The 132,187-nt window shown below is 36.1% G+C and overlaps 7 protein-coding genes and 1 long non-coding RNA gene across 10 annotated transcripts; 4 read left to right on the top strand and 4 right to left on the bottom strand.

The window, feature by feature from the left end:
- The first annotated feature begins 12,251 nt into the window (after positions 1-12,251).
- Positions 12,252-27,881, top strand: LOC126819099 (glycogen debranching enzyme). Its single transcript, XM_056100742.1, has 11 exons — positions 12,252-12,264; positions 12,982-13,084; positions 14,005-14,230; positions 14,795-14,906; positions 15,446-15,581; positions 16,368-16,480; positions 16,969-17,180; positions 18,290-18,387; positions 19,638-19,725; positions 21,018-21,206; positions 22,869-27,881. The coding sequence occupies exons 2-11, from the start codon at positions 13,008-13,010 to the stop codon at positions 23,019-23,021; spliced, it is 1,404 nt and encodes a 467-aa protein (XP_055956717.1). The 5' UTR covers positions 12,252-12,264; positions 12,982-13,007; the 3' UTR covers positions 23,022-27,881.
- Positions 27,882-32,158: 4,277 nt separating this feature from the next.
- LOC126819116 (tRNA (adenine(58)-N(1))-methyltransferase catalytic subunit TRMT61A) lies at positions 32,159-40,381 on the top strand. The gene is made up of 3 exons (XM_050546991.2): positions 32,159-32,581; positions 34,406-34,672; positions 35,928-40,381. The coding sequence occupies exons 1-3, from the start codon at positions 32,257-32,259 to the stop codon at positions 36,341-36,343; spliced, it is 1,008 nt and encodes a 335-aa protein (XP_050402948.1). The 5' UTR covers positions 32,159-32,256; the 3' UTR covers positions 36,344-40,381.
- Positions 40,382-42,145: 1,764 nt separating this feature from the next.
- LOC126819127 (chloride intracellular channel protein 4) lies at positions 42,146-44,165 on the bottom strand. The gene is made up of 2 exons (XM_050547008.2): positions 44,071-44,165; positions 42,146-42,917 (listed from the first exon to the last, which is right to left on the bottom strand). The coding sequence occupies exons 1-2, from the start codon at positions 44,109-44,111 to the stop codon at positions 42,194-42,196; spliced, it is 765 nt and encodes a 254-aa protein (XP_050402965.1). The 5' UTR covers positions 44,112-44,165; the 3' UTR covers positions 42,146-42,193.
- A 2,460-nt stretch (positions 44,166-46,625) lies between these two features.
- LOC126819082 (G-protein coupled receptor-associated protein LMBRD2) lies at positions 46,626-66,276 on the bottom strand. Its single transcript, XM_050546921.2, has 13 exons — positions 66,150-66,276; positions 64,215-64,453; positions 63,427-63,686; positions 60,745-60,912; positions 60,219-60,429; positions 58,673-58,747; positions 57,983-58,271; positions 55,709-55,890; positions 55,070-55,203; positions 53,684-53,792; positions 52,488-52,689; positions 51,814-51,939; positions 46,626-50,875 (listed from the first exon to the last, which is right to left on the bottom strand). Exons 2-13 carry the CDS (start codon positions 64,386-64,388, stop codon positions 50,673-50,675), a joined length of 2,133 nt encoding a protein of 710 aa, XP_050402878.1. The 5' UTR covers positions 64,389-64,453; positions 66,150-66,276; the 3' UTR covers positions 46,626-50,672.
- Positions 66,277-72,520: 6,244 nt separating this feature from the next.
- On the bottom strand, positions 72,521-74,984 carry LOC130012547 (uncharacterized). The gene is made up of 3 exons (XR_008788017.1): positions 74,965-74,984; positions 73,503-73,559; positions 72,521-72,604 (listed from the first exon to the last, which is right to left on the bottom strand). It is a non-coding gene; the product is annotated as an uncharacterized LOC130012547 (long non-coding RNA).
- A 3,472-nt stretch (positions 74,985-78,456) lies between these two features.
- On the top strand, positions 78,457-100,939 carry LOC126819074 (uncharacterized). Of its 2 annotated transcripts, XM_050546902.2 has the most exons (12): positions 78,457-78,667; positions 79,483-79,592; positions 80,447-80,513; positions 84,410-84,571; positions 85,646-86,587; positions 87,596-87,970; positions 88,796-89,176; positions 90,761-90,949; positions 93,128-95,663; positions 96,357-96,486; positions 98,427-98,519; positions 99,077-100,939. In XM_050546902.2, the coding sequence occupies exons 4-9, from the start codon at positions 84,430-84,432 to the stop codon at positions 95,140-95,142; spliced, it is 4,044 nt and encodes a 1,347-aa protein (XP_050402859.1). In that variant the 5' UTR covers positions 78,457-78,667; positions 79,483-79,592; positions 80,447-80,513; positions 84,410-84,429; the 3' UTR covers positions 95,143-95,663; positions 96,357-96,486; positions 98,427-98,519; positions 99,077-100,939. The 2 variants fall into 2 exon arrangements, with proteins under 2 accessions (XP_050402859.1, XP_050402860.1); XM_050546903.2 differs by lacking the exon at positions 79,483-79,592.
- A 1,977-nt stretch (positions 100,940-102,916) lies between these two features.
- LOC126819129 (alpha-ketoglutarate-dependent dioxygenase alkB homolog 7, mitochondrial) lies at positions 102,917-108,558 on the bottom strand. 2 transcript variants are annotated; one of them, XM_056100458.1, is made up of 5 exons: positions 107,985-108,558; positions 107,065-107,238; positions 105,780-105,904; positions 103,797-103,972; positions 102,917-103,423 (listed from the first exon to the last, which is right to left on the bottom strand). In XM_056100458.1, the coding sequence occupies exons 1-4, from the start codon at positions 108,270-108,272 to the stop codon at positions 103,834-103,836; spliced, it is 726 nt and encodes a 241-aa protein (XP_055956433.1). In that variant the 5' UTR covers positions 108,273-108,558; the 3' UTR covers positions 102,917-103,423; positions 103,797-103,833. The 2 variants fall into 2 exon arrangements, with proteins under 2 accessions (XP_055956433.1, XP_050402968.1); XM_050547011.2 differs by lacking the exon at positions 102,917-103,423 and having other exon boundaries at positions 103,635-103,972; positions 107,985-108,557.
- Positions 108,559-108,818: 260 nt separating this feature from the next.
- On the top strand, positions 108,819-117,885 carry LOC126819076 (cilia- and flagella-associated protein 57). The gene is made up of 10 exons (XM_056100178.1): positions 108,819-108,931; positions 109,457-109,949; positions 110,372-110,619; positions 111,686-111,845; positions 112,552-112,704; positions 113,558-113,700; positions 115,320-115,485; positions 116,308-116,634; positions 116,891-117,064; positions 117,871-117,885. Exons 2-10 carry the CDS (start codon positions 109,479-109,481, stop codon positions 117,883-117,885), a joined length of 1,857 nt encoding a protein of 618 aa, XP_055956153.1. The 5' UTR covers positions 108,819-108,931; positions 109,457-109,478.
- Positions 117,886-132,187: the final 14,302 nt, after the last annotated feature.

The following is a 132,187-nucleotide window of genomic DNA, read 5'->3' as shown; positions in this document are numbered from 1 at the left end:
GAAGGAAGACTAGTACACAGATATGGCGGTGTTCCTATTGGTTCCTTTGTTCAGCCTCGAGTTCGACCTTTGACCCCAACTGTTGCACATGCCTTGTTTTATGATCAGACCCATGACAACCCGTCCCCAATAGAGGTAACATGTTATTCTATCATTTATATTAAAAAATTCCTGCTCAACAGCAACAAAAACTGTCTTTAACCCGAAACTTTATGATCATTTATAAACATGAAAAGGCCATTATCAACTTTTGATGCCATCTCTAGCCTGAGATATTTAGCGGATTGGAATACATTTTGTGAAGGATGATTAAACGTAAACATGGATAATCGAGACTTTATTTTTATCGTACCGACTTTAGTAATCATGATCGAGGCTAACCTAAAATTCAAAAGCTAATATCTCGTTCCAGGGTGGAGCAATTTGACTGAAATTTTCAGCATATTCTATTTACGTTATCTATTTTTTTTAACTATTATAGCGAGAATAGTCAACTCTTTATCTAATCTCCCATAGTGCCCCTTTAAGAAAAACGTAAGAAAGACTTTAGATTTATGTTTTATAAATAAATAATTTCAGAAAAGATCTGCCTATGATTTATGGCCAAGTGCTGCGTTAGTTGCCATGGCATGTTGTGCTACAGCTAGTAACCGTGGTTACGATCAACTTGTCCCACATCATGTAAGTATTTTTTGTCACATAAACTAAGTTAATACCTTAGTGACTTTAAAAATATGTCTGTTACTTTAGAATTATGCCAGTGGCTTGAATTTTAGGAATGATGGTAACTTACAAATGATTTGCATTCAGCATTTTCCAAGATGTTTTTCTTTTGGATCCAAAATAAAGTTACCAATTTAATTGATTTTGGATGTTGATTTGTTTTGTCAAACACCAATCAATGTTCATTGAAGCTGTTAAGTCTGTATAAAGTTGCGGGTTCGCTCCCAGTTTTGGCCGAGAAAGTTTCTCACGATTTTTTATCATTTTTTTCTCCTTGCCAGTGATGCAGGACAGAGGGCCTGACAAGGAAAGCTGTCTAGTCGTTTGGATGGGACGGGAAATTGAGGCCCCATGTACACATTGGCGTGCATATAAAAGATCCCTTGGCAGTTGGAATTCGATATAAGAGTAGGCCGCAGTGGCACTCTCCGGGTCTGTATAAAGTTGCGATTTCGCTCCCGGTTTTGGCCGAAAAAATTCCTCAGGATTTCTTGGCTTGGTTTCCCCTTGCCAGTGATGCAGGACAGAGGGCCTGACAAGGAAAGCTGTCCAGTCGTTTGGATGGGACGGGAAATTGAGGCCCCATGTACACATTGGCGTGCATATAAAAGATCCCTTGGCAATTGGAATTCGATATAAGAGTAGGCCGTAGTGGCACTCACAGGGCAAATTACCCTCACATATGTCCGTCTTCAGTAGCCCAGTCGGATCAGAACAGTAGACTATTAATACCCATTTCATTCCATTTTGTGTCGAGTGGACGTTAAAGGGACAATAACACTCTTGCTGGCTTGAAAGCTCCAGAAAATAAATAATATCTCTATCTAAGTACTAGATGTTTAAGTGTCCTACCTGTTGTGTAAATTATCCATTACATCCTATTTTACTTGTCCAGAGGGTTCGAAAATATTTTTAAATCGAAGTAATAAGGTGTGTTAAGATGAAATTTGTATCATCAATTAATTGAAATATTCTAAAATAGTACAATTTGTTGACCAGAATAAAGATTGGGACATATTATTCAGTTACAACAAGAGTGGTATTGAGCCTTTAAGCCCCATTTCTCTCACTCTCTCTAGTTATTGGTGCACGGTTCCCTAAATCCCCTGCCTTGATCAACCACTATCAAGACACTAAACCCCATTTCATCTCTATGTTTTTTAGATACATGTGGTAAAGGAGAAAAGATTATATACATCATGGGCGGACTGGGAGAGACCAGAACGACCATTTATTAATCAAACATTCGGTATCGTAGCTGGTAAAAAAGTATTAAACAAACTTCACCATGAAATGGGTTTGGCTGGTTTTACTCAGGTATGTAATTTTACTGTATCCATGGTTACAGAACAGAGCTAGAAACATTGCTTTTGTGAAATGCAGAAAGTATATAAAAGAGAGATGATGTATATTTCATCTTATGCCCTCTAGAGTTGATGTATATTTCATCTTATATCCTCTAGAGTTGATGCATATTTCATCTTATACCCACTGGAGTTGATGTATATTTCATCTTATACCCACTGAAGTTGATGTATATTTCATCTTATACCTACTAGAGTTGATGTATATTTCATCTTATACCCACTAGAGTTGATATATATTTCATCTTATACCCTCTAGAGTTGATGTATATTTCATCTTATGCCCTCTAGAGTTGATGTATATTTCATCTTATACCCTCTAGAGTTGATATATATTTCATCTTATACCCTCTAGAGTTGATGTATATTTCATCTTATACTCTCCGAGAGTTGATGTATATTTCATCTTATACCCTCTAGAGTTGATGTATATTTCATCTTATACCCACTGGAGTTGATGTATATTTCATCTTATACCCTCTAGAGTTGATGTATATTTCATCTTATATCCTTTAGAGTTGATGTATATTTATCCTTATTCCCTCACCCCCCCCCCCCCCAATTCGATGTATATTTATCCTTATTCCCACCAGAGTTGATGTATATTTAGCCTTATACCCTCTAGAGTTGATATATGGTTAGCCTGATGGCTGACCCTCAAGAGTTCATGTATATGTGGCCCGACCGTCTGTTGATGTGATATAATAATAATAATAATAATCTTCTATTTATATAGCGCGATAATACTAAAACTAAAGTTTCTATTGCGCTTTTCAAGTTTTTTCGCTTGAACTACGGAAACGCTTCTGTAAACAGAAGTGTCTTTAGCTGTGATTTAAATACATCTAGGGAGTCAATGATTCTAATGTTGGAAGGTAGCAAATTCCATAAGAGAGGATCAGAGAACGAGAAAGATCGTTTTGCTATTTCTAGATTCACTGATGGTTGATAGAGAAATTGTTTATCTGTGGATCTAAAAGTTCTTGTGGATTTATATGGGGTAATCAGATCTTTGATATATTTTGGTGATTGATCATATAACGCCTTGAAAGTCCGGCAATACTATATACCGGAAAACACCGGAAAACAATCAGAAAACACCATTTTATACTGAATACCGGAAAAACACTAAATACCGGAAAATACCCTAAATAGGTAACCCGGAGACTGGCACCCTAAATAGGTAACCGGGAGCCTGGTCCTCTGTGTGCCTGGGTTAGGGTTAGGGTTAGTTTCCGATTTATTGTATAGCCCTTCTATGGGTTACCTATATAGGGTGGTTTCCGGTATTTAGTGTGTTTTCCGGTATTTAGTGTTTTTCCTGTGTTTTCCGGTATTCATTATAACATGGTATTTTCGGGTAGTTTTCTGGTTGTTTTCCGGTGTTTTTCGGTATATAGTATAGCCCTTGAAAGTCAACAGTAATATTTTCAACTTGATTACACACATATTTCAGGTTTACGTAGATCAGCTAACTTCTGATACTGTGTCTGTTACCCGTCATAATCCACTATCCCATGATTCAATAGTACTAGTCGCACGTACAGCATTTACGCATCCAGCCAAACCTACTTGTCCTGGTCAACATATCAGACCTCTAATTTTACAAGGTATTTATAGATTTTTATTTTATTGCTATTTTACACACCTCCAGACCATATCTCCCATAGCAACTATTCCTGTTTTACACACCTCCCTGCTATATCTCCCATACCAACTATTGCTGTTTTACACACCTCCAGACAATATCTCCCATACCAACTATTGCTATTTTACACACCTCCAGACCATATCTCCCAAAGCAACTATTCCTGTTTTACACACCTCCCTGCTATATCTCCCATACCAACTATTGCTGTTTTACACACCTCCAGACAATATCTCCCATAGCAACTATTGCTGTTTTACACACCTCCAAACCAGGGAACAAAATAACTTTCGACAATTAGTTTGCAGTATGAAACAGTTTTAATAAATTTTTGCTAATCAAATCAAATTTCGATTATCAGTTTTGGTTATTTGAGGTGCAGTTACAATCTATCATTAATTCTCAATATTAATTAAATGTAACAGTTTACTTTTTATTTACCCTAAATATATAGCCTATAAATTACTGTACGATAAACATTAGCAGTTAGTTTGAAAAATATTAATTTTTTTTAATACAAGTTACTGAGGTCACAGGACATAGATTGTATTGTGCATGACACCAATCATTTAAAGGGACAGTAATACTCTTGCTGGCTTGACAGCTCCAGAAAATAAAAAATAGCTTTATTCTAAGTACTAGATGTGTTAGTGTCCTACCTGTTGTGTAAATTATCCATTAAATCCTATTTTACTTGTCCAAAGGGTTCAAAAATATTTTTAAATCCAAGTCAGATTTGAAAAGCTTTACGTCAGGCTTTTCAAATCATTTAGTTGAATCTTTCCAATTTTTTAAATTAGATGTGTTAAGATGAAATTTGTATCATCAATTAATTGGAATATTGTAAAATAGCACAATATGTTGATCAGAATAAAGATTGGGACATATTATTTAGTTACAACAAGAGTGATATTGGGTCTTTAAGATCCGTTACAGGTGCTAAACAAATTCCAACTGAAGATGACATATTTCGAGTTGATGTCACGGCAACGAAGACCTTGGTGTAATTTTGTCTGCCTTGGTTATATATAGCCGGCATGAGTTAAAAATTGTGCGTAATTAATTAAAAATGCATGTAAATAAAGCGTTATTCATTCACCTTTTCTGAACATTCACGATAGTATTTAATTATGTTTTATCGTGCAGAAATTGCCGTGAATATGAGACTGACAGAAGCGCGCAATGTCAGTGTCACAAATAGACAGCTTCCTACTAATTATGTAAAATATGTCAAACTACAAGTATTATTTTGATCTTTGGAAAAGTTATTTATATTTTATCAAAAATCATGTATATTTTACAATAAATGAGGTTATATTAGTACTATATGTTTTTATTATTAGGTACAATAAATGAGGTTATATTAGGACTATATGTTTTTATTATTAGGTACAATAAATGAGGTTATTAGGACTATATGTTTTTATTATTAGGTACAATAAATGAGGTTCTATTAGGACTATATTAGTTTTTATTATTAGATACAATAAATGAGGTTATATTAGGACTATATTAGTTACGTTGTTTTTATTATAGGTACAATAAATGAGGTTATATTAGGACTATTTTAGTTACATTGTTTTTATAATAAGGTATAATAAATGAGGTTATATTAGGACCATATTAGTTACATTGTTTTTATTATTAGGTACAATAAATGAGGTTATATTAGGACCATATAAGTTACATTGTTTTTATTATTAGGTACAATAAATGAGTTTATATTAGTTATGTTGTTTTTATTATTAGATACAATAAATGAGGTTATATAAGGACTATATTAGTTACATTGTTTTTATTATTAGGTACAATAAATGAGGTTATATTAGGACTATATTAGTTACATTGTTTTTATTATTAGGTACAATAAATGAGGTTATATTAGTTATGTTGTTTTTATTATTAGGTACAATAAATGAGGTTATATTAGGACCATATTAGTTACATTGTTTTTATTATAAGGTATAATAAATGAGGTTATATTAGGACTATATTAGTTACGTTGTTTTTATTATTAGGTACAATAAATGAGGTTATATCAGGACTATTTTAGTTACGTTGTTTTTATAATAAGGTATAATAAATGAGGTTATATTAGGACTATATTAGTTACGTTGTTTTTATTATTCGGTATAATAAATGAGGTTATATTAGGACTATATTAGTTACGTTGTTTTTATTATTAGGTACAATAAATGAGGTTATATCAGGACTATTTTAGTTACGTTGTTTTTATAATAAGGTACAATAAATGAGGTTATATTAGGACCATATTAGTTACATTGTTTTTATTATTAGGTACAATAAATGAGGTTATATTAGGACCATATTAGTTACATTGTTTTTACTATTAGATACAATAAATGAGGTTATATTAGTTATGTTGTTTTTAGTATTAGATACAATAAATGAGGTTATATTAGGACCATATTAGTTACATTTTTTTTATTATTAGATACAATAAATGAGGTTATATTAGGACTATATTAGTTGCGTTGTTTTTATTATTAGGTATAATAAATGAGGTTATATTAGGACTGTATTAGTTACATGTTTTTATTACTAGGTATAATAAATGAGCTTATATTCGAGGGTAGAATGGGTACAACTCATCACTATGAATATTAGACTATATATGTTTTTATTATTAGGTACAATAAATGAGGTTATATTCGAGGGTAGAATGGGTACAACTCATCACTATGAATATTAGACTATATATGTTTTTATTATTAGGTACAATAAATGAGGTTATATTCGAGGGTAGAATGGGTACAACTCATCACTATGAATATTAGACTATATATGTTTTTATTATTAGGTACAATAAATGAGGTTATATTCGAGGGTAGAATGGGTACAACTCATCACTATGAATATTAGACTATATATGTTTATATTATTAGATACAATAAATGAGGTTATTTTAGGACTATATATGTTCTTATTATTAGGTACAATAAATGAGGTTATATTCGAGGGTAGAATGGGTTCAACTCATCACTATGAATATAAAGAAGATGAGGAGTATGTGAATGGTCTACCCGATTATTTTCTCGAGTTAAAGCAACATATACGAGTCGAAGATAGTGAGATATGTCGGGTACAACCGTCACCTGATGGACAAAATCTGGAAATATTCTGGAGAAAACTGACTCCTGGCAGTGTCATTGCTTTTAGGTATTGCTTTTGTTTTATTCTTTTTGGGAGAGAGGGCCGAATGGTTAGCGCGTGCGCGCTGTATCATAAGGCCTGTCATTGAGTCAACTGGCGTGGTTTCGAATCCCCAGTTGTACGTGACAAGGATTAGGGTCGCCTGTCCAACCTCGTAGGTTTTCTCCGGGTCATCCGGTTTCCTTCCATTGCTAAAGACCCCTATGCGCAAGCGAATTATTGAAATAAAATTGAACCATATGTTAGTCCCGAAATGACCTAGTTTGTGTCGAGTGGTTGTTAAACCCTCTCTCTCTCTCTCTCTCTCTCTCTCTCTCTCTCTCTCTCTTTTATTCTTTTTGTTATCCAGTGTCAGACTTTATTAGTCAAATGCCTTTTGAAGAAAGCTAAGCACTATTAAAATAGGTTTGTCCGTCACACGTTCTGGGAAACAATAACTCTGTTTCTAACTGACACAGAATGTTCCAACTTAATGTAGATGTTCTTTATGTGAATGTCATGGTCGAGTTCCATACTGAGCATTTTCTGCTTAGGCTAAGCAGAGTTCATCTCTTTGGTTAGCCAAGACTTTAGAACATAAGAACTTTGTTTCTGATTGCGGGTGAGAGTTTGCACTTTATCTTTGGCTACAGTCATACTCTTTTGAAAAATTAAAACTTAAATTTCAGTATTAAGTTTAGAAGGAAATGAATTATTGTTGATTAGACCATATCTCCATTACCTTTGTCTAAAGTCATGGAATTTTAAAACTTCAATTTCAGTATTAAACATACATTATTCAAGAGCTAAATCGGCCTATTGCCATTCTTTCTTTAGGCCTGAAATATCATATAAACTATTAATTAATCATTTATTAACTTATCCAGACCATAATCAACTCTCGATGGCATCTTATGTGTCAGATTTTCACTGGATTTGAATCTAATTTGCTGCTCAGCGCTCATTGATGATTTGATCCAAAAATGAATAATCAAGACTATGTGGGGTTTTTTTATCATACCGACTTTAGTAATGATGATTGAGACTGGGCCTAAAATTCAAACGCTAATATCTCGGTTCAGGGGGGAGCATATCTGAAATTTTCAGCATATTCCCTTTACATTATCTAGTTTTTAACTATTATAGTGATAACAGCCAGCTCTTTATCTAATCTATACTAATATTTGTGACTGTCGTTTGTCTGTCTGTTCGGGGTTGGCGACTACACTATGTCTGCCCCGAGTCAGAAATTTGGGGTATAGGGCTAGCTCGGACCGGGGAGTAACATAGGCCAGGTGGCGTTAGTCTACCACTTCCGGTTTCGGGGGGTTATGACCCCCGAGCGAAGCCGGGCATTCTTCTAGTCTTACATAATGTATCTCTAATTTAAAAGGAAATAAATTTGGCCGTATCTCCTATAACCTTACAAATAATTATCAATTCTTTATTTCTTCAGAACAAGTTTACCTCACAAGTCAAGAGAAGCCATATTAGAAATTCGCCGTGGTCTCGGACAGTTTGGATATTTAATGAGATCATATAGTGGTAGTACCATGTTTGACGATACGTGGGATAAATCTAATTTCCGTGTTATTGTGTCGAATTTAGATTTACCGAGTTTAAATCGAGCATTATATCGTGTTAATGATGAAGAGAGAGATGATGGATATGGTATAGGAGCGTATGATATACCAGGATATGGTCCGATGGTATATTGTGGTATTAGAGGTAAGTTGATATGATATAATATGATATACCAGGGTATGAACCGATGGTATTAAGGGTAAGTTGATATGATATACCAGGGTATGATATATACCAGGGTATGGAGCTATGGTATATTGTGGTATAAGGGGTAAGTTGATATGATATAGTATGATATATTAGGTTATGGACCTATGGTATCTTGTGGTATAAGGGGTAAGTTGACATGATATACCAGGGTATGGACTGATGGTATATTGTGGTATAAGGGGTAAGTTGATATGATATAATATGATATACCAGGGTATGATATACTAGGGTATGGATCTATGGTATAAGGGGTAAGTTAATATGATATAATATGATATACCAGGGTATGATATACTAGGGTATGGATCTATGGTATAAGGGGTAAGTTGATATGATATAATATGATATACCAGGGTATGATATACTAGGGTATGGATCTATGGTATAAGGGGTAAGTTGATTATAGACCTATGGTATATTGTGGTATAAGGGGTAAGTTGATATGATATAGTAGCAGGGGTAACTAGGCCATTTTGGGACTAACATATAGTATTTTGTTATTTCAATAATTTACTCGCATTAGGGGAGGAAACAGCAGACGACCCCAAGAATTATTTCATAAGGTTAGGTAGGCATATAGCAGTACATTTTTAATAGAAGGCTTGATCTCGCTATAACTCTGTACATTTTATCAAGCCCTTCCCGTAATCCCTGCATATTTCATCAGCAATTTCGATTGGCTACTGACCTCTCGGATTCATCGATACAAAATATAATCGCGAATACCAAGTCTCACGCTTTCAAGCTAAAATGTCTACCACTAGAAACATCAATGCTGATTTGTTAATCAAATGTCTGACGTTATAGGGTCAAAAGCCGCTCATATGACCTATGACACGACCTCCCACTACAACTGGACAGATCTTCGTGTTGTAGAGACCATCGAAAGTATAAAAAAAACGAAATATAGATCTGTATCTTAATCAGATTGGCATTCAGACGTGTTATATTTATATTACAGGTGTTATATTTATATTACAGGTGTTATATTTATATTACAGGTGTTATATTTATATTACAGGTGTTATATTACAGGTGTTATATTTATATTACAGGTGTTATATTACAGCTATTGTATTTATATTACAGGTGTTATATTACAGGTGTTATATTTCAGGTGTTATATTTATATTACAGGTATTATATTTATATTACAGGTGTTATATTTATATTACAGGTGTTATATTACAGGTATTGTATTTATATTACAGGTGTTATATTACAGGTGTTATATTTATATTACAGGTATTATATCAGTATTAGCAGATATTCGTCCAACCAATGATCTAGGTCATCCATTATGTGGTAATTTACGTAATGGAGATTGGTTACAGGATTATATCGCCAACAGATTAAAACTACATACAGGTACTTATGATGTAAGTAAACAACACCTGGATGAAAGGGGTGGGGGGTTGGAGTAGGCAGTAGACCAACAGATTGAAACTACATTCACCTGGGTTGGTGGGGTGGACTGGGCAGTAGGCAGTATGATGGAAGACGAGAACACCGAGGTGGGTGGATAGTAAATATGGTGGAAGAAGAGAACACCTGGGTGGATGGGATAGTAAGTATGATGTGTATGATTGAAGAAGAGAACACCAGGGTGGTTGAGTAAAAAGGGTGATAAAAGTAAAGAACCTCTGTGGGTGGGTGGTGTAGTGGGGATGGTTTGGGTACTTATGATGTAAGTAAACAACACCTGGATGAAAGGGGTGGGGGGTTGGAGTAGGCAGTAGACCAACAGATTGAAACTACATTCACCTGGGTTGGTGGGGTGGACTGGGCAGTAGGCAGTATGATGGAAGACGAGAACACCGAGGTGGGTGGATAGTAAATATGGTGGAAGAAGAGAACACCTGGGTGGATGGGATAGTAAGTATGATGTGTATGATTGAAGAAGAGAACACCAGGGTGGTTGAGTAAAAAGGGTGATAAAAGTAAAGAACCTCTGTGGGTGGGTGGTGTAGTGGGGATGGTTTGGGGGCAGTATGAAGTAAGTAAAGGTGGCTAGGTGGGGGATGGTTTTTGGGTGGCGGGAAGTATGATGTAAGTACACAACACCTGGTTGAAGGGGGTGGAGTGGGCATATTAGTTGGGCATCAGTATAATGGATTCACAGGAGCCTCCCATTTTGTGTATATTTGAAATGAAATGCTGTTCATTTTCTTCACCAACCATACTATTGAAGATGGTGTTTAATATCTAAACCTAACCCTAAACCATGTTTCTTACTGTGTTTAATATCTAGACCTAACCCTAACACCGTGTTTCTTACAGTGCTTAATATCTAGACCTAACCCTAACCTAATACCATGCCATGCGATGCCACGTCCTACTCTTATTTTGGTTTCCATCTGTCAGGGGATCTTTGACATGCTGCCAATGGTTTTCATAGGACCATACCACAATCAATCACTTTTCCTTGCCCATCTGTCTCCCATACAATGACCAGTCACTTTTCCTTGCCAAGTTGTCTCCCATATCACCATCAGTCACTTTTCCTTGCCAAGTCATCTTCCAAGCCACGATTAGTCACTTTTCCTCGTCCAGTCCTCTCCAATACCATGATCAATCTCTTTTCGTTGCCAAGTTGTCTCCTATACGAATGATCAGTCACTTTTCCTTGCCCAGCCATACCACGATCAATCACTTATCCTCTCCCAGTCCTCTCCCATACCATGATCAATCACTTTCCTTGCCCAGTTATCTTCCATACCACAATCAGTCACTTTTCCTTGCCCAGCCGTCTCCCACACCACGATCAATCACTTTTCCTTGCCGAATCGTCTTCCATACCACGATTAGTCACTTTTCCTTTCCCAGTCCTCTTCCATACTACGATCAGTCACTTTTCCATGCCCAGCTGTCTCCAGTACCACTATCAATCACTTTTCCATACCCATCCATCTCGCATACAGCACTGGTAACAAGTATATGTTTTATATTTCAGCTGGGTGTATGGTTTGAAGGAGTTTTTAAACATCTACGAAATGCACCTCGATATCTGATACCATGTTATTTTGATGCCTTGGTTACAGGTTCATATGTTGTTTTGAGAGAAATCATCATTCAACAAATGTCGGAGTAAGAAATATTTTTAGAATTCTTTCAACATTTTACCTGGTACTAAATCAAAGTGGAAGCAGTTAATCTTCATTTGTATTTTTCAGACAAATTTTTCATAGCTTTATCCACGCTGAAATTATCCACAATATTGAATTAAATTTCTCTGTTTTTGTAGTTTTATCCGAGATGGGTCAACATTTGTTCAAGCTCTAGCCATGGGTTCCGTTCAGTTCTGTGGATTTGTGAAAACATCCAAACTTCCTCCGCTGTCTCCAAATTTAGAAAAACCCAAACCTAGAATTGAGGTAGATAAAGATAGTGGTAAAGAACAAGAAGCACCTCTCTCACTGGCTGCAGGTAATCATCATATTATTACACCTCTCTCACTGGCTGCAGGTAATCATCATATAATTACACCTCTCTCACTTGCTGCAGGTAATGATCATATTATTACACCTCTCTAACTGGCTGCAGGTAATCATCATATTATTACACCTCTCTCACTTGCTGCAGGTAATCATCATATTATTACACGTCTCTCACTTGCTGAAGGTAATCATATTACACCTCTCTCACTGGCTGCAGGTAATCATCATATTATTACATCTCTCTCACTTGCGGCAGGTAATCATCATATTATTACACCTGAAATACAATTCAATATGGGGGTGGGGGTTGGGGGGCTAGGTTGGGATGGCCTGGGCGACCTTCGGATGTAGACTATTTTTCGATCTACAGTCTGAACTATCCCGACCATACTCTATCGTATGGTATGGCTGGTCATGACCACAGGTTGAACTATAGTGCGATAATCCGTGCAACCAAAGGTCGCCATAATGGTTAGCATGTGTGTTTTGTATCATAAGGTCTGTCATTTAATCAATTGGCATGGTTTCCCCAGTTCTACGTGATGAGGAGTAGGGTCGCCTGTCCAACCTCGTGGGTTTTCTTCAGGTCTTCTAGTTCCCCCCACTGCTAAAGACGCACATGCGCATTATTGAAATAAAATTGAACCTTATGTTAGTCCCGAAATTACCTAGTTTGTGTTGAGTGGACGTTGAACCCCATCTCTCTCTCTCTCTCTCTCTCTCTCTCTCTTGACTAAACACTCCAGTATCTTTCTAGAACTGTTTTTGAAATATTATAGCCAGAACGATCAGCTCTTTATGTAAATCTCTTACATAATGCCCCCTAAATTTTATGTTATACACCAGTTTAAAATGCTTGCAGGTTTTCCGCATTTTTCCAGTGGTTATATGAGGAACTGGGGACGAGATACGTTTATAGCTGCTAGAGGTTTAACAATACTGACAGGTAGACAACAGGAAACAAGGTGAGAGACAATCAGACTAAAACACAGATCCTATTTCTTTTTCGTTTTTTATAGTTCAAAATTCACTTCACAACACTAGGATCTGTAAGAGTTGTTATATAACAGGCGTTCGTGTTGATGTGAGGAATAAGCCAATGAAACAATCTGTTACAGCGAGTTCTTGGCATGCTCTTCACCGAACTGTGGGTAAAACCCTAGAAATGTCAACGCTGATTGGTTAATCAATGTCTCACATCATAGGGTCAAAAACAGCTTGTATGACCCCTGACATGACCTCCCAGTACAACTAGTCAGATCTTCATGTAGTGTAGGCCATCGGAAGTAAAAAAAAAATGAAACGAAATATAGATCTGTATTTTAATCAGACTGGGTGAGAGAGATAGAGAGAGAGATGGTGGTTAATTTGCTTGAGTAAAGTGGCTTGTATATGTCAAGGAGTAGGGTCGCCTGTCCAACCTCATGGGTTTTCTCTGGGTCCTCCGTATTCTTCCTACTGCTAAAGACAAATACATGCAAGCGCATTATTGAAATAAAATTCAACCAGATGTTAGTCCCCAAATTACCTAGTTTGTGTCGAGTGGCCAAAAATTAACCATTATAAGTCATTAATCAATTGGGTTGTTTATGTTTTAACAGTGATCAAGAAATTAAACACTTGTAAATTGGACACTTATCAAAATTAAATGGTCAGCTTTAAACTGGACACAAGTACAAATTAGATGATTTTAAATGATTTTTACAAATTTTTAAACAAAGAGTTGATATTGAACGATTTTAAAAGAAATTAGTGCTAGATACACAAGATTAAATGAAACCTGGGTTACGGTAAAAGAGATTTAACATTTGTCCATATAGGCCTACAATATAAATTTTAATTTTTTTTTTTTAAATCTATGTTGTTTTCTTTGATTGTTTTCCAGATGTTTAATATTAGCGTTTGGTGGCACTCTACGACATGGTTTAATACCAAACTTATTAAACGAGGGTACAGGAGCGCGATATAATTGTCGTGATGCTGTATGGTGGTGGTTACAGTGTATACAAGATTATTGTAGACATTTTAAAGACGGATATAAAATATTACACGATAAAATATCTCGATTGTATCCGACTGATGATTCGGATGTCCAACCTCCAGGAAAAGTGGTAAGTTAGAGGATTTCTTAACTTTCATGTCTAGTTGTTGGATGGGATAAATAAAAAACAACAACTTCTCGTGTACACATGTAAAAGATTATTGACAGTTGGAATTCTAAATAAGAGATGTACAAGTCGTAAGTGTGAGGAATTCTAAATTTTATTGTCTAGCAATTTGGATGGAATGATAAAACTTGCACATAGAACCCTTGACATTTGGAATTTAAAATAAAAGTAGGTCATAGCGCCTAAAATTTCCCTCGTAGCTCAAATAGAATGTTTTCATTAGTCCTGCCCCCAAGTTCACGAAGCATTCTCAAACTTAAGTTAAGAATTTACTCAACTTTCAGTCATTGTTTATGAGAAATGTTTTGATCCAGAAGCACAAACTTCGCACATAGTTTCTTATTGATGTATTTGATACATTAAAACAACAAATGTTTTATAAAAGGCTATATTTTAGTTAAAATAAAGCAAATAATTTTGAGTAAATTCTTAACTTAAGTCTGAGAATGCTTCGTGAACTTGGGGCCTGTTAGTGTAGAAATAATAAGATTTATTTATATATTATAGGATCAGCCATTATATGATGTTATACAAGAAGCTATACAAAAACATGCTAGTGGTTTAAAATACCGAGAGAGAAATGCTGGTCATGGCATCGATTCACAGATGACTGATCTAGGTACCTTTATTTTATTCTTTTATCAGAAACTTTTCATGACTTGATGAGTAGGGGGCTGGCTCACTAATCAGGAGGTCCTGGGTTGGAACCTGATGTTCAACAACAAAGTTCCTTGATAATTTGTTATGTAGCATATAAAAAAACTGAGGGAGGGGCAGGGGTTGGATGGCCGAATAGTTAGCATGTGCTTGTTGTATCATAAGTTCTGTCATTGAGTTAACTGGTGTGGTTTTGATTCCCCGCTTGTACGTGACAAGGAGTCGAGTAGATTTTCTCCTTGTTCTCCGGTTCCCTCCCACTGCTAAAGACCCCTACGTGCAAGCAAATTGAATCCTATGTTAGTCCCAAAATGACCTAGTTTGTGGCGAGTGGACGTTAAACGCCAGTTGACTCAATGACAGACCTAATGATACAACACACACGCTAACCATCCAACCCCCCAAATAGAAAAAGAAAGTAAACGTCCATCATAAGAATATTTGATCATGTGTAAACATCGCACAGAGCATTTGTTTATTTAATTGTGTGACTTTTTTCAGGGTTTAATGTAGAAATAGGTGTAAAATGGGAGACAGGTTTTGTGTATGGAGGTAATGAATGGAATTGTGGAACATGGATGGATAAGATGGGTAGTTCTATTAAAGCTAGCAATAAAGGCAAACCAGCTACACCCAGGTATTGACAGCATTACTTTCACTTAAATATATATGAACCATGTGTTAGTCCCGAAATGACCTCCTAGTCTTCAAGACTCGCGGTATTGATAAAATTGAACCATATGTTAGTCCCGAAATGACCTCCTAGCTTTAAGACTCACGGTATTGATAAAATTGAACCACATGTTAGTCACGAAAGGACAGAGTCTTCATTACTCATGGTCTTCATAACATTGAAACATATGTTAGTCCCGAAATGACTTTGTCTTCATGACTCACGGTTTTAGTAAATCGAACCATATGTTAGTTCCGAAATGACCTAATCTTCATTACACACGGTCTTGATAAAATTGGACCATATGTCAGTCCCGAAATGACCTAGTCTTATTACTCATGGTCTTGGTAAAATTGAAACCATATGTTAGTCCCGAAATGACCGAGTCTTCATTACTCATGGTCTTGATAAAATTGAACCATATCTTAGTCCCAAACTTATCACCATTACTCACAATCTTGATAAAATTGAAACATATATTAGTCCCGAACTGACCAAGTCTTCATTACTTGATAAAATTGAACTATGTTAGTCCCGAAATGTGTCTTCATTAATTAGCTGTGTATGGATTTATTGATATCGAAATATTTGATGTTAAACTCTCTAATGTTAAACTGATGTTGAAATCTCTGAGCGGAGATTTAATTAAACCCATGGATGACGAAAATTGAATGGCTGTCTTTTATTAGCCCAGTTGGTGCCAAAAAGTAGGATGTTAAGCCTGATTTTATTTATGTGTTTGTATTACAGAGATGGATCAGCGGTAGAGATTGTAGGATTAAGTATGTCAACTATAAGATGGTTAGACGAAATCAACGCCAAGGGAATCTACCCGTATGATGGTGTTACGGCAAAAATAGATGGTAAATCACATTTATGGACTACTCTCCTTCGAATTCCAACTGTTAAGGGTCCTTTTACAATCTGATTAAAACACAGATCATATTTCGTTTCGTTTTTTATAGTTCAAAATTTCGTTTTACTTGTCTTTACTACACTAGGATCTGAAAGAGTTGTTATATATTCCACGTTCTGATTGATGTGAGGGATTAGCCAATGATATGGTCTGTTACGGCGAGTTCTTGGTTCTTGGTAAACCACTCTGAACCGAGATTAGCAATTGATTTGGATGTAATCATCAATGAGCGTTGAGCAGCAGATAGGATTCAAATCCAATAAACATCACAGGCTAGCGATGACATAGAGAGTTGATTATGGCCTGGATAAGTTAATTAATGTCTAATTAATAATTTAGATAACATTTCAGGCCTAAAGAAAGGCCTGCAATAGGCAGATTTAGCTCTTGCATAATGTATGTTTAAATGTCAAAATAATTGTTTTTTTCTTCCAGGTAACGAAACCAAAGTGACATTTAAGGACTGGGCTAATAAAATAAAATCAAACTTCGAAAGAAATTTTTGGATAAATGATGAGCCTGATCCCGACAATGAACCCAACCCAGAACTGATCAACAGACGTGGAATGTATAAAGATTCTTTCTTTGCTACACAGTTTTGGGCGGACTTTCAACTTCGACCTAATTTTACAGTAGCCATGGTTGTGGTATGTAGTTATTGTCAGTTCACCTTTTCATTATCTGGGGCCTGATCATCAACAAATCTGAACAGAAGGCACCTGTTAGACACAAATTATTACACAATGTTTTTAACGACAACATTTTCATGTGGATGTATATTGTCGTCGCCCCTGGATGACCACAATTTGTTTGTGAACACTCTACAGATCACAATTTTTATCCAATTTTAACAAAACTTGAAATATAGGTCTATCTCCCAAGATCTTGGTTCCTTTCGATAATCGCGCATTTCAGATCATTACTTCCAGGATTATGGCACCTGATCGTATGAAAATCACTTTTTTTGTTTTTTAGCTTGTTCTCTGTCCATCTCTTACAAAATTTAGGCATATCTTGCCTGGCAACCACTGGTTATTATGATATATACATTATGAGATAATTTGTGTCCTACAGGTGCCTTACGTTCAGGCTTCTATATTAATTGTTCTTGACAAAGTCTGTGACATGTGCCTTATGTCCAGGCAGGGTGTTGGATGGCCGAATGGTTAGCATGTGCGCGCTGCGCTGTATCATACGGTCTGTCATTGAGTCAACTGGCGGGGTTTCTATTCCCCAGTTGTTCATGACAGGAGTAGGGTTTCCTCCCACTGCTAAAGATCCCTACGCTCAAGCGAATTATTGAAATAAAATTGAACCATGTGTTAGTCCTGAAATGACCTAGTTTGTATCGAGTGGAAGTTAAACCCCATTTCTCTCTCTCTCTCTTATGTCCAGGCTTGTATACGTTGTGGTTAATTTGTACTTGACAAAGTCTCGGATCAAATGTATGATATTGTGATCAAATGCCCGATATTGTAATCTCAGGTCAAATGCCCGATATTGTTATCTTGGATCAAATGTCTGATATTGAAATCTTGGATCAGATATTGTAATCTCTGATCATATGTCTAGATATTGTAATGTGAGATTGATATCGAATGGGCGATATTGTAATCTCAGATCAAATTTCCCATGTTGTAATCACTAATAAATTGATCTGATATTTTAATTACTGATAAATGATAAAATGATCTGATGTTTTAATTGCTGATAAATGATCCGATATTGTACCAAATATAATTCATGTTTATTATAGGCCCCAGAATTATTTACACCAGAAAGAGCCTGGATAGCACTGACTACTGCACAAAATAATTTATTAGGACCATTAGGAATGAAAACCCTAGATCCAAAGTAAGTAAGAATCTTGCCATATATAAGATATATCATGAATAAACATCATTTTAAAACAGTTTTTAAAAAAGATATTTTGTAAACACAACAGTAAATAATTGAAGTAGACCTTACATGTATTTTTATCACTCTAACCATCCGTAAAAAGGGAAAGTTGTAAACTGAAAAGGGTAAACAATAGAAACAGGGTTCCCGCGGTCCTTGAAAATCCTTGAATATCCTTAAATTTAAAATTTCATTTTCAAGGTCTTGAATATCCTTGAATTTCGCGGAAATAGGAAAATATCCTTGAATTTCAGTTGAGATCCTTAATTTTGTTTCAAATGTCTTCAATTCCTTTTAAATATAAGATTATAACGATAGTTGGTAATGTTTTGGTTATTTTTAAGATGAAAAATTATAACTTTAGGCTAAAAAATGTCCTTGAAAATCCTTGAATTTGACGTATATTTATCCTTGAATATCCTTGAAAAAATGTTTGACGAAGCCGCGGGAACCCTGAGAAAGTTTACCCTATAGTTCTTGAGGAAAGTATGACATTTCAACCACGGAGGGTTTTATCGCTAACCATTTGGCATCTAGGGTTGTATAATAGATAGCCGGGTTGTGTGGTCTAGTGGTTATGCGTGCGTGTGAAATCACAAGATCTGTCATTGAGTTAAGTGGCATGGTTTCGATTCCCTGCTTGTACATGATACGGAGTAGAGTGGCCTGTCCAATCTTATGTGTTTTCTCCGGGTCCTCTGGTTTCCTCCCACAGCTAAAGACCCGCAATGACCTAGTTTGTGTCGAGCGAACATTAAACCCCATTTCTCTCTCTGTGGAGGATTCTAAATAGTACCTATTTAACCTCTGTGACCTATATTTTATATTCTAGAGACTGGGGTTATATTGGTAGTTATGATATATTTTTATATTTTAGAGACTGGGGTTATGATATATTTTATATTCTAGAGACTGGGGTTATATTGGCGGTTATGATATGTTTTATATTCTAGAGACTGGGGTTATGATATATTTTTATATTTTAGAGACTTTGGTAGTTACGATATATTTTATATTCTAGTGACTTTGGTAGTTATGATATATTTTTATATTCTAGAGACTGGGGTTATATTGGCGGTTATGATATGTTTTATATTCTAGAGACTGGGGTTATGATATATTTTTATATTTTAGAGACTTTGGTAGTTACGATATATTTTATATTCTAGTGACTTTGGTAGTTATGATATATTTTTATATTCTAGAGACTGGGGTTATATTGGTGATTATGATAATGCCAATGATTCTACTGATGGACGTATTGCTTGTGGTTTTAATTATCATCAAGGACCAGTAAGTTCCTTTAAATTTATTAAAGATACATTATGGGAGATAAGATAAAGAGATGGCAGTTCTCGCTATAATAGTTAAAAACTAGATAGTGTAAAGGTAATTTGCTGAAAATTTCAGTCAAATTGATCTACTATGAGCTGAGAACGAAGCCGGTGAAATTTTCGCATAGTCTCTGTCATCATTACTAAAATCATAGTCTCGATTATCCACTTTTATTGATTTAATTATCAATAGCCGTTAGTTGCATATAGGAATCTAATCCAGCCAACATCGAAGGCTAGCCTTGACATCGAGAGTTTATTATGGTCTACATAAGTTAATTAATGTCTAATTGATAATTTAGATAACATTTCAGGCCTAAAGAAAGACTTGTAATAAGCAGATTTTGCTCTTGCATAATGCATGTTTAAATTATGATAATTACACATGCGGTTTGTTTAATGCTCAAGCTGTGTGAAAATATCTTTCACATCAGGCCTCACCAGTTCAAATTTTGCTTCCTTTTTCGTTAGGGGATTCTTCCATCCATTTATTGTACTTTGATACTTTGAGTCAACTGGCATGGTTTTGATTGCCCGGTTGTACTTGACAGGAGTATGGTCGACTGTCCAACCCCGTGGGTTTTCTCCAGGTCCTTGGTTTCCTCCCACTGCTAAAGACCTCTATGTGCAAGCAAATTATTGCAACAAAATTGAACCATATGTTAGTCCTGAAATAACCTCTCTCTCTCTCTCTCTCTCTCTCACTTTCACTCTTTCACTCATTGAGTCAATCGGCATGGTTTCAATCCCAAGCTGGTATGTGATAAGGCGTAGGGTCACCTACATAACTTCGTTTGTTTTCCTCTAGTCCTTGTGTTTCCTCCACCTACTCGCCATTGTACAATATGTACTAAAATGACATAGCTTGTGTCAAGTGGATGTTAAGCCCTGTATCTGTGATTGTATCTTTTGATATCAGTTTAATTGGGCTGATGTTGATGTTATAAATAATGTATGCATGTTTGTATATCATGCATTCTTGAAAAGAGACAATTACATATAAAATCATAAGTCTAAACTTAAAGTAAAAATTACAGCGTACAAAATGGGGTCTTGACAAAGTGAATAAATGTAATTATTTATAATAAAAGAAATTGTATATTGAAATTGTGTTTGATAAACTGACCCCCCTGTGGAACCGCCCCTGATATTCTTACACGATTCATTGTCTTCATTGGCCCAGTTGGTTCAGAAAACATTTAACTCCATTTCCTATTTACATTCAATTTACTATTGTCTTCTATTTTTAAGGAATGGTTATGGCCAATTGGATATTTTCTGAGAGCCAAGTTATATTTTGCTAGTAAATTAGAGTCGAAGAAACAGGGTATTTTAAAGGAAACTATTGGATTTATAGAATCTAGATTAGCCAATCATTATCTAGAATTAATGAAGTCACCATGGCAATCACTTCCTGAATTAACCAATTCTAACGGATCGGTAAGTAGTATGCCATCTTTCATTCAAAATACATTCAGTCATCTAAATCTTTACGACAATATTTCAAGGACAGCTGTCTAGTCATTCAGATGGGACAAAAATCTGAGGTCCCATGTACACATTGATGTGCACGTTAAAGATCCCTTGACTGTTGGAATTCTATATATGAGTAGGCTGTAGCACCGCTGTTCGGGCAAAATTTTCGTTATAGCACAACGCATGGCGTATATGCCCGTCTTCATTAGCCCATATGCTGTCTGTGAAATCTGATTAAAATACAGATCTATATTTCGTTTCGTTCTTTTATACTTTTGATGCCCTACACAACATGGAGATCTGACCGGTTGTAGCAGTAGGTCGCGTCAGAGGTCATACGAGCGGCTTCTGACCCTATGACGCCAGACATTTGATTAACCAATCAGCATTGATGTTACTAGTGGATTACCCACAGTTCCGTGCAAAACATGCCTAAAGCTCACAGAAACAGACCGTTTCATTGGCTAATTCCTCACGCCATTCAGAACACGTCAATAATAACAACTCTTCCAGATCCTAGTGTAGTAAAGACAAGTAAAACGAAATTTTGAACTATAAAAACGAAACGAAATAGAATCTGTGTTTTAATGAGATTGGTTGTCTGTGTAGAGAATACAGAATCCTGACATTTTCAATTCATCATATCTTTGTAACAGAATCAAACTTTTTTGTAACAGAATTGAACCATTTTTGTAACAGAATTGAACCATTTTTGTAACAGAATTGAACCATTTTTGTAACAGAATTGAACCATTTTTGTAACAGAATTGAACCATTTTCATAACGGAATTGAACCATTTTCATAACGGAATTGAACCGTTAGTGATTCAACTTTCAAGCGATTCAAAATTCCTCAAATGATGATGAGACTTTAATTAAAGGTGCATTATGTAAGAACTAAATCTGCCTATTGTAGGTTTTTATTGTTGCCTCAAATGATGATTAGTTGTTAATTAAAGGTACATTATGTAAGAGCTAAAACAGCCTATTGCAAGTCATTATTGTTGCCTCAAATGTTATGTAAATTATTATTTAAACATTTATTAACATGACGACCATGATCAGCTCTCCAGGTCATCAGATGGCTCCACTTTTAAGTAGATTAGAGCACTTCGGCTATTTAATGATTTAATTTAATTTAAAAATGGAGAAGTGATGCTAAGACTTGAATAACTAGCACCTTGGTTACGATAATAAACAGTCAATGCGAAATCTTGTCAAAACTCCAAACAATGATAACTTCGCTCAGAATAAAGTAATTTGAATGAAATTTTCAAAATATTAATTTTGTGTTATCTATTTGTGAACTGTTACAGCAAGAACGATCAGCTCTGTTGCTAAATCTTACATAATGTATCTTTAAATTAACCCCAATGCCGTTTCTATATCATAAAGTCTGTCACTGAGTCAACTGCCGGGTTTTCCATGGGTTCTCCGGTTTCTTCCCACTGCTAAAGACCCTTACGTGCAAGCGAATTATTGAAATAAAACTGAACCAGAAGTTAGTCCCGAAATGACCTAGTTTGTGTCGAGTGGAGTTAAACTCCATTTCTCTCTCTCTCTCCAATACCCTGTGACCCCCACATTATCAATATTAATTTGATTATAAATGTTTTATATTTTCAGTATTGTCGAGACAGTTGTCGAGGTCAGGCATGGAGTGTAGGCTGTGTATTAGAAGTATTGTACGATCTCGAGAACGTTGATATGCCATCTTCGCTTCCTTCCTCACTCCCTTCCTCCGATTCAGCTCCAGATATAAATGGCAATTTATGTTAAAATCCTTTCAATTTGATTAAATTACAGATCTATATTTCGTTATATGGCCTCTACTACATGAAGATTTGACCAGTTGTAGTGGAAGGCTGCATCAGGAGTCATACAAGTGGCTTTTTAACCTATGATGTTAGACATTCGATTAACCGCTCAGCATTGATGTCTCTACTAGTAGGATACCCACAGTTACGTGCATCGCACGTCAAGAACTCACTGCAACAGACTGTTTCATTGGCTAATCCCTCGCATCAACTAAAACGCGGGTTATATAACAACTCTTCCAGATCCTAGTGTAGTAAAGACAAGTAAAACGAAATTCAAAACTATAAAAAACGAAAAGAAATAGGATCTGTGTTTTAATCAGATTGAAATCTTATTCAATACGTTATATTAACATATCTAATATATAATTGGTTTTATTCTAATATAAAATCTTACATCTTCTCTCACTAATAAGATGGGTTGTGTGGTCATGTGGTCTAACACTAGCGCTTTAGCTAAGAAGGTCTGTCTTAGAGGCAAGTGGTATGGTTTCTAGCTCTAAGGTTGTATAATAGGTGGGGGGTGGGGTGGTTATTAGTTCTGTCATTGAGTCAAGTGGCGTGGTTTTGAGTCCAAGCTTTACGTGACAAGAAGTATGGTCGCCTGTCCATCCTTGTGGGTTTTCTCCGGGTTCTCCAGTTTCCTCCCACTGTGATATAGAGGTTAACGCATGCGCGTGAAATCACAAGTTCTGTCATTGAGTCAAGTGGCGTGGTTTTGAGTCCAAGCTTTACGTGACAAGTAGTATGGTCACCTGTCCATCCTCATGTGTTTTCTCCGGGTCCTCCCGTTTCCCCCCACTGCTAAAGGGCTTATAGGGCTTGCTGCTTCACTCTACACATTGATTAAACATCAACTCGTATAAGATAAATCTGATATTTTGTAGCTCCAATTAGTGGTCACATTGAATATTGATATAACAATTTCAATATTTTAAGTCATTATTCAAATATCATTTGAATATTCTTAGTCATTTTTTAATAAGATTCAACTATTTGATTCAGTTTACATGTTATTTTGAATATTAGGCCTATCTGATATCATTATATATATATAAACATGGTTATTTGTTATATTATATTACAAGGGCATTAGTTTGAAATGTGGATTATGTGCATCACCGATTTTTTTTTATTTGTTCCCATTTTCTCTGTGATATTGTTTTATAAGGAAGATGAATATATTGGAAGATCAGTGTTCATTTACATTTGTTCTGGGGGGGGTTTTCGGTGTGGTTTCCCCTTGTCAGTGATGCTGGAAGGTGGGCCTGAAAAGGACAGCTGTCTAGTCGTTCAGATAGGACGAAAAACCAAGGCCCCATGTACACAGTGGTGTGTACGTTAAAGATCCCTAGGCAGTTTGAATTTGATATAAGCATAGGACGTAGTGCCGCTGTCTGGGCAAAATTTCACTCATAGCACACTGTAGGCCTGCGCTGTATGCCCAGTCGGAGCAGAACAGTAGGATGTTAAACCCCATTTCATTTACATTTGGTTTAGAGATAGACTAGTATCATAACAATGAGAAATGTTATCCATTTTTTTATTTTTTCCTAAATGCGTATAAAAGTATATATCAATCAATCAATCTATCTGATATTAACCAAAGAGAAGTTTTTTGTTTGTTTTGAAAATTGTTATTATATAGTATATTTTAATATTAACCAGTGCTTTCAGTTATTGAATTATATTACGTTGTGGTGATACTACATTATTAATATTTAACTAGTTTTATAGAGACATATTTGATGTGTGATTCGGAAGTCGTAATTCATTGTTTAATTTACCAAAGTGGTTATTTTTACGGACCCATAATCCAATATTGATAGGCTATTGGGAAAATAGTGCAGTCGTACGTAAGTACGTAGATGGGATGCTTGCCTTTGGACCTGGATTTCCAATTTCCTGCCACCGTGAATGCACGAATAGTCCAGTTCACCAAACCTTAATTTTTAATTAAATATTCTCTTCGTCGCCCATTTTGACATTGCCTCAATGGTCCACGAACTTCTTGTATATAAGCCAACGAAATTCAAGGCTTTCCATTTTCTTATGGAGGCCAAAAGACAATCAAAAGTATTGAACTTCTGCCAGGTCGGCCATTTTCCGGAATTGAAGTGTGCATTCGGAATAGTGGATTATGGGTCCGTAAAGTTAATATACATCATTGGCACGACAGGATGTGCCGTAAAAATAATCTGCCAATATTATGTGCCGTAAAAATAGCCACTTTGTTAAGGTATATGTCAAAATAGGCTAAAATAATAATAATAAAAAAAAATAGTTTGCTTTATTTGTCAAATCTAAACTTATACCTTTGGTGTTATACATTAAAAATATATTTTTAGCCTATTTTCACATTTTTCTCTGACTCATTTTGCAATCACAGGTCACATATATATATATATAGATTGTGTATAATCTATACTCATTTAGGAGTTATTGTGTACGATCTATAGAGATATATTGGTATGAGTTATTTTGTATACATAATGGAGATATATGGTACTCAGCTGTGAGTTATTGTGTATATACTATAGAGATATACAATACCATCTGTGAGTTATTGTGAATATACTATGGAGATATATGGTACTCAGCTGTGAGTTATTGTGTATCATATATATAGAGATATACAATACTACTGTGAGTTATTGTGTATATACTATAGAGATATACAATACTCATCTGTGAGTTATTATGTATTCACCATGAGTTATTGTCTATATTCTAGAGATATATGATACTCATATGTGAGTTATTGTATATAGTCAATAGAGATGTATAAAACTAGACTGTGAGTTATGGTGTATAATCTATAGATATATATATGTAATATTCAGCTATGAGTTATTGTGTATAAAGATATAGGGATATATAATAATAGGCTGAGGGTTATTGACTATAATCTATAAAGATATTTGGAGATATATGTAATACTCAGCTATGAGTTATTGTGTATAAAGATATATAGATATACAATAATAGACTGTGAGTTATTGACAATAGCTGTTATTGTATATAACCTATAGAGATATATAAAACTCATGAATGAGTTATTATATAAACTATAGAGATATATACTGGCATGAGTATATGTAGAGACCTAATCCTAGTCTATGAGATATTCAGTATAAACTATAGAGATGTATGATACTCAGATCATCTGTGAGTTATTGTGTATAACCTATAGAGATATACTGGTATGAGTATATTATATTATATTGTAGACTCATCCCACCCGGCAAACCTCGGCAGATTCTAGTACTCTACATCTAGCCTCAGCTGTATGACAGTTAGTGATATGTACCTACACCTATAAAATTACAATACGGCACCGGTTTACTTATTAGGAAAACTTGCCGCTTTTAAAAAGAAGTTATCAAAATTGCGTCGTTCGAAGCATGTGTAGAATTTCAGTGCAAAGTTTTCCTTGTTTGAAGAAAATTGGATAAACTTGAAAGAAAAACAGCTTCAGACTTTGAAATATTTGTATGATAAAACGTTCTTCAAAGGAGTCATCATGGGCAACACTGTTGGTAAATCCGTGAACTGGAAAGTAGTTCCAATGGCGGACTTCGTCATACAGCCGAGGCTAGATGAAGGGTACTGGAATCTGCTGAGGTTTGCGGAGTGATACTCATCCTGCAAGTCATCTGTGAGTTATTGTGTAGTCTAGAGTGATATATAATGCTAGACTGTGAGTTATTGTATATACCATAGCAATATACTGGTATAAGTAATTGTATATATGGGAATTTTATTGACTGTGTATTTGTTATGACTGGTGTGTATGGTTTATAATATTACTTAAAGGATATTAAGTTGTTAGTGTTTTTTAGTTTCTATTTTTAGATGTATATAATTAAACCGGGATTTTATATTCTGTTCTGTCGCAAAATTTCAACAATTACTTCCGAACGAATGACCCACGGAACTGGGTGGGTGGGTTGAAAGACACACCGCGGATACAAAATGATAAATTGAATGTCAGTTATTTTGTCTTAAACTCAAATCAAAATCCACACATGTCAACGTTTTCTTACTGCGTTGAGAGCCACGGTGGCTAAGTGGGTAAGAAGCTGGCTCGCTAGTCTGGAGGTCGCAGGTTCGCTCCCGGTGTTGGCCGAGATGTTCATCAGGATTTTCTGGCATGGTTTCCCCTTGTCAGTGGTGCAGGACAGAGAGTCTCACAAGGACAGCTGTCTAGTCATTTGGACGGGAGGGAAAAACGAGATTCTATCTACACATTAGCCTGCACGTAAAAGATCTCTTGGTAGTTGGAATTTGATATAAGAGTAGGCTGTCCGGGCAAAATGTCCCTCAAAGCACACTGTATGGCGTATGCCCATCTTCATTAGCCCAGTTGGAGCAAAACAGTAGCACGTTAAACCCCATTTCATTTCATTTCTCTCTCTGTCAGTGTGGATGGGCAATTGACCAAGATTTATACGTGGGTTATTCATTCAGACGCAACTGTTGAGATTTTGCGACAATCCCAAAGTGCCAGCAAAGAATGCACTACACACAAACCAGTAAGAATTCCACAAATAGAATATTTTTCGACCCTGAATGCCAGAAGTAGATATTATACTCCTCTATAAAATCGTGTTAACATATTTCTTTAACCTACAAATTGTAAATATTTACGTAATCTTTTTAATTTGATGTATACATTTGCCTGAGTTTTGTGAATTTTCCATGGCGATTTTTGTTATAAGAAATATTAGTAAAAGTAATTTTCCCTTGGCATTTTTTTAACGTCTGCTATTTGACTATTGGAAATATAAAAAGAGGTAAATAAAACTTCAAGCCAATCAAATGTATTCTCTTATTTTGTGTCGAAAGATGATATGTCATCCGGGGGGTTTGGGACCTGCTTATAGTCCAACCTTCGAAGATTGGTTATATGTTCAATCTAGTTGGGGGGTGTAAGATTGAACATACAATAATTAAATAACTCATTTCTTCTTGGTATAATCTTATATTCTGTAACAATACTTAAACAATAATAATATAAATACAATACTGACCCACAGGCTAGGTAACTTAATAAGGAACAGCATCTAAGAAATAACTTATCAGAGACCTGCCCTTCAGTATGTTCTCCTACCTGCCTGTGGTTTAACCACCTATGATCTACAATCTTTCCTCTAATATACTAGAGGTTACTTGGTAACAATAAACAATAATTAATACTTTATATATTTAAACTTAAAGTCGCAATTTCATATTTTTAAGTTATATTTTTAAAGTTTATTAAAATAAAGCCTTAAAATAGATGGTATCTATAAACAGTCCTACCTTGTTAAAGAATAATCCTAATAATCCTATAATTCACTGTTGCCAGTTGAGAAATTGGCAAAAATATCATTTTCAGGTAATTGTGTTATTTCCGGTGTAAATGAGTTTTAAGTGTGAGAATGACACCTATGATCGTATAATAGTGAGTTGACAACCTATCGAACAAAAGACATAGAAATAATTATAATGTTTTGACTTTCTTAGAAAAATATGAAATTGTAACTTTAATAATATTTTATAGTTGTTAAGGGGTAGTATTTAATTGACATCCATTCATTCATTTGCTCAGGTGACTATATGGGCCTTGATTATGTTATGTTTATAGATGGATTATCTCATTACTATTATCATGGACCATGCTATTATTGTTTCTAATCTCTGTCATAGCTGACCACTGTTAACTTACTATAGATAATCCATCTTGGGAGCCAAGTTGTGGTGTACGTCTCCTCCAATTGGGTGAATGGCTGTGTTAATTACTACCTGGTCATAAAAGCTTGAATTCTTCATGTAAAGACAAGGGTGTCGAGAACCAGCGACGGCCCCCGAGAACCAGCGACAGCCAGGCAGGATACGCCGACATTTTGCAAGAGATGGATAGAGAACAAGCTAAAACAAACGTGACTTTTTGTACTGCAATCAGGGGCAATAATCCATAAAGTTACGGCGTGAAATGTGCAAATATCAAAAGGGACTGAGATCTTTGGGATATAAAGATATGTTTTAAGTTTCATCAAAATCGGATAAAAATTGCGACCTCTAGAGGGTCAACAACCTTCGTATTACACACTTCTACACAATTTGCGTACACAGAGCGGCCATTTTGTCGGGCATTTTCATTTCGATTTTCCCGAAATTCGAATTCAACCTTTTGGTGGAATGGTGATGTATTTAAACGGTTTTAAAAATCAGAAGAAAATTGTGACCTCTAGAGAATCCGCAAGGTAAAAATGCGATTTTTTCGAACAATCAGGGGCTATAATCCAGGAAGTTAAGTTCGGGTATCCACGATTATCAAAAGGAACTAAGATCTTAGTTTGTAATGCTTATATATTCACACGTTTTTTTTAAATCGGATACAAATAGTGACCTCTAAAGGGACCACAAGCTAAAAATGTGATTTTTTGTTCAATCAAGGGCCATATTTCAGGAAATTACGATCCGATATGCGCGAATATCGAGAGAAACCAATATCTTTGGGTTATAAACATGTATTTCAAGTTTCATCGAAATCGGTTTAAAATTGTGACCTCTAGAGGGTCAACAACATTGATTTACCAGATGTTTACACTATTTGCGCATGTGGGACGGCCAGTTTCTCCAGCAGTTTTGCCCCGATTTTCACGAAATTTGAACTAGACAAGCATTACGGTGTAACGGTGATATATTCGAACGTTTTTTTTAAATCGGATAAAAATTGTGACCTCTAGAGGGATCACAAGCTAAAAATGCTATTTTTCGTACTCAGGGGCCATTCCGATTTTTAAACCAGGAATTTCTCTAATGTTTTTTTATCTGAGATTTAGGATACACAGCCAAACATTCAGTTTTTTCATCATTTAATTTTAGTTTGTTGAAAGACATCCATAAGTGAATATCAGCCAAACATTTTTTTATTTTATGTAAAGATTCTCGTAATGGTACAGGGTCAGAAATACCAAACGAACAATACAACTGGGTATCATCAGCAAAACCGTGATTTTGAACATTTTGTCTTCGGATAAGAGGTCCAAGTGGAAGCAAGTATATAGCAAAAATAATAATGGACCGTTGGACCCAGAACTGAACCTTGGGGAACTCCAATGAACAATACGAGACTGGGTCCGAGAGCGTTTCCCCGATTAGTATTTGCTGACTCCTGTTTTGAAGGTAGGATTGAAGCCACAACAGCACATTTCCTGTGATGCCGACCCGAGTTTCTAGTCTGCTAAAAAGTATCTGGTGTTCAGTAGTGTTGAATGCTGCGATTAAGTCTAGCAAGACCAACAAAATTCCACAGTTTCTATCTAACGACGTGTCAATGTCCGATTTTATTTTCAGTAGAGCTGTCTATGTACTGTGACCTATTTTATATGCAGATTGTAAAGGTTCATGAAGATGATTTCTATTTAGATATTCTGTGATTTGTTGCGCGACGACCTTCAAAAACTTTTTCAGGGAATGGTAAATTAGAAACTGGTCTATAGTTCTTTAAAATATCTTGATCAAGACTAGGTTTCTTTAATATTGGTAGTACTAATGCACATTTCAAAGATGTAGGCCTGTTGCTGACAACAGGATAGTATTTATAATCCTGGTGATGATGCCAATAAGAGAATCGAGCACAGGTCTCTTCTTAAATAACCACTTTGGTATCGGATCGAGACTGCAGGTTGCAGATTTCGCCCTAAGTATTGTAGCCTTAACAGTATCGGTTGTCACGCAGACTCGAATACTTTGAGATAAGAGAGTGAAAGTGAAGAGAAATCTGCAAAGGAGTCATTAGCATGGGTTTCGCTGTCGAGCTCTTTTCTTAAGTTACTGACCTTATCTTTATAAAAAATTGACAAAAACCTTTTGCCAATTGCTGGTGACTGGTCCTAGAGGGAAGTTTACTAGATACATCAACTGTGAGAGTTTTTACAACTTTGAACAGCTTTTTAATAGAATCTGATGAATCTAATTTGGAAGCGAAATAAACCGATTTAGCACGTTCAATTTTCTTCACAACCGCTCCTGCCTTGGATTTATATATTTCCTTGTGTACCACTAATTACCCATCACTGCTATGCTCTCTTAGATTTTTTGCGCTCCTTCCTCGCCTCATCAATATCATCAGTGTACCAAGACTTGAGATTTGAACCTTTAGATTTCCTAGATTTTAGAGGTGCCACCAAATCGACAGATTTTGTAACATTGGTATTGTAGTTATTGACCAGAGCATTTATATTATCACCTGGATCTTTTAAAAAGGATTTATTTAGTCCCTGAGCAAATTGTTCAACATCAAGATTTTTCAGTTTTCTGCAAGCTGTTGTTTTCACAGAATTTGTTTCGTGTTGGAATTTGACATCACCAATTTTTATTGGGGGGGGGGGGGGACACCCGACACAGTCTATAGTAGGTATTTTAGAGCTATGGTCTGCAAAAAAGCACACCCGACACAGTCTACAGTAGGTATTTTAGAGCTATGGTCTGCAAAAAAAATTTTTGGGGGGCAAAACATTTTTTCAGGGGGAAGGGCGCAGTGAAGTTTTTATGGGGGGGGGGGGGGGGGGCACACCCGGCACAGTCTACAGTAAGTATTTTTAGAGCTATGGTCTGCACATTTATTTTTTCGCCGGGGAGGGGCAAAACATTTTTTCAGGGGGGGGGGGGGATGGGGCATTGGCTACGGGCCTGAACGAAAGCATACATTAAATGACAACATAAATCAGATACTCGAGTTATCTTCCTTCAGGCGAATTTGCGTGAAACCCCGATTTAGGCACAAGTCACAAGGCAGCGAAGCTTCTTAAATTCAACTAAATTGTTATTTTGTGTTTCCAAAGTCAACATTTTGGAGTTATTGGGTGTTATTTTGGAGTATTGGGTATTTTTAGGTCTTATTGGGTCTTATTGGGCAGTTATTGGATAATTCGACGTGCCGTCAGAGAGATCAAAATAGTTATTCGTTATATTATAATGTATTATACATTTAAAATAAATTAGTTTTGTGGGAGGAATCGGGGATTTTCGAAGTGAATACCTGTGAATTCCGGTGATTGTAAATGACTTCCGGTGAATTCCGGTGACTTCAGGTAGATTCCGGTGATTAGTCTACTCGAGATCCAGTAGTGTCCAAAGTGATTTCCTTTATTAAGGTTTAGGCTATTGAGTAATGCTAGGGAATTCAAAACTTATTATACATCGAGATGGGGTTTTCTAGCTATAAGAAATCGGTGGAAAATGGCGATAAAGTTATTTTATATTTCAGTCCATCTCATATTGCGCCACTAAAAATAAATTTAGGACAAACATTGCAGACGGCGTACGGTGCTATAAAACACGGCGATCTCATTGGCAAAAACTATGGTACTAAAATTAACTGTCCTAAAGGATGGATATATTTGCTACATCCAACATCAGAACTTTGGACACAAGCTGTGCCTCACAGAACACAGATTTTATATTCAACAGATATTAGCATGATAGTGTTTCAACTTGAACTAACAGCTGGTTCAGTTGTAGTAGAAGCTGGTACAGTATAAAGTTTATAATAATTTAATGGTCGTGAGCGAGACAAGTTATCATCCGATCTGTATGAAATTTATATGCATCATTTAAATTAGTGAAACGAAAAACCCTATCGAATTTCAGCAATTTCCTTTAATTACGTCTAGAGTTATGGCCCTTGTTTCACTTTGTTATTGTTCTTGTTTCACTTTATTGAAACTTGTGAACGCTCCAACAACAAAAGTTATTATCTGATCTGTATGAAATTTATGTGCATCATTTAGATTAGTAAAACAAAGAATCACATTGAATCTCAGCAATTTCCGTTAATTTCTTCTGAAGTTATGGCTCGTGTTTTACTTTTTTGCGCCTTGTAAATGCTCTAATGACAAAGTTATCGTCCAATCTGTATGAAATTTACACAGATCATTTAAATAGTGACACGAAGACTCCTCAGCAATTTCCAATAATTACGACTAGAGTTATAGCTCTTGTTTAACTTTGCTGAACCATGTGAACATTCGAAGAACGAAAGTTATCGTCTGATCTGTACAAAATTTATGCATCATTTAAATTAGTGAAACGAAGAATCCTATTGAATTTCAGCATTTTCAAATAATTACTTGTAAAGTTATTGTCCTTGTTGAACCTTGTGAATCCTCAAATGATGAAAGTTATCATCTGATCTGTATGCATTATTTAAATTAGTGAAATCAAGAATCACATTGAATGTCATCAATTTCTGTTGATCTAAATTTATGGCCCTTAATTTATTTTGTTGAACTTGTGAACATTCAAATGGCAAAAGTTATAGTCCAATCTGTATGAAATTTACATGTATATGCATTATTTGAATTAGTGAAATGAAAAAGCCATTCAAATTTCAACAATTTCTGTACATTACTTCCAGAGTTAAGGCCCTTATTTCAGTTTGTAGAACCTTGTGAACCCTCAAACGACGAAAAAATTATAATCTGATCTGTATGAAATTCTCTTGTAAATAAATGCCCCCAATTATCTACAAAAGAATAAATGTGTGACAACCCTTGTCGACCACTCGGACGATGTAGCTGCTGTTGGCGTATGTTTCGTTGCCTGGCAACCTATCTTTGTAATAGTGCTCAGTTTGCCATATCTATTTTCTACCTCTTTTACTTACCTCTGCATTTTGTTCTCGAAGGTGGTTTGGATGACCAGTTGGTTGTTTCCTCTCCTATTTCTCAATTGCATAGGGAAAACAGTCTAGATGATACTTAAGTCAGCTCGTATCAAAAGATTGTTGTTTATTGACAATTTAACGTCCGCTTCCACTGTGAGAGATATCGCAGACAAATCTTTATTTTAGTAGATTCTCGCATGTGGGAGAAAAACTCTTGTTGTAACTGAATGATATAAATCTTTATTCTGGTCAACAAATTGCACTATTTTACAATATTCAAATTAATTGATGATACAAATTTCATCTTAACACACCTAATTTAAAAAATCGGAAAAATTCAACTAAATGATTTGAAAAGCCTGACTTAAAGCTTTTCAAGTGTGACTTGGATTTAAAAATATTTTTGAACCCTCTGGACAAGTAAAATAGGATTTAATGGATAATTTACACAACCGGTAGAACACTAACACATCTAATACTTAGAATAAGGCTATTTTTTATTTTTTGGAGCTGTCAAGCCAGCAAGAGTGTTATTGTCCCTTTAAAGCCACATATCCTTACACCAGGAATCAAAACCATGGCTGCAAGCCATAGGTGACAGTCCAGCTAGAGCTTGAAGCGCTGCACTCTAGACCACTAGACCATGTCAATCTCCCTATCAAAATATCGCTTTACTCTTTGTTTTATAGGTACTGGAAGCGGATCTTTATCACATGCTATTATAAGAAGTGTCATGCCAACTGGTCATTTGTTCACATTTGAGTTTCACAAAGATCGATTTGAGAAAGCTGGTCAAGAGTTTGTAGAACATGGTTTGTCAGATAATGTGACAATAACTCATCGAGATGTGTGTAATGATGGCTTCCAACTAAATCATGTTGCTGATGCTGTTTTTCTAGATCTACCTTCACCTTGGAGTTGTATTGAATCAGCTAAACAGGCCATTAAACTACAAGGTACAGATTGTCCATCTTTTTAATTTTAACACAATCATATTTTATGATTTTTCTTTTGGTTTTTATCGCAGCACACATAAATTAATAAAAGTTGTGTTTATTAATTTATTGGCAGTTGAAATACTTGAAATTAACGAACGGGAAGATAGTTAACATGGATAGTACAAAATCAGATAAAAATTCTGACCTCTGTAGTGCCCACAAGCTTAAGACCTGATTTTTCGTACAATCAGGGGCCATAATTGATGAAGTTACGGTCTGATATATGCCAATATATCGAAAGGAACCAAGATCTTTGTGATGTAAACCTATATTTCAAGTTTTGTCAAATTCGGATAAAAATTGTGACTTGTAGAGTGTCCACAAACAAAATATGAACGGACGGAGGTGGGCGATGACAATATATACGTAATTTGTGCGGCCGTTTACAACAATGACAATGAATAATTAATTAATTAATTGTTATGGGGAAATAACTCGATTTTAAATGCATTATTAGCATACATTATACAAACAGTTATTTCTTTCAACTTCAAATTTTCCAATATCGATATTTAAAATCGGTATTGATTGCCAGCCCAAGCTGTGGGTGTATGTTTCATTGCCTGGCAACCTATCTTTCTTTTCTGTGGCAAAATGGAGTAGTTAGTTACCTTTTAAAACAGTTATATCACCAAATCAAACTTAACCCTAATCAAAAGAAGAAAATAAACAATGGTGATTAATTGGTCTGTAGGTACTGCTCAGTCAATATTGTCAATAACATTACAATGATGTAATTATCAAGTATCTTACATATTTGTTAAACTTACCAGAAGCAACTCAGCTGTCATTTTAGAAAGGGTTGCATTGTATTTATTTATATGCAAGGGGTGGGGGGGTGGATGGTCGAATGGTTAGCATGTGCATGCTGTATCATAAGGCCTGTCATTGAGTCAACTGGCTTGGTTTCGAATCCCCAGTTTGTTAGTGACATGGAGTATGGTCACCTGTCCAACCTCATGGGTTTTGTCCGGGTCCTCTGGTTTCCTCCAACTGCTAAAGACCCCTTCGCGAAAGCAAATTATTGAAATAAAATTAAACCATATGTTGGTCCCGAAATTACCTTAACTGTGTCGAGTGGACGTTAAACCCCATTTCTCTCTCTCTCTCTCTCTCTATTTATATGCATTTACATTGACCCCATCAGGTCAGATTATACTGATAAATACATAACTAATCAATCTCTGCATTCCATTTATGTTTTATTTTCAAGGTGGAAGAATATGTTCTTTTTCTCCATGTATAGAACAAGTAAGCCAAACTTGTGCCACTTTAACTGAAAAAGGATTCCAAGACATCAAAATTTTAGAATGCCTGTTGAGAAAATTCCATGTTAAGCATACTGGCTTGCCTAAAGCTAGCTTGGGGGAATTAACTGAATTAGAAAAAATGCAGAAAGTTAAAATAGATAGAAAAAAACCAATAGAAATGGGAACAAATGATGATATGGTTGAAACTGGTGAAAGTGTTGCTAAAAAGCCATGTCTTGAAAATACAAATAATTCTGGTAAAAACAATAAAGACAAAAAGAAAGGACAAGATTGTTATGAATTTGTGACAGCCTCCCCTGTTCAAGACATGCAGGGACATACTGGATTTTTAACTTTTGCAACACTGTATGGGCAATAAATTTACAAGAATAAATTATCTGTCAAATTATAATGTTAATTTTGTGAAATTAAAGATGTTACCAATGCCATAATGAAAACATTAAGTCGTTCATGGAAATATGTTTATATATGTTCCTAAAAATTGATGTTTAGACTTTATTGTTTTGAAATTGTGTTGTTACAACTACTGTTTAATGGTTTGTTTGAAATACATGAAGATTCTGTGAATTGTGTATCCATAATATTTTATATTTCTTCCATTCCAAGCTAGTATTTAAAAGTCGAATTTTGAATAATTTATTAGTACACCTCACTCCTTAAAGTTACAATTTCATATTTTTAAGTTATATTTTTAAAATGTATTAAAATAAAGCCTTAAAATAGATGGTATCTAAAAACAATCCTACCTTGTTAAAGAATAATCCTATTAATCACTATTGCCAGTTGAGAAATTGGCAAAAATATCATTTTCAACTTCAAATTCAAACTTTGAAGATAGCTATTCAATGGTGTGGAATAGTAAAACAAGGGAGGTAATTGTGTTATTATTTCCGTTGTGAAGATTTTTAAGTGTGAGAAAGATAACCTATGATCGTATAATAGTGAGTTGACAACCTATTGAGCAAAAGACATAGAAATAATTATGTTTTGACTTTTTTAGAAAATATGAAATTGTAACTTTAAATTGTTTCAATGGCATTTAGTAATTGATCTGGAAGATACAGGTCACAATTCTATGGAATAGGTTTCTCTAGTCATTATCAAGCAATGATAAAATATGAAAATATAACAAGACAATATATACATGTACACAACAATACTTAGTTAATGCTGACCAACACGAGATATCCTTTCTTATTAAAGTGTGAAAAGTCCGAAATGACCAAAGTTGTCGGTTTTTTTTAAATATTGCCGAAATATTTACAATAATCAACATATTTTCACATTTGATAGATTTTGACATAGCCGGAGACAGGGCAAATAGCTACGGAACTTTAGATTTTGATTTTCGAGGAATCTTCTCTGACATGAGGTGCGAAATTTTGAAAATTTAAATTTTTACAAAAATCTTTTTTATTTATAAATATGTTTTGATTTTTACACAGGATTAAAGAAAGGGTCCTCTGACTTGAGCAAAAATGTGAAAAAAAAAATTTCTCAATAATTTTCGTTAGCTGCCATTGGCTAATTCAGGTTTTGGGTCCTACATTAATTATTTATTGTTCGATTTGTATAAAACAAAGTTCATATGCTCCGTTTTCCAAAATGTCTTTTTTTTGTTACTTTTGAAGTTTCCTGTCGGCACTGGAAGTGATATCATTTTACCAAATACTACAATTTCGACAGTTTGGTACCACTTTTTGAAAGCGAAAATTATTTTTTCAAATATGGTATAACTGAATAACTGAAAGAGAGTGCCCTTTAGGGGAGCACAAAACATCGGGCTCACTTTTTTTTTTTTTTTTTCGTTTTCGGGCTACTTCGACTAAAGGATGAAAAAAGGTGTAAAATTAAGCTATTTACAAACCCATTCAGCGTCTTCATATTTTAAATTATTTCTTCATAACTTTCATAAACTCATAGCAATAATCCATAATAAGAGAACGTATGTGAAAATTAATTTGTAATATGCACAGTTACCGAGATATAGGCAATTTTGCATGTGTCATTTTTCACATTTTTTTGCCTGTAAAAGAGTCAATTATCATTCGTCTTTTGGACAAAAACTGTATTTTAGCCTTCAAAACAGATATTTTATTCAAATTATTCAAATGATTTTTGATTCCAATCACCAAATAGAATGAACCCATACGATCATACAGATACCACAAAATGGTTTCTAACTTGTACGGTTGCAGAGAATACATGTAGAAGATTTTCTACAAGTCACTTTTCAAGGTTTTTGATCTATAAAAGTGTCAATTATTATTCGATTCTCATAAAAGTTTCACCATTTCCGTTAAATGCGTAAATAAGTCGATTTTGATTGTTTAATTTTTGTTAATGAAGTTGATTCTTTTAAACTTCGTTTTTATTTTTGAACTCTACTTGGTGTAGGTGTTCATCAGGTAATACCTCGACTGAGTTCAATATAGAGATTAGCCGGTTGATTTGTTGGATATAAACCTTTGAATAATAGCGCCTAACAGGCAGCTGTGTTTAATTATGTTCTCCTGATTTTGATTGTTTCTGTGTGTTTGAAGTATATGTTTGTGATATGCGCTTAGAAACACTTCACGTGTAATGAAGCGCTATATAAATCGAACAATAATAATAATAATAATAATAATAATAATGAGCAAAATTGACTTTTTTACTTTCAGCGAGTGTTAAGGCGTTTTCAACACATGAAGTGGCTGATTATAGCTATTTCGTCAAAATTAAAATATCAGTCTGGTTAAGCAAGTCGTGCTGGCAATTAAGTTTCGTTCAAATTATACACTTGAATAATTTTATGCGGAAAAAAACATATTAATATATATATATAGGCCTATATACTCCGTAATATGCGATTTGTGATAATATTACTGTATAAGAATGGCGATTTGTGCACACTGCATACATTGATCAGCACATTTTCAATGTATATTAATATTTGCTATTAAAATCTTTGTAATGTTATTTCACCAAATTCAAGTCGCACGATCGACGAAAGCAATATTGAGATCAAAATCCACCATACCAAGTATATAAGTCAAAAGTAAAGAATGGTTGTTTTTTTTTCAGGGTTTCCCGTGAAGCATGACAGCAATGAAATCCGATCAGTTGACCGAGAAAACACCACATTTAAAGTAGCCAAGTCTCTAACTCAATATCAGAGGGGTGTGGGGGGAAGGTTGGATGGCCGAATGGTTAGCACGTGCGCTCTGTATCATAAGACCTGTCATTGAGTCAACTGGCATGGTTTCGAATTCCCGGTTGTATGTGACAAGGAGTAGGGTCGTCTGTCCAACCTCGTGGGTTTTCTCCGGGTCCTCTGGTTTCCTCCCACTGCTAAAGACCCCTACACACAAGCGAATTATTGAAATAAAATCAAACCATGTGTTAGTCCCGAAATGACCGAGTTTGTGTAGAGTGGATGTTAAACCCCATTTCTCTCTCTCTCAATATCCACATTTAAATCAACATTGATGTTGTGATCATAATGGGAAAAGATGGACTTACTTCTGATATCCAATATTTAAGACAAAAGCGTTTCAGCACCATTTGTAACACGGGACTCGAAGAACGAGGCTAGACATATTCCACCAGTCATGTCAAACGGTGACGCCATATTCTTATTTTGAGAGCATCGCAATAAATACTATCGGTGTAGACTGGACTAACCAAACCCTAGAGATTGCCATTTGATTGAGATTTCTGGCGTATTTCGCCAAACATAACTGATTTAAAATGAGGATAAAAATGGAAACAATTGAATGTAAATCAGTTTATATACATTCATATTACATTATTATATACGTTGCGACCCATTTGTGTTAATTTCTAGATCCCAAATATTAGCGACTTAGCTCTTTTAAAGTAAATCATAAACGTAGGCCTTCTAGTGTTTGTAACACTATTCCTAGTGCTATGAAGTCGCTGGTTAGATGTGGAAAATACGCAGAGACAACTCCCCACATCCAACGTGTGACACATACTCTCTTTTCTCTGCTACATATTTTAGAACAGCCCTTTTGATCGTCTAGTATTTTCACTTGTCGTCTTTGCTTTTGCTTCCCCTTCACGTTGTGTATTTACTTCGTACTGTTTTCTTAAGACGTTTGTCTTCTCAGTAGTTATAACAATGCAACAGTTCATTTTTTAAATTTATATATCATAGCCAGATACATGGATACAAGCATAGTATAGATTACAATACTAAAGTCATTCTCAAACACTAGCCAGCCAGATGTGCTGGGGCGTGTCTGCTGATAGAAATTGCTTCATCTTTTCTCTTCCAGAATCTGTCTGCTGTCTAGGAACTCAGATGGTAATCTCTCCGGAATCTAATGAAATCTGACATAAAAGTTTGCCACGATTTCTTTTATAGGACCTATAAACATCACGCACAAACTAGTATATTCATGACCCTGAACCTGTGCAATTACTGATATGATTGGTCCCTTAAACTAAATGATGCAATAGGTTAATTTCCAATCACATGTATTTTGTTGACACGTAGAATCAGCTATGTTTTGGTTCTATAACTCTTTTTATGTGTCAACCGTCACTTATCTTTTTAGTGCATATTTAGTACAATTGGCCAAAGACATTAATTAATGAAATATAATGCCACCATTAATAATAAGAGCAAGAATTCTAGCAATATTGCTTCATGTTCACAGTGAAAGACTGTCAAAATTTAACCGCATTTTTTAAAATTTATTTCCTATATCACGATATTAATCGTATCGTAGACTATGAATCGTGATGCCTGGCGTATCGTCACAGCCCTACCCTTTAACATTACCTTTGAATACCCCTTAGACTATTGCATAAAGTTAGGTATATATATACTCTTCAAAAAAAGTAGGGGATATTCAGAAACAATACAAAACGGCAGAATTGCACTGCTGTTTTTATTAGAGGTAACCAGTGTATGTTAATAACAGGCCAATTGCCTACACATGAACATAAACAGTTCATACGGGCGGCTTATCGGACGGCCCCATTTCACTTGCAAAGAGATACACCGTCAAAAGTGAAAATGGACGTTTTTGATTATTGTCTTAATAATGAGTAATTGCTCCACCAATCCTCAGACATTCAGCAATTCATCGTGGCATGCTCCTAATCAACCGTCCAATCATGATTTGGGGCAATCTGACCCACTCCTCTTGCAGTGCTACGGCCAATTCTTGCAGTGTTGTCGGTTGACGTTGATGTCGACGAACACGTCTCCAGATCAAATTAAACATAACACACTAAAGCAACAAAAATACGCTAAACAGTAAATCTTATGCAAGAACTGATAGGAGAGCAAACATGGCTAGATAAACCAGCACGCGGCAGTTTTCATCAACCCTTCCTTGAAGTGTCAAATTTGACAATGAACCCCTCCCACTTGTATGGTGCTATTGCGTGTCGCATGTGCACCTCAGTGGTCCTGTTGGGGCGATAAGTTCCTCATCTGTTAACATACTCTCAAAGCATGTCAAGTGTCCATGACTATTTATCATACCACAACCTGCATAGGTATTTGCATTTCAATATCCCCTACTTTTTTTGAAGAGTATATTAATGAAATCTAGTAGTTACGGTAAGTGACTAAATAAGACTTAAGATTTCCATTGAATACGGATCCAGATCTAGGCCGCTGATCATCATATGCATTTTTCGGACAATACCAAATCCAGGCTAAAATGTACTCAAATTAATTAAGAAAACAAAATCAAAATATCACTAGTAGATAATCTTCCATCTTGGATACGACTGTATTAAAATAGGCTCATCAAAAGATTTTAATTGAACCATTTTTTGGAGTGTTATTTGTTTAAGCGATTCACAGTTCACAATATTGTATTTTACAAGTGATTTAAAATCACTCAAATTGGTGATCAGAGACTTTAATGAGCGTTAGTGAAGTGTCAAAAGGGTGTATCTCGGGAAATTAGTCAAATACACTTTCTTGCATTTTTAAAATCTCCCAATTAATATGCACATTTCTGTCTAAGCCAATTGGAACTGTTCTGGGTGTCATGTGTCCAAACATTGTATCTTGATTTGTGGAAATTTTGAAATGCAAAAGGTTCTATTTCTTAACTTTAGAAATTCTTAGATACACCCTTTTGACACTTCACTGACGATATAAGTCTTCATAATATTGTAAAGTCAAAGAAAAGTTATCAAAAAGTTTATATTCTGATAAAAACAATCAGAGAGAGAATTACACTTTAACAATATTATGTCGAGACCACCCAGATATAATGTCTTCATCTGTACAAACTGTATCTTTCCACTCCACAGTAGATTCTCCATTTTTGATATAATTCCACACATTCGTATATTCTTGAGGAATTTCATATTTTTGAAAATATTTACCAGCAACCTGCAAATGATGTAATTTAGGTAATAACTGACAGTCGATCTCCATCATTTTATCTTCGATCAAATATTTTGTTTTGTTTTCTCTCTTCTTTAAGTAATCTTCAAATTTCTGTAATTCTGCTGTGAGTTCCTCCCTCAAGGCAGGAATGGCTGAGGCATCAGAATTCTTCAGTAAGGCTGCCATTTTACCAAAAATACCATTTGTGGCAGCTACGGCAGGACCATCATAATCAATCTTCATATCTGGTTGCGGAAACAAATCGTTGATATAGATATTGATATCTTTAGAATCTGTTATAACTTTGTTACCTGCTTCTTTATCCACCAATACTGGAACCTTCCCTTCAGGATTCAGTTGCAGGAATTCAGGTGTTTTCTCCAAGACATTAACAGTTTTAATACAACAAGTTGATTCAGGACATTTAAAATGTGTGAAAAGGTTTACTCTCTGCGAAAATGGACAATCTCCAACACATTTACCATCTCTGCCTGCCTTAATATAAAGATCAAAACGACTCATCTTTATGTCTGTTGTTGAGAATCTGTATTCTGTATACTTCAATCTATAAATACAAAATAAATTATTAGATAAGAAATAACAAGTTAAAGATACATTATGGGAGATTCGATAACGAGTTGGCAGTTCTCACTATAATAGTTACACACTAGATAATGTAAAGGCAATTTGCTGAAAATTTCATTCAAATTGATCCACTATTTGAACCAAGAACTAAGCTGAAGGAAAGTTATGCAGTAAATTGGCTCATAATCCACTGATCTAGCGATGTCATCTAGAGTTGATTATGGTCTGGATAGGTTAATTAATATCTAATTAATAATTTAGATAATATTTCAGGCCTACAGAAAGACCTGCAATAGACAGATTTAGCACTTGCTTAATATAGGCCTATGTTTAAAGGAGCTAAATCGCTAACATTTGGGACCTAGAGTTTGACAAAAGTGGGTCGCAACGATATAATACTGTAATATGAATGTATATAAACTGATTTACATTCAATGGTTTCCATTTTTACTCCAATTTCAAATCAGTTCTGTTCGGCGAAATAAGCCAGCAGTCTCAAGCAAGTGCAAATTTCTAGCGTCTGGTTATTCCAGTCTACATACGCCGTTTGATTTGGTGCAATGTGTCTAGCCTCGTCCCTCAAGTCACTTGATACAACTGGGGCTGAAGTGCATTATGGTCCGGTACACGATTCGTGTACCAATGGTAAAATGTTTATTTTGTCTCAAATATTGGATATCAAAAGCCCATCTTTTTCCGGTAAGATCACAACATGAATGTTGATTTAATTTGACAAATAAATCGTGTTTTCAATGTTGAAGATTTTGAATGATATTGAGTTAGAGACTTAGCTACTTTAAAAATGATCTTTAAAATATTCAAACCTGGAGGATACAGTCACGACAATACAATGTGGTTCCCAGCACTTATATAAACCCATATTTTAATAAACTATCTTTCAACTAAAGTAACTATCTTTCAACATGCATCTATTTTTTTTTAAATTAATGCTGTTGCTGAGATATCAGATTCAAGTATCTTTATTTTAGACAGTAGTAGGCTATCCAGTTGATTAAGATTTTATTGTATCGAAACATCCATTGAGGACAGCATACAATAAAAACATTTACATAAAATTATAACATTTTATTATGACAATTATAACAACAAGACAAACAGTATTGCATCTGCACCTTGTATAGCCATTCAACACAAATCTTCGCACACTCCACATCAACTCAGACCACTTTCACTTTATTATTTGCTTAATTCAGGGGAAATAAATCTGAGCTTACAGATGGATACAGACCACTGTTCATTGTAAAATAGTTTCTCATCATTGCAGAACACTTGGCTTGTAAATCAATTTTTTTTTTTAAGTTTTGATGAGAAGCATATTAGTTGTCTTACACCCACCACCTTTTTTTTTCTTTCTCGAATACAGGTGTCAAGAAGTTACGGTTCGATACATGCCAATATCGAAAGGAACCAAGATCTTAGGGAGATAAACCTATATTTCAATTTTCCTTGAAATCGGATAAAAATTGTGACCTGTAAGTCCATAGTTACTTTAGTAACGAAAATATGAGAGCCCTACCTGCTCATATTTTCGTTACTAAAGTAACTAGTAAGTCAGTGTCCACAAACAATTGTGGATGTCCGTACAGACAGGGGCGACGACAATATACGTCCACATGAAAAGCATCCGTCCACGACTTCACATGTAGAACCGCATTACAGAACAATAGACTATGTTTTGGATATGGCGGCCATTCAGGATAGAGATTTATTCTCGATGTATGAAGTGGGAGGATCACTGTGTGCAGAAGGGGGTTCTGGTGAGGAACAGTGTCCTGATCATTACAAGATCCAGTGTACACAGGCCTCGAAATTATCCATACATGTAGGTACACAGACACTCTTTAAATTGTTTAGGTCATTACGTACATTGATCCCCATATGAATATCGTATTTCTACGAAACCTTATAATTTCTTCGATATCTGAATGCCTAAAAAGTCCACAAATCTGCTTTGACCAAGCGCCTCGAAGATTTGTGCAATTCTTTTACCTGTGAGAGAGAGAAAGAAATGGGGTTTAACGTCCATTCGACACACACTAGGTCATTTCGGGACCAACATGGTTTAATTTTATTTCAATAATTCGCTTGCGCGTAGGGGTCTTTAGCAGCCGAAGGAAACCGGAGGACCCAGAGAAAACCCACGAGGTTGGACAGACAACCCTACTCCTTGTCACGTACAACTGGGGTTTCGAAACCATGCCAGTTGACTCAATGACAGGCCTTATGATACAGCGCGCACGTGCTAACCATTCGGCCATCCAACTCCCCCTCTATAATCCGGTCCACTTGAATTTCGCCATCGTTTACATAGGTGGGCAGTTGGAATTCGATGCAGTGACAGGCCTTATATTACAGCTTGCACCTGCTAACCATTCGGCCATCCAACCCCCCCTCTATAATCCGTATCCGCTTGAATTCCGCCATCGTTTACATAGGTGGGTAGTTGGAATTCGATGCAAAGTAGTCCTAGATGGAAATACCACTGTCCAGGCAAAAGACAGCTGTCTAGTCGTTCGGATGGGAAGAAAAACCAAGGTCCTGTGTACACATTGGCGTGCACGTAAAAGATCCCTTGACAGTTGGAATTCGATATAAGAGTAGGCCGTAGTGCCGCTGTCCGGGCAAAATTTCCCTCATAGCACACTGTATGGCATATGCCCGTCTTCATTAGCCCAGTTCGGAGCAGAACAGTAGGACGTTAAACCCCATTTCATTTCTGTCCAGGCAAATTTTTCAGCTCTACACAGGTGGTGTTAAATATATAAGTTTAAGCCCCTTTTCATTTTATGTCATTTCTTATTGTCTTGAATTATTGAATAAAAATTTGAAGCCAAGAAGGGAGACGTGGGGTTTAACGTCCACTCAATAAAATCTATGGTAGGTATCTTAATTCGATTGCATGCCTGTGGTCTCTTGCAGTGGGAGGAAAGCCATTTCTGACTTGACTCAATGACAGACTGATTGTATGCATGCTCTACCCAAGCAAAAGAGAGAGAGAGAAATGGTGTTTAACGTTCACTCGACACAAACTAGGTCATTGCGGGACTTTATGATAGAGCGCGCGCACGCTAACCATTCAGCGATCCAACCCCCCCTACCCAAGCAAAGTAGGACATTAAACCCCATTTCATACCTCAGAACTTGTATCAGGAATGTGTCTATAACAACCTTGGAGGAGAGAGAGAGAAAAATGGGGTTTAACATCCACTTGACACAAACTAGGTTATTTTGGGACAAACATGGTTTAATTTGTTGTTTCAATAATTCATTGCATGTTGGAGGAAACAGGACCTGGAGAAAACCCACGAGGAAAGAAAGGAAATGAACTGGGGTTTAACGTCCTACTCCGAACTGGGCTAATGAAGATGGGTTCACGCCATACAGTGTGCTATGAGGGAAATTTTGCCAAGACAGCGGCAATACGGCCGACTCTTATAATACCGAATTCCAACTGTCAAGGGATCTTTTATGTGCACGCCGATGTGTTCACAGGACCTCGGTTTTTTGTCCCATTCGAACAACTAGACAGCTGTCCTTAGCAAGGAAGGAGTATCATGTCATTTGACTCAGTGACACCCCTTGCAAACTAACAGGCATACGTTGAATCATTTGGCAACACAACACACCCACCCCACCCAACCTTTGGGGCTAAGAACTTAAGATAATGGATGAGGAATGTGTTTATTACAACATCAATAATAAATATAATAACAGTTATACATACAATAAATGTTAAACATACATTATGCAAGAGCTAAATCTGCCCATTGCAGGTGTTTCTTTAGGCCTGAAATGTTATCTAAGCTATTAATTAGACATTAATTAACTTATTCAGACCATAATCAACTCTCGATGGCATCGGATTTCTCCGATATTAAATAGATTAGAACAATTCAGCCATATTTTGAATTAAGCTAAAAATGGAGGAGCGAGACATAGCTTCGAACAACCAGTACGGTGGTTGAAATTATTGCACACGCCTTGTCAAACCTTCAAAGGCTAATATCTTCGCTCGCAATAGAGTAATTTGAATGAAATTTTCAAATTATTCATTTTACATTATCTTTTTTCGAACTATTATAGCAAGAATGGCTAGCTCTTTCTCTAAATCTTACATAATGTATCTTTAACTTTCAAGTTTTATCAGACATTATCATTTTTCACAACCAATTAGATAATTCTATATAGAACTAACAATCTATGTAATTGATGGGGAAATTGAAATGCAATTGTTCTACATAAATGCCCTTTAATATTAATTTATATAGACGATAAATAAATGCACACATACAATAATACAACAATTTGATTGATCTTTGAGAGGCGTTTAGTAAATAGATAGAATAATAATGAGAGAAATGGGGTTAAACGTCCACTCGACACAAACTAGGTCATTTCAGGACTAACATATAGTTTTAATTTTAATTCAATAATTTGCTTGTGCGTAGGGGTCTATAGCCATGAAGAGGAAACCGGAGGACCCGGAGAAAACCCACGAGGTTGGACAGGCGACCCTACTCTTTGTTACGTACAACCGGGGATTTGAAACCACACCAGTTGACTCAATTTAACACGCGCATGCTAACCATTCAGCCATCCAACACACAGACACCCCCCCCCCCCCTCGATAGAATAATAAACTTTAATACATACTTACGGAAAAAAAACTACTAATTTATTTGTGTTCTTTCGAAGATTATTCTCTCAACTAATTTATTCGGACATTCTTTCGAAGATTATTCTCTCAACGTTTAACACACAATAAATAATAGTATTTACATAAACTGGACGATTATTATTAATTACATATAAATTACAGTTGTGATGTCATCCTTTGATGTTGGCATATCATTATTTCAAATAATGGTACGGGCAATGTGCCAAGCGTAGATTATTTATACTAGTTGAAATTTTGGACTCGCGTAACGTTTGAGTGTCTGTATTTTAAGTTCTTTAATGGTCCCTCGTGTTGTTTAAATATATTATTTAATGTCTCGCTCTCGACCATTAACCCACACATATAATTGGTATTGGTGTACACAGGCAACAAGCCTATCGTACATTATTTATACTAGATGAAATATTGGACACTTTGAGTCCAAGTTGCTGACTTTAGTACCGGGTCGAGTCCCAAGTCTTCAAAAAGCCTGAGTCCTGCTCAAGTCACCAGTTTATCAAATTAGTCAGCAATTATTTTAATTAACAGCCACTGTCATGTCATGTAAGAATTAGGATATAAATTCCGTTAAATCCCCACTCATTTGATAACAGGGTCTTTTGACCCAAAATGTTACCAAGATGAATAACACTGGTAAGCTGATACTGTTGACTAATGAAGCTAGGCATTTTAGTAATGACAATTTTTGTCATTAAATCATATAAGTGGTCAGTATTCTAATGTTTAATATGTAAAGAAAGTGGTTAGAAATTATACAGTAGTCATTATAAGCGGGTGTGTAACTAGCTGTAAAAGATGTCACTACTGGTGTAAAAGCATGACTATTTATAACACCCATCACTATTGAAACACTTACTTAATGACTACTGCCTGATTACTAACAATCATAACTAACTAATACACATTATGTATATAAACTGACGAATTTGATCTATTAGTGTTGTATGTTTTCATTTATAACAGTTATTTGATGCTTAGTCAAGTATATGAACGTTCCAATATGGAGATTGTTTATATGATAAGGTTTGTATCTAATCTAAGTTGAGAATTGAGTGAAATCTGATTAAATAACAATTACATCCACAACACTGAATATCACAACAGCAAGTATTATATTAGTAAATATTAACTGAATAAAACACATTAATCCTTTTGATTAACTAAGTGACTAAATTCTTGCTCATTCAATGATTTTAGTGTTTATCGTACAACAATCTTGTAAAAATCCACATAATTTACAATTGGTCTGATTCCTGAACAATAAGATCATTAAGTAGTTCTGTGTTCCTGGTAACATTACAATCTTCCAGGTAATGTTCCTGGTAACATTACAATTTCCCTGGTAATACTTCTATCTTACTAGTAATATACTAATGTCCAAAAGAAAGTATACACTGTGCATTTAGTCCTGCTTCAAACAAAGTAGTTTTTCCATTGTATGCAGTATTTGGGTACAATGTCCATTTGTTTTGCCGTTTATTTGCTTGGAAATATTGAGTTTGGACGCACGAGACATGTTCAGTGTAGTTTTATCACATTTTTTTGATTAAAACAAAACTTAGTCATATTTTTAGTGTGTATACTTTCTTTTGGACATTAGTATATTACAATGTTCCCAGCAATATTACAATGATGTTCCAGTTGATATTACAATGATGTTCCAGTTGATATTACAAGTTTCCAGGTAATGTTACTGGTAATATTACCATCTTACTGGTAATATTACAATCTTACTGGTAATATTACAATCTTACTGATGATGTTACAATCTTACTGGTAATATTACAATCTTACTGGTAATATTACAATCTTACTGGTAATATTACAATCTTACTGGTGATGTTACAATCTTACTACTGGTAATTCTACAATCTTCCTGGTAATATTACAATCTTCCTGGTAACATTACAATCTTCCAGTGTAATGTTCCTGATAATATCACAATGTTCATGGTAACATTACAAGTTTCCAGGTAAAGTTCCTGGTAATATTACAATCTTACTGGTAATATTACAATCTTACTGGTAATATTACAATCTTACTGGTAATATTACAATGTCCCTGGTAATATTACAATGTTCCCAGTAATATTACAATGTTCCAGTTGATATTACAACTAGTGTAGTAAAACAAAATTTTGAACTATAAAAAATGAAACGAAATAGGATCTGTGTTTTAATCAGATTGTGCTAATAAGAATATTATAACATTAATTGGAATGATTTTGTTCTAAATACCTGTAATTTTATCTATGATATAGATTTTAAAATACATATATTTAATAATAATAATAATAATTGTATGAGTATTATAGATATTAAAACTATCACATCACAATAATGACATGGGGCTGCTTTTGTCAATTTGCCATTACAAAAGCTTACTGCCTACTTTCGTTTTTCTTTTGCTCACAATATTCTCTATCGTTATATATACATTGGGACCTTAATAGAAGTTGATCCACTATAAGACCCTGTTTTACTATAGGACTAGCATGGCTCCCAATCAGGGGCCAAATTCACTAAAACTTAAACAAATACATTTTAATAATGTAGCCATTTCATTGGTCAAGGATTTTGCTTGTGGCCAATGAAAAGGCTGAAATCTTTAAGTTTTAAATTTGGGTGAATAAGTTCCTCCCTAGTGCTATCTATAATTAAGCTTTAATATACAACATTTAAAAGGTTCATGGTTATACTCTAATATTAGCCTTATATGGACAATTTATAACAAGGTTGTAGTCAATAGACTGTGACATCTGCCTTATATGGACAATTCATAATAAGGTTGTAGTCAATAGACTGTGACATCTGCCTTATATTGATAATTCATAATAAGGTTGTAGTCAATAGACTGTGATATCTGCCTTATATTGATAATTCATAATAAGGTTGTAGTCAATAGACTGTGATATCTGCCTTATATGGATAATTCATAATAAGGTTGTAGTCAATCATTAGACCCTGTATAGATAATTTTATGCGGATTTCATTACTATAACAATTGTAAATATATTTAACATTACGTTTGTATGTTTCACACGTCATCAAATATTCCACGTGGTGGTTTGTTTGATGGTCGCGATAAGTTAAATCTTGACGGAGGTTGTGATTGGTAACCTGTAGAATTGTCCGCGAGTGGATCAGTCGTATGACTATCGTTATAGTCTAATGGTTCCACTTGACGTAATAATTCTGTTCTATCGTTATCGTCCGGACTTCTAGCCGCTGTATACAGACCTACATAAACAAAACACACAAGAATTAACACTCTGTTATAGAAATGAAATGGGGTTTAACTTCCTACAGTTCTGCTCCGACTGGGTTAATGAAGACAGGCATATGCCAAACAGTGTGTCTGGGCAGCGGCACTATGGCCTACTCTTATATCAAATTCCAACAGGTGTTAAACTTTTCAACAAGTTAAATGAAATGAAATGGGTTTAACATCCTACTGTTCTGCTCCGACTGGGCTAATGAAGATGGGCATAAACCAAACAGTGTGCTATTAGGAAATTTTGCCTGGGCAGCGGCACTATGGCCTACTGTTATATCGAATTCCAACTGCCAAGGGATCTTTTATGTGCACGCCAATGTTTACACGGGACCTTGGTTTTTTCATCCCATCCGAAGGACTAAACAGCTGTACTTGTCATGTTATATTATTCTGATAAAATGAAATGAAATGAAATTGGGTGGGATGACCTTTTCTAACAGAACCAGACAATGAAGACAGACATATGCCAAGCAACATTGACTAAGGGAAATTTTGACAAGGCAGTGTTGTTTCAGCCTATTCTTCGTCTAATTCCAAATGTTGAGGATTCTTTTACAGGCAGGCCCGTGGATACAATGGACCTCAGTTTTTTGTCAAATCCTTGATCCAGAACCACTGATATGGAGAGACTGAGAAACTTTCTCAACCAAAACCAGGATCGAGCACAGGACCTCCTGGTTAGTGAGCCAGCACCTTACTCACTGTGTCACCGCGGCTCCCTTGTTATTTTGATAGCAATCATATAAGTCAGATTCAAACTGGGATCCTATGTAAAATGAATTTGGAAGACTGTGAAGTCAAAAGGGTACACAGCAAGACTGCAGCCAAAGGGGGAGTATAAGTCACGTAAAATTGACGGAATTCGGAGAATGGACTAAATAAATATATATACATGTATTACCTCTACGTTCAGCACCACTAGGTATATCTTTAAATGCTTTAGAAGAACTATCGCGATCTGCAAATCTTTCGTTCCACATTTTTCTACGAGCATCACCATCTGCTTTTCTCTCCATTCTTCTTCTTTCTGTTGAAAGTAAACAAAATAAAATGGGGTTTAACATCCTATTTTTTTGCACCAGCCAGGTTAATGGAGATGTTAAACCTGTCTACTCTTTTCTAATTTTAACTGTCAAAGGTTCTTTTACGTGCACATCATCGTCTACATGGGAGTTTTTTGTGCCATTTTCACAAACTTTTTGTTATACATGTAAGTGAACTAGTAACCCACAACACCAGGCCTAGAAATATGAACTAGTAACTCACAACACAAGGCCTGGAAATAATGAACTAGTAACTCACAACACCAGGCCCGGAAATAATGAACTAGTAACTCACAATATAAAAGACAACGAAATCACGAATTAGTAACTCACAATATACCAAACGAAAAAATAATGAACTAGTAACTCACAATCTGACATATTAGACAAAAACACAAATAAAAGACAATTCTGTGCCAGACAAAATGACAGGAGAAGACGGTATCTTATAAAGCCTAAATTTGTGCCTGACATTGTGACAGACATCTGATTTCCATGATTGCACAATAAAAATAAATATTTATTTTCAAACCTCTTTTAACTAACTCTTTTCCTTCATCCATCAACTCCTGCGTCATGTCATCATCTCCGATGAACTGTTGAAATCCGAGAAAACTTAAACATCTACTACCGAGACTAAAGTACGTACAGATACACAGTAAAACTATGAGTATAGGAAAATAAATGTTAAACCCATCGGATATAATAGATATGACATCCATATGGCCCATTATCTGTAATAGAAAAACAAAATAGTATAAGACATGGTATGGTATGAGGCATGGTATAGTATGAAACATGGTATGTAATAGAAAAACAAAGATAGGTTGCCAGGCAACGAAACATACGCCCCACAGCATCTAAGTCGTCCCAGTGGTCGACAAGGGTTGTCGCATATTTAATCCTTTGTAGGTAATTGGGGGCCTTTACAAGACAGTTCCATACAGATCAGATTATAATTTTTGCCGTTTGAGGGTTCACAAGGTTCTACAAATTGAAACAAGGGTATCAACTCTGGAAGTAATCTACAGAAATTGTTAAAATTTGACAGGCTTTTTCGTTTCACAAATTTAAATGATGCATATAAATTTCATACATATCGGATGATAACTTTCATCAATTGAGCATTAACAAGGTTGAACAAAGTGAAACAAGGGCAATAACTCTAGAAGTAATAAAAGGAAATTGCTGAAATTCAATAGGATTCTTCTCTTTACTGATTTAAATGACGCATGTAAATTTCATACAGATCGGCAGATAACTTTTGATGTTAGAGCATTCACAAAGTTCAATAAAGAGAAACAAGGGCCATAACTCTAGACATAATAAACAGAAATTGCTAAAATTCAATAACCTTCTTCGTTTCACTAATTTAAAAAATGCATATAAATTTCAGAAAGATAGGATGATAACTTTTGGGGTTAGAGCGTTCACAAGGTTAAACAAAGTGAAACAAGGGCCATAACTCTAGAAGTAATAAACAGAAATTGCTGAAATTCAATAGGCTTCTTCGTTTCCCTAATTTAAATATTGCATATAAATTTCACAAAGATCGGATTTGTCATTTGAGCGTTCACAAGGTTCAACAAAGTGAAACAAGGGCCATAACTCTAGACGTCATAAATGGAAATTATTGAAATTAAATAGGCTTCTTCATCTCACTAATGTAAACAACATATATCAATTTTAAAACAATTGGACGATAACTTTTGGCGTTAGAACGTTTACCTGAGTATAGGATGTTTCTTCTCTATTTTGTTCACTGGTCACATGACTATCAAGGTGAATCAGTCCCAGAAAATTGAGACACATCGGAGGAGTTAGTCGACACAACATCCTGAAAGACAAATTGACATAAAATAAACAAAAAGTCTCACACACAACATCCTGAAAGACAAATTGGCATAAAATAAACAAAAAGTCTCACACACAACATCCTGAATGACAAAATGTCACAATAATTAAGTCAAATTGGTTTCAATTGAAACAGAAAATTTATTAATAAATCCATGATAGACTTGGTCATCAGAATCTTGCACACTTTGTAAACTAATGAGAACTACATCCAAATTCCTGCTTTGATTCATGTGGTACTTTTTAAAATGAAGAGAATGAAATATGAAAGAGTTGCAATGACAGTAATATGACAATTTAGAGACTAAATATTAACATAAAAAGTGGGTGTGATACTGCCCCAGGGGGTCGGGGCATGCACCAAAATAAATATTTGCTATCTTTACCGTATAAGGAATAAATATGTAAAGTTCCAAGATGATTCATTTAGAATTCCTGCCTTTAGACAAAAAACACAAAAATTGGGCGTGGGTCTGCCCCTGGGGGTTGGACATTGACCAATATAAATAGGTACAACCCTATGCTAGATCATTCAGAATCAGATCCAAATCTGTTCATATACAGAGAAAAAGTGGGTGTGGAAACACATAACATATTAAATCCTAGAAATATCTAATTAGCAAAAGTCACAACTACTAATAGGTTGATGTATTTACAAAGTTTCATGACGATGTCTTGAAAATTATTTCAAATTTCAACTGTCAACGTGAGATTGATGGGGTTTAACGTCCACTCAAAACAACCTAGGTCATTTTAGGACTAATATATGGTTCAATTTCGTTTCTATAACTTACTTGTGTGTAAGGGTATTTCGTCCTGGAAAAAAAATGGAGACCCCAGAGAAAACTCATGAGGTTGGACAGGCAACCCTACAACTTGTCAGGTACAAACGAGGAATCGAAACCACGCCACTCAACTCAATGACAGACGTAGGTTTAACTATGGCCTATTCTTATATCGAATTCCAACTGCCAATGGTTCTTTTATGTGCATGTCAATGTACACACAGGACCTCGGTTTTTCGTACAATCCGAACGACTAGACAGCTGTCCTTGTCAGGCCCTCCATCCAGCGCCACCGACAAGGGGAAACCACATCGGAAAACTTTCTCGGCCAATGCAGGGATCGAACACCCGACCTCCAGGCTAGCGAGCCAGCGTCTTAAACACTTAGCTTGACAGACGGTATGATCTATCTGCAGTCCACGTGCACATGTCAGACCACTCGACCACCCAAACCCCTGAAATAAATGGAACTTACATGCCAGTAAATATGATGCTGTGTTCGTTAGTTTGATGATGAGGTGCTATATAATAATAGTTGAAGATCTTTATTTGGAAAACACTGTAGTAAGCACAGAAACATATATAGGATATCGTTAATATCGATGCAAACTGGAAAAAAACAAACAGACAAAGATATATATCAAGGTGCTTCCAAAACATATATAGGATATCGTTAATATCGATGCAAACTGGAAAAAAAAAACAGACAAAAATATATATCAAATAATCTGACAAAAAAGAGATTACGATAGTATCGATTTTACAAGTCTATACATATTGACAAGTTTATCCAATCAGAGAGAGAGAGTTGTGCGAGAGAGAGAGAGAGAGAGAGAGAGAGAGTTGTGCGTAGGGGTCTTTAGCAGTGGGAGGAAACCGGATGACCCGGAGAAAACCCATGAGGTTGGACAGGCGACCCTACTCCTTGTCACGTACAACCAGGGAATCGAAACCGCGCCAGTTGACTCAATGACAGACTTTATGATACAGTACGCACGTGCTAACCATTCGGCCATCCAACCCCCCTTATCCAATGGACAACCAGCAATATTAATTTGAATACAGGTATTCTCGGAAAATACAAATGCTCAGCGATATTAATTTGAATACCTACCTCGATATACACATAATCATAATTATGCTGAGCTAAATCTATAAATACAGCAAACAACGATAATATAGGATCTTTAATAAAAAACAAACATTCCGACCATACTACCATGAAGGAAAATACCATCAGTATTATAGATAATCCCATCATAAACCATGGTCGGATTTTACACTTCCAATACCATTCTGAAAATAACAAGCATTCACAATTTGAAACAAAAGATGAAAAAAACTTGATTCATTAAAAAATCAGCCATTCTGGATTGTAAAGAGTTGTGTGAAAAATTAACAATTTGGTTATATTTGCTACTACTACCAGCAGGGATTGACATTAACGAACACTATACCTAGACTCAATGGTTTTAGAGAGGTAGGATTGACACCTAGACATGATTTGTTTAATAGGCCGAGTTGAAAAGATTCATGCAAAAAAAACATAATTTTTGTCACATTACCACTAAATATTTGAGGTATTATCGCAAGAGCCTCTATTCTTGCACACTGCTATTATTTTTTGTGTATTTTTTTGTCTAACTTTGTATTTCTGGCTTTCCTTTAACAGCCCTTTTACTTTTCCATGAGGATGCTCCATTGTGAGTTCGTAATGTTCTGAACTGATGAAATTGCAATCCAGTAGACGTGGTACAAGGGTTAATCAGCGAACTGGATGTATGAGATGTGTTGTTGACGTTTGGGAAAGTAGGAGGAGGGGAAATGTGTAGGGAGTGAAGTGCTGTAAAGGGATAGTTAGATGTATTATGAATGGTTAGAGTGGCTGTGGTGTTACGGTGAAATACTATGCCGCCACCGTAACACCACAGCTTTATGATTTGTTACACAGGAGTGATGTAATGGGTGTCAACAACTGGGGATGCTGGTACCGTCGCAACGTAGCCGTGAAATATATATTGTGGGGGGAAGGGCGGAAACGGAAAAATATACAATGTTGACAGTATGTGCCAGGCATAGGGAGTGTGTGGGAGGGTCACCCTCATAAAAATTTTTTTTTTAAATTTCAGTTTTCTGTAAGCAGTGAAAACACTATTTTGGCATTGTTTGCGGGGTTAAACCTAAAAATCACATTAATACACCTATTGCACGATATTGTGAAACTAGCTGACGAAGACAGCTCGGGCGGCGATTGTTCGACTCGGGGCTGCTCTGTCAGTATCTAACAAACGCATTTAGTTGGCGTACAACTTTTAAAAACCGAATGTCAGTATGGTATTTCTCACATAATTGGTTATCGCAAAAACAGAGTAAACTGAAAGCGAGTAATCTCGACTCAAACCTATAGTCTATAGCCTACTTACTACACTCGTCACTAGGCTTCCTATATTATTGTTTGTGGACGGTTTACTACTCAGTGATAAGCCTGCGCCGCAAAAAGAGGTCTCGCCTTTTATTATTAGTATAATGACTTCCTCATGTGCGGCAGGTTAGTTTGCTTCTAATTTTCTACCAGATGACCATGGATCTTTTCACCGAGACTAGATAATTTCTCTCGGTGTAAGGATATAGCTATGGATAAGTTCATACAAGGTCAATAAATCCGCGGTCACTTCGGGTCACACTGTTGAGAAAATAAACCGATGGGTTTGTTTAGTAGCAAATCGAGCGTGAATCAACTGAGTTTGTACTGAAAATTTTTTGAGTGATATGTATGAACTGTCTTCACACATTCGATTTATAATTAGCGATACACAGGTACAGTGGCAAGTGTTGTACTTCACAGACTGTTTACCTCCGAACTACCTCCGCACGAAATCCCCGATTTGGGTACTTGTTAAAAGAAAAAGAAATAGTACCTGTGCGCATGCCAGTAAAAAAAAAACTAAGAGTTCGCGCATAAAAATGCCCGAACGTACCAGGCGCCAGGTCATCCAGTAACAAAAGATTGAAACGTGCTAGAATCAAACATTGCAACTATGTTGTTTGTTAATCCAAATATCTCAGATTTAATAATGTTTTTGTTTCCATGGATACAGATTTGACTCAGATTTTGATAAACAAGTACCAAATCTACTCGTTATATCTGTATTGTTTGTGTATAAATAACTTCACTCAATAACTCTAGGTGTATATATAACCTGTAGTATAAATAACTGACCAACTCTAGGTGTATATATAACCTGTAGTATAAATAACTGACCAACTCTAGGTGTATATATAACCTGTAGTATAAATAACTCACCAACTCTAGGTGTATATATAACCTGTAGTATAAATAACTCACCAACTCTAGGTGTATATATAACCTGTAGTATAAATAACTCACCAACTCTAGGTGTATATATTGCCCGGACAATCTGATTATAATCTGTATTGTATGTACGACGGAATAAACGATCTGGATTACTTTCATTATTCATGGTATCTTCTACATCGAAGACCTTCTCCATCAACATGGTCCATTGTATCTGGGTCCGTTTCTCTAATTGAATACTCTGCATAACCTTCTTGTGTAATTTTACCATGTTTTTCTCCGATATACAATCTTGTGGTGATTCGTAATCTTCGTAATCATCCATTTTATTACGTACAGAATTACGCAACGATTCAGGACACTAAAGAAAACCAACAAATTATATAAATAATTTTAAGTGAACTGAAATGAGTTATAACAGCCTTTTTTTTCATAATCGTTCGGTCCCTGCATTGGCTGAGAACGTCCAATGGGAGTTTTACGGCATGGTTCCTTCTTTTGGTGCAGCATGGAGGGCTTGGCAACAACAACATGTAGTTGTTCGAATGGAGAAAAATGAGGTTTAACTAGGGTTATTTCAGAACTAACATATGCTACAATATTAATAATATGCTTTTGCATAGGGGTCTTTTAACAGAGGGAGGAAACCGTAGGTCCCAGAGAAAACTTCTGAGGTTTGTGGACCTCTTTTTTTTCATCCCATCTGAACTACTAGACATAAAATCAGTGTCAGATACCTTAAACAGTAGTAAAACATAATACCTTGGCAAGTATGGTGTCCATATGTTTACGTAGTGGGTGATTGTATTTGATATTTTCAGCCAATCGTTTAGTCTCCTGCAATATAAAGTCATGGTAAATATCCAAAACACAAACAGAAAAGATCTTTGTTTATACTAGAACTAGTAGAAGAATCATGATATTCTAGCCATCTTCTTAAACATACATTATGCAAGAGCTAAATCTGTCTATTGCAGGTCTTTCTTTAGGCCTAAAATGTTATCTAAATTATTAATTAGACATTAATTAACTTATCCAGACCATAATCAACTCTAGATGGCATCGCTAGCCTGCGATCTTAAGTGAATTGTGATCCGATTTACTGCATAACTTTCCTTCTCGATTAAATGGATAATTGAGACTATGCTGTTTAACGTACTGACTTTAGTAATGATGACCGAGGCTAGGCAGAAATTTTATTTGCTTAGTTCTCGGTTCATCGTGGATCAATTTGAATGAAATTTTCAGCAAATTGCCTTTACATTATCTAGTTTTTAATTATTATAGTGAGAACTGCCAACTTGTTATCGAATCTCCCATAATGTATCTTTAAGAATACTTTATTTACATTGAGTAAAAACATGAGGTATGATTGAGACAAACGATGAGACACACATGAAGATGCATCACTGACAAGGGAGAACCACGCCGGAAAATCCGGATGAACTTTCTCGGCCAATGCAGGGATCGAACACCCGACCTCCAGGCTAGCGAGCCAGCGTCTTAACCACCTAGCCACCGTGGCTCCTTGTTCAAATGACAAGGTCCACATCCCTGCTAATCTCAGAGTTGTTCACAATCTGGTTAAAACACAGATCCTATTTCGTTTTGTTTTTATAGTTTAAAATTTCGTTTTACTTGTCTTTACTACACTTGGATCTGGAAGACTTGTTATTTAACTCATGTTCTGCTTGAAATGAGGAGTCAGCCAATCAAATGGTCTGTCGAATTGAGTGTTTGACCTTTTTTGCCCGGAACTGTGGGTAATCCACTAGTAACATCAATGCTGATTGGTTAATCAAATGTCTGACATCATAGGTCAAAAGTCGGTCTTTTGACCCCTGACGTGACCTATCGCTATAACTTGCCAGGTCTTCAAGTAGTGTAGGCCATCGAAAGTATAAAAAAACGAAACGAAATATAGATCTGTATTTTAATCAGATTGAGTTGTTTATGACATGATTTCAACTTATACAGATAATGCCAATCTCAAAGTTTGAAAGAAACACAGGGATAAGGTGTCCTGCCTTTCATGTGTAGAATTCCTCAAGACAGTTGATGTCTGACAGAGGCAAGCGCTCAAGCGTTATCACGTGGCCATTGCCCGCCTTGATAGAGGGTGGATGATAAAGGGAGGAGATGAAGGAAACAGGCATGGGACTCTTTCAGACATTCGTGCATGAGGTATATATCACATCGCTGTCCCCTGGTGGAGAGGGACGGGGAGACTGGGAAAAAACGGAATTCATTTCTGCTTGAGTTTTTCCGTCACGTCAGCTGAGACGTATAAATACTGTGTTTTACTCACATCAAGAACATCTTCTAAAGCCTCTTCAGCTTCTGTTTTCTCTGTACAAAGTTTGGCTATTTTAAAATGAGTTCTAGAGAGAGTATAACCACGTTTAGAACTGTTCCAGAATGCTCTCGGGACCTCAACTAGACCATAGCCTAACATTAACACCAGTACAAACAGACCCCACGTATTACTAGCTGTCACACCAATAACCTTTAACTTCTCCCTAAAAAAATAGATTTCAAATAATATTCCTCATTAGATAAAAATTATAAAACAGAGAGAGAGAGAAATGGGACTAACATATGGTTTAATTTTATTTTAATAATTCGCTTGCGCGTAGGGAGTTTTTAGAAGTGGGAGGAAACCGGAGGACCCAGAGAAAACAGAACGAGGTAAGACAGACGACCATACTCCTTGTCACTGGGCTAATGAAGAAACGACATTATGCCATAAATAAAATAAGGTTTTTAAAATGTGCCACTTTTCTGCACCAATAAAATAAAAGTAAAGTGGATGAAAGCGTAAACATATTTCTTACCCATCAACATCCAGATCAGGTCGAGCAGCAACATAGATTAAACAGATACCAAATATCAATAAATATGTTCCATAAAATATAGCATTCTCTATTAAAGCTGATTTAATCTTTCCTAATACAGTAAAATCACCTGCATTAGAATACGACTGCATCATTGGTAGAACTAACCTACAAAATAATTTACATGTTAACAAAAATCAAATGAAAAGGGGGTTTAAAGGTCACCGGAAAAGGTTCATAAATTTTTTAAATAATGCAAGTAATTATGTCAACATATCCTTTCCATAAGTATAACACGAACCCGAATGTCAATATTACCTGCAACAGGTAAATTTCAACGTTAGCAATTTCCGCCATTCTCCGTGGGTAGTCGTAACTTTCCGTAAATTTGACGTCATTTTAGTCCTTCTGCTCATATTCTAGTCTATATTTCTATGTGCAGAAGGACTAAAATGACGTCACGGATTGCTTATTGACGGAAAGTTCCGACTACCGACGGAGAACGGCGGAAATTACTAATGTTGAAATTTACCTGTTGCAGGTATTATTGACGTTCGGGCTCGGGTTATACTTATGGAAAGGATATGTTGACATAATTACTTGCATTATTTAAAAAAAAATTGATGCTTTTCCGGTGACCTTTAACATCCTACTGTTTTGCATCGACTATATTATTCTAGAAAATATCAAAATAATCTGACGTCCAATATACCACATCATCTTAGTATTAAAGAGGTATTATGGGAGATTAGATAAAAAAGTTGACAGTTCTCGTAAAAAAAACGATAACGTAAAAAAAAATATACTGAAAATTTCATTCAAATTGCTTCACCTTGAACCAAGATATTAGCTTTTGAATTCTAGGCTAGCCTCGATCATCATTGCTGAAGTCGGTACAATAAAAAAAACCAAAGTCTCAATTATCCATTTTTATGTTTAATTATTTTTCTAAAAATGTATTCCAATCTGTTAAATATCGCAGGCTAGCGATGGCATCGAGAGTTGATTATGGTCTGGATAAGTTAATTAATGTCTAATTAATAATTTAGATAACATTTCTGGCCTAAAGAAAGATCTGCAATAGGCAGATTTACCTCTTGCATAATGTATGTTTAAAGATTTAGATAAAGAGCTTGTCATTCTTGATGTAATAATTCAAAAATAAATAATAACAAGAGCATCGCTATCGCTGCTATATACGTCCACATTCCTGCTTTGATTCATATGGTACTTTTTAAAATAATGAAGGCTTGGCGTCTGGTTTGTTTTGCCAAATTAACAGACTAAATTGAACAAAACGTGGGTGTGACACCGCCCCTGGGTGTCAGGGCATGCACCAAAATAAAAAAGTTGCTATTTTTACAGTATAAGGAATAAATATGCCAAGTTCCAAGATGATCCATTCAGATTCAGAATCCCAGCCTGTAGACAAAAAATACAAAAATTGGGCGTGGCTCTGCTCCTGGGGGTTGGAAATGGGCCAATATAAATAGGTACAACCCTATGATTGATCATACTGAATTAGATCCAAATATTTTAATAATTGCAATCTGTAGATTATTTACAGACAAAATATTAACCATGTACCAAAATCAATAGTTGCCGTTCTTGGGGTATAAGCAATAAGTATACTCAGTTCCAAGATAATCCATTCAGAACTGTGGCCTTCAGACGCTAAATACATAACAAGTTTGAAGAAAATCCAGTAAGAATTGCGCCCTGTAGGCGACACAAAGACACACGAAAAGAAAATGGGAAATGGGCGTGGCTCTGCCCCTGGGGGTTGGGCATGTACCCCAAACGATAGGGATGTTCCTTAGGGTACAAAGAATGTGTATGCAAGATTATAAGTTAAGAAATGTGGCCTGTAGACGACAAACAAACAAATACTAGAAATGGGCGTGGCTCTGCCCCTGGGGGTCGGGCATGCACCAAAAACAATAGGGATCTTCCTTGGGGTATAAGGAATAAGTATACCAAGTTTGAAGAAAATCCAGTAAGAATTGCGCCCTGTAGGCGACACAAAGACACACGAAAAGAAAATGGGCGTGGCTCTGCCCCTGGGGGTTGGGCATGCACCCCAAACGATAGGGATGTTCCTTAGGGTACAAAGAATGTGTATGCAAAGTTTCAAGATTATTAGTTAAGAAATGTGGCCTGTAGACGACAAACAAACAAATACTAGAAATGGGCGTGGCTCTGCCCCGGGGGGTCGGGCATGCACCAAAAACAATAGGGATCTTCCTTGGGGTATAAGGAATAAGTATACCAAGTTTGAAGAAAATCCATGAAGAATTGCGCCCTGTAGGCGAACCACAGACACACACACACACACACACACACACACACACACACACACATACATACACACACACACACACACAGACAGGGGCGACGGCATAATACGTTCACATTATGAATGTGGACGTATAAAAAATGAATATGTTGACAACTTTAGTCAAATGACGATCTAGAGAGGTGATTATAGGTTTATCAAGTGAATAAATGTCTAAATGATAATCTATATAACATTTGAAGCTAGAAAAAGAGACCTGCAATAGGCATAGTTAGCTCTAACATAATATATTTTTAGTGAGAAAACAAACAGTTTATTAAAGAAAAACTGTGAAGTAATCTTTAAAAGTGAGGAATAAAAACAGACAAAGACAATATTTAACATACCATGTTAAAACTTGTGACGTCCAATATACCACTCTCCATAACGCTGGTAAAACATTATCTGGTACATGACTTAATGGTTCTTCACATAACATAGGTGGCATGTGAATAGGATGAAATGATGTAGTTGTAGTAATGATATCATCACTAGTATTAGATGTTGTTGTGGAAGTAGTTGATGATGTCATGTTACCTGGTAGACTAGCTGTGGTAGTTGTTGTTGTTAACGGCATGCTGTCACGTTTACATTGGCGATAGAAAGTCTGAAATTATAATATTTATAGCTAGTCTGACAAAGTCTGTGATAGGTGACTTATGTCCAGGTAAATGCATGTCGCAATCTGATTGAAATATAGATCTATATTTCGTTTCGTTTTTTATACTTTCGATGGCCCACACTACATAAAGATCTGACCAGTTGTTTTGGGACATCGGATCAGAGGTCATACGAGCGGCTTTTGACCCTATGACGTCAGACATTTGATTAACCAATCAGCATTGATGTTTCTTGTGGATTACCCACAGTTAAGCGCACCTCACACCAAAAGCTTGCCGTAACAGACCGTTTCATTGGCTAATCCCTCACATTATCCAGAACACGGCAATGATAACAACTCTTCCAGATCCTAGTGTAGTAAAGACAAGTAAAACAAAATTTTGATCTATAAAAAACGAAACGAAGATGAAGAACTACAAGAAAAAGATTATCAAGTCCATGCAAAAATGGTGAATGTAGCATCTCTAATTATCTAGGTAGATAATAAAATTATAAAAAAATCAACGATGCTTACCGAAGACACATCCATAGGCAAGATAAAGATGATCATGAATGAGAAATACCATGCTACGAAAGTAGCCAAGGTGACCAAAATATGTTGTTTTCGTAAGTCACCATAGCGATGAAGAATGAACGCAGCCAAAAGACAAGTACAGATGATCTCCACAACTAGAGGCCCTGCACTCATTTTTCTAGTTGATAGTTGTAAGAATAATCAATGTAATAATAAACAGACGATTGCTGTCACCATTCCTAAAATTAAAAATAAATATAATCAGTGGTTATTGATGATCCATTCAAAATGCCCAATAACTAGCTTAGATCCAGATATAATGTGCCCCACCATAAAAACATTTTGATAATTATGCCATAATATTAAACATACATTATGCAAGAGCTAAATCTGCCTATTACAGGTCTTTCTTTAGGCCTGAAATGTTATCTAAATTATTAATTAGATATTAATTAATTTATCCAGACTATAATCAACTCTTGATGTCATCGCCAGCCTGCGATATTTACTGCATTGAAATCCAATTTGATGCTCAACTTTCATTCATGATTAAATCATGAAATGGATAATCAAGACTATGTTTTTTTATCGTATTGACTTTAGTAATGATGATCGAGGCTAGGCAGAAAATTCAATCGCTAAATTATCGGTTCGGACTGGATCATTTTGACTGAAATTTTCAGCAAATTCCCTTTACATTATCTAGTTTTTAACAATTATAGTGAGAACTGCCAGCTCTTTACCTAATCTCCCATAATGTATCTTTTATGATTAATTTCCCCTGTTTATTTTTGAAGTAACATAAGGTTTAATTATATTTCAATGCATCAATTGCACGTACATGTAGGAGTCTTTGGCAGTGGGAGGATGTCGGGAGGACCCAGGGAAAACCTACGAAGTTGGACAGGCAATCCTACTCCTAATTGTCACTTACAAGAGGCGAATCGAAACCACACCACTTGACTCAATGATCTAACTAGAAATGGTTCCACTACTGATGTCTTCCGCCTTACTCCAGCCACAGTAGTGGCTCGTCCTACAGAGCTCCTTTGCGCAAGCTTTTTAGTCAAATGACTACAAAAAGGTTACTGGCCTATAGCTCCCTTAATTTACACATAAACAGACCCAAACAGTACTGCACATAGCTTAACATATAATAAATCAATTCCCATTGAAAAAGGTGAAGCCTTACCGCATAATTATATGATTTGATGAAACCCAACTGCTACGCAAAATTTCAACTGGCCGGTGTCATGGCGGCTTGCGTAATATGTCATTACAAGAAACATCGCTATGCAAATGTAGAACGCATAACCACAAAGAAAAACTGTTCGGTAACTATTTTAGTGGTCCAGTCTTCACTATTTGTCATAGAATTACATATTCCAATACAAACTGTAATGATATGTGTTGACAATTGTGCGTTTGAACCTATTTGAATGTGCGTAAGGAGTCTTAGACTGTATCAATTGTAACGTTAAACACACAGTTTAACATTACAAGTATAGTAACTATGATCTAACGTGCATGCATTAAAGTCAACCACCCATCCCCGCACCTAACAGCAGCCGAAACGAATGCATATGCAGCAGATTATTGAAATAAATTGTAACCAGACTATAGCTATACTCATACATAGTGTCGATCTTTTCTGCATCAATCAAAATATATAGATAGATCAAAGGGTTCAATCACCCTTGTCAAATCGAAATCCACATCAACAACTCAATTGTTATTTGTACCAGCTCATTACAATAAAACAATATGCGACCGTTCACACATATCGCATAAACACTGATCGAATTCGAGATAGATAAAACAATAAAAATAAAAAATGACTTTATAAAATTGAAAAGAAGACTTCTTTGGTGTCTTTGTTTGTTTTGGATTTTTAAAACCTTATATTAACAGATAATACCCAAATATAATACATACCACAACCAATGTGCTATCTACAAGAAATACCATTCTATAAAATCTGTTTTACATCAAACCTTATCGGCTAATATCTTATATTTTTTCTGCATATTATTATTGACAGCCGAGTAAAGTCGCTTACGTCAATTCCTTCAGAGTTATCTGTCCCTTTTAATAGGCGTGCGCTGTTGTTTGTTATTTCCGGTTTCACATGGCGGTGCAATGTGAACACTGAACGGTATTATTATACCTAGAAAATGTTCGAATTTAGTCGTCCAACAATTGACTGGATTGTTAATATCGTAAGAAAATTTCCTTAAAAGAAACATAAATATTTTTTGTAAATTATCAGTTAAATCTAAGACCAAACACTGACCCCCAAAATGAAATGAAACACCAAAATTTTGTAAAAGTAACAACAGACCAAACAAAACAAGTCGTAACTAGTTGTCGTGCTCTCTTTTAGCCATTATTTTTGCTAACTTTACTAACTCACCATAGATTCCCAGTATATATTTTAGTGGTGTGGGGGGGGGGGGGCTGTGAGTGTAGAAGAATCCAATTGTTGAAATTAAGAATAGAGTGACAACATTGAACATGGACTGGAATCCATGAATTTATTTTATTTGAAGTCACAGTTATACCAGCCTCATCATACCATGGCATAATAGCAGAACTGACAGAAGTAGTGTTATCAGTTGTAGGATAACAATATCATGCAAACAAAACTGTTTGTTCAGCTATGTGCAGTATGTCTAAATAGTATTGTACCTGCCATATGTCGCCCCAAATTCTCATGTTTCTTTGAAATGACAGACATCAATTTATTTCATGAACATTGAATTGAGGTATCTCATTCTAGAGTCACACTGTCAGTTGACTTGATAAGTTCGGGTCACCTGGCCAACCTCATGGCTTTTCTCTGGTTTCCTCCCACAGCCAAAGACACCTACACGCAAGTGAATTATTGAAATAAAATTGAACCATATGTTATTCCCAAAATCATGAAAATGACATATTTGTGTCAAGTGAACATTTGTCACATACATGTACATGCATGGAGTCGAAGAAACCATGTCACTTGACAGACGGTGACGTTATGATCCCAGAGTCATACACAATGTAGACTATTTATGCCCTATCAATATTTGAATAAAATATTGTTAAAAAAAAAAAAAAAAAAAATACATTTCACATGCATAATTCTCTTTCTTTTTTTCCTCAGTTTTTGCTGGTGGTGGTTGCCATAGCGTGGTGTTATGTTATAGCTGCAGGAAGATATGCATCTTTAAAATTTCTACCGAACAACACGTCCTGATAAAAAACTGTTTAATATCATTATTAAAAAATGGAAGTTATTAATGAAAGTGCTGCTTTGTTGACTAATTATGAAGTCTATAGTCTTCTTACGGACATTCAAAATGGCAGAGGACAAAAAAAGCCTAATAAACATCAACAGAATCTAGCCACTATAACTTACGAGACTGTAAAATATTTGGAAAACACTCCATGTAAACTTCAAGATCCTGATATTCTTGCGAAATTTACGAAGGCTGTGGCACCGTTTAAATTAATGAAAGCTGAAACTCTTCAACTCTTAAATCATCGTCCGAAAACGGCCGTAGAAATTCAGTTAATAATCGAGGAAAGTGAGGAGAGGTTAACGGAAGAGCAGATTTACGAACTTTTAGAGATTATTTCAACTAATGTACCTGGAACGGATGAAGTAGAAACAACAGAAATGGCCGAGGTTGAGGTCATCAACGAGGACATTAGAGAAGATACGGAAATGGAAGCTGAAGATGAATATGATGAAGATGAAGAGGTTGAAGTAACTGATGAATTAATTGTTGAAGATAAAAATGATGTTCAAGTTGGAGAAGAGGACAATGATGACGATTAAAAACTATAAAAAATTATATTCCTTTTAATGCTGTTGGTGTTGATCAAAGTTATTACAACTATGACCGGGTAGTATTTAATACAGCCATTCACCCATATATAGGGGTAGACTTAAACCATAACTGGGCACCCAAGATAGATTATCTAAAATAAGATGATATATGGTGGAGATTAAATAGTAAATACTACCTGGCCATACAACTCTTATATTTTGTGTTAAAGATGTGTTATGTAAGAGCTAAATCTTCCCATTGCAAGTCTTTTGATTGTTTTCAAATGTTATATAAATTATTTTTTAAACATTTATTCACATGGCAAGTCTCTAGAGCATCAGTGGCTGAGATATTGAATGGTTTAGACCATTTAATGTTAAAATGGAAAATAAAGACTTTGTATGACAATTGAAGACATTAATCAACTCTCTAGACTATCAGATGGCTGAGATATTGAATGGTTTAGACCACCCACACCATTTAACATTAAAATAGAAAATCAAGGCTTTGTTTGTTATCATACCAATGACAATCAAAGCCAGCTTTGCCTATAATTTTTGTTTATATCTTTTTAATGCGATTGAATCCAATCTGGGACATTATCTATCATTGATTTCAATGACCAATAAGATGATGCCCGAAAAATTCTAATGACGAACAGTGCCTTTAATATTTTATGTGTAAATATACTGTATTTCAAAATCCCAGAAAACAACAAATTTGGAATTGACTTCAGAGATTGATTTGATATTGAAACAGTAACTCATACATAGACAGAAATATGTTTACTGTTGCCACATCGACCCTATTCACCCATATTTTCATGTGGACTTATTCTCATCACCCCTGTCCGTCCGGTCATTCATTTTGTTTTTGGACCCTCTACAGGTAACAATTTTTATCCTGTTTTGACAAAACTTGAAATATAGGTTTATATCTCAAAGATCTCGGTTTCTTTCGATATTAGTGCATATCGAACAATAACTTCCTGGATTATTGCCGCTGATTGTGCAAAAAATATCATTTTTAGCTTATGGACCCTCTTGAGGCCACAACTTTAAGTACATTTTAAAAACCGTTCAAATATATCACCGTTACACCACAATTACCATTGAGTTCGAAAGTATGTAATACCAAAGTTTTAAACGATTTTGCCAAAACTTAAAATATATGTTAATATCCCAAAGATCTCGCTTCCTTTAGATATTGACGCATATCGGACCGTAACATCCTTGGCGTATCTTGTGTGGCAATCTCTTGTTATTAGCCAAATTTACCGATCCTAAATTTCAGTCATTGCAACGGTCCGAATTGCCATTATTTTCAAGACGTGTATTCAATAATTACGCTAGAATACTCGTAAATCGATAATAAACACTTTTAAATGACATCAGAAATACTGAATTGATGTAGGTTATAACATTATTAAGTTATTAGTTCTATCCAATCTTTACCCACAAAAAGATTTCTTGAATGACTGTATTTGGGTGGTGGGGGTGCGAGTAACCCAATCTGATTAAAACACAGATCCGATTTCGTTTGTTTTTTTTATAGTTAAAAATTCCGTTTTGTCTTTACTACACTAGGATCTGGAAGAGTTGTTATATTGCCCCGCGTTCTGGATGAAGTGAGGGATTAGCCAATGAAACTGTCTGTTACAGCAAGTTTTTGGCGCGAGGTACACAGAACTGTGGGTAAACCACTAAAAATATCAACGCTGATTGGTTAATCAAATGTCTGGCGTCATAGGGTCAAAAATTGCTCTATGAACCCTGACACGACCTTCCACTACAACCGGTCAGATATTCATGCAGTAGAGGCCATCTAACGTATAAAAAAACAAAATGGCTGTTAATCAGACTGCAAGTAACCATAAACACAGGTATATTTTTTATTGGCCTAATAGTTCTTGTAACCATATTTATTGTGGAATCATGTTGAATTCAACACATAGTTCTGCCATATTTATTGTGGAATCATGTTGAATTCAACACATAGTTCTGCCATATTTATTGTGGAACCATGTTGAATTTAATAGATAGTTCTGCCATATTTATTGTGGAACCATGTTGAATTTAACAGATAGTTCTGCCATATTTATTGTGGAACCATGTTGAATTTAACAGATAAGACTTTATTTTTAATAACCTTATTCTTGTTTTAAATTTGACTTATATGTACATGTACATGTTTATATAAATATTGATAATTGATTTTTATTTAAATTTTCACATGTTAAATTGTTATCTGTTACATGTAGGTGTTATTGTTAAATTAATTGAAATGGATTAGTAAATTAAACATACATTATGCAAGAGCTAAATCTGTCTATTGCAGGTCATTCTTTAGGCCGGAAATGTTTTCTAAATTATTAATTAGACATTAATTTAACTTATCCAGGCCATAATCAACTCTCGATGGCATCAGATTTCTCTGATATTAAATAGATTCGAACAGTTCAGCCATATTTTGAATTAATCTAAAAATGGAGGAGCGAGACTTAGCTTCGAACAACAAGTAAGGTGCTTGAAATTATTGCACACGTCTTGTCAAACCTTCAAAGGCTAATATCTTCGCTCGCAATAGAGCAATTTGAATGAAATTTTCAAATTATTCATTTTACATTATCTATTTTCGACCTATTATAGCAAGAATGGCTAGTTCTTTCTCTAAAAATCACATATAAATGCATCTTTAAATGTATTCATAACAGTGGCATACCGTAGCTAGAATGACTGACAACCTTTCTCTATTTCTCCTAAACCAATCGATGGTGTTGATTTTGAGTTTAGTCAGACTGAAGTAGCATGTTAAAGGGAGATAATTTAGATGTTTTTGATGGATTGTGCTATTAGGAAAATTTTGCCCCCCAACAGTGGCGCTACCGCCTACTCTTGTTTGGATTTCCAACTATCAGGCATACTCCTCGCAGTGTTTCCTTTGATTATACCTAATCCCACTTAACACTGCTATAAAGAAAGCAAATTTCTGTTCCAAATTATGACTGGTCAATAGTCCGATTAACAACCAATAGCTAACTGCGTAACAATATCATTACGCTTTAAACAGAGCTCCAAATTGGACCAAATATGTTTACATAACATTACGTTATGACTCATGATTTTATTATGCCCAATTAACCAGTGCATAGCAGAATATTGCAGAAAAACTAATTGCGTGACAAACAAGGCTATCGAAACAAATACAATGTAAACAATACAATTTGGAGACGAACAATAATTTCACCGTTTTTAATACCTTAAATCACTGTCCAAAGTTTTAGGGAAGACTCCAGATTTAAGGAAGGGCTGTCATGTTGCTGTACTTGGGATAGATTTGATTGAACAGGAAGAATAGACACACTCCCTTAAAAGGTCAAGTATCAGAAACCAATCCAGCAATGGCCAGAGGGATTTCTCGGGCCATTGCTTCAGGAATATGACTGTCAGGGGTTGCCAATAGTACATGATACCTTGATTGATCGTACTAACCGTATGACTAGACACCTTTCCTGACCATGCTCTGATTACCCTCCTTCCTGACTATGCCCTGATTACTCTCCTTCCTGACTATGCCCTGATTACCCTCCTTCCTGACTATGCCCTGATTACCCTCCTTCCTGACAATGCCCCGATTACCCTCCTTCCTGACTATGCCCTGATTACCCTCCTTCCTGAACCAACCTGACTGACCTATTCAAACTTACTTGGCCAAGAACAGGATTGAACCCGAGATGTTACTGGGCCACCATATCATGCAAGTATGTTAAAGAACAATATTGGTGTCAGTCATTATAAAATATGTGATAGAGCTCTTAAATACATTCCAAATATATCGAATAATGACTGACACCAATATTGTCCTTTTATATCATCAATTGGGTATGTTTAAACAGAGTGAGAGAAGAGAGACAAACTAGGTCATCTCGGGACTAACATATTGTTCAATTTTATTTCAATAATTTGCTTGCGTGTAGGGGTCTTTAGCAATGGGAGGAAACCGGAGAAAACCCACGAGGTTGGACAGGCCACCCTACTCCTTGTCACGTACAACCAGGGAATCGAAACCATGCCAGTTGACTCAATAACAGACCTTATGACACAGCACACGCGTGCTAACCATTCAGCCATCCAACTCCCCATGCTTAAACAGATTTGTTCAAGTGATTTGGTCTAATCCAACATGCTGGATGGAGCAGTGTCTAGATGTACGGACAAGACACAAAATAGGTTGCCAGGCAATGAAACATACACCCACAGCACCCAAGTTGAGATAATAATAAAAAAAACAAACCTGATGCACAAATTCATAATATTATAATATTAAGATTTATTCTGTAAATTAAATCATAAGAAAAAAATCTAACTTCTGTTTTCATGACATATTATTGTCGTTAATTGTTCAATGTTTCAACCACCGAACGTTTATTTACAGTTTCAGTATCTATAAACAGTTCAATTCACTCGATACACACAGTTATTCCATACTACTAGTTTTAACATTATGTAACGCCGTTCGCGACTTGAAGTCACGTTCACAAAAGTCATCATCCTGTTTTTGTGGTATTGGTTCTCGTCCCTAAAATAAAATAAAAGTTAATCATTTTTACAATTGAGATTGAGAGAGAAATGGCGTTTATTTAACATCAATAAACTAGGTTATTTCGGGAACATTTTGTTCAATTTTTTTATTTCAATAATTCACGTGCACATGGGGGTCTTTAGCAGTGGGAGGAAAACCCATGAGGTTGGACAGGCGACCCTACTCTTTATCACGTTCAAGTTGGGCATCAAAACCACACCAGTTGACTAAATGACAGACCTTATGATCTAAAGTGCACCTCACACCCGTTAATTGAAAGAAGAGGATAGAAATGGGGTTCAACCTCCACTCACACAAACTAGGTCATTTCGGGACTAGCGTATGTTTCAACTGGACGGGCGACCCTACTGCTTGTCACTTGACTCCATGACAGACCTTATGATCCAACACACATATCTGAATCTAAACTGATGTCCAAAATAAAGTATACACTGTGCATTTTGTGCTGCATCAACCAAAGTTGTTTTTCCATGGTATACGGTATTTGGGTAGAATGTCATTTTGTTTCACATTTTTATTTTGCTTAGAAATGTTGAGTTTGGACGCAAGAGACAAACTAAGTAATGCTTTATCAAATGTTTTTAATCTAAACAAAACTTAGTCATACTTTTAGTGTGTATACTTTCTTTTAGTCATACTTTTTTTGACAGCATAATCAACAAGTACCTACCCTAACATACGGTTCAATTTTATTTCAATAATTCGCTTGCACATAGGGGTCTTTAGCAATGGGAGAAGACCGGGGTACCCTTAGAAAAACTCACAAGGTTGGACAGGCAACCCTACTCCTTGTCACGTTCAAGTACGGAACCACGCCACTCGATTCAATGAATCAATGTTTTGTTTTTTTACAGCACAATAAACATGTACTTACCCTAACTATAATAGGTTTACCATAATACATGTACCAGCCATCTTGTTTTGTCCAATCCTGAAAACAGAAAAATAGTATCAAAATATTCACATGGGGTCTAACCTCCTACTTTTCTGCACCGACTGGGCTATTGAACACGGGCCATACCCCATGCGGTAATTTTTGCCCGGACATCAAATTTCATTTTCACAGCTGTTTCAGCTGCAATCTGATTAAAACACAGATCCAATTTCGTTTCGTTTTTATAGTTCAAAATTTCGATTTTACTTGTCTTTACTACACTTGGATCTGGAAGCGCTGTTATTTAACTCGTGTTCTGCTTGAAATGAGGGGTCAGCCAATCAAATGGTCTGTCGAATCGAGCGTTTGACCTTTTTTGCGCGGAACTGTGGGTAGACATTAGCAGCAATAGAAATCAAAACAAAGCAAAAGTAGATAAAAAAAACATGGCGGTCGCAAATTGGTTAATCGAATGACCGATGTAATCGGGTCAAATGTTGCTTGCTTGGTACCGTCATAGAACGTGAACTCCCACTATAACTTGTTAGATCTACATGTAGTGTAGGCCATCGAAAGTATAAAAAACGAAACAAAATATAGAATTATATTTTAATTAGATTGTTTTAGCCGCTGATCAAAATTTGAGTGATTTTGAATCACTTGCAAATCATAATATTGTAAAAATTAAATGTCTAAAAGAAACAAAAGTTCAATAATGTATTAACAAAGATATGATGAATTTAACATTTTACAATATACAATATCCTTGACCTTGGCAGATCATTTAAACAACGGCACATATAAGGGAAATGAAATAAAATGGGGTTTAACGTCCTACTATTCTGCTCCGACTGGGCTAATGAAAACATTCGTATGTCATAGAGTGTGCTATGAGGGAAATTTTGCCATGGCCTACTCTTATATCGAATTCCATCTACCAAGGGATCTTTTACGTGCATGCCAATGTATACACAAGACCTCAGTTTTTCATCCAATCCAAATGACTAGCGAGCTGTCCTTGCACAAGACCTTCAGCATCTTACCCACTTGGAAATGAAATGGGATTTAACGTCCTACTGTTCTGCTCCTAAACTGGGATAATGAAGACGGGCATACGCCATACAGTGTGCTATGAGGGAAATTTTGCCCGGGCAGCGGCACTACAGCCTACTTTTATATCGAATTCCAACTGCCAAGGGATCTTTTACGTGCACGCGACCTCGTTTTTTTCGTCCCATCCAAACGACTAGACAGCTGTTCTTGTCCTGCATCACTGACAAGGGGAAACCACGTTACCCACTTGGCCACCGTGGCTACAACACATATAAGTGTTAGGTAAAATCATTTGATGGGCCTCTTTTATCGCCACACTTTAATGGGCCTATTATTAATCCCATTCAATCCAAATTGGGAGATTACATCCATTCGGCCACTCAACCAACCAGATTCCCTATAAACTTACATTGTGATGGTATTTCACCTGTTACCAAGCGACATACTTACACTGTGATGGTATTTCACCTGGCACCAAGCGACATACTTACATTGTGATGGTATTTCACCTGGTACCAAGCGACATACTTACATTGTGATGGTATTTCACCTGGTACCAAGCGACATACTTACATTGTGATGGTATTTCACCTGGTACCATGCAACGTACTTGCATTGTGATGGTATTTCACCTGGTACCAAGCAACGTACTTGCATTGTGATGGTATTTCACTTGGTACCAAGTCATATAAATAGTAACTACATGTACATGTAAATTCCTGATTAACTTACATTGTGATGGTATTTCAACTGGTACCAAGCAACATAACCGACACCGATACAGGCAGCAATTTTGGGGATAATACTTCGTCCTCTAGCTGTTAAATGATCACCCTGAAAATAAAACACAAAATCAGATCTCTCTGTTTCGGCAGTAAGTTAACGATGTCAAAACTTTACACAACACAATTAATTACCTCCTGATTAGAGCTAATGACGACGGGCATACACCCAGTGTGCTTTGAAAGAAATTTTGCCAGGACTGCAACTGAATTTCAACTGTCAGTGCATTTATTTTCATGGGTTCTTTTCGTAACGACTAGGCGCTATGACCCTGGAAATCCCAAAGAACTTTCACAGCCAACACCTGGAAGGAACCCGTGACCACCAGGTTGGCAAGCCACTTGCTTAGCACTTTATTGTCTTTATCCAGCACCTCACAGAAGTCACCCCTCACATTTTGTCTAAGTAATTGCTCTCGAGACTCAAGATCTGGGAAGTAATTAAACAGATCTTACTAAAAATGGTTTAACGGCTTTAAATATAATGTCCCATGGCTTTGCAAGTGTTCGTCGAAAGATATTCTTCTGATGTAATTCTGGAACATGTACTGGTTCGTTCGGTGACAGTATCTGATCTTTCACCCATTGCCGTCTCAAAGCCCTCACTTCATCTGTCATTCCCGCCCCTGCCAACCTATTTCTCTCATAGGGCACTGGCTCAATTGAAAAGCGTGGATACCGACTTCCTTTGTAACCAGCTTCCTTCTGCAAACGTAATTGCTTTTGCCATTCTCTTTCCCCAAAATTATCAAACGGCACTTGGTCGCCCATACTGATTTACCAAATGACCTTGGGTAAAGGGGGATAACTCACAATATAGGTAAACGGATGCAGACCACCATTAATTTCCCAATTGACTTAAATGCTGGTGTCTTTGCCCGGCTCCAAGCATGGACCTCACCGGACCTTTTATCCATTATGTAAATTTTTCAAAAATTTTCGTTTGACTGAAAACGTTTATGAAAACGTTTCAAAACAGACAGTACAACAAATGGCCATGTCTTTACTCCAAATTTTGCATGGTAACCCACTGATGTTTCAGATCCACAAACTTGAAGTAACATAATACATATAGACAACATATACACACAGTGACTATCTAAATGAAATTTGGTGGCAACTACATGAAACTGAAACCCTATACATGTAGCCTACTGTACTGTTGTATGAATGTAATATACACAGGTAATACATTCATACAAACAGTATATATAGATGTAGCCTATAAAAGTTACAGGTAGTTGCCACCAAATTTCATTTAGATCTCTTTATCAACAGCTCAAAACACATATAAAGCCACTGCCTTGGCAATCGATTTTGGTGGGTCAAAGAGGTTAATAAAATTGTAGGAAATCTCAGGCTGGATATAAATGGGTTTTACGTATTTCTTGATAGGCCTACTTTTGCTACAGTTTAGCAAAACATGTTGCTCGTTTTCGATTGAGTTTAAGTCGCTATATTTGCATAAACGTTGATCAGCTGGAATTTTTTCTATCGGCCCCTCTCTATTCCTATGCATATGCCTACTAAAAACATGTAACTATTGTCCGTAGGCCTACTTGTATCACCATAACCAACCTCTGTAATAATATTTTGTAATTTATAATAATAATAATAATGAATTTGTATAGCGCCTTTCATCTAGAACTGTTCTACTCGATGGTGCTGAGCTGCACTGTCACGTTTGGTATTCACAGTTAAGTAAGTTAGTCTTCAAGGATAATTTAAAGGACTCTGGATTCCTTTAATGTTGCTGGGAGTTTATTTCATTGGATGGGTGCTGCCGCTGAAAATGTTCTATCACCACATGACACTTTCAAAGTTTTTGGAACAACAAGGCTGTGTTTTGATGTTGATCGAGTTGTTCTTTCTCCACTTTTGATTTGTATAAGATCACTAAGGTAGTTAGGAGCTAAACCATGGATGCCCTTGTAAGTGAGGAGGATTAATTATCTTATATTGAATACGTCTGTTTATGGGGAGCCAGTGGAGGGATTTGAGCACAGGTGTAATGTGGTCGCATAGTCTTGTTCTGGTGATCAGACGTGCAGCAATGAATTGCAATAGTCCAATCTAGTTGTGATTAAAGAGTTCACTAACAGTCTAGATGTGATTAAAGAGTTCACTAACAGTCTAGATGTGATTAAAGAGTTCACTAACAGTTTAGATGAATCTGTATTTAAGTATTTTCATACACGACCAATGTTGAACAGCTGGAAGTTACATGCCTTTGATACCGCTGCAACTTGTATAAATAGTAGATAGAATTGGTCCCAATAGACCGATCCTTGGGGAACACTAAATTTTACTTCGGCTGGATTTGATTTAGCATTGTCTACATATACAATCTGATTACGATTAGATAAGTATGACGGAATAAGCTTTACAGCAGAGTCAGATAATTGTAACCTTTATTTGAGTCTGTGAAGTAAAATATGATGATCAATAGTGTCGAATGCTGCAGATAGATCAAGCAAAGCAAACAATATGACACACTTGTTGTCCATACCACGCAATAAGTCATTACTCACTATGACTATAGTGCAGTTTCAAAACTATGATTGTCTCGATATGCGAAATGAAATGGTTCTGAGTGATTCTCATGAGTTAGATGTTCTTTCTCGATGACTTTCGAAACAAACGATAAATTTGATAAATTTGATTCGAGATAACATTAGGCAAATATAAGTGCACCAGACGATATGATTTATAATTTGATAAATACATATGTTGTATTTGTATTCTCCATTGCCAAAATATTAGCTATGGTATAAGTTAATTCTGAAATGCAAATTAAAATTGTTTATGAAATATTGTGACAATAACAGGACATGGGGGCTAAAGACTATAGGGATAGAGAAACATGAGCGCTGAAACAATATTGTTATCTTTACAAATTATTAATAGAGAAAGTATGCTGGTTATTTAGATACGTTAACGCAGTTAGAGTTGGTCATTGCATTTATTCAAGGATAAATTCTAAAAGCAGGTGATAGGAAAGTTACTATTTCATATTTGGCAAGAGTGACCCATCACGTGATTAATTACATCATAATTAGCCAATAGAATAATTAATGGGTGTGAATCTGAGAATATATAATTACTAGAGAGCGGGTTAGAGAGAATGACTTTATTATGCTTGTAACTTTGTAACCTATATGTAGCAGTGCTTAATATAAAATGTGGTAGTGTTCTTACTGTGTGTAACCATAAACTTAATGAGTGGCAGAATAAATACACAATATTTAAAGTGGAGTCCTAAGAAGAAAATAAGAAACAAACGCGGCCAGAGACAATACTAGACGATCATGGGTTGTTCCAGAATATGTAGTAAGAAACGATGCATGGGTTATATGTTGGATGTGGCGACCGGGTTTAGCATCGACCGCTCTCTACGTCTGACAAACAACCCATGGTGCTACACCTCTTAACCCTGCTGTCCTTCCTCCTCTAAACCATCAGTAGACAAAATTTAATGGCGGCCTGCTGCCTCTTCACATTTATTCAATTTTCAAGTAACATTTTTATGATACAAAATCAAAATATAAAAGTAATTGCAAAATTGGGACCCTTCAAATTTTAACCCCAGGATTTTTGTTCTTATAGACTTTAACATTCTTTTTTAAAGACGCATTATGTAAGAATTGGAAAAAAGATTTTGCCGTTCTTGCTATAAAGCTTAAACATACATTATGCAAGAGCTAAATCTGCCTATTGCAGGTCTTTCTTTAGGCCTGAAATTTTATCTAAATTATTAATTAGACATTAAATAACTTATCCAGACCATATTCAACTCGCGATGTCATGGCTAGTCTGTGATATTTACTTGATTAGGATCTGATATGCTGCTCAACTTTCATTCATGATTTAATCATGAAATGGATAATCGCAACTATGTTTTTTTTATTGTGATGACGATGATCGAGGCTAGGCCCAAAATTCAATGGCTAAATTTCAGCCAAATTTCTTTATTCTGTGCGAATTTACAAAATGTAGCGTAGATTGTTTATTATCGTTAAAGCTCTTCCGTGGCACTGTTTTAAAGTAAATTGGTTGTATAATATATGTATTAGAAGATTTGCAGGTGTTGTTAAGAACATTTGGGCCTTTTTGAAAAACTAATCCTACTTTTATTTTTTTAAAAGAGTCGTGGTGGCTCAGTGAGTAAGGTGCTGCCTTGCTATCCAGGAGGTGGCTCAGTGAGTAAGGTGCTGCCTAGCTATCCAGGAGGTTTGATACCGGAGGGCCATTCAAGGTACAATGTTCAGTCGTTCAGATGGAACATAAATTGTAGACCGTCAATTTCTATCTGATTTTAAAAAACGTTTAAATATATCACCGTTACACCATAATGCATAATGATGGTTGAGTTTGAATTTCGTAAAAAAATCGGATCGAAACTGCCCGACAGAATGGCCGGTTGCTCCTTGTTCATCTGGATTTTCCAACGTGGTTTCCCCTTGTCAGTGGTGCAGAACGGAGGGCCTGGCAAGGACAGCTGTCTAGTCTTTCGGATGAGACGAAAAACCGAGGTCCCGTGTATACATTGGAATGCACGTAAAAGATCCCTTGACAGTTGGCATTCGATATAAGAGTAGGCGATAGTGCCGCTGCCCGGGCAAAATTTCCCTCATACACACTGTATGGCGTATGCCCTTCTTCATTAGCCCAGTATAGGAGCAGAACAGTAGGATGTTAAACCCCATTTTATTTCATTTCATTTCATTTCTGTAAACATAGGTTATGTGTAATGTGTTCACAAAAAACCCCAGGTAATTTTGCTTGCTGAAATGTTTTTGCTATATAAAATAGGGACTTATTGAAAGATTTTAATCGTTTTTTTTTCTTTAAAAAAAAACAGGACAATAAAACATGTTAATCTACTAGATGTTGAAGTGTATGATTGGGTTGTATAAAAACTATCAAACCTGTTTCGAGAACAGGTTTAGTTGAAGTTATTTTTAAATACATGTACATGATGTAACTATTCAATATACAAAAGGTGGGTCACGTGAGAGCATTTATTATGGTAACATACCCTAGTTACTAACAACAAACTGATATAACATAATAATATCTATTACATATATATATATTACATGGTCATAGAAGTTGAAGACTACGTATACTGGAAGGCACAAGGCCATCATATAAACTGTCAACCATCACCCGAAACGTAAGTTTGAATTGATTGAATATATTGTACATTATGTTAAATTATGTTTATCACTTTTATATTACGATATTGTACATTGTACACGCCCTATACTATTCCACCTGTAAGCCCCCACCCCCTCCAATCCCCCAACCTCATGACTAAGAGCAGGTGAAATTGTGTTTTCAACACAATTGAGCAAAAACCCAGGATGATGACCAATGTTTAAGACAATTAGTGCATATAACAAAGGCCTATCTCCATTTCTTGAATAACTCATTTGAATTAAAATTATTTCTGAAGTATAGAGATTTTGATGGTTTATTTCATTTAAAATATTTTTGGGGTTTATTATTATGCATTTTTGCTGTATTAGGTAGAAATTACTTTTTTTTAGCTGAATTAAAACTATGGAAATGATTAAATTAAAAAAAAGATAACGCCCCAAACAGTCGCCATATTTGTTTTCAATTTATAGAACAAACATGGCAACTGATGGCGGGTATTCCACGCCCACATCCAGTATATGCACAGTGTGTACATCCGGCTTGCTATATTTCAACTACCTCACGCTTGACTGCACATGGTTGAGTTCTTTTTTTCACTATCAGCTTATTGAAAATATTATTGCTACACAATTATTATGTTTGAATCAGGTACATACATAGGCGTAGGAGAAGGGAAAATTTATTTTCGGGCAATGAAAAATTTGACGACCTTTTTTTTCTATTAACGTTTAGAGAAAAAATATAACTAACTTATTTCTAAGAGATCCACACTGCCCGAAAAGTATCTTCCCGTCTTTTTCTTGTCCACTGCATGCCCGAAAATATGCCCGAAGCTCTCTTTCTCTCATGATATGTATGCCCGAAAAAACGGTATTGATTTCGGGCAATTTTCTCTTATGCCCCCCTGGTTTACTTGGAGCTCCTACGCCTATGGGTACATATTATTTATTAATTGACAAAGTCACAAAGCATATACTGGATGTGGGCGTGTATACATGTATGCACATTCGAGTAGATGCACATCTAAATATTTACATTATTACAGAGAGAGAGAGAGAGAGAGAGAGAAATGGGGTTTAAAGTCCACTTGACACAAACTAGGCCATTTCGGGACAATATATATATGGCTTAATTTTATTTCAATAATTCGCTTGGGTGTAAGGGTCTTTAGCGGTGTTAGGAAACAGGAGGACCCGGAGAAAACCCTTGAGGTTGAACAGGCGACCCTACTCCTTGTCACGTACAACCGGGGATTTGAAACCACACCAGTTGACTCAATGACAGGCCTTATAATACAGCGTGCGCATGCTAACCATTCGGCCATCCAATCCCCCACATTATTACATGAATTATATATTCAAACAATGTGCTATAGATCACCTTAATAATTGACTTGTCTTAATTTATCAAGCATATAGTTTACCTCTTAATTCATAGCCGTATGAACCAGGCGGTGGGGCAGTGTGGGGAAGCTACCCCCCCCCCCTCCCCAACTCTCGGGCAATGTGACTCTTCGGGTAGACAAAGCGAATATATAGTTCATTTTTAGTTTGCAAAATAAAATGCTTGAAATTTGATAAAAAAAACTAATTTTATTTTTCTTTATATTGAATGCCGCGTATTTGTACTGAATTGACTTTAGGTTAAAGACTCAATACCACTCTTGTTGTAACTGAATAATATGTCCCAATCTTTATTCTGGTCAACTAATTGTACTATTTTACAATATTCCAATTAATTGGTGATACAAATTTCATCTTAACACACCTAATTTAAAAAATTGGAAAAATTCATCAACTGTATGATTTGAAAAGCCTGACGTAAAGCTTTTCAGATGTGACTTGGATTTAAAAATATTTTTGAACCCTCTGGACAAGTAAAATAGTACTTAGAATAAGGCCATTTTTTATTTTCTGGGGCTGTCAAGCCAGCAAGAGTATTATTGTCCCTTTAAAGCACTGTGTCTGCTGGAGCGAAACATTGCGTAATATATTGATACTGCATGAGGCGTTGGCCGAGTGTTGTTTCAATATATTACGCAATGTCTTTAGCTCGAGACCATTAAACTATACTTAAACTACAGACACTATCTCGCACATGCTTTTCAAATATTTCATCTAGTATAGATAGTGTACAATTGGCAAGTTGTCCCGTACATTATTGGAAGTAATGGTACGCCAACATCAAAGGATGGCGTCACATCTGTATTTTAATATTTTTTATCGAACAAAAGAATGAATGAAATGTGATTTAATGTCTTACATTTCTGAACCAATCGGCAAGTGAAAATGGGTATGCACCATGGAGCGTGCTACAAGATATTTATGTTATTTTATATGTGCAAGTGGGAGGTTGAGTGGCTGAATGATTAGCACGTGCGCGATGTACCATAAAGTTTGTCATTGAGACATCTGCGTGGTTTCGAATCCCCGGTTGTACTTGGCAAGAAGTAGGGTCGCCTGTGCGACATATTTTATTCATCGATTATTATAAACCAAGTGCCAGTGAAAAAAAAAAACCTGCCCTATAAATAATAGAAGGTTTGACCATGTTGATAGGGCAAATTCAAAACACGCAGTCTTACAAAGTTTGGGTGGGGCATTTGATAGAGAGGGGCAGATCAAAATGGCCAAAAAGGACCAAAATTTGCCTTATAAGTAACATGATCAGGTTTATTTCTAAAATGTTGTCATGTGACGTCTGACTATAAAATTTCAAAATCCGACCAGAAAAATTGGGACAATGCCCATTTCTCACTGCCCCAAAAAGTGGTAAACTCAAAATCTTTATTTTGCAGTCAAAGACTTGTTTCAATTATAAAACATAAGTCTTCATTAAGTATAGTTTAATGGTCAAGAGCGAAACATTGCATAATATATTGATACTGCATGAGGCGTTGGCCGAGTGTTGTTTCAATATATTACGCAATGTCTTTAGCTCGAGACCATTAAACTATACTTAAACTACAGACACTATCTCGCACATGCTTTTCAATGAAATACGTCACGCGAGTAAAATATTTCATCTAGTATAGATATAGTGTACAATTGGCAAGTTGTCCTGTACATTATTGGAAGTAATGGTACGCCAACATCAAAGGATGGCGTCACATCTGTATTTTAATATTTTTTATCGAACAAAAGAATGAATGAAATGTGATTTAATGTCTTACATTTCTGAACCTATGGGCAAGTGAAAATGGGTATGCACCATGGAGCGTGCTAAAAGATATTTATGTTATTTTATATGTGCAAGTGGGAGGTTGGGTGGCTGAATGGTTAGCACGTGCGCGCTGTACCATGAAGTCTGTCATTGAGTCAACTGGTGTGGTTTCGAATCCCCGGTTGTACTTGGCAAGGAGTAGGGTCGCCTGTCCAACCTCGTGGGTTTTTTCCAGGTCCTCCGGTTTCCTCCCACTGCTAAAGACCCCTACGCGCAAATGAATTATTGAAATAAAATTAAACCATGTGTTAGTCCCAAAATGACCTAGTTTCTGTCAGTGGACATTAAGCCCCATTTCTCTCTCTCTCTTATATGTGCAAGTACAATGCTGAACCTTGCCAGGCCTCCGCCCTGCACCTCTGATTTTCTCTGCCAACTTTAGGATGGAAGCCATGACTTCTTGTCTAGTGAGCCAGTGTAATACTCACTACTCACTGCACAAATAATACCTGTAGTACTATTATTGATAGTCGCTGTCCAGGCAGCTATGGTTCAGCTACCTTTCAGCAAAGGTGTCATCTGTGCACTCATCATACTACATGCCTTGTCAGGAGTTATAGGGACTTCAACAGTTTATGTTACTGATTGTCCATCTTTCTCTCTCTCTCACCCCTCTCTCACCCCTCTCTCTCTCTCTCTCTCTTTCTCTGGTTCCTTTATTATTATCATTATTAACTTTATTGGCAGGAGCATCCATTCAGGGCATCATGTCTGGCAAGATAAATAATGGTGAAAGACATTCAACTGGTAAAAATTCAGTCCCCCAAATAGAAACACAGCCATCACCTAGTACCAGTATTAGTGCAGATACAGTATCAGCTTTAGTTTCACAAACAGAAACTTTACATGGTAATACTATTGACCAATTACACCCTATATTGACCAGTTATAAAGATAAACCATATTGACCAGTTATAATAATAATAATAATAATAATATCGTCATTTATAAAACGCGTTAATACTGAAGAAAACAGTTTCTAAGGCGCTGATTTTTTTTTCTTTTTTTTTTTTGAATTTTGAAAAACACTTGATTTGTTCACAATCAGTAGCTAATATGGAGAGCTCTCAACTGCTGCTGCAAAGCACAAGGGAGATAACTCTGCTGTCCAGCTAAAGCTGATTTTATTTTTCAAAATTGCTTTGCAGTGTTTTCGCATCTATGTTTGCCTTCCAAATGCTGCAGATTTAGATATGTGGCTAGGTGGGTAAGGCGATGACTCGCTAGCCTGGAGGTCGGGTGTTTGATCCCTGCATTGCCCGAGAAAGTACATCCCGATTTTCCGACGTGGTTTCCCCTTGTCAGTGATGCAGGACGGAGGGCCCGACAAGGACAGCTGTCTAGTCCTTCGGATGATAAGAAAAACCGAGGTCCTGTGTAAACATTGGAATGGACATAAAAGATCCCTTGGCAGTTGGAATTCAATATATAAGTAGGCGATAGTGCTGCTGCCCGGGCAAAATTTCCCTCATAGCACACTGTATGGCGTATGCCCGTCTTCATTAGCCCAGTATAGGAGCAGAACAGTAGGACGTTAAACCCCATTTCATTTCATTTCATTTATTGATTGTCCATATTGTTTTTAGTCAGAACCATTTTAAAATTCAGTCTATCATTAAAATCTTTATTCATTCAAATAGAGATGGCCTTTATTTAACTGCACATGATTTAACTCCTAGTGGTGCTGGGGGTAGGTGGGTTTTACTTCATTGGTCGACTCTCAGCTTCATTAGTCCAGTTGGTGCAAGAAAAGTAGGGCATTCCCATCTTCATTTCACTTCACACTCTCAACCATTGAATACCAAATACCCTTTAAATGCCAATAATGGTTCTCAGTCTGACATTGTACTTAGGGTATGTGCTATTGTACTTTTATGATATTTCAGTTGTCTAATGTTGTTTTATTTTTTTTTTCATTTTCAGAAATCAGGGTATCCATTATAGGAAAGACAGGAGTTGGTAAGAGCGCATTAGGAAATGCGCTGTTACAACAAGATAACTTTAAATCTCAACAACAGACTACCTCAGTAACATCTGAATGCAGTTCAGGACAACGACATCTTCAATTAAATGGCGTAGATACCTTACTAAAAGTTGTGGATACACCAGGTTTGTTTGACACAGGTAACAGTAACCAAACAATAGCTAAGGAAATCGTTAAATGTATTAATTTTTTATCACCAGGGCCGCATTTGTTCCTCTTTGTCATCAGAATTGACTTAAGACTCTCACAAGAGGACATAAAAGTTCTTGAGTATTTTAAAAATACTTTCGGTGAATTAATTGATAAATTTGCCGTTGTTGTGTTTACTGGGAAAGATCAACTGGATGATCGAAGTGAAGAGGATGCTATGCGTGAACTTCATGCTCAGTTATCAACATTTAGTGATGTTTTTAAACACCGTCGATTCGCAACGATCAATAACAAAGATAGAACAGAAGGCAAGATGAAAGATGTTGACAGAATCTTACAATTACTTCATACAACTATACAGAATAATGGTGGGGACTTTTATAAAAACGAAATGTACGAAGAGGCAAAGAAATTATTTGAAGCAAGAATATGTGATGAAGAAGAAGACAAACAGAGAGCTTTGGCTGAAATAGACCAACTAAAGAAAGAACTCGATAAACGGATTCACCAAGAACTGAATTGGCAGAAAGAGAAGGAGCAATGGACTGAAGAACGTGCTCAATTTATTGAAGATAAAAGAAATAAAGAAATCGATTTGGACAAAAGAGAAATGGAACTAAAACAAAAAGAAACTGAAATTTTGAGAATTCAACAGTTAGAAAGTGAAAGACAATCAGCAACTAGCAGACAATCATACACTGAATTAGCCAGTACTTCAACATATCAGCATGGTAAGCTACCTTTAATCACTGACCTATAATCATATGTTACTATCAGGAGATGGCCACCTTCCAGACTGTTCGTGTTATTTTTATTACGCATTTCTTGTAAATCATTCATTTTGAGTGAAGTCTGTATCATTACACTCGGCAAACCTCAACAGATTCCAGTAGTACCCTATAGCCTCGGCTGTATGACAAAGTCTGCCATTGAACTACTTTCAAGTTCAAGGATTACCAGTGACGTTGCCCATGATGACGCAGATAGTGTTAAAGCATGTAATACCACGGTTGTGGACCCTCTAGAAGTCACAATTTTTATTATACTCCCACATTTTAATGTGGTCGTATACTGTCGTCTCCCCCGTCCGTCCGGCCGGCGCCACAATTGCTTGTGGACGCTCTAGAGGCTAAATTTATACACATTGACTTTAAATTTATACACAGTGTTTAAGGTCTTGAGACGAAGAAGCCTATTGATTTTCAGCGATTTCCGATAATTACTGACTGAGTTATGGCCCTTGATCACTTCAAAAAATCTTGTGGACGCTCTAGAGGCCAAAGTTAATATCCGATTGATCTTAAATTTATACGCAGTGTTTAAGGTCATGAGACGAAGAAGCCTATTGATTTTCAGCGATTTCCGATAATTACTGCCAGAGTTATGGCCTTTGATCACTTCAAAAAATCTTGTGTACGCTCTAGAGGCCAAAGTTAATATCCGATTGATCTTAAATTTATACGCAGTGTTTAAGGTCTTGAGACGAAGAAGCCTATAGATTTTCAGCAATTTCCAATAATTACTGCCAGAGTTATGGCCCTTGATCACTTCAAAAAATCTTGTTCAATTTTAATGAAATTTAAAAATATGTTTCTATCCGAAAGTTCTTGGTTCCTTTTGATACTTACGCAGGATTATGCCCCTTATTGTACGAAAATCACTTTTTTAGCCTGTTCTCTATCCATCTCTTGTAAAATGTGGATGTATCTTGCATGGCAACCTCTTGTTTATCTTTACAGCAATTAGAAAAAATGAGAAACGAATACATAATGTGAGTGAGGACATAAATATATCTCGTCCAAAGAAAATCAGATATGAACCAAGATGTAAAGAGAGAGGAAAGATGCGTAAAGACGATGAAGAAAACATTAAAAAAAATTTTGTGTTTCTACTGGATAATATAACTGAACCAGAACGTTTATTAGATCGTCTGTTTGGAAAATCAGTTTTTGATAATGACGATATGGAAAATATTAGAGGCATAAAAGGAAAAAGAGCTATGAAACATGAACTACTTACCAGATTGCTTGATGGCGGGTCAAATTCCTACCAAAGTTTCATTGATAGTTTAAACGAAGAAGGCTACACGACAGTAGTTGAACAATTACAATCAAGTATGTTTATAAATTGACTAAATTTTTACTGGAATACTGCAGTGGCGGCGCCAGGGGGGGGGGGGGGGAAGGGGGGGCAAATTAATCTGGTCTGCCCTCTGTTTGCCCCCCCAATAATTTTAGAAAATAAAAAAAAGTATTTGTGATAAGTTTCGGTAATCAATACCTTCTACGGTGAATAAATCCCACATCCCCACTCAGTCATAAACTTGCATGTTGTAGAGCATTTCCGACAGTCTATTTTTCAAAATTTTCTTGGCAAGGTCCCCAATGGACTTGCTACTTTGGCGCTCACGAGGGGAATTTGTTGAGGTTCGCAAGTCCGTTTGTTTGACATTTTGTTCTCTAGTCGGATAAACTAGTGATCAAGCCACGAACGGTATCTGGGCAGATCTATTTATCTCGACGATCGGTGCCTGACAGAATACTGTAAGACCATGTTTCCGGCAGTCTATTTTTCAAAATTTTCTGGGGGAGGACTCGCTACTTTGACGCTCATGAGTGGGCTTCGTCGTGATTCGCAAGTCCGTTCGTTTAACACTTTACCTCATCGATCAGTGGCTGAAATACTGCCAGGCTGCATTTCTGGCAACCTGTTTTTCAAAATTTTCTGGGGGAGGCCCCCTACCCCTAGTTGAAGCTTGTGCCTTTGCCCCCTTAACCTTGGACTTTGCCCCAGCTTTGCCCCTCCAATCACTGACGGCTGTCGCCGCCACTGGAATATTGATTTTCTACATCATAAATTCATTATACTCTCTCTCTCTCTCTCTCTCTCTCTCTCTAACAGGAAAAAGTAATGTTATTTTACAATATCTTTAAATTCAGATACTGTAATACGGCACCATATCAATCAAACCTATGGAGAAATATCTGGTTCCCAAGGGAATCAGTTAATGATTAGAGAAATGGGTGATAGAAACCAGATGATGCTCAGTGGAATCGATGAACACTATGACGTATCACATTCAGAAGTCGGAAACAGATCAGATAGACACAAGGAATGTGGCGAGGTTGATGTTGTGAAAGTTGTGGTCAAGAAGTCAAACAACACTGTCATTGTATCAAAGGTGAAATCTGACTATAAGAACATTCGAGTAAAGGAAGAGATAATATCAAAATCCGGATATCAGGTTAAAAATATTGCCAATTATGTTGTGTATGAGAACCCCGAGCCCATGGTTAACTATGCATTAGAGGATGAGCAAGGTAAAATATTCATATTTATATACTTGTAATGGCTGATATGCTTTTAATGTTTATTGTCATCACCCCTGTCCGTTTGTGTGGCATTCACACTTGCTTGTGGATGCTCTAGAGTCTAACGTTAATATCTGATTGACTTTAAATTTATCCACAGTGTTCAGGGTCATAAGACGATGAAGCCTTTCAGTGATTTCCGATAATACCCTGTTTATATGCTACATCCTATAACTAGCATATTTCGGAAGCAATGGTCCGATAAATCCCTCTCTGTCCATTGCTGGATTGGCTTCTGATATTTGAGCTTTTGAGGGAGTGTGTCTATTTTTCCCATTCAATCAAATCTATCCCAAGTAAACAACAAGACAGCCCTTTGTTTAATCGGGGGTCTTCCCTAAAACTCTGGACAGTGATTTAAGGTATTAAAAACGGTGAAATTATTGTTCGTCTCCAAACTGTATTGTTTACATTGTATTTGTTTTGATAGCCACGTTTGTCACACAATTAGTTGTTCTGCAATATTCTGCTATGCACTGGTTAATTGGGCATAATAAAATCGTGAGTTATGACGTAACGTTATGTAAACATTGTTGGGGTTTGCTATGAAATGGGGGGGGTATTAATTTTTAAGATTAAGCCATTAGTATTTACAGAGTATTATTAGTGCTATTGAACCAATAGTGGTCTAATACTTAAAGGGAGATAACTCATTTACTAAAATCTTCAAAGAGTGGGGCTGTAAAGGTCACTTTTACAAATCGCCATTTCCCTAAATAAATATTAACTCCATTTCGTACTAAGCTTTTCTTCATTTCTTCCACAGGGATCAGATCCAGGATGCGAATTCATTTAAAGCTTACATATGAAAAGCTTAAAGGAGCTAAGTCGCTAATATTTGGGACCTAGAAATTGACACAAATGAGTAGCAACGCATACAATAATGTAATATGAATGTATATAAACTGATTTACATTCAATCATTTCTGTTTTTACTGTAATTTCTAATCAGTTAGGTTCGGCGAAATACACCAGTATTCTCAATCGAATTTCAATCTCTAGCGTCTGGTTATTCCAGTCTACGCCGATAGTATTTATTGGGCATGCTCTCCAGATAAGAATATAGCGTCACCGTTTGACATGACTTGTGAAATATGCCTAGCCTCGTTTTTCGAGTCCCTTATTACAAATAGCACTGAACGCATTATGGTACACGATTCGTGTACCAATTTTAAAATGTTTATTTTGTCTTAAATATTGGCTATCAGAAGGCCATCTTTTCCCGGTAAGATCACAACATCAATGTTGATTTAAATTGACAATTCGTGTTTTCAATGTCGAAGATTTTGGATGATATTGAGTTAGAGACTTAGCTACTTTAACAACATATTTGGTCCAATTTGGGGCTCTGTTTAAAGCGTACTGATTTTGTTACGCAGTTAGCAAGTCATAATTTGGAACAGAAATTTGCTTCCATTACAGCAATGTTAAGTGGGATTAGCTCTAATCAAACGAAACACTGCAAGGAGTATTATAACTAGTGGAATCACAGCCTTATATATTCTAATACATTGTTTATATATTATATTTTAGAAGATCATGTTGAAACAGCTGATGTAGCAGTAGATATGACTGATGATCAGACAGCTAAAACGAGTGAACTAGTAGGCCTAGCGATTAAACAAGAACCACTCGATATTGATGAGACTTATGGGGTAACACAACCAACTATTCTGTCATCCACCACAAGACAAGATATAGTTTACACTGATGATCAACAAGGTATAATACAATTATTAGGTATTACAATGTCTATCACCGTCTGTTCAGCGCCAATTAGATACCCATTATCAAACTGTTGAGGGAGATAGGTGTTACAAAGGCTAAGTCCGTTCTCTAATCCATTCAGATATCTTTATTAAACATACATTATGCAAGAGCTAAATCTGCCTATCGCAGGTCTTTCGTCATTCCTGAAATGTTATCTAAATTATTAATTAGACATTAATTAACTTATCCAGACCATAATCAACTCTCGATGTCATGGCTAGCTTTCGATATCGACTGGATTAGAATTCTATATGCTGCAAACGCTCATTGATAATTAAATCAAAACAATGGATAATCGAGACTATGCTTTTTAACGTACTAACTTTAGTAATGATGAACGAGGCTAGGCGGAAATGTACAAAGCTGATATCTCGGTTCATAGTGGACCAATTTGACTGAAATTTTCAACAAATTACCTTTACATTATCTAGTTTTTAACTATTATGGCGAGAACTGTCAGCTCTTTATCTAATCTCCCATAATGTATCTTTAAAGTATTGTTCTAAAAAATCAAAAGGGTGAGGGCAGATGAATGATGTTCTTAGTCTAGGAACATCCAAGTTCCTTCCGATCAAGAGTGGTGGGGCAAAGACATTGAACTAAGTTAGTTCTGGTTTCAAATCTGGCCAAAACATTATCAGGATCTGCTTTAAAATGACCGAGATTGTCACGGGAATCTGGCACGTTTCTGATCTGCAGTCAAGTGTTTTTACACCCATCTTGCAGAAACTTCTGTTGTTGGCAATAATGTGCTAAATCCCCTTATTAGAAGGGGGGTTGGATGGCCGAATGGTTAGCACGTGCGCGCTGTATCATAAAGCCTGTCATTGAGTCAACTGGCGTGGTTTTGAATCCCACTGCTAAAGACCCCTATGCGCAAGCGAATTATTGAAATAAAATTAAACCTAGTTTGTGTCGAGTGGACGTTAAACCTCATTCCTCTCTCTCTCTCCCCTCATTAGAGATGCCTAAAACACTGGAAATAGTCGACTGGCCGTTCATCGATCAGCCATCACCATCTCATACACCCAGATAATGTTTTCTTGAATGGTTGATGGCCTTCCAGGACGAGGGTCATTGTCAAAGCTTAAATTCCGCTGCCCACTTATTTAAAGGAGCTTAATCGCTAATATTTGGGACCTAGAAATTGACAAAAATGGGTCGCAACGCATATAATAATGTAATATGAATGTATATAAACTGATTTACATTCAATTGTTTCTATTTTTACTGTAATTTCTAATCAGTTATGTTCGGCGAAATACGCCAGAAGTCTCATGTGAATGGCAATCTTTAGTGTCTGGTTTTTATAGTCTACACCGATGGTATTTATTGCGCATGCTCTCCAGATAAGAATATAGCGTCCCCATTTGACATGACTTCTGGAATATGTCTAGCCCTGTTCTTTGAGTCCCTTGTTCCAAATGGCGCTAAAACGCATTATGGTACACGATTTGTGTACCAATGGTAAAATGTTTATTTTGTCTTGAATATTGGATATCAGAATCTCGTCTTTTCCTTGTAAGATCACAAGACCAATGTTGATTTGAATTGACAAATAATTTGTGTTTTCAATGTCGAAGATTTTTGATGATATTGAGTTAGAGACTTAGCTACTTTAATATGGAAAAAAAAGGGGCATCATCCCCTAAAGTGGAGACCATGTTGGCATGTATCAAATTGAATGTGCATGCCCGAAGCCAACTGAAGTCGACAATTTTAAGCCGATTGATTCAGGTGAAGATAAAGACTGAGTTGTTTTAAAACTGTTTTATTTACCCCAACTGTCTGTTCAGACAACAAAGATAACCTAGTTTAATGATGACCCAGGCCCGAGTTCATTAGGCATTCTCAGACTTAAGTTAAGAATTTACTCAAAATTGTTTGCCTTATTTTAACTAAAGTATAGACATTTATAAATTTTTGTGTTGTTTTAATGTATCAAATACATCAATAAGAAACTATGTGCAAAGTTTTGTGTTTCTGGATCAAAGACATTTCTCATAAACAGTAAATTCTCAACTTAAGTCTGAGAATGCTTTGTGAACTGGGGGCCAGGTTTTTTTTACCAGAGCCAGAAAGGGTAGTCAAATACAGAATTTTACTGATATGAATATTATATAATTTCAGATGATGTTAAATTAACTACAGTTGATACAACTCAGACATCTGTACAAAACAAGCTGCGGTCCCCTAGCTCTATTCAACCATTGACCACCACATTATCAACTCCAGTATTAAACCAACCACTTGTTGTGTATGAAGATGGTTCAAAGTCAGAAAACCACCCAAAAGAACCAAATGACGATTCTTCAATGACTGAAGCAATTAATAGTGAAAATAAGCTTGCGCCACAAAATGAAAATAATAACACTACACCGGATGTAATAACAACTAATTGTAATAAAACAACGGACAACAATATAATGATTGATGTGGAATCAATATATAAAACTTGTCAATATGGTACACTTGATGAAGTCGACAATTTAATGCGTAAAAATATGAGTTTAAATATTACTGACAGTTTGGGACAAACACCAGCATTTTATTGTGTTATGTCTGACATACATCCATTAAAGAAGTTGAAATTACTTGTCTTTGCTGGTGCCAGGCTGGATGTCACATGTCAAGGTGGTTTTAGTATATTACACCAGACTTGTCTGTATGGTACAGCAGACTGCATAAAATATTTACTAGAAATAGGTTTTTATAAAGAGATTAGAGATAATAATAATAGGACGCCTGTATTTTATTGTATTCAATCTAAAGTAAGTCCAGTAGAGAAGCTAAAGTTACTCTACTCTGCTGGTGCTAGCTTTGACGTTAAGGATCATGATGGTTGTAGTATATTAGACAAGGCTTGTCTGTATGGTACAGCAGACTGTTTAAAATGTTTACTAGAAATAGGCCTAGATAAAGAGATTAGACACAATAAAAATAAGACGCTAATATTTTATTGTATACAGTCTGACATAAGCCCAGTAGAGAAGCTAAAGTTACTCTACTCTGCTGGTGCTAGGTTTGATGTTAAGGATCGTGATGGTTGTAGTATATTAGACAAGGCTTGTGAGTTTAGTACAACAGAAAGTGTAAAATATTTATTGGAAATACGCCTTGATAAAAATGGTAGAGATGTATATAATAGTAAGCCAGTATTTTATTGTCTTCGATCTAAAGTAAACCCAGTAGAGAAGCTAAAGTTACTCTACTCTGCTGGTGTTAGCTTTGATGTTAAGGATCGTGATGGTTGTAGTATATTAGACAAGGCTTGTCTGTATAGTACAGCAGAGCGCATAAAATATTTACTAGAAATAGGCCTTGATAAAGATATTAGACACGATAAAAATAAAACGCTAATATTTTGTTGTGTTCAATCTAAAGTAAGCCCAGTAGAGAAGCTAAAGTTACTCTACTCTGCTGGTGCTAGGTTTGATGTTAAGGATCGTGATGGTTGTAGTATATTAGACAAGGCTTGTCTGTATGGTACAGCAGACTGTTTAAAATGTTTACTAGAAATAGGCCTAGATAAAGAGATTAGACAAAATAAAAATAAGCTAATATTTTATTGTATACAGGCTGACATAAGCCCAGTAGAGAAGCTAAAGTTACTCTACTCTGCTGGTGTTAGCTTTGATATTAAGGATCGTGATGGTTGTAGTATATTAGACAAGGCTTGTCTGTATAGTACAGCAGACTGTTTAAAATATTTACTAGAAATAGGCCTAGATAAAGAGATTAGACACGATGAAAAAAATAAGACGCTAGTATTATATTGTATTCAATCTAAAGTAAGCCCAGTAGAGAAGCTAAAGTTACTCTACTCTGCTGGTGCTAGGTTTGATGTTAGGGTTCGTTCTCTTAATATGTTACATCTGGCTGGTCTGTATGGTACAGCAGACTGTTTAAAATATTTCCTAGACATAGGCCTAGATAAAGAGATCAGACACGATGAAAATAAGACGCTAGTACATTTTTGTATATGGTCTGGCATAAGCCTATTAGAGAAGCTAAAGCTGCTCTACTCTGCTGGTGCTAGGTTTGATGTTAAGAGTTATAGAGGTCTTAGTGTATTAGATGAGGTTCGTACCTATGGTTGGACAGAATGTGTAACATATTTGCGTGAAGTAGGCCTTGATAAATAGAAGATAGATAAGGATACATCTTTATTTTAGTAGTTAATAATTTTGTTAGGACTAAATGAAAATATTTTGTTTTATTTTGATGTAAATTTGAAGATTTGTTATAAACCATTTTCTGTCAATATCAACAACATTCTGTACACAGACACACTACCTATATACCTGCCATTAAAACTAGTACCGGTAACACATGATTACAACATCACAGGTCAAGGTCACAAACTGAATAGCATGAATAGAAAATTAACTGTTGTGATGATCAGGAAAGTCAGTTTTATCCCAATATTCTTTTAAATAACAACACAATGATTTTGACTATATTAACCAAGAGATATGATTGGAGAGGAATCAGAATAATATTTGAAATAAGATAAGAGTTTTATTGATGTTGAACCTGTAATGATAGAAGAGGACCATGCAGTATCTTGTGGATGTAAAACTAAATTTATAAATTATAGTTTATCCAGAGCTGTTAAAACTAAATACCCAACATAATACAGGAAACAATATATTTGCTATAGAAGGTAAGAAAAATTGAATAATTTTTGTGATTTTACCAATTGACATCCACTTTTCGGATGTTAGAGTTAAAATACCCAAACCATTAAGATTGTGTATGAAAGTTATTTTCAGTCAATCTGATTAAAACACAGATCCTATTTCGTTTCGTTTTTATAGTTCAAAATTTCGTTTTACTTGTCTTTACTACACAATAAGATCTGGAAGAGTTGTTATCATTGATGTGTTCTGGATGATGTGAGGGTTTAGCCAATGAAACGGTCTGTTACAGCGAGCTTACAAAATTCATTTTGTCATTAAAATACTTGAATACCATGAATTAAGATATTAGATGGATAATTACTTTATGAGGTGTTGCTCTTCATTTGTTTTTTGCATATTGTAAATGCAGTCTCCAAAAAGAAAATCGAATCCCCGGTTGTAGTACGTGACAAGGAGTAGGGTCACCTGTCCAACCTCGTGGGTTTTCTCCAGGTCGTCCGAGTTGCCTCCCACTGCTAAAGACCCCTACATGCAAGTAAATTATTGACATAAAATTAAACCATATGTTAGTCCAGAAATGACCTAGTTTGTGTCGAGTGGACGTTAAACCCCATTTCTCTCTCTCTCTCTAAAAAGAAAAAAATGACAGCCGTTGAGGACTGCTCAATTTAGCTACGGGGGACGTATGTTTTATGTCTAGCAACCTATGTTTTCAGAGCTGCTGTGTTCCAAAATAAACCCTCATTTAAATATGTTTGTGATTATTTGATACGTGATTGTATCAAGAGATATCCACTAGAAAACTGTCCAATGTGTAAAAAACATGTTTTGGCTAAAGATCCGGAGGTAATATTTTTAAAAAATTTTATTGTCTAATAAAACCAAAGATTCAAAAAACTTGACAAGACTGTATAAGGCCCATAGATAGCCCAAGGGCGAACGGCACTGTGGACGCGCCTCCCTCCCGAGAAGTGTCTAGGGTGCTCTCCCCCCAGACAAGTTTGGAACATAGGGTTTGAATCTGAGGTGAGGAAGTATGAAAATAACGAAAAATTTCAATTTTGAAGCTGAATTTGCGATATTGGCATATTATGATATTTTGATATTTAACATTATAAAAATTTGAAGGAAGGAATACGAATTCATTCGTAAGCGCCTATCCAATCTCACTCGGCATTATGGACGCCCCACTAATGATATTATGTGCACCCATGATCTTGTTGTGGGCGGCCCACCAATCACGGCCTTAGGGGCACCTCTCTGGGATGAGGCGCCCCACCAATCATGCCGTTTTGGGTGCCCTATTGATCAATCTCACTTGGCATCATGCATTATATTGCGGCCCAACAATCATATATTTCCATTATAAGGCACCACACCAATCTTGTCATTATAAGCACCCCAACAGGATGAGCTACCCCACAGATCACGCCGTTTTAGGCACACCATCAATCAATTTGTGGTGTTAATCGTGTGATTCGACATGTTTGATGAGGCGCCCTTAGATTCTAAGGCTTAGAACCAAGTAAAATTGGTTGGCGCCCTGCCAATCGGTTATGGGCATGTTGGTTACTGGCTTCGTATTGCGTCTAATGGAAATTTTATTGAATTAAATGTGAAATAATCAATTTGAGAACCGGTACATTTTAGCATAGATTAAACTGTGAACAATTAGATAATGTGAACAATTAGATAATGTGAACAATTAGATAATGTTTGAAAAATACAAATGATGATCAGTGACTTAAAGGGCTAATTTCGATAATATTTTGGAGAATAAAACTGCTTATTTTTGTGTTAAAATAGCTTAAAATCCTCTACCTTAGGGATGAGCAACTAACTCAGTATATATGATACGTTTTCAAACAACTTAAACCTGTCAGTCTTCATCTGGAAATGGAGATCTGTGTCCCAAGGAGTATTATTTGGTGTCTGATAAAACCAGACTTTAAATTTTATAAAAATAATGTGTAGGTGAAATTTACCTTTCGTTATCAAGTACAGCACGTGGGTCATTCACAGTATAGACCTCTAAAGGAACGGGCATCGAATCTCAGGTCACTCGACGAAACAATTGACCCGAAATCTTAAAAGGGTTATGTGTCCGGATAAGCAGTTTGGACGTTCACGTCCACACGACTCAATATTTTGAGCTGAAATTTTGAGACAAGGTAAATACACCACTCCTCTATATTTTGGTGCTTAAATTTAATACGTTCTCGGATTTTTATTTTTGAGACTCTGTTCAAATCGGGATAGTCCCTTTAAAGTAAATTATTAGGGCTGTGTATTGCGGCCAAAAATCGTATTGCAAGATATTGCGAAACTTGACAAAATGTATTGCAATACTTCGATAAAGTCAGGGTTTATCACAATGCACAGTTTTATTTTGAATAGTTTTATTGTTTTTACAACTTTGGTCTTGGACACTTATTGTTTACTACAAAGCCTATAATGTGACTGATTATATGAATACACATTTCACTTTATTATTTGTTTTTACAACCTTGGTCTTGCCTTTGCAGACTTATTGTTTACTGCAAAGCCTAAATAATATGAGTGATTATGAAGTCTTTATAAACACTCTAGCTAATGTTTGAATATAAAATTAAACTAGAAAAATATTGATACGGCACAAATATGTATGGATACAATGTATGACGGATGATCATATTGCAATATATCAATATAGCAATATTTTTTGACAACCCTATAAATTATCAATGAGAAGTTTAATCATGCAACAAAATCTCTTCTATATTAGTAGTTAAAATATTCTATTTCAGAATCAACTGAAAGGTCAATTGAAAGAGTTTATTGTAGTCATCTGTTTCCTAATGGTTGGTTAGATACGTACATGAAAATACCTCCATTTATAGGTAAATATTTATAATACTGCTGAGGGTCATGGCGACTGGAAGCCTGGCGTGTGACAGTCTTCATTACCTCAGTTGGTAAATTCTATTGTTTGACTCATGACGTCAAATGGCAGACTATCGCCATTGAAGAGATGACAACTGTCAAGATTGGTCGCATTATTTCTGTTACGTTTTTTTTGTAAATCATTTTTTTTTCTCCATTTTTAATGAAGCCTGTGCCATTTCAGGCCTGGGACTGTACAGCGCAGTGGACGTTTACGGCTAGCCCCCGGATCCATTCACTGATTTAATATTTGTTTATTTGGTGCAATGTCTGTTTTCTGTCTTGTCCACAGGTTTATCTTGTAGATTTTTGTTTTGTGTGTAGTGCACTTACTATTAGGGTCTTCCACACAGAATTAACCATTTTGATTCAATAAACAAAGAATAACACGTGCTCTATCCAGTTACTAAATGCCTCTAAAGGATTACAATTTGATTCACTAAAACATATCAGGCATGGCTCCTTTAACTTGTGCTTTCAAAGATGTAGCTTATGTTTGTTTGTTTTTTTTCAGGAGGTAAAAAATGTTCTTTCTGTGACAAAAAAAATTATCATGGAAAAATGGAAGGTGTCAGCTGAAGTAATGGAGAATAGATGGGCACATAAACAAGCTAAACAAAGAGAACTAGAAGAAGTTGTAGATTTTTTAATAGATTGAAATAATTTATAATACACCTCTACTTTTGTCGATAAAAATACCAAATATAGTGGACCCTGTTACATCCGACCTCTGAATACTACGACACTCTGTGAAATCCGAAATCATTTTCATGTCCCGATTTATTTCCTTATTACTTCAGCCAAAAAAGCTTTTAGTAATTCGTATTCTGAATATTCTGAATTACGGCATCAATCAACCGTCCCATCACACGAATTCCATTGAATCCACATTGTATAATCCGGCCTTCAATCGGGGGGTGTGAAGCCACAAAAGATTAACAAGCAATCACCAATCAATTATCAGTGAGTTTAAAAACTCGATCGCGTAGGTCTTTGTTGATTACTTTGATAATTTTATAATCTCTTGAAAGACAGTTGTGACAAATACTCAAGAATACCCACAAATTTTCCCACGAATTCACAGTCGTAAAAATATTCCTAGTACCTGTTGGAGACATTCGTTGCGCATGCCGATAGAACCGGAATACCTAAGTTTGTTCACCCTACGATCTCTCAGAAACGTTTATGACGACCTGGATATAGAATGACAGATTATCAATGAACACGTGACACCAAAGACAAGTGTGCGATCAACTGAAGACGCTGAAGAAGATAAACTTGACCTATTCAAAATGCCTACGCATGTTATATGAAATAAAAATTAATGTAATATAATTTTGAATGTACAGAAAGGTTTACCATTTTTAAAGGGAATAACGTTCTGGGGATTCGAAGCTACATTATAAATAATATTTCTGGCTTTCGAAGTTACAATAATACACTTCCGGTTTTGAGAAAACTGAGTATTCCGACACTCTGCTTAATCTGACATATTGTAACGATCCCGTACAATGTCGGATTTGACAGAGTCTACTGTATATATTTCACAATCTCGGCTTTAAATTTATAGTTTATAATAATGTACTTTTACATGGAAAGATACCATATATGTATATTCTACAATCTCAACTTCAAATTTACAATTTACTAACAAATATATTTATTTACATTTTATTCAATGTCTCTGACATCTGAGATATTTAGAAAACCTTTACAAACTACAGTATTGTAAAAATTGAATCTCTGAAAAAAACTCTCTTCAGTATTTACAAAGATATGTTGAATTGAAAATGTGTCAATATTCAGAATTCTCTACAGTTGATATAAACGAGATACGGGATATGATCAAAAGCCAAGGCCAGGGGCGGATCCAGGAATTCCAGAAAGGGGGTTTCATGCTGCCCCCACTTGGAAGTGCGAAGCCCGGCCCTCGGTGGGCAGACTGACTGGCAATCAACCAAGTCACCAACCGGCTCATTTCGGAGTAAATTACGACGGGGATCACTACCATTTTGAAGTATTTTTGTTCTCCTTTCCTGCAAATTGTTCACCACTGCAAAAAATGGTGGGGGGGGGGGGGGCGCACGCCTGAAGGCCACCTGTAATCTTCGTTAAAATCTTTTGATTGCTCTCTTTTTAATCCGACTCGGGAGATTTTCAGTTCTAACTTTAATTTTGTTTTCTCAAAGATGCATTATATACGCTCGTAAGATTTAGATAAAGAGCTGGCAGTTCCTGTTGCTCGTGGTGGGCATATAGGAGGCTTGAGTCAAGCTCCTGTCTGTGTCTTAAAAACATTTGTATGATTCCTACACCCTTCTCACAAATTATAAATAGTATTTATTAGTAAATAAATAAATGTAATATTGTTTTTAAATCATTTACATATCATGAAAAACCGACATCCAGTGTGTACATATTGGTGTGCACGTAAAAGAACCATTGGCAGTTGGAAATCGAGAATTGTTCATGGAAAGGCTGGCACTGTCTGGGCAAAATTCTCCGACCTTGCATTGGCCACAAAACCATAGAAATAAAAATCATAATATGTTTGTTGCTACCGGCAAATGACTGTCAGCAGTCTTTTTACATGCTTGCCACTATGTTCAGGTCTGGACCTCGGTTTTTAATACCATCCAAACTATTTGTCAATCGCACACAGGTGAAGGTCAGGCTTGGTATTCTAATTGCTTGAATTTATCCGGGAGCCTTGGTAAACTTATCAGAAGGTTCTGGGTTTGATTCCAATGGAACGGAATAGTTTTTAGTTTTTCAGGTGGGACAAAAAAACGCCACTGTCCGGACAGAACAATTAGCTGTTAAACCTGATTTCACTTGAATTGTGCCAGTGCTTGGATTTTACAATAATTATCCGAATTATTATGGGAAATTACGGCCAAGAAATCTGACTTCTATCCTGTTCTGAAAAGAGGGTAGACTCAGGAACAGAAGGTCGCAAAACTGAATATTAATAGACATGGCAAGGTTTGGGGGCGTTTGGAAATGTGTACCATGAAAAATTTATGAAACATTTTCTTTTTATTTTGCTGGTACCAAACAGGCATATAGGGAGGGAGGTCCTTAAGTCGAAAATTTTGTGGAATGTGGTACCACACAGGCACATAGGGAGGTCTGAGAAGAATTTTTGAAAAAAGATTATTTTTTTTCTAAGTCAAATTTCTTGTGGAAGTTTTGTGGTAAAAAACTCCACAGACCCAAAACACTCTATCAAAATTATTTTAAGTCGAAAATCTTGTGGAATGTGGTAACACACAGGGAGTCCTGAGAAGAATTTTTGAAAAAAATTGATATTTTTTCTATGTCCAATTTCTTGTGGAACTCTTGTGGTTAAAAACACCACATACCCAAAACACTGTATGAGTATTATTTTAAGTCGAAAATCTTGTGGAATGTATTTATTTTCAGAAACCCAATATCTTGTGGAACTCCTGTGGTGAAAAGTTCCACACAAATGCCCCCAAACCTTGCCATAGATGAATATTAATAGGATTCGTCATCTCATTTTACCCTAAGACTTCACAACAGATGTGAAACAAATCAAAGGTTTTCCGAAAGGGGGCGTAACTGTGGGTAGGACGTACAGTTGTGATAAGTGGGACATTGGACCCCATTTGTTTCAGCAGCTATGGTGTTCACAAGATTTTTGACAAAGGTAGAGTCACTCTAAAAGGTAAGGGAATCCAATGCTGATTAGGATATGGTTCATATGGATGGTTAAGCATGGTTTCGATTCTCTGCTTGTACGTGACAAAGAGTAAAGTGACATGTCCAACCTCAAGGGTTTTCTCCAGGTCTTCCGGTTTCCTCCAGGTCTTCCGGTTTCCTCCAGGTCTTCCGGTTTCCTCCCAATGATAAAGATCGTTATGTGCAAACGAATTATTGATATGCAATTGAACCACATGTTAGACCCGAAATAACCTGGTTTGTACCGAGTGGATATTAAACCCCATGACCCTCATGACCCCAATGCTTCACATCAAATTTAATAAAAATCTGTTAAAAACTGTAGCCTCTTTTACCTTCACAAACACTGAGTATCAATAGGGTTCCTCCTCTCATGACCACAATGCTTCACACCATATTAGAAAAATATTCACCAAGAACTGTATCAGTTATTGCGTCTACAAGCCAATTGTTGACGGATGGACATGGTGATGACTATATACGTCCAACTACCGGGCTCAAAACTCCATCTATGTACAAATCCCAGCCAGTCCCTTTTTAACCAGAGGTCAAATTACCCAATGACACCTAACAACGGGTTGGACGATTTACCCAATACCACCTCAATATGACCACATACAACCCAACACTACAACACAATGATGCAAAATAGACATATCATTTGATTTTTTTCAAAAATAGAGAGCTATATCACAGGAAATGTACTTAAAATGCAATACCGATGTCTGGCAAGGAAAGTTTTCCTCCATTGATCATTGAACAGTTAATAGGGTCCTGTTGACGCCATAATATTCATATAAACAGTATAAAGACGGAGTGTTATCGCAAATTTTGGCTAGATTGAAGTACGTTAATTTTAGTTAGCTGTATAATTTTTCCGTGCATACATCACGATCAGATGAAATAGTCTGATTTCTTGATTATATCTCCTATTATGGTATGATTTTTACAGTGTTTGACGTTTGATCGCTTACTATTTCGTAATATTACAGCCTTAACGGATATGACTCTCTGTATCAAGGTTTCCTCATTATTTATCACTGACCAACTTCAAATTAGGTTTAATGTAGTAACATTCATATGTATGGAATAATACTGTCTAAGTTCAGCTCACTTGTCTTACGTTGGGAGCCCCACACCAGATCAATATGAATTTCTGAAAAAAAGAAATAACGCTTTTAATAACTACTTCCCTAGCTAACACAGTAGAATTTTCTGTCTGCCAGTACTTCTGAGTCGTGCCCACATCAAGTGGCGCCCAGTGCATGTACCCTACCTGCGATTATACTGTAGATACACCATTGGTGAATTGATACTAATATGAATATCTGACAAATCTGGTCGTAATTAATTTCAAATTTCTAAGAGACTTTTTAAATTAACATTTTATTGGTATATAATAACTGCTTGATAATGACTAGAGAAGCCTAGTCGTAACGCCGCTCAGTAATAAACAACAAATGCTTGATAATGACTAGAGAAGCCTAGTCAAAACGTCGCACAGTAATTGTATTCCATAGAATTGTGACCTGTATCAATTGATCAACATTCAGCTCTAAAAACTCTTCAAGTCTCCCTATTGTCTTTATCTGGCTCATTTCTACACATAACTGAAATTCTCCGATCTCTTGGCACAACATTTCCTTTAAAAATTGACTTGCTTTCCTCTAAAACTTCATGGCTGAACTCATATCTTGCTCGGTCTCTGAAAACAATTTCAATATGAAATTAAAAAGGAATGGGGGGTTAACGACTTACTTTGCTGCACCATTTAGCCTAATGACAGAGAGAGAGAGAGAGAGAGAGAGTTTAACTCGAACATCCACTCAACATAAACCAGCTCATTTCGGGACTAACACATGGTTCAATTTTATTTCAATAATTCGCTTCCGTGTATGCGTGTAGGGATCTTTAGCAGTGGGAGGAAACCGGAGGACCTGGAGAAAACCCATTAAGGTTGGACAGGCAACCCTACTCCTTGTCACATACAATCGGGAAATTTTGACCGGGACAACAGCTATACAAATTTCAACTATGCACACCAACCTGTACACTGAAACTTTTTGTCCCATCCGAACCAGTTGAAACTTCCTTGTGAGGCCCTATGTCCTGCACCACTGTGTATAACTTAAGAGTCATTTAGCCATATAAATTTCATACAGATTGGATGCTAACTTTTGTCATTCGAACGTTCACAAGGTTCAACAAAGTAAATCAAGGGCCATAACTCTAGAAGTAATTGACGGAAATTGCTGACATTCAATAGGCTTCTTCATTTCACTAGTTTAAATGATGCATATGAATTTCATTCAGATCGGTTCATAACTTTTGTCGTTAAAGCGTTCACAAGGTATAACAAAGTGAAACAAGGGCCTAACTCCAGAAGAAATTAACAGAAGATATTGAAATTAAATAGGCTTCTTCATCTCATCAAACACCAAAAATGACTTCCTCAAAGGTTTGATAAACCTTTCTTCCACGAAAAGTAAAAAATCGCAACTTTATCCGATTTTTAATCTGTAAAAAGTTTTGTGAGAAGAATGATGACATCTACTTGAAAAGCTAATAAAATCAAATGTATCATCATAATCTTTTCCACCTAGTATAAGAGTCATTTAGCCAAGTAGTGATTCTTTGACAAAATAAAAATAAAAACAAATAAAATCCTGTATCAGATCTTTTGGTTACGATTGTCTGAGATCCAGAATATTTTTTTTGTATTGCCTTAAAGCGAGAATTTCATATTTTCTAAGAAAGTCAAAACATCATTATTTATATGTCTTTTGCTCAATAGGTTATAAATTCACTATTATACGACCATGGGCATTATTTCCCACCCGTAAAAATCATTGACACAGGAAATAATAACACAATTACCTCTCTTGTTTTCCCATTGCCTCCATGCATTAGCTACCTTCAAACGTTGGAATTTGAAGTTGAAAAAGATATTTTTGCCAATTTCTCAGCTGGCAATAGTGAATTATAGGATTAATAGGATTATTCTTTAACAAGGTAGGATGGTTTATGGATACCATCTATTTTAAGGCTTTATTTTAATATATTTCAAAAATATAACTTAAAAATATGAAATTGTAGCTTTAATTTTATACTGGCTTGGATTTGATTGTTGCTTTGTACGTGACAAGGAGTAGGGTTGCCTGACAGCCTTGTGGGTTTTCTCCGCGTCCTCCCCTTTCCTCCCACTGCTAAAGATCCCTATGCGCAAGCGAATTATTGAAATAAAATTGAACCATATATTAGTCCAGAAATTACCTAGTTTGTGTCGAGTGGACGTTACCCTCCCCCTCTCTCTCTCTCTCTCTCTCTCTCTCTCTCTCTCTCTCCTTTCTTGTGAGGCCCGCCATCCTGCACCACTGTGTATAGGAGTCATTTAGCCAAGTGTAGCGATTCTTTGACAAAATAAAAACACTAAAATAAACCCTCCCTCCTGCTCCAGGTTTTTGTTCGAGAACCAAAATATTTTTTTTGTATGGCCTTCATATTATACTTACTTCATAACATATAATGCTCGCTGATTAAGTAAAATATCTCCATATCTTGTTTTGTCATCCACCATCACTAATCGCATCACACAAGGTGACAACAGACACAGACCAGCAATAATTCTTCCACAAAACTAAACGTGAAAAATCACAAAAAAAAAATTTGTATTACTATATGTGGTAACAGTCATGCACAGGACAGGGTATGCATATTATTTCTAGAATACCTGATATCACATGTCACAAAGGTTTGTTGAACTTTTGTATTTTGTTTAAAAATCAAAGAGAGAGAGAAATAGGGTTTACGTGAAAATGAAATTAAATGGGGTTTAACGTCCTACTGTTCTGCTCCGAACTGGGCTAATCAAGATGGGCATACGCCATACAGTGTGCTATGAGGGAAATTTTGCCCGGACAGCGGCACTACGACCTACTCTTATATCGAATTCCAACTGTCAAGGGATCTTTTATGTGCACGCCAATGTGTACACGGACCTCGTTTTTTCGTCCCATCCGAACGACTAGACAGCTGTTCTTGTCAGGCCCTCCGTCCTGCATCACTGACAAGGGGGAACAACGCCGGAAAATCTGGATGAACTTGCTCGGCCAATGCAGGGATCGAACACCCGACCTCTAGGCTAGCGAGCCAGCGTCTTACCCACTTAGCCACTGTGATCCCCAGGGTTTAATGTCCACTCGACACAAACTAGGTCATTTCAGGACAAACATATGGTTCAATATTATTTCAATAATTTGCTTGCGCGTAGGGGTCTTTAGCAGTGGGAGGAAACCGGAGGACCCGGAGAAAACCCACGGGGTTGTGACGTACAACCGGGGAATCGAAACCATGCCAGTTGACTTAATGACAGACCTTGTGATACAACACACACACGCTAACCATTCGGCCATCCAATACAATGTAAAATGGAACATGTGATACCACTTCTTATGATTTCCAGTGTATTAGGTTTTTGGATTTTCAAACAAAAAAAACAACCTTTATAGGAGTTAATTGTTCTAAATATTCTATTTTAATGTACTGATATCATGTAGAACAAAACCAATGAAATGGGGTTTAACGTCCTACTGTACTGCTCCGAACTGGGCTAATGAAGACGGGCATACACCATACAGTGTGCTATGGGGGATATTTTGCCCGGACAGAGGAACTATGGCCTATTCTTATACTGAATTCTAACTGCAAAGGGATCTTTTACATGCACGCCAATGTGTACACAAGACCCCTGTTTTTTTGTCCCATCCGAAAGACTATACATTGAGAGAATAGACTTACCCTAACAGCATCAACATGTGGCTTAATATAACCATCTTTCTTTAAATCTAATATATGTGTAAAATCAATCTGGGGAGTACCAACTGGAAACGAACATTCTCGAACTCTTTTTAAAATTAACTGATTCTCATTGTTCCATTTTTTCCGCTCCGTTTCCCTATAACCATGTATCGCCTGAAAAATGACGTAAACGAAATGAAATGAAATGGGGTTAAGCATCCTAATGTTCCACTCCGACTTGGCTAAAGAAGACATGGTCATATACCATAAAGCGTGCTATGAGGGGAATTTTACCCAGACAGTGGCACTACGGCCTACTCTTTTACAAGCATGTCAATGTGTACACAGGATCTCGGTTTTTCATCCCATCCAAAGGACTATACACTATTTCTTGTCAGGTCCTCCTTCCCTCCACGCTGGAAAATCCTGAGGAACTGTCTCGGCCAACACAGGGATAGAACCAAGGACTTCCAGGTTAGTGAGCCAGCGCCTTACCAACTGAGCCTCGCGAATCCCTTAAACTCGGTACACACTGCCAACATTTTCGGTAAGATTTTCGGTAACATCTCGGCAACAAAAATTTGGCCCTGTATACACACAGCAACAGTCCGACAACATGTTAGGCAACTTATATAACAGCCATTCCTTGCTGGTTTCAGCCATTTTGTCTACATCACTTTACTCCAGGTAGATCATGTGATTTATGGACCATTTCTGATTTGATAAAACTCAACAACATCATTAGCATCTCGGCAACTAAATTGATCTTGTATTTATTTCGGCAACATTTGGACAACATGTTGCCGAATGTTACTGAATGACACACTACCAACTTTTTCACCAACATCGCACCAGGTCAACATGTTACTGAAAATGTTAGCAGTGTTTACAGAGCTCTAAGCTTTTTTAATATAACATACATCGTCCCAGTGTTCGTATTCATATCGCATTCTTTTCACGACTGGTTCAATTTCTGTTATCAAACTTTTCTCTTCTTCTTTCGTTAGAAAATTGTCATACACCAGCATATCATTAGCTAATATTTTAAAGGTTTCATCGTCACTTGCTTCAATATAAGATTGGGGGTCCTGTGTCTGGATTTGAATAATGGCTGCTGTTTTAGAATAACCACAAGATCGAAGCCAGCACTTTCTTGAGAAATTTTGGGTTAATGCACATGATACAGATCTAATCATTAGCAATGCCATGTTTATGTGGTTTAATAAAATGTCATTCAGTTAACAATGATTGAATTAGGCCTTCTCCGTTACTATAATTTGGGTAGGCCTACTGGTTTTCTTGTACAGTACGTGTATATTTTTAGTATGTCATGCTTTGTGTCAACGCATAAAAAATACGTGGTATATTAATATCGAAGTGAGTTCCATAAAATTTATCAAATATTTAGTGTCAATCAAAAACTCTTTAAACACTAAATGTTAGCAGTCGTGTATTTGTCCTTCCTCTAGTTTTACTTTTACTCAAGTCTCTATTAACCAACACGAATAATTCACAATTGAAGGAAATATTTGTTTGATTTGCGTTTAGCTACTTCACAGTGTAGATTCATCCCAAGAACATATCAGAATCAAAGAATCGATTGAAATTGTGATAAATATATTCACTGTGAATTATGAGATACGAAATGCGTTACTGTAAATGGGATTTGTAGACCTAACTCACCCCTTTTTGTCAAATATGTGAGATACTCGGGTTTTAACGGAAGCGGATATTTTGCCTTTAATATCCGCTGACGCAATGAACAACTGCGCATTGTTGCCATTGGAAACAAACATCAACTGTGGCTGAACTTTATTTTTTAATGTGAAGCCTCTCCAAACTTGGTTTCTGAAACAAGAATTTAGTGGTAAGATCTTACACGTATGAGACATGTTTGCGCAATAACAGGATTCACTAGATCTGACTATAGAGATAATTAGACATTAACATTGTTGGAGGTAAAAAAACAAAACCCAACACAAATCAATCACTCATTTCACTGCTTGCACGAATCAGTGTTTATTTATGAATATGATTGATCTTAAGCCAGTAGGCATATATTAATCAATTACTATCTAGCCTAGCTGAAACTGAAAGCTAGTAGGTAAAGCCTTGGTTGCTTTTTAAAATTGATCCCTGTTTGTCCAAACAAGCAAAACGGTAAGATTAGCCTACAGAAGGAGTAGGAATACCAGAATAACAGTGAATAGGATTTTAAAAAAAACCCGTAAATTTCAGTCAGCAAATTGGAAAAAAGCAAAGAAGGTACTGTCGTAAGTTTAACAATAATTTTGTGGTTATTCATCTTAACTTCATCGGTAACCTCAAATATGAAATTTATGAATACAGTTTTACTAATCATGGTTTAACCGATATTAAAATTATATTTCAGGATTGGATTTTAAACAGCCACTATGTCAATAGCAATTGCCCAACCCCGGCACATATTTGGCGTGAAGCCTGGGGTGAATGGAACTATATGCTACCATGATGAACAGACTATCGTCTATCCTGCTGGGTCAAATTGTATTTTATACAATATTGATCAGAAGACCCAGAGATTTATACCAGGGACTGATAAGAGTGATGGCATGACATGTCTTGCCGTCAGTCCAAACAGAAGATATGTCGCCATTGCAGAAAAGGGTGAAAAGCCAACAATCACTGTGTATGATCTGCACTCCTTAAGGAAGAAAAAAGTTCTAAGTTGTCCTGATATTGTCTCGGCCGAATATGTCAGTCTCGCTTTCTCACCAGATTCTAAATACCTGGTGGCACAGGGTGGTAAACCAGACTGGACTTTATTATACTGGACCTGGGAAAAATCAAAAGTCATGGCAACGGCCAAAACATCAAATCCACAAAATACAGCAGATATTTATCAGGTAGGCACCGTAGGCTAAGTCATAACTGGATATTATTTAAATTGTAAGTTTTTTAACCCAATATCATCCACAGTCATCGACATCGAAAACACAAATTATTTGTCAATTTGAATCAACATTGATGTTGTGATCTCACCGGGAAAAGATGGGCTTCTGAAATCCAATATTTAAGACAAAATAAACATTTTACCATTGGTACACAAATCGTTTCACCCATTTGTGTCAATTTCTAGGACCCAAATATTAGCGATTCAGCTCCTTTGATGTATTGCGGTTGTGAACATGACTTTATTTGAACCTAGCAAAATGACCGGCACTAGTGGAATTGTACCTGACAAAACCTGAATTTGTACCTGTCTAAGACAGGTGCCCTTATATTCCCAGACATGTATATATCATGCAATTAATTTTAATAATTTCAGGTGAGTTTTAATCCCCAAGATAATACCCAGCTATGCGTTGTTGGAAATGGAATCTTTAAACATTTTCGCTACAGTGAGGGTAATCTGAAGCCGTTCAATTTTCAAAAAGTTGAACCACAGAACTATCTGTGTCATGCCTGGGTATCAGAAGAACGTGTTGTGGTTGGAACTGATAGTGGTAAATTGATGCTGTTTGAAGCTGGGGAACTGAAGACTGAAATATCCAGTGGTTCACATAAGGATGATAGGTAAATTTGAATATCTTTGTAATCTTTAATAGAAAGTTGTTTGTTGTCATTTGTATTTTGGTTTTTTTTAACAATAGCTAATTTAATCCTTGCCAAAATGTAAGGAAGACGGGGGCACAGTGGGACATTGGGCACAGCCTGGGTTCACGGTAACAAATATCTTAAACTCTTTTTTTACATTTCTTGAAATGTATTTCAACTGAAATTTTGAAACTTAGTATGACATTATCAAACCTCGATTTGTCTCATCAGTTTGAGTAGAAAATCTTAATGTGTCAAAAATGTCCCATCGTGCCCCACTTTCCCCATCTCAGTCAAACTGGTTATTTATCATAAAATTAAGGAAAAAAATCAGAATATCAACAGTATGATGATCTACCTTGGATTCCATCAAAAGATTTCATCCAAAATCATTGATACTCTTGCTTGTGTTGCATCCTATACATCATCTGTCCCAAGAGATTCCAAATGTCCGTGAATTTTCAATTCATGTGGAAATACTATACATAATTCATGTGCAAATACTAGACATAATTCATGTGCAAATACTAAACATAATACATGTGTGAAGTGTAAATAACAACATAATTCATGTTTAATGACTAAACATATTTCATGTGTAAGTACTAAACATAATTCATGGTTAAATACTAAATATAATTCATGTGTAAATAATAATCATAATTCATGTTTAAATACTAAACATAATCCATGTGTAAGTACTAAACATAATTCATGTTTAAATACTAAATATAATTCATGTGTAAATAATAATCATAATTCATGTTTAAATACTAAACATAATTCATGTGTAAGTACTAAACATAATTCAAGTGTAAATACTAAACATAATTCAAGTGTAAATACTAAACATAATTCGTGTGTAAACTAAATATAATTCATGTGTAAAGCTAAACATAATTCATGTGTAAATACTAGACATAATTCAACCTTTTACTTTAGAGAGTCATCTTTAGAGATTCACATTATCTTAGTTTGTACAGGATTAACAATCCTTCATATGGCAATCAGAAACAGTAATTGACAAAATGTTTATGTTTTTCAGTAAAGATGGTGATGCTTCTGCTGCTCAAGTTGGACCTCCTCAAATAACAGCTATTGTAGCTTATTCTAAAGGTTTCGCCAGCGCTTATGGACAAGGAACCGTTCATTTATTTGAGAAAACAGACGATAAAGATTTTTATAAAAAGACAAGAGAAATAAAGGTAAGAATTGCGTCATGTTACAATAAGAGTTGTTTTATACAGGTCAGAATTCTATGGAATACAATTAATTACAGCTTATTACTGAGCGACGTTTCGACAAGGCTTCTCTAGTTATTTTGTGGGAGTTGTGTGGCTGAATGGTTAGTGCTTGCACATTGTATCATAAGGTTTGTCATTGAGTCAACTGGCATGGTTTCGAATCCCTGGTTGTCTGTGACAAGGAGTAGGGTCACCTGTCCAACCTTGTGGGTTTTCTCCGGATCCTTCGGTTTCCTCCCACTGCTAAAGACCCCTACGTGCAAGCGAATGATTGAAATAAAATTGAACTACAGGTATGTTAATCCCGAAATGACCTAGTTTGTGTTGAGTGGACGTTAAACCCCATTTCTTTCTCTTATGTTGTAACTGTTCTCCATGAATACTTGAATTCAAAGGGGTTTTCAAGGTTATTTGAACGGAAGAGGGGTTGGGGGATCCGAATGGTTTAATGCATGCAGGTTAAATCAAGGTGGTCTGTTATTGCTTTCGATTCCCCACTTTTATATGACAAGTAGTGTCACCTGTCCAACCTTGTAGGCTTTCTTTGTGTCCTCCGGTTTCCTCCCACACATTAAGACCCCTACACACAAGTGAATTATCTAAATAAAATTGAACCATGTGTTAGTCCCGTAATGACCTAGTTTGTAGTAAACCTTGTGTATTATAGGTACCAGCAGATAGCAACACAACAGACCCCAGTAAATCACAACAACAGATTATAAAATGTCTGACAGTCAGTCCATCCGAAGAAACATTGGTAGCCTCAACAGATTTTAGTCAATTGTATTATCTGACATTATCCAGCGCTGATCTTGGCAAGGTATGTAACATTAAAGATACTTTATGGGAGATTAGATAAAGGTCTGGTAGTTCTTACTATAATAGTTAAAAACTAGATAATGTAAAGGAAATTTGATGGAAATTTCAGTCAAATTGATCCAATCTGAGCCAAGGTTTTAGAGATTGAATTTTTGACCTAGCCTCGATCATCATTACTGAAGTCTGTAGGATAAAAAACATAGTCTCAATTATCCATTTCATGATTAAATTATGAATGGAAGTCGAACAGAAAATCGGAACCTAATCCAATAAACATCGCAGGTTAGCGATGACATCGAGAGTTGATTATGGCCTGGATAAGTTAATTAATGTCTAATTAATAATTTATATAACATTTCAAGCCAACTGCAATAGACAGATTTAGCTCTTGCATAATGTATGTTTAAACAAATTGACTTTCATCGTGACACCATACTGCAGCTGATCATCTATCCTCCTCAGAGTGGTTTTGGATGGCTGAATGGTCAGCGCATACGCGCTGTATCAGAAAGTATGTCATTGAGTCAACTGGTGTGGTTTCGATTCCCAGATTGTACATGACAAGGAGTAGGGTCGTCTGTCCAATTAAGGGATCTTTTCCGTGCACACCAATGCATAGACAGGTACTCAGTTTATCGTCTCATCCGATCGAGTACACAGCTGTCCTTATCGGGATCTCTGTCCTCCACTGACAATGGAAAACCACGGTGAAAAATCCCAATGAACTATTAAGAATCGTACACAAGAAAACTTAGTATTGGTCAACTTAATATTGTTAAAATAAACAGGTTACAAAGTGATATTTATTCCAGATTAGCGTTTTGTAATGTCAAAATTCATGACTTTTCTTACAGCATGGAGACCAGGCAACGTTTGAAGTTCTCGCCCAGGCGTTTCATTATGGTCAAATTATGGGTTTAGATGTTTGTATTAGAAAACCATTGATGGCTACAGCATCTTTAGATAGATCAGTTAGAATCTGGAACTATGAAACATGGTAAGTAATAGACTTGATTATTTGTCAGATTCAACGAGACAGAGAGAGAGAGAGAGAGAAATGGGGTTTAACGCCCACTCGACACAAACTATGTCATTTCTGGACTAACACATGGTTTAATTTTAATTCATAATTCGCTTGTGCGTAGGGGTCTTTAGCAGTGGGAGGAAACCGGAGGACCGGGAGAAAACCCACGAGGTTAGACAGGCGACCCTACTCCTTGTCACGTACAACCAGGGAATCAAAACCCTGCTAGTTGACTCAATGACAGACCGTATGATACAGTGCAGCGCGCACGTGCTAACCATTCGGCCATCCAACCCCCCTTCAACGAGACAAGATCAAATTAGAATCCTAGACACTGTTCATTATGACTTAGTGCTGGGTATTGCCACTGTAGTCATGATACAGTACGTATTGTGATTCAGGTGCTATGATACAATTCGTATCACGAGTCATAACCAGGTCAATATTCACCAATAAAACAACAGGATAAATAATTGTTTTGTTTTTTTATTCCTGCTGATGTCGTAGAAATAATGTTTTATATCACGATATTGATGTGGATCAAAATAAGGACCTAAACAATTTTGAGTGTTTGTGTGACGTGGATAATTAAGAGTGACAGGTTACTTACTGAGTTGAATTTCGATACATGGAATGAACGATATATTGTGCCAGCAATAACGAATCTCCCCCTGGCAATCTGGCTGGACTACTGTAAACAATAAAACAATAGCAGTCGGCGACTGACCACAATAAAAAAACACAACACAGTATATCTAGATAACAATCACTGGTTTATACACATATGGCACAACGTTTCTATAAGTGTTTTTCTTATCATTTGTGCTTGTGTCTAAAACAGTTTACATTAGACTTTTATGTTTCTAGAAATTCTAAAATTCAGATTTCAAGAATTGATCATAAAAACTATGATTCAAGAATTATGACAAAAGTCCATGTCGCCAATATTGGAACCCTTATTCCTGCTTTTATTTCCAGTAGTGGGGGGTGATTGGGTGTCTTTGAGTCAAGTGGCGTTTCTATTCCCTGCTTGTACTTGACAAGGAGTAGTCGTCTGTCCAATCTCCTGCTTTTTCTCTGGGTCCTCCATTTTCCTCCTACAGCTGAAGAACCTTCAATCAAGTGAACTATTGAAATGAAATTGTCCCATGTTAGTCCCAAAATGACCTAGTAAAATGAAATTGGAGCTTCCGAAGAAAACCCACGAGATTAGCCAGGCGATCCTACTCCTTTTAACATGCAATCTTGGTTTCCGCGCCAGATGACTCAAAGATAAACTTTATAATCTAAATCGTAAGGGTTAAATCATTCGACCACCCAAACCCACAGGATATATAATTGTATATATTAGATCAAAGTATATTTATAGGAAGGAGTTCAACCATGCACATCAATATTATATAGCCCCGGTGGGTGTTATTCATTAGATCAAAATATATTTTTAGTAATTTGCAAAGGAAATGATTATGTCCGGTCAAAATCATCCTAGAGAAATAAAATTGAACCATATGTTAGTCCCAAAATGACCTAGTTTAAGTCAAGTGGACTTTAAACCCCATCTCTCATTTTTCCCTTCTCTTTTTTATTTCCAGTAATTTAGAGTTGTATAAAGAATTTGCTGAAGAAGCGTACAGTATAGCTCTTCATCCATCTGGTCTGTATATACTCGTCGGTTTCTCCGATAAACTACGACTCATGAACGTTCTAATTGATGACATCAGAACATTCAAGGAGTTTACAGTTCGAGGATGTCGAGAGGTAAGAAACTGAAATGAAATAAAAATGGGGTTTAATGTCCTACTGTTCTGCTCCGACTAGGCTAATAAAGACGTGCATACGCCATACAGTGTGCTATGAGGGAACTTTTGCCTAGGCCTACTCTTATATCGAATTCCAACTGCCAAGGGATCTTTTACGTGCACGCCAATGTGTACATGGGAACACGGTTTTTCATCCCATCCAAACGACTTTGACACGTTGAACTATTCATTTATATCGCTGGCAAAGGATGTTGAATGTTGGCATATCTTTATCAATGCTAAATGGAATAGAACCATTTTAGAGATTCGACTTAAAAAATATTGTAGTTCGCAAGGGATTAAATATCTCCGAAATAATGGTCAAAGTTATATGAACGGATATAGCTATGTCAAACTGTCGCTAAATCATATTCTAATCCACAGCATAATTAGATAATAAGCAAGAATTTCTACATCTAAATTCTGACCCTGAACCCTGAAGAAGCTAGAATGTGATTTAATGATAGCTATAATATTGGAAACCCTTATATCTGAACGTTAAAAGTTTCAATCAATGCAATGTTCGTTATTTGAGATAAGGGGAGGTGGGTGGCCGAATGGTTAGTGTGTGGATGTTGTATCATAAGGTCTATCATTGAGTCAACTGGCGTGGTTTCTATTCCCCAGTTGAACATGACACGGAGTAGGGTCGTCTGCTAAAGATCCAACACGAATTATTGAAATAAAATAGAACCATATGTTAGTCCCGAAATGCGGTTAAACTCCTCTCTGAGAAAACTCGAGATTAAACGCTTCAATTTTTTTTTTTTTTCTTTCACAGTGTGCTTTTAGTAATGGAGGACATTATTTCGCTGCCGTTCATGGAAACGTCATTCAGATTTATTCAACCACAACTTTTGAAAACATCGCAAATTTGAAAGGTCATAACGGTAAAGTTCGTTCCATGGTGTGGAGTTCCGATGATAGTAGAATTATATCATGTGGAATGGACGGAGCCGTTTATGAATGGGAAATCAGCACTGGTAAAAGACAGTCAGAAATCGTGCTCAAGTCTTGTAGCTACACTGGAGTAGCCGTAGCACCAGACGGCAAAACAACTTTCGCTGTTGGCTCCGATAAAACTCTGAAAGAAATTGCTGATTCTGCTGTAAGTATATTTTTATCAATCTTTGAAATTGAATCTCTTTATTTAACCTTTAGCACTTGACCTCCAGAAATTTCTCGTAATGAAGGCTTCTTATAGAGTGTTCCAAATCACCAGAGTCACATGATTAGCTTTGTCCCCATAGTACAATAGTTATACTTTTTAAACAGCATTTGATTCACAATATTGTAGTTTCTCCCAAATGACAACCAGTGGTTTTAAATTTTATTAAAATTTGAGTTATTTTTTGTATTTACAGATCACCCGTGCGGTGCCAACTGGTGAGATGACGTTAAGTAATGTTGCTCTGTCTCATTCTGGTCGAATGTTGTTCGCTGGCACAGTTAGAGGTACCCTCTGGTCTATGAAGTTTCCACTAACGATTCCTGGAGAATGGCAGGAACATCAAGGACACAGTTCCATGATTATAAAGGTAAAGAATTCAGAAGAAAAGCTTAAAGGGGTGAAACTACCTGAAAAAAAATGTTTTTTAATTTTAAAGCTATTGAATTGAGAATGGTACAACTAGTAACTAGTAGTAGCAGACATGATTTTTTCCCGCTTTAAAGCAGATTTCCGCTTTTTGCTTTTTGTCCCGTCCGGTTCTTCTTACGATATTGTTTAGCTTTAATTCAAGCACCTTGTTTGAAAATCGTTATATAAAAAAAATCATTATTTTTTCCTGACGAATTTCTAACTCAATAACTCCAAAATGTCTATCCATAACTTTAAAATCTGCTAACCGGATGTCAGCGATGTAAACATTAACAGTACGGTATCTTAGACTCACGAAAGATTGAACGAGATCGCCTGTCAAGTAACATAGAGTTTCTCTATCATACCATATCTATGGTGGTACATAATCGTCGTCAGTTCATAAAATCAATGTCCAAAGAGTCGTGAATTATTAATATTAATCACGGAGGGAGGGGGATGGAGAAGTTTAGAGCAACACATCTCTAAATACAGAGACAATCAAACGATCGGATCCGTAGTTCAAACATTATTTTTTTTTGTTAGTAAGTTTTCTGTAAATGGTAGAGATATAAATTAAATAAAAGTTAAGCCAAAATTTGAATAGTAAATAATTCATTTTCAGCCCCCCCCTCTCCTCCTTACTTTGGCCCCCGTAACGCACTGATTAAAATAACATAAAATGATCAGTAGTTTATAAAACTTGAAGCGTAAATTGTTTCTTTTGTATTTAAAATTTTTAATACTGAACACTTTTTTATCTAGATGAAAATAACATAAAATGACACGATTTGCGTTAAATTAACATTGGATAATCCGGCCTTAATTAGCAATCACCAATCAATTATCTCTGAGCATAAAACATGTGTCGGTCTTTGTTGATTACCTTGATAATTTTATAATCTCTTGTAATAGAGCGCTTGATATTTGGTTTGAGTTTCTCACGTCATCAGATTTTAAGTTCTGGGTATTCGAGGGTGCATTATAATAATACTTCTGGTATTCAATAGTACAATAATAGTTCTGGTGTAATACTTCCTCTTCCAGTATTGAGGCAATTGAGTATTCCGACATGCTGTGTAATCCGGCATATTGTATCGAACCCGTACGATATCAGAATTGACAGAGTCCACTGTATTCAAAATTTTTTATACTAAACATTTTTTTATGTAGGTAAAAATGATAAGTATTTCATAAATGTAGTATTGTTTTCATACTAAACATTTGAATTGCACAATTATTTTTTTATGTAGATGAAAATAACGTACGATGATCAGTATTTGATAACGGTAGCAGAAGATGCGACCATCATGTTATGGAAGATCCAGGATAAAGAAGGACGAGGGTTAAAGAGAGACAAAGAAGTCGGATGGGCCGAAGAAATTTTAATCACAAAAAGTGATTTAGAGGAGAAGGTAAGTGAGCCTTAAAATTAATGAAATATTTTAACAAAAATAAAAGTTGGAACATGGGACAACAATTACTGGTTTAGTGATAGGCTACACGGGCGTTATGTTTCGGTTTCACACCAGTGGATGTACCCTGAGGTTTTATATCCATAAGTTAAATCCTTTCATGTGAACGGGAAAATTTGTCCTATAGGGTGTGGCACCAGGCAGGGTAAGCTTACTCTTCCGGACACCTGTTACCACTGTTTGTCGTGTATTTTGTACACGGTGAACAGTCCATATGCTGATTACACTATTATGCCTTATTACACTATTTTGCCTATACCGTTTTTTTAGGACTTCGAATTTCGTCTAATGGTTTGGATTGTTCGTACTTGGTTTTATTCACGTAGGAGCTGTCCTATGAATTATGTTATCATTTGCTTGATAAAGACGAGAGTATGATCGTCGAAACGTTGCATGTTAATAAACCAGTAATTGTTATTCCATAAATAGTGTTAGTGTGTTACTGTTCAATTAATAAATGACACTTATAGAAGTCCTATGAATTGACCAATCAAATGCAAGCAGTTGCAATTTGATTAAAAGTAGTCGGAAATACTGCAGTTCAGGCTAAATTTTCTTATAGAACACTGCTTGGCGTATGTCAGTCTTGATTAGCCCAGTCTGTGTAGAAAAGTATGACATTGAACCCCGTTTCATATCCATTTTATATTCCACTTCATTTCTACATGGAATTGAACAATTACAAATGAAACGGTAACTTCTATATTAAAATTATGACCTGTAGAACTTGTCTATAATAATGACTATATTTTTATGACCTGTAGAACTCGTCTATGGCCGAGTTAAAAACCCGGGTAGAAGAATTAAAGATGGAGAATGAATATCAACTAAGATTGAAAGACATGAATTACAACGAGAAGATGAAAGAATTGACGGAGAAATTTATACAGGAGATGGAATCATTGAAAACTAAAAACCAGGTTAGTAGATGGGGCATAAAAGATCCCTTGGCACTTGGAATTTGATTTGCCATAGCGCTGCTGTCCAGAAAAAATTTCCCTCAAAGAACACTTGAACATTGGTATACAAGTAGTTTTTGATGTTTTCTTTCGTAATAGAGTGGGACACATGTTATATTTATCTGACCGGAACTTATGCCATATGGGATTTTGGCTATTTCGGTTTCACGATATAGAAGATCTATGTTTTCGCACCCACTGAATTTATCAGAAGTACTTTAATTTCCATCTTTCCAAGATTAGTTACTGAAAACACACAATAAAGTTTTTGGGCGACTTCGATAAAATTTTGTTCTAATTGGCTGTTTGTCAACTTGAACTATGCATTCTTACTTGTAAAGCTCTTATATATTAGTATTACTCTATACCATTTGGATGATTATTATCAAAAGTGAAACTTTATTGGATTGGTTGCCAATCTCTCAACAGGTGTTTTAACGTACGTTTTATTCCACAGGTGTTTTAACGTGTGTTTTATTTTCCACAGGTGTTAAAAACAGAGAAAGATAAAGAAGAGGCGAAACATGAGGAAGAAGTGGGAGATTTGATGGAGAAATACGCCAAAGAACAACAAGATTTAGGTGAGAAAAAACAAAATATTTTCATAAGTTTGAAATCTTTTAACATCACTCGGTCATGTTGGTTTTGTGTAGAGCTGTGTAAGGATCCTTGACAAACTAAATCACATTTTGCCAGACACAAGAAGAACAGACGGACCAGGAACCAAGCTTGATCTCATCGCCCAGATTTTCCAACGTGATTTCCCATTGTCAGTAGGGGGTTGGATGGCCGAATGGTAGCATGTGCGCGCTGTATCATAAGGCCTGTCATTGAGTCAACTGGCCTGGTTTTGAATCCCCGGTTGTATGTGACAAGGAGTTGGGTTGCATGTCCAACCTCGTGGGTTTTCTCCGGGTCCTCCTGTTTCCTCCCACTGCTAAAGACCCCTATTGAAATAAAATTAAACCATATGTTAGTCCTGAAATGACCTAGTTTGTGTTGAGTGGAGGTTAAACCCCATTTCTCTCTCTCTCCCATTGTCAGTGTTGCAGGTCAGAGTGTCTGGCAAAAACAGGAACTATTCATTTGAATGGGACGAGAAACCAAGGTGCTATGTACATTAGTGTGAACGTAAAATTTGGACGACGTGGTTTCCCCTTGTCAGTGGTGCAGGACAGCTGTCAGTCGTTCGGATGGGTTGAAAAACCTGAGGCCCTGTGTATACATTGGTGTGAACGTAAAAGATCCCTTGGCAGTTGGAATTCGATATAAGAGCAGGCCCGGGCAAAATTTTCCTCATAGCACACTTTATGGCGTACGCCCGTCTTCGTTAGCCCAGTTCGGAGCAGAACACCATTTCATTTCTAAAATTTGGAATACGAAATAAGAGTGGAACGTAGAACTGCTGTCCAGGCAAAATTTCCCTCATAGAACACTGTATGACGGATTTCATTTTGTTGATTTGTGTTTTATAGAATCGGCCAATAATCAGAAGTTGATGTTAGAATATGAAAAGTTTCAAGAACAACAAGCGAAGATGATGAAGATGCAGGAAGATTATGAACGTCAGCTACAGGAGATGGAAGAAAGCAAAGAAAGAGCTTTAGAAGAATTAACAGAGTTTTACGAAACTAAAATACAAGAGATGTCATCGAAATTAGAACAGGTACGTTTATATAACTAGCAGGTGTTGGGAGGGTGGGTTGTCTCAATTAGAACAATTGCTAATTATCTAATTAGAACAGGTTTTGGGAGGGTGAGTTGTCTCAACTAAAACAGGTACGTGTTTATAGTTAGCAGGTGTTGGGAGGTTGGGTTGTCTTAACTAGAACAATTGCTGGGAGGGTGAGTTGTCTCAAGTAGACAGGTATGTTTATATAATTATAACTGGTGTAGGGAGGGTCGGTTGTCTCGACTAAAACAGGTACGTGTTTAGAACAAGCAGGTGTTGTTGAAAGGGTCAGTTGTCTCAAAAATTGATTCATAAATTTTCTAAGTATTTTTTAGTTTTTGCGTCATCATATGAACTCTAGCTCAAAAAAAATTAGAAAATAATTATTAATTGAATTTCAGATTTGTATCAGTGGTTAGAATTAGGGGTTGATTTTTCAAGCCAACACATTATGAATTTGTGGTGGAATTATAAACATTGTATTATATATTTGTTCAGGCCAATGACGAATCTCGACAACAGAATCGTGAATATGAAGAAACCAAACGTCAGATAGAAGAGGATGCCGATCGCGAGATTCTAGATATTAAAAATAAATACGAGAGACGTTTGAGAGATGAAAAAGAGGCCAACATGAGATTGAAGGGAGAGACTGGTATCATGAAGAAAAAGGTGAGTTGAATGTAGATGGATATTTCGGACTCGGATAATTCAGACAGAATATTCAAAAGTACCTTATAATTTTATATAATTTAAGTATCGCATATTAAAACGTAATATTAATTTAAAGATGATATTATTTTTTTAAAATGACCAGTACTGAGGACCTGGCAAGGAATAGCATCTTTTTAGGATGGTACAAAAATCAAGTAATGCAGGACAGGGAGGGCCTGACAAGGACAGCTGTCTAGTTGTTCGGATGGAATGAAAAACCGAGGTTCCGTGTATACATTGGAATGCACGTAAAAGATCCCTTGGCAGTTGGAATTCGATATAAGAGTAGGCCGTAGTGTTGCTGTCCGGGAAAAATTTCCCTCATAGCACACTGTATGGTGTATGCTCGTCTTCGTTAGCCCAGTTCGGACCAGGACAGTAGGACGTTAAACTCTTTTCATTTCACAAAAATCAAGGTCCCCTTGTACACCTTGGCATGCACATAAAAGAAGCCTTGACAGTTGGAAATTCAATTGCTGTCCGGGCAAAATGTCCCTCATAGCACACTGTGTGGTGTAATCCCCATCTTCCTTAGCCCAGTGCCAGTAGGAAGTTATTCATTTCAAGTTATTTTTATCTTAAAGATACATTATGTAAGATTTAGATAAGAGCTGATCGTTCTCGCTATAGAAGTTTAATATAGATAATGGAAAATGAAAATATTGAAAATTTCATTCAGATTACTTTATTTTGAGCGAAGATATTAACCTTTGAAAGTTTGACAAGACATGTGCAATAATTTCAACCACTGTACTGGTTGTTCGAAGCTTAGCCTTGCTTCTCCATTTTTAGATTAAATCATTAAATGGTTGAACCATTCTAATCCTCTAAAATCAGATCTATTAAATGGCATTGAGTTTTGATTATAGTCGTTTTTGTCATGTTAATAAATATGTCTTATTGATAGTTTATATAACATTAAGGCCTAAAGAAAAACCAGCAATAGGCAGATTTAATTCTTGTATAATGTATGTTTAAAGATATTTGGATTTATTAAATGTTTAAATGTTTTATTCAGTTTACGAGTCTACAGAGAGAAATAGACGATCATAAAGAAGACATTAAGAAATATCAGGCAGAAACAACCAAATTAAACATTATTATTAATAACTTAGAGAAAGATATAACTGGCTTGAAGAAAGAAATCGCAGAAAGAGATGATACCATTCAAGATAAGGTAAAACTCAACTTTCTTTTTTTATTGTCTTCTCTGTTCTTCATATTGAATTAAGACAGTCAGAGATTGACCAGACCTTATGGAAAAACACCATGGAAATCCCACATGTACCCATGGCAGTTTTCCCCTGGTATGCTCTTGGGAAATAAACACCATGGAATGACTGTGGGAAAAATCCATGAGTCAATTTCCCATGGGTTTTTCAAGAAGATTTTTTCGTAAGGGAATGGCAACATTATCTTAAAGGGGCATTATGGAAGAATAGTTCACACTATAATAGTTAAAAACTAGATAATGTAAAGGGAATATGCTGAAAATTTCAGTCAAATTGCTCCACTCTGAACGGTGATATTAGCGATTGAATTTTATGCTTAGCCCAGGTCATCATTACTAAAGTCGGTACGATAAAAAACAGTCTCGATTATCCATTTTTGGATTTAATCATCAATGAGCGTTGAGCAGCAGATCGGATTCAAATCCAGTAAATATCGCAGACTAGCGATGCCATTTAGAGTTGATTATGGTCTGGATAAGTTAATTAATGTCTAATTAATAATTTAGATAACATTTCAGGCCTAAAGAAAGACCTGCAATAGACAGATTTAGCTCTTGCATAATATATGTTTAAGGGAGCTAGATGATTATCCTTTAAATAATCATAACACTCTTGATATAAAGTGGATTATATTTACATGTAAATCAATGAACTAACAAAAGGATTTAATTGGGGTTTTTTTTGTATTTAGGAAAAGAGAATTTATGATTTGAAGAAAAAGAATCAGGAATTAGAGAAGTTTAAGTTTGTGTTAGATTATAAGATCAAGGAATTAAAGAAACAGATTGAACCGAGAGAGAACGACATAAAAACAATGAAAGAACAGATCCAGGAGGTAAGATAACATTTAACACAAGGGGAGCTGCTGTGACTCATTGAGTAAGGTCCTGGTTTGCTAATCTGGTAGTATTGGTTGAGAAAGATCCTCAGTATCACCTGTCATTGTTTCCCCCTTGTCAGTGGTGCAGGACAGAGGATATCGTTTGTAAATGTTGGCGTGCACGTAAAAGAACCCTTGATACCGTAGTTGGAATTCAATTGCAGTGGGCAAAATTTCCCTCATAGCTCTCTGTATAGTATATACCTTTCTTCATTACCCCAGTCGATGCAGAAAACGACAACATTCAACCCCATTTCATTTCGATAAGACCAAAATTCTAAGTTTGTAGCTATAAAATAATTATTTCAGATGGAAAGTGAATTAGAAAGATTTGATAAAACAAAGACTCAACAAGAACTCAGTATTACTGAACTTAGACAAAAACTTAAAGCTACGGAAAAGGAGATGTTTGGAGAACGGCAAAATGTAAGTAAGGTGTTTGTAGCTTAGATTTATGTAATATATTTTTATTAAAACTTTAAAAAATCCAAATGCACAAGCTTTTGAAATATTACGATTTTTATTTTTTTTATTTTTTCTGAACGATTTTAATTATTTTTTCTGAACGATTTTAATTTTTTTATTTTTTCTGAATGATTTTTATTTTTTTATTTTTTCTGAACAATTTTAATTTTTTTATTTTTTCTGAACGATTTTAATTATTTTAATTTTTTTCTGAACGATTTTAATTATTTTATTTTTTTTCTGAACGATTTTAATTTTTTTTTTTTTTTTTTTTTCTGAATGATTTTAATTTTTATATTTTTTTCTGAACGATTTTAATATTTTAATGAACTTTTATTTACAGGTTCGAGAAAAAGAAGCGAACATTAAAAGATTTAAGACTGATTTACATAATTGTGTTGGTTATATTCAAGATCCAAAAATGTTGAAACAAAGTATTAAAGCTTTATACCAAAAACATGTTCAGGAAGACATCGTAAGTACATGAAATATTGTGGGGGGACGGGGTTGTGGATGGTTGAATGGTTAGTTCTAGCACGTTGTATCATAAGGTCTGTCATTGAGTCAACTGGCGTAGTTTTGATTCCCCAGTTGTACGTGTCAAGGTGTAGGGTCGCCTATCCAACCTCATGGGTTTTCTCCAGGTCCTCCGGTTTCCTCCTGCTGAAGACCTCTACGTGCTAGCGAATTATTGAAATAAAATTGAACCATGTTTTAGTCCCGAAATGACCTAGTTTGTGTAAAGTGGATGTTAAACCCTCTCTCTCTCTCTCTCTCTCTCTCTCATGAAATATTAAAATCAGTTATCATAGTATTAATGTTGCGTATGGTCATTCACATAAGTACTTGCAATATTTAATTTTGTTCACAGCTTAATCAAGGCTATTGAATATTGAAATTAAAGTCGAGTGTTTGTATTTTTTCAGACAATATTTAAATTTTTTATGGCTTTATTCACACTAAATTGTACTCAAATGAATTATTTAATGTTATACGAAAACAAAATCAAACTATTAATGGCATATAATCTTACAACTTCGATACAGTCGATTCAAAAGATTATAGAGGAGATTATGGGTGATACTGGCTTGTTTTGATTATATCCCGTTTATATCATCTGTAGAAGATGCCGAACGTTGACAAATCTTCAATTCATCATTTGTAAATACTGACCTGAATTGAACCATTTTTGGATTGAGTTTGTAGTTTGCAAGGGAATTAAGCAACGCCCTACGAATAATTTCCTATTAATTGTTAAATGATTTGAATATTTTCAGACGGAATCTGCTAGCGTTGATGCAGACATCCAGAAGGAATACAGTCGACAGAGAGAACATTTAGAGAGATCTGTTGCTTCACTTCGCAAAAAATTGGAAAAAGATTCAGAAATTCATAAAGCAGATAATGTCCGTATTATGCAGGTAATTATAGTCTTATTTATTTAAATTATGGGGGGTTGGATGGCCGAATGGTTAGCACGTGCATGCTGTATCATAAAGTCTGTCATTGAGTCAACTGGCGTGGTTTCTATTCCCCGGTTGTACGTGACAAGGAGTAGGATCGCCTGTCCAACCTCGTGGGTTTACTCCGGGTCCTCCGGTTTCCTCCCATTGCTAATTTAACCATATGTTAGTCCCGCAATGACCTAGTTTGTGTCAAGTGGATGTTAAACCCCATTTCTCTCTCTCCCTATAAATTAAAGGGAGTCAGTGGCTCAGCGAGAAAGACATTGGCTCGCTAACCTGAAGTGTTGGTTAAGAAAGTGCCTCATGATTTCCTGGCGTTGTTCCTCCGCTGTCGAGGTGCAGGACGTAGGGCCTGGCAAGGAACAGCATCTAGTCTTTCGGAGGGGACAAAAAAAACTGATGTCTCGTGTACACCTTGGCATGCATGTTAAAGAACCCTTGACAGTTGGAATTCAAGTGCTGTCCGAGCAAAATTTGACTAATTTTTTTTTTTCTCCAGGAAAATGTATCCCTAATTAAAGAAATCAACGATTTACGAAGAGAATTAAAGATTTCTCGTACACAGATTCACGATCTAGAAGCCACCCTGGGCCTACACAGTAAGAGTAACAAACAGTCAGACACGTCCACACTAGCGCTGATCACATCCCAGGCACCCAGTGCTTTAATAGAAAAAGATCTACACGAAAAAGTTAAGATAATTGAAATGCAGCAGATGGAGATGAAGAGATTACGACGCGAGATCTCGGAAATAGAAACACTATCTCGACCGCCATCTGGTGGCCGATTACCACCGGTACAGACCATACAAGGAGCGGCTTAATTTATTTATAAATAGATTTTAAAACTACGTGAAATTCACTTGATTTTTAATTTGATACAGTTTCATTAATTTTATTCTGTTCGAATATAATTCTTTCTCATGCAGATTGTACACAATTTAAAACTGCTTGAGGATAATTCTCTCTCATGCAGATCGTACACAATTTTAAACTGCTTGAGGATAATTCTCTCATATGCAGGTCGTACATAATTTTAAGCTGCTGAGGATAATTCTCTCTTATGCAGATGGTTCATGATTTTAAACTGCTCGAGGATAATTCTCTCTCTCATGCAGATCATACATGATTTTAAACTGCTTGAGGACAATTCTCTCTCTCAATGCACTTGGTAAATTATTTCATACTGCTTGAGGATAATTCTCTCTCTCATGCAGATCGTACATGATTTTAGATTGTTAAGCGTGCTTCAAGTTCAACACCCGTAAAGAAATTTGAAAACTTAAAAGGATAACAGTAACTTGATCTAATTCTCATTTTTTGATGTTGGCAGTATAAATTTTCCGTCAAATCTCTTGTTAAATATTCAGATGCCAACCCACACCAATTTAAATTTTCTTCTTTGTAAACACCTCTTAAAATTTTATTTCTTAATATATGAACTCCTATTAAAGTTTTATTTCTTAATACATCAGAGAAATTGAAATAATTATTTAAATTTTGAAATTTGAAACAAAACATCATTCACGAGGCTTGTGTGGGTATTTATATATCAACACCTCGTACATTGGAAAACTGAAATAATTATTCAAGTTTTGAGTTTTTAAAGAAATAGTCATTCATCAAGACCCCGTACTTCCGGAAACATTTGACTTTTTAAAGAAATCATCATTCATGAAGACCTTGTACATCAGGAAACTGAAATAATTATTTAAGTTTTGAAATTTAAAAAAAAAACGTCGCCCATCAAGACCACGTAGAAGTACTCTACGTATAAGGAACAAATGTTGAGTCTCAGTAATATCATTTGCTACTTCTTACTACTATAATTTATCCAACATAAATTTAATAGAAAGATTTTACTGTATGATAACTTTTTTTTATTATTCACTGCATGTGTGAAACAAACCGAGTTTTGGAATGATATAATTTATCTAAGCATTATATGTTTTTTTCTAAAACAAGGGTTGAATATATTTTGAAAAGGTTATTGTATATTTTTACATTATCTGTGATATTAAGGAACTTATTAAACCATATTTTGGATGTTTATTTGTATATTATTTGTAAATACATATTATTTATAATTACTATAGTCATATTTACTGTGATGTATTCATATATAGGTATTAGTACGTATATACAATATTTAATAAAACAAATCAATCTATAAAACTAGAAAAGTCTTAATGATTCTTTGGTTAATTTACTATCACTGTCTTTATTGGGGGGAGGTGAATGGTCTAACACTAAGGTGCGTGCTATAGATTATAAGATCTGTCGTTAAGTCAAATGGCATGGTTTCGATTCCCAGCTTTTACCTGTACTATATATGTTAGTCATGTCCGAAATCACCTGTCTTATGTCAGTGAATGTTAAACTCTGTCTTTCTGGTTTGGGTGGGATGGGGGATGGCCAAATGGTATAACACATGCTTTAGATCATAAGGTTTGTCATTGAGTCAAATGGCATGGTTTTGATTCCCCGCTTGTTCGTGACAAGGAATAGGGTCACTTGTCCAACCTCGTTTGTTTTTTCTCTGGATCCTCCGGTTTCCTCCAACTTCTACGCGAAACTGTATGTTAGTTCTGAAATGACCTGGTTTGTGTCGAGTGGACGTTAAAACTCGTTTCTCTCTCTCAGAAGCTCAGTCCACAAACTTTACCTCTCACCACATGAATTTCATAAGTTGATTCAGCTCAAGGTTTCTCCTGCTCTTACTAAATCAAGCTACTGTCCAGATTAAAAACAATCTAATTAAAATATAGATCTATATTTCGTTTCGTATTTTATACTTTCGATGGCCTACACTACATGTAGATCTAACAAGTTATAGTGGGAGTTCACGTTCTATGACGTCAGGTACCAAGCAAGCGACATTTGACCCCATTACGTCAGTCATTCGATTAACCAATAGGGACCGCCATGTATTTTTTATCTACTTTTGCTTTGTTTTGATTTCTATTGCCGCTAATGTCTACCCACAGTTCCGCGCAAAAAAGGTCAAACACTTGATTCGACAGACCATTTGATTGGCTGACCCCTCATTTCAAGCAGAACATGAGTTAAATAACAACGCTTCAAGATCCAAGTGTAGTAAAGACAAGTAAAATCAAAATTTTGAACTATAAAAACGAAACGAAATTGGATCTGTGTTTTAATCAGATTGGATTAAAAACATCTATTGCTTTCACTTTTCTGTGGAGTATAAACTTTCAGAGTAAGACACTGAGCCCAATGAGGTAAGTATTTGTTTATCCAGGAAGAAATTAGCAAGAGATATAAACTAGTTCTGCAAGCAGTAAGCCCAAATAGATTTGTGGTACTGTCATGAGTTAATAGGCACGTTCTCTAGATCCCTCATGTTGGTTATACATGTATAATTAAAAAAGTCTTGATGTTCAATTTTTATGTCAAATTATCCATCACAAAATGTATTCAAATCCACTGAAGATCGCAGGCTAATGATGGCGTCGAGATTTGATTATGGCCTGGATCAGTTAATGTAATTAATAATTTAGATAACATTTCAGGCATGAAGAAAAACCTGCAATAGGCAGATTTAGCTCCTGCATAATGTATGTTTAAAGATACTTCCCGCATACAAACTGATTTGATGATATATTTGGACTAAAACCATATTCAAATTAATTAATCCATCAAAAATTTGTATTCGCCTGGGATACCCATAGCTATAATATAAGCTGCTGTTAGATGCAATGACTGTCAACTTAGCTTCATTGTGGGGGGGGGGGGGCATTTTTCAGAATGTATTTATCATTACTTACTGTACATTTACCATACATATTGAGGCCTAAGTAAATTCTTAATTATTTTCTATCAACTTCTTTTTCCACCATTTAATTGCAGGGTATTTTGTACGTTGACACCCCTCAATGTTCACAAAACCGCCTAACCATTTCATCTAGAAATAACAACCGCTCCCTGAGTCAAGCTTGCACACAATAAGCCGGTAGACAACTGTCAGGTTGCCAGTTAGTGATACCCTGACAATTTTGGCCAGTGCTTGCCCCATGGGTGGTTTTCGGGTAATCCAGTATTTTTCTAGTAAGATTGGGTGTCTAAACTTTCAATATATACCAAGTTGGCCATACTTTTATTGGAAATAACCACCCGAAAAATATCTTTAATAGAAAAAATTTAAATAAAAAAACAGAGAGAGGGAGAGAAATGGAGTTTAACATCCACTTGACACAAACTAGGTCATTCCAGGACTAACATATGGTTCAACTTTATTTCAATAATTCTCTGGCGCATAGGGGTCTTTAGCAGTGGGAGGACCCGGAGAAAACCCACGAGATTGTGAAGAGAAATGGGGTTTAACGTCCACTTGACACAAACTAGGTCATTTCGGGACTAACATATGGTTTAATTTTATTTACATAATTCGCTTGCGCGTAGGGGTCTTTAGCAGTGGGAGGAAACCGGAGAACCTGGAGAAAACCCACGAGGTTGGACAGGCGACCCTCCTTGCCACAAACAACCGGGGATTCGAAACCATGCCAGTCGACTCAATGACAGACTTTATGATACAGCACGCACATGCTAACCATTTGGCCATCCAACCCCCCAGAGAGGGAGAGAAATGGGGTTTAACATCCACTCAACACAAACTAGGTCATTCCAGGACTAACATATGGTTCAATTTTATTTCAATAATTCTCTGGCGCGTAGGGGAAAAAACAACAGAATATGTATACTGTTTATTACTGGTATAATATCAACTACACATCATATACTATTCAAAAAAAGTAGGGGATATTTGATTTTGGGGGCATAATACTAAAATATGCAAATGACTACGAAAAAAGTCACTATAGAACCTAACAGAAGAAACATTTCCAGTTACATGTGACGCCCAAACGCACCAATAGCTACCGCATGGAATGCAGGTGATGCTTGGGATCATCATGGGGGTCCAACCCAAGATTTGCACGACTCTGACTTTGAATGTTACAGTCATTGTGGCATTGAATTCCAGGGTGGAAACATCAGTTTAATTGTTTTAGTGACCAGAAAACAAATTTTGATATGCGTCGGCTTACCCAAAATGAAAGGTTACGTGCCCTTGGCATGCTACAGATCGGCACAACACAGGCGGTTGTGGCGCGGACGATGAATGTTTCTCAGTCTGTCATAAGCAGGCTATGGTCCAGATACCGTGATACACAATCTGTACAGGACAGACCACGCTCAGGTCGACCAAGGGCGACAACTCAAGCCCAGGATCGATTTATCCGTACCTTGGCCTTGAGAAATCGTGTCATCACAGCAAATCAGATCAGCGCTCGTCTTCAAACAGACACTGGTGTGAGAGTGAGTGGCCAGACGATTCGGAATCGACTGCATAGGGGTCACCTTCGCGCCCGACGTCCTCGCGTGATCCCTTATTTGAGAGATCATCACATTCAGGCAAGACGTCGTTGGTGTAGGGATCGTCAACACTGGGATAATCGACGCTGGAGCAATGTGATGTTTTCAGATGAGTCAAAGTTCACTGTTGATTTTTTGGACAGACGTAGGAGGGTGTGGCGTCGTCGAAATGAGCGCTTCCAAGACGTTAACGTCATCAGAGATGATCGATTTGGGAGTGGTTCTGTTATGGTGTGGGGAGGCATCACTGTTGCTGGAAGAACGGCTTTACATGTTGTTGCAGGGCGTGTTACAGGCCAGTACTACCGGGACAACATCTTGGCAGTCCATGTTGTGCCGTTCGCACGACGTCATGGCCGCCGTTTCATCTTCCAGGATGACAACGCAAGATGTCACAGGGCCAGGATCGTTACAGGTTACCTCCAACAACAGAACATTACCACATTACCTTGGCCAGCACTGAGTCCCGACCTCTCCCCCATCGAGCATGTCTGGGACATGCTTGGACAGAGGTTGCGTAAACGTCAACAACGTCCTGCCAATGTCCAAGAACTTGCTGCTGCGTTGCAACAGGAATGGGACAATCTGGACCAAAATGACCTTAGACGTCTCATTAGGAGTATGCCACGTCGGATCAATGCTTGTTTGGCAAACAGAGGAGGATTTACCCGTTACTGACTTGGTTGTGATGCTGTGGTAACTTTGCTGTTTGACCCCGGGTATCATTTTACCCTTATAATGGTCAGTCTGTGCCTTACTTAGTCTAACGATCATTTGGAATAAATCGATGAATGTGAACTTCATTTCATTTTGTCATTTGTTTCTT

Source organism: Patella vulgata, chromosome 4 (genome assembly GCF_932274485.2).
Source record: "Patella vulgata chromosome 4, xgPatVulg1.2, whole genome shotgun sequence".
Taxonomy (NCBI): Eukaryota; Metazoa; Mollusca; class Gastropoda; family Patellidae; genus Patella; species Patella vulgata.
The sequence above is the reverse complement of the archived record's forward strand: the minus strand, read 5'-3'. Positions and strand labels throughout refer to the sequence as shown.

What these genes read in the sequence shown, in the direction of transcription:
- LOC126819099 (XM_056100742.1), top strand. Translation starts at nt 13,008, where the DNA reads ATGAGGAACTGGGGACGAGATACGTTTATAGCTGCTAGAGGTTTAACA. An exon ending in ATGAAAACCCTAGATCCAAA is followed by an intron (nt 18,388 to 19,637) that starts GTAAGTAAGAAT and finishes TTTATATTCTAG; the next exon opens with AGACTGGGGTTATATTGGTG. An exon ending in TAACCAATTCTAACGGATCG is followed by an intron (nt 21,207 to 22,868) that starts GTAAGTAGTATG and finishes TTATATTTTCAG; the next exon opens with TATTGTCGAGACAGTTGTCG.
- LOC126819116 (XM_050546991.2), top strand. Translation starts at nt 32,257, where the DNA reads ATGGGGTTTTCTAGCTATAAGAAATCGGTGGAAAATGGCGATAAAGTT. An exon ending in TTCAGTTGTAGTAGAAGCTG is followed by an intron (nt 32,582 to 34,405) that starts GTACAGTATAAA and finishes TTTGTTTTATAG; the next exon opens with GTACTGGAAGCGGATCTTTA. An exon ending in ACAGGCCATTAAACTACAAG is followed by an intron (nt 34,673 to 35,927) that starts GTACAGATTGTC and finishes TTTATTTTCAAG; the next exon opens with GTGGAAGAATATGTTCTTTT.
- LOC126819127 (XM_050547008.2), bottom strand. Translation starts at nt 44,111, where the DNA reads ATGTGGAGTGTGCGAAGATTTGTGTTGAATGGCTATACAAG. An exon ending in GTGTTGAATGGCTATACAAG is followed by an intron (nt 42,918 to 44,070) that starts GTGCAGATGCAA and finishes TTGTATTTATAG; the next exon opens with ATTGAAGTATACAGAATACA.
- LOC126819082 (XM_050546921.2), bottom strand. Translation starts at nt 64,388, where the DNA reads ATGAGTGCAGGGCCTCTAGTTGTGGAGATCATCTGTACTTGTCTTTTG. An exon ending in ACGTCACAAGTTTTAACATG is followed by an intron (nt 60,913 to 63,426) that starts GTATGTTAAATA and finishes ATTATTTTGTAG; the next exon opens with GTTAGTTCTACCAATGATGC. An exon ending in CTTTAGAAGATGTTCTTGAT is followed by an intron (nt 58,748 to 60,218) that starts GTGAGTAAAACA and finishes TTTATATTGCAG; the next exon opens with GAGACTAAACGATTGGCTGA.
- LOC126819074 (XM_050546903.2), top strand. Translation starts at nt 84,430, where the DNA reads ATGTCTGGCAAGATAAATAATGGTGAAAGACATTCAACTGGTAAAAAT. An exon ending in TGCATTAGAGGATGAGCAAG is followed by an intron (nt 89,177 to 90,760) that starts GTAAAATATTCA and finishes ATTATATTTTAG; the next exon opens with AAGATCATGTTGAAACAGCT. An exon ending in TTACACTGATGATCAACAAG is followed by an intron (nt 90,950 to 93,127) that starts GTATAATACAAT and finishes ATATAATTTCAG; the next exon opens with ATGATGTTAAATTAACTACA.
- LOC126819129 (XM_056100458.1), bottom strand. Translation starts at nt 108,272, where the DNA reads ATGGCATTGCTAATGATTAGATCTGTATCATGTGCATTAACCCAAAAT. An exon ending in AATACGAACACTGGGACGAT is followed by an intron (nt 107,239 to 107,984) that starts GTATGTTATATT and finishes GTCATTTTTCAG; the next exon opens with GCGATACATGGTTATAGGGA. An exon ending in CGAGCATTATATGTTATGAA is followed by an intron (nt 103,973 to 105,779) that starts GTAAGTATAATA and finishes AATTGTTTTCAG; the next exon opens with AGACCGAGCAAGATATGAGT.
- LOC126819076 (XM_056100178.1), top strand. Translation starts at nt 109,479, where the DNA reads ATGTCAATAGCAATTGCCCAACCCCGGCACATATTTGGCGTGAAGCCT. An exon ending in GGTTCACATAAGGATGATAG is followed by an intron (nt 110,620 to 111,685) that starts GTAAATTTGAAT and finishes TATGTTTTTCAG; the next exon opens with TAAAGATGGTGATGCTTCTG. An exon ending in CAGTTCGAGGATGTCGAGAG is followed by an intron (nt 115,486 to 116,307) that starts GTAAGAAACTGA and finishes TTTCTTTCACAG; the next exon opens with TGTGCTTTTAGTAATGGAGG.